Raw genomic sequence first — 114,247 nt, forward strand, 5'->3', positions numbered from 1 at the left:
TTGATTAGTTGCACAGGAACCCAGGGATTGATATTCTGAGAACCCCATTTTAAAAAAATCAAAGTAATTTAAAATCAAAACATTGCTTAAACCACATGACCTAGTTCAAACATTTCTTTCCAATTTATGTGATAAATGAAAACAAACGAATTGTTTGGCTTATTTTTTATTTTGCTGAATTAGCTAAAATATTAAAATTATGAATTACATCTAATCTTTAGTAAAGTTTTAAAAAAAATAAAATCAAATAGTCAGATGTTATAACCATGCTAGCGTGCCCGTCCCCGCGCGTTGCCGCGGGGTTAAAAGATAGTCCCAGGATAGCCCGGGGCAAATCGTAGCCTGCCTGGTCAGACGGGCCTGATTTAGTTTAGTGAAAGACTATAATACTACTTCTTATCCATATTCTACCACATTTTTAAAATATGATAGCCCGGGGCGCCAAATTGCACCCTGCTAGGGCGCCGCCAGTGCGAAATTATATATATATATTTATATATATATATATATATATATATATATATATATATATATATATATATATATATATATATATATATATATATATATATATGTGTGTGTGTGTGTGTGTGTGTGTGTGTGTGTGTGTATTTATTTATTTATTTATTTATTTATTTTTTTATTTATTTATTATTTATTACTTATTTATCTATTTATTTATTTATTTATTTATTTATTTATTTATTTATTTATTTATTTTATTAACATCGCAGTTGATTTAAAAAATATTTAATGAGCCTTTCGAATCATCCTGAGACTATTCTGGGTTGAGTTCATTAGATCTTCTATAGCGTGTAGGTCGTTTATTGTTTAAACTATTTTCTTAGTTGTCACAAAAATAAGCAACATCAAACGGATTTTATACAAAAAGATGTTTGAGTATTGTGTAGCGATTTTAAACACCTAAGTATGGATTATATTAATTATACGTTGAACTACCTTGATACATTTGTCATTAAGGGTCGTCTATAAATTACCCACGCTTTTCTTTTCAGTTAATTAAACAGTCATGAATATTTAAGTGAAGACGTTTTTTAAGAGTATTATTTTAACAATTAAAACGTTCATTTTTATTTTTTATTTTTTTATCATTAGGGGATATAACCAGGTGAGGACAATTTTAAAGAAAATATTAACTGAGTTTTTTCCCTTAGTATAAATTTATCGAAGTGACTAGTCAGAAGAAGCTTCGGCCCACTCTACAAGGTTATCCGACAGAAGAGTCGAAAACTTAATGACCTTAAAAAGGCTAAAAATTGACAAAAATTAACCTTAAGAACTGCGCAATGGGCTCAAATTTATCTTTAAGTTTTATTCTTCTAGCAAAACTACATCGTCGCCTGGTCGATTAGTTGACCGTCAGCTGAGATAGAACCTAGAACATCTAGTAAAGAGATCTACCCAACTAGTCTGTAAGTAAAGTATAACATATTTTGAAAACTATTTTAAGTAGCCTATTTAAATCTACTATTTAAGTTTCAATAATGTTAATCCCATTGACCTGAACAACGGATATTTAGATTACAAGAAAAACCAGGTCATTGTAGCGCTGTTTAGTAAGTATGCGCATGCGCAGCTTTTTCCGACTAGCATTGGCCATAGAACATTTTTAATTTAGCAAATGCAGGTTAATACTAGGACTATTGATTTTTTTTATAACGATTCACGCCTAATGAATAAAGTAGTTGCTATAAATAAACAACGTGTTGACCCACTTTTTTCACCTCAACTTTACACCGTGCTCCCCCTTCCCTGTTTTCCAACGTTAAACTGACCACCTTGGACTTTTTAAAATTATTTTTTTTTTTGAATCCGTAAGGGGATATAACCAAGCTAGTGTGATTTTGCCTAAATATTAATTGCGTTATTTCCCTTAGCACGCATAAATTCAAATTCTACAAAAACTTACAAAATTCGTCTGAATTTATGCAGGAGTTGGGGGATATATAACTTTATGTTGGGGCTGGAGGGGGTCTGACTTTAAGGAGGGGTTGAGGGAGGGCTGACTTTAGGGAGGGGCATGGGGAGGTCTGACACAAAATTGTATCTTCATGCCAAGCTGCTGAGTTGTTTCCCGGATATTGACTGACATGACATCTGCATGACATGGCCAATGTTTGTACTTTAATTAACTGACATGACATCTGCATGACATGACCAATGTTTGTACTTTAATTAACTGACATGACCTCTGCATGACATGACCACTGTTTGTACTTTAATTAATTGACATGACATCTGCATGACATGGCCTATTTATTTTTTTGAAATTATTTTCTAAAAAGTCGCATTTTTGAGAGATTGTGAACCTCTTCACACCTCGGATTAAACGTATGTTTCAAACGTACATTCAAAGAGTCGGCGTTCCCCAACATTTTGATACTAGCTGCATACAAACGAAAACAAGAACACAACGCAAACACAACACACTACAAAAGAAAACAAAATGCAAACAAACAAACAATAACAAAAACGAAAAAAACAAACACAATGCAAAAAACACAAAAGAAAATGCAAACGCATAACATAACACATAGTGCTCACAGTCTAGCCCGGGGCGCTAAATCGCATCCGGCCCGGGGGGGGGGGGGGGGGGGGGGGCGGAACCGCCTGATTCAACTTAGTAATTAACTTGTTAGTGTGAGTTGAATTTCTTTTAACTTTCCTCCCCTGGCAAAATTATAAAAGATTTTGATTATTTTTTTTTACCCTACTGTTATTAAATGTATCCCATTTTTCTAGTTTTCTAAACGAAAGTATTATTTGACATTGATCTGTCATACATGTTTTAGCAATGTGCGTTAATTAAATATTTTATTTACGTTATGCGAAAGAGTAAAAACAGTGCCAACTATACAAAAAATTTTAATCTTTATATAAATAAACCCTACTTATTTTAATGAGACAAAAAAAATATATTGCCATGACGGCAGCTCAGAGACGTAGCGACCCTTCCCGGGGACAAACTTTCGATTTGCACCCCCCCCCCCTCAAATTTTCAATTTGTTTTTCCAACTCATTTTGGCGCCCACCTAAGGTCGGCGATCGGGGGCAAATGACCCGCCCCCCCCCCCCCCCCCCCCCCCACGCTTCTGGGACAGATTCTCTACCAGCAGCGTTATATTCTAGATCAGGGGTCGGCAACCTTTTGAGACTGAAGAGCCAAAAGTTACAATTTACAAAATTTTAAAGAGCCACTGACATTTTTATTTACAACTTCTTATTTGATTTGTACTAGGCGTATATATATATATATATATATATATATATATATAATTAAAAATAAAAAAAGTTTTAAATATGAAATAATATTTATTGATATAAAAATACACGTTTTCACAGAACATAATAAAGTATTTGAGCTACCTCTGCTAAAATAATAAAATTATTAATCTAATAATAAAACTATAATCATTGAATATTAGTTTCATAAATTTGAGCCTTGGCTTTGCATTCCTTTTGAAAGTTAGTTTAGCTGTGTACTTGTGAAGTAGGCCTATAACTTGCATGCTTTTCTTAACCTCCAACTCTTGCTCTTGAATTTTGTGAATGTAGCCTACCACTCCACAAAGGTTTGGTTTTAAAATCCAGCAATTCCATCTGAAGCGAACTAGCATCATTTGTTTTTGTGTTTAGAGGATTTACTATGAACGCCCTAGTACTTGCATTTGTTTTGAACTGCTCAAATCTCTCAGGAATAAATCCTTTATTTTGTTTATAGATCTAGTAATGCTGAAGTGATTTATGTTAATAGTAACATCGGTTTCATCACGATATTTTTAAAGATAAGAGTTCTTCTAAGGTAGGTTATTTACCGCTCTCCGTGTCTTTAACAAAGACAATTTTTTTTTAAACAATGTACTTCTTCCAGCAAGGTATAGGCTGTGTTTCCTTTCCTTGAAGTATTACATTTAGCTAGTTTAGTTCCTTATTGATATTCACCATTACGTTGAATTTTTCAATTTGGGAAGGAAACTTTAATAGGAAGTACATTGAAATAGGGAGTAACTAAATATTCGAATTGAATAGCGTACAGTGGCGTAGCGACCCGATTTGCACCCCCCCCTTAAATTTTTCTCTATATCTTATCTATTTTTTGCCTTGGTGTCACCCGGTGCGTTCCGCACCCCTCTGATAGCGTACGCTTATTGTTTAGAATTATTATATCGTTCATTGCCGGGTGTTGCATAATAATATTTTTCATGAGTTTTGAAAATAAAATAATGGTATTAAGCATAGAACTCGAGAGCCGCAGGTTGCCGACCCCTGTTCTAGCTACTTACCAAGAATGCTCTTCATCAGAATTTTTTTTTGACGATTATTAAAATTAAAATGTGTACCATTGTAATGTGTCTGGAGTTTTCTTCACACACCAACTGAACTGAATTAGGTGTGGACTCAACATACACAATATGATAACCCTGGACTCAACATACACAATATGATAACCCTGGACTCAACATACACAATATGATAACCCTGGTTTAAAGAAGAGCAGATCTACATCTACTTTACACACATATTTAATGGGTAAATAAAACTCCAACAAGATCAAAATTGGACTCAAAATTTATTGACAGGAACTTGACCGGTAACGTTTACTGCACGGAACTTTATACTGTGTGTGTGTGAATACAAGAACTGTCCAGGGGTGTCAGGTGTCCAGTGTCACTATGTTGTGTGAGACAATGTGTTGTCCAGTGTGTCACTATGTTGTGTGAGACAATGTGTTGTCCAGTGTGTCACTATGTTGTGTGAGACAATGTGTTGTCCAGTGTGTCACTATGTTGTGTGAGACAATGTGTTGTCCAGTGTGTCACTATGTTGTGTGAGACAATGTGTTGTCCAGTGTCACTATGTTGTGTGAGACAATGTGTTGTCCAGTGTGTCACTATGTTGTGTGAGACAATGTGTTGTCCAGTGTGTCACTATGTTGTGTGAGACAATGTGTTGTCCAGTGTGTCACTATGTTGTGTGAGACAATGTGTTGTCCAGTGTGTCACTATGTTGTGTGAGACAATGTGTTGTCCAGTGTGTCACTATGTTGTGTGAGACAATGTGTTGTCCAGTGTGTCACAGGTGTCAGTGTGTTGTCTAATGGTGTCAGTGTGTTGTCTAATGGTGTCAGTGTGTTGTCTAATGGTGTCAGTGTGTTGTCTAATGGTGTCAGTGTGTTGTCTAATGGTGTCAGTGTGTTGTCTAATGGTGTCAGTGTGTTGTCTAATGGTGTCAGTGTGTTGTCTAATGGTGTCAGTGTGTTGTCTAGTGGTGTCAGTGTGTTGTCTAATGGTGTCAGTGTGTTGTCTTGTGGTGTCAGTGTGTTGTCTTGTGGTGTCAGTGTGTTGTCTAATGGTGTCAGTGTGTTGTCTAATGGTGTCATTGTGTTGTCTAATGGTGTCAGTGTGTCATGTAGGTTGGTGGGCCATCATAAAAGGCACACAGTTCAGGTATAAAATAAAAGTGCTACATATGTTTGGCTTCATCAAGTAGTGTGTAAGAACATGGTGTCAGGCAGGGACTGGCTAATTAACAACCAATTAATTAAGAAATACCATGTAATCAAACAAATTAGTCAGGGGTAAACAAAAATAAAGCAGAGGTAGAAACAAACTTGGTCAGAAAAAAAATAAAAAAATAAGAGATCAAATCACAACACAGAGAGTAAAGCTTAACATTCAGATGGGTGACACATGACAACCACATTGGGGTAACATGACAACCTTAGGGTGACACATGACAACCTTAGGGGTGACACATGACAACCTTAGGGGTGACACATGACAACCTTAGGGGGGGACACATGACAACCTTAGGGGTGACACATGACAACCTTAGGGTGACACATGACAACCTTAGGGTGACACATGACAACCTTAGGGTGACACATGACAACCTTAGGGTGACACATGACAACCTTAGCGTGACACAAGACAACCTTAGGGGTGACACATGACAACCTTAGGGGTGACACATGACAAGTTTAGGGTGACACATGACAACCTTAGGGTGACACATGACAACCTTAGGGGTGACACATGACAACCTTAGGGGTGACACATGACCTTAGGGTGACACATGACAACCTTAGGGTGACACATGACAAGTTTAGGGTGACACATGACAACCTTAGGGTGACACATGACAACCTTAGGGGTGACACATGACAACCTTAGGGTGACACATGACAAGTTTAGGGGTGACACATGACAACCTTAGGGTGACACATGACAACCTTAGGGTGACACATGACATCCTTAGGGGTGACACATGACAACCTTAGAGGTGACACATGACAACCTTAGAGGTGACACATGACATCCTTAGGGTGACACATGACAACCTTAGGGATGACACATGACAACCTGAGGGTTGACACATGACATTCAAACAGCACAGCACAGGACAGTAAGTAAAACAATTCCAGTCAAACAGAATTAAACTTTAACATATTGACCTTGAACTAGGTTTTGTTCATCTGTAACAAAATCTAAAAATCTTGTATCAAATGTCCTTAAAAGCAGACAGTTCTAAAAATCATTTAACTGGCAACATCTTATTGACATCATGCCTTAAAGCCAGGAATCAACATAGGTAAAAGCATTGAATGGTAAAAACAATTGTCTAAAAGGTACTAAACATTAACAGGAATTCAAGGCACTAACAACAAAGATCAAACGTAAAAGTTTAGGGTATTCCCATTATAAAAAAAAAATTGGGTTTTCTCAATGCTATAATTAGAATCAAATGAAAGAGACAGAGTTTTGGATATTCCCCTTGTTAAACGTTTGGGGTTTGCAACCAATTCATCAAATGTAGAGGGTAAAGCATGAGCTCAAACATTGGAATGTAGGCAAACTAGGCAGAAAATAGAAAATGACACTAGGCACTAGTATTTAGGATAGGTTAATGAGGCTAGGCACTGATTAGAAATGAGAGAAATAAGATTAGGCACTAATCATGAAATCAAGTGAAGGAAATTAGGCACTGAACTAGGCACTGAACGGAGGTACACCAAAATAGTTTAAGGAGCTTAGGTCTACAGCAACATTTATCATATGACATGTATAGTGTCATGTGACATCTTGTGTCATGTATTGTCAGATGACTCTAGTGTCATCTAGTCTAAGCTCTTCGTTGTTCATTAAGTTAATGTAAGGGTCAGCTGTTGGTCAAGGTCATTTGGTTGTAGAGTTGGCTCATTAAAATATTGTCTAAAGTTTGTATCAAATGTATAAGTTAAAATAATAAACAAGAAAAGTTTGTATCAAATGTATAAGTTAAAATCACAAACAAGCAAATGGTGACAGCTATATACATGTTTATAAATAGCAATAAAATATGGTGGCAAAACACAGGTCAAATGAAGAAGATACACTAAGTAAATGGTAGCCACTGCTGCAACCCTGGCCACATTTTGTCATGGACAGTGTCCACATTTTGTCATGGACAGTGTCCACATTTTGTCATGGACAGTGTCCACATTTTGTCATGGACAGTGTCCACATCCTTGACAGTGTCCTTAGAGTGGACCTACAGGGACCACAGCGTGGACCTATAGGGACCACAGTGGACCAATAAATGATAGTGCAGTTAACAAAACATGATGATTGGGTGAAAAGTTTCCTAGATTAGATTTGTTGGACTAATGTTAATGGGAAGACTGACCACTCTGAGAAGTGACCACTCTGAGAAGTGACCACTCTAAGAAGTGACCACTCTAAGAAGTGACCACTCTGAGAAGTGACCACTCTAAGAAGTGACCACTCTAAGAAGTGACCACTCTAAGAAGTGACCACTCTAAGAAGTGACCACTCTAAGAAGTGACCACTCTAAGAAGTGACCACTCTAAGAAGTGACCACTCTAAGAAGTGACCACTCTAAGAAGTGACCACTCTAAGAAGTGACCACTCTAAGAAGTGACCACTCTAAGAAGTGACCACTCTAAGAAGTGACCACTCTAAGAAGTGACCACTCTAAGAAGTGACCACTCTAAGAAGTGACCACTCTAAGAAGTGACCACTCTGAGAAGTGACCACTGAGAAGTGACCAGTTGAACAGATGAGTGACCACATGAAGTGTGTGAAGTACTGGGTGAGCTGGATGATTGTATGGCAACAGATCTACTGTCAGCACACGTACACATCTAAGTACAGTAGCCATGTCTTCTATATTTCTTCTACTTACTCTATAGTACATACATTAGTACTGTCACCATAGTGACCACATACATTAGTACTGTCACCATAGTGACCACATACATTAGTACTGTCACCATAGTGACCACATACATTAGTACTGTCACCATAGTGACCACATACATTAGTACTGTCACCATAGTGACCACATACATTAGTACTGTCACCATAGTGACCACATACATTAGTACTGTCACCATAGTGACCACATACATTAGTACTGTCACCATAGTGACCACATACATTAGTACTGTCACCATAGTGACCACATACATTAGTACTGTCACCATAGTGACCACATACATTAGTACTGTCACCATAGTGACCACATACATTAGTACTGTCACCATAGTGACCACATACATTAGTACTGTCACCATAGTGACCACATACATTAGTACTGTCACCATAGTGACCACATACATTAGTACTGTCACCATAGTGACCACATACATTAGTACTGTCACCATAGTGACCACATACATTAGTACTGTCACCATAGTGACCACATACATTAGTACTGTCACCATAGTGACCACATACATTAGTACTGTCACCATAGTGACCACATACATTAGTACTGTCACCATAGTGACCACATACATTAGTACTGTCACCATAGTGACCACATACATTAGTACTGTCACCATAGTGACCACATACATTAGTACTGTCACCATAGTGACCACATACATTAGTACTGTCACCATAGTGACCACATACATTAGTACTGTCACCATAGTGACCACATACATTAGTACTGTCACCATAGTGACCACATACATTAGTACTGTCACCATAGTGACCACATACATTAGTACTGTCACCATAGTGACCACATACATTAGTACTGTCACCATAGTGACCACATACATTAGTACTGTCACCATAGTGACCACATACATTAGTACTGTCACCATAGTGACCACATACATTAGTACTGTCACCATAGTGACCACATACATTAGTACTGTCACCATAGTGACCACATACATTAGTACTGTCACCATAGTGACCACATACATTAGTACTGTCACCATAGTGACCACATACATTAGTACTGTCACCATAGTGACCACATACATTAGTACTGTCACCATAGTGACCACATACATTAGTACTGTCACCATAGTGACCACATACATTAGTACTGTCACCATAGTGACCACATACATTAGTACTGTCACCATAGTGACCACATACATTAGTACTGTCACCATAGTGACCACATACATTAGTACTGTCACCATAGTGACCACATACATTAGTACTGTCACCATAGTGACCACATACATTAGTACTGTCACCATAGTGACCACATACATTAGTACTGTCACCATAGTGACCACATACATTAGTACTGTCACCATAGTGACCACATACATTAGTACTGTCACCATAGTGACCACATACATTAGTACTGTCACCATAGTGACCACATACATTAGTACTGTCACCATAGTGACCACATACATTAGTACTGTCACCATAGTGACCACATACATTAGTACTGTCACCATAGTGACCACATACATTAGTACTGTCACCATAGTGACCACATACATTAGTACTGTCACCACCTACTAAAGTCAAGGCTGGTGAGCACATACTAAGGTCAAGGACTGTCACAGTGAAGCAACTGAAAGTCTCCAGGTATAAACAGCTGTCCACAAGGGAGGTAATGCCACAATGTGTTGCTTCCCTTCAGTGTCCAGCTTTAGCACCAAAATTCAAGTCTTGCCATCAGAGAAATCTAACGAGATCCAAGGTTTGGTCGGTCAGCACAACCAGGTCACACAACTCACACTCATCTCTTACACATATCTCACACACAACCTCCCACAGGACAGTTTCAGCCTCCCACAGGACAGTTTCAGTCTCCCACAGGACAGCCACAGGACAGTTTCAGCCTCCCACAGGACAGTTTCAGCCACCCACAGGACAGCCGTACCTATGTCCCAAAGTTGACCTACCAACAATTACTTTCTCCAGGTCGGAGGTCAGATTCTCGCTCCCTCATGTGGGAGAGTTCCATCTCTAGCTGTTTGATGCGCCTGTCTTTGACCTGCAGCTGCTCCTGTAGACTGGCAATCTCCTCCAGCTGACGGAAGTAGGCCTTCTTTAACTGTTGATATGGTCAATAGTGGGGTCAGACATGGACAATAGTGGGGTCAAACATGGACATGAGTGGGGTCAAACATGGATAATAGTGGGGTCAAACATGGACAATAGTGGGCTCAAACATGGACATAGTGGGGTCAAACATGGACAATAGTGGGGTCAAACATGGACAATAGTGGGGTCAAACATGGACAATAGTGGGGTCAAACATGGACAATAGCGGGGTCAAACATGGACAATAGTGGGGTCAAACATGGACAATAGTGGGGTCGAACATGGACAATAGTGGGCTCAAACATGGACATGAGTGGGGTCAAACATGGACAATAGTGGGGTCAAACATGGACAATAGTGGGGGTCAAACATGGACAATAGTGGGGTCAAACATGGACAATAGTGGGGTCAAACATGGACAATAGTGGGGTCAAACATGGACAAGAGTGGGCTCAAACATGGACAATAGTGGGGTCAAACATGGACAATAGTGGGGTCAAACATGGACAAAAGTAAGGTCAAACATGGACAAGCGGGTGAAACATTTAGTTTGTGAGTGGAACGACTAATGGTAGAGCTGTGCTTAGCTTAGCTGATGTAAAACTAGCTCAATCAAATACAAGCAGGTAACATGTACCATTCAGCACCAAGTGCTGCGTACAGCACCGAGTGCTGCGTACGGCACCGAGTGCAGCGTATGGCATAAAGTTCCATGTGTTGTGACAGCATTGAGCACTGCGTGAGAGCAACAGACCAAACCTTGTGTAAAAAAAAAAATTCACATTTCTAATCCAACATTTTTTAAACTAGCCCAAGTTAAGCCTGTCAAACCAAACATTGATAAGAAGAGCAAATGATATTGGGTGAACAAAGGGAAGCTACCTACCTCAGGGTCACTGCTAGGGGGATTAACTCCGTACCTTGCAGACAGCGTGGGGGAGGGGGAGGCAGCGGCAGATACAGGTGGCGACCAGACTTTACGAACATGAATAGCCTGTGGCAAGGACAGATAAGTCACATGACAGACAAGTGTCAAGTCACATGACATACTTGAGCTCTTTCTTACCTAAGAATTTATCTGACCCCCACACACACACACGCACGGACAAACCTGACAACACTATGGTGGTAGGAGACCAAGCCCATAGGACAAGGACAGAGTAGTGTGTGGGCTAGTGTGTGGGCTAGTGTGTGGGCTAGTGTGTGGGCTAGTGTGTGGGCTAGTGTGTGGGCTAGTGTGTGGGCTAGTGTGTGGGCTAGTGTGTGGGCTAGTGTGTGGGCTAGTGTGTGGGCTAGTGTGTGGGCTAGTGTAACCAGTGTGTGGGCTAGTGTAACCAGTGTGTGGGCTAGTGTAACCAGTGTGTGGGCTAGTGTAACCAGTGTGTGGGCTAGTGTGTGGGCTAGTGTGTGGGCTAGTGTGTGGGCTAGTGTGTGGGCTAGTGTGTGGGCTAGTGTAACCAGTGTGTGGGCTAGTGTAACCAGTGTGTGGGCTAGTGTGTGGGCTAGTGTGTGGGCTAGTGTAACCAGTGTGTGGGCTAGTGTAACCAGTGTGTGGGCTAGTGTAACCAGTGTGTGGGCTAGTGTGTGGGCTAGTGTGTGGGCTAGTGTGTGGGCTAGTGTGTGGGCTAGTGTGTGGGCTAGTGTAACCAGTGTGTGGGCTAGTGTAACCAGTGTGTGGGCTAGTGTGTGGGCTAGTGTGTGGGCTAGTGTGTGGGCTAGTGTAACCAGTGTGTGGGCTAGTGTAACCAGTGTGTGGGCTAGTGTAACCAGTGTGTGGGCTAGTGTGTGGGCTAGTGTGTGGGCTAGTGTGTGGGCTAGTGTAACCAGTGTGTGGGCTAGTGTAACCAGTGTGTGGGCTAGTGTAACCAGTGTGTGGGCTAGTGTAACCAGTGTGTGGGCTAGTGTAACCAGTGTGTGAGCTAGTGTGTGGGCTAGTGTAACCAGTGTGTGGGCTAGTGTAACCAGTGTGTGGGCTAGTGTAACCAGTGTGTGGGCTAGTGTAACCAGTGTGTGGGCTAGTGTGTGGGCTAGTGTAACCAGTGTGTGGGCTAGTGTAACCAGTGTGTGGGCTAGTGTAACCAGTGTGTGGGCTAGTGTGTGGGCTAGTGTGTGGGCTAGTGTGTGGGCTAGTGTGTGGGCTAGTGTAACCAGTGTGTGGGCTAGTGTAACCAGTGTGTGGGCTAGTGTGTGGGCTAGTGTGTGGGCTAGTGTAACCAGTGTGTGGGCTAGTGTAACCAGTGTGTGGGCTAGTGTGTGGGCAAGTGTGTGGGCTAGTGTAACCAGTGTGTGGGCTAGTGTAACCAGTGTGTGGGCTAGTGTAACCAGTGTGTGGGCTAGTGTAACCAGTGTGTGGGCTAGTGTGTGGGCTAGTGTAACCAGTGTGTGGGCTAGTGTAACCAGTGTGTGGGCTAGTGTAACCAGTGTGTGGGCTAGTGTAACCAGTGTGTGGGCTAGTGTGTGGGCTAGTGTAACCAGTGTGTGGGCTAGTGTGTGGGCTAGTGTAACCAGTGTGTGGGCTAGTGTGTGGGCTAGTGTGTGGGCTAGTGTAACCAGTGTGTGGGCTAGTGTAACCAGTGTGTGGGCTAGTGTAACCAGTGTGTGGGCTAGTGTAACCAGTGTGTGGGCTAGTGTGTGGGCTAGTGTAACCAGTGTGTGGGCTAGTGTAACCAGTGTGTGGGCTAGTGTAACCAGTGTGTGGGCTAGTGTAACCAGTGTGTGGGCTAGTGTAACCAGTGTGTAGCCAGTGTGTGGGCTAGTGTAACCAGTGTGTGGGCTAGTGTGTGGGCTAGTGTAACCAGTGTGTGGGCTAGTGTAACCAGTGTGTGGGCTAGTGTAACCAGTGTGTGGGCTAGTGTAACCAGTGTGTGGGCTAGTGTAACCAGTGTGTGGGCTAGTGTAACCAGTGTGTGGGCTAGTGTAACCAGTGTGTGGGCTAGTGTGTGGGCTAGTGTGTGGGCTAGTGTGTGGGCTAGTGTAACCAGTGTGTGGGCTAGTGTAACCAGTGTGTGGGCTAGTGTAACCAGTGTGTGGGCTAGTGTAACCAGTGTGTGGGCTAGTGTGTGGGCTAGTGTAACCAGTGTGTGGGCTAGTGTAACCAGTGTGTGGGCTAGTGTGTGGGCTAGTGTGTGGGCTAGTGTGTGGGCTAGTGTGTGGGCTAGTGTAACCAGTGTGTGGGCTAGTGTGTGGGCTAGTGCAACCAGTGTGTGGGCTAGTGTGTGGGCTAGTGTGTGGGCTAGTGTGTGGGCTAGTGTAACCAGTGTGTGGGCTAGTGTGTGGGCTAGTGTAACCATTGTGTGGGCTAGTGTGTGGGCTAGTGTAACCAGTGTGTGGGCTAGTGTAACCAGTGTGTGGGCTAGTGTGTGGGCTAGTGTAGCCAGTGTGTGGGCTAGTGTGTGGGCTAGTGTAACCAGTGTGTGGGCTAGTGTAACCAGTGTGTGGGCAAGTGTGTGGGCTAGTGTAACCAGTGTGTGGGCTAGTGTGTGGGCTAGTGTAACCAGTGTGTGGGCTAGTGTAACCAGTGTGTGGGCTAGTGTAACCAGTGTGTGGGCAAGTGTGTGGGCTAGTGTAGCCAGTGTGTGGGCTAGTGTGTGGGCTAGTGTAACCAGTGTGTGGGCTAGTGTGTGGGCTAGTGTAACCAGTGTGTGGGCTAGTGTAACCAGTGTGTGGGCAAGTGTGTGGGCTAGTGTAGCCAGTGTGTGGGCTAGTGTGTGGGCTAGTGTAACCAGTGTGTGGGCTAGTGTAACCAGTGTGTGGGCAAGTGTGTGGGCTAGTGTAGCCAGTGTGTGGGCTAGTGTGTGGGCTAGTGTAACCAGTGTGTGGGCTAGTGTAACCAGTGTGTGGGCTAGTGTAACCAGTGTGTGGGCAAGTGTGTGGGCTAGTGTAGCCAGTGTGTGGGCTAGTGTGTGGGCTAGTGTAACCAGTGTGTGGGCTAGTGTAACCAGTGTGTGGGCAAGTGTGTGGGCTAGTGTAACCAGTGTGTGGGCTAGTGTAACCAGTGTGTGGGCTAGTGTAACCAGTGTGTGGGCTAGTGTAGCCAGTGTGTGGGCTAGTGTGTGGGCTAGTGTAACCAGTGTGTGGGCTAGTGTGTGGGCTAGTGTAGCCAGTGTGTGGGCTAGTGTGTGGGCTAGTGTAACCAGTGTGTGGGCTAGTGTAACCAGTGTGTGGGCAAGTGTGTGGGCTAGTGTAACCAGTGTGTGGGCTAGTGTAACCAGTGTGTGGGCTAGTGTAACCAGTGTGTGGGCTAGTGTAACCAGTGTGTGGGCTAGTGTAACCAGTGTGTGGGCTAGTGTGTGGGCAAGTGTGTGGGCTAGTGTAACCAGTGTGTGGGCTAGTGTAACCAGTGTGTGGGCAAGTGTGTGGGCTAGTGTAACCAGTGTGTGGGCTAGTGTAACCAGTGTGTGGGCTAGTGTAACCAGTGTGTGGGCAAGTGTGTGGGCTAGTGTAACCAGTGTGTGGGCTAGTGTAACCAGTGTGTGGGCAAGTGTGTGGGCTAGTGTGTGGGCTAGTGTAACCAGTGTGTGGGCTAGTGTAACCAGTGTGTGGGCTAGTGTAACCAGTGTGTGGGCTAGTGTAACCAGTGTGTGGGCAAGTGTGTGGGCTAGTGTGTGGGCTAGTGTAACCAGTGTGTGGGCTAGTGTAACCAGTGTGTGGGCTAGTGTAACCAGTGTGTGGGCTAGTGCAACCAGTGTGTGGGCTAGTGTGTGGACTAGTGTAACCAGTGTGTGGGCTAGTGTAACCAGTGTGTGGGCTAGTGTAACCAGTGTGTGGGCAAGTGTGTGGGCTAGTGTAACCAGTGTGTGGGCTAGTGTAACCAGTGTGTGGGCTAGTGTAACCAGTGTGTGGGCTAGTGTAACCAGTGTGTGGGCTAGTGTAACCAGTGTGTGGGCAAGTGTGTGGGCTAGTGTAACCAGTGTGTGGGCTAGTGTAACCAGTGTGTGGGCTAGTGTGTGGGCTAGTGTGTGGGCTAGTGTGTGGGCTAGTGTAACCAGTGTGTGGGCTAGTGTAACCAGTGTGTGGGCTAGTGTGTGGGCTAGTGTAACCAGTGTGTGGGCTAGTGTGTGGGCTAGTGTAACCAGTGTGTGGGCTAGTGTGTGGGCTAGTGTAACCAGTGTGTGGGCTAGTGTAACCAGTGTGTGGGCTAGTGTAACCAGTGTGTGGGCAAGTGTGTGGGCTAGTGTAACCAGTGTGTGGGCAAGTGTGTGGGCTAGTGTAGCCAGTGTGTGGGCTAGTGTGTGGGCTAGTGTAACCAGTGTGTGGGCTAGTGTAACCAGTGTGTGGGCAAGTGTGTGGGCTAGTGTAGCCAGTGTGTGGGCTAGTGTGTGGGCTAGTGTAACCAGTGTGTGGGCTAGTGTAACCAGTGTGTGGGCTAGTGTAACCAGTGTGTGGGCAAGTGTGTGGGCTAGTGTAGCCAGTGTGTGGGCTAGTGTGTGGGCTAGTGTAACCAGTGTGTGGGCTAGTGTAACCAGTGTGTGGGCAAGTGTGTGGGCTAGTGTAACCAGTGTGTGGGCTAGTGTAACCAGTGTGTGGGCTAGTGTAACCAGTGTGTGGGCTAGTGTAGCCAGTGTGTGGGCTAGTGTGTGGGCTAGTGTAACCAGTGTGTGGGCTAGTGTGTGGGCTAGTGTAGCCAGTGTGTGGGCTAGTGTGTGGGCTAGTGTAACCAGTGTGTGGGCTAGTGTAACCAGTGTGTGGGCAAGTGTGTGGGCTAGTGTAACCAGTGTGTGGGCTAGTGTAACCAGTGTGTGGGCTAGTGTAACCAGTGTGTGGGCTAGTGTAACCAGTGTGTGGGCTAGTGTAACCAGTGTGTGGGCTAGTGTGTGGGCAAGTGTGTGGGCTAGTGTAACCAGTGTGTGGGCTAGTGTAACCAGTGTGTGGGCAAGTGTGTGGGCTAGTGTAACCAGTGTGTGGGCTAGTGTAACCAGTGTGTGGGCTAGTGTAACCAGTGTGTGGGCAAGTGTGTGGGCTAGTGTAACCAGTGTGTGGGCTAGTGTAACCAGTGTGTGGGCAAGTGTGTGGGCTAGTGTGTGGGCTAGTGTAACCAGTGTGTGGGCTAGTGTAACCAGTGTGTGGGCTAGTGTAACCAGTGTGTGGGCTAGTGTAACCAGTGTGTGGGCAAGTGTGTGGGCTAGTGTGTGGGCTAGTGTAACCAGTGTGTGGGCTAGTGTAACCAGTGTGTGGGCTAGTGTAACCAGTGTGTGGGCTAGTGCAACCAGTGTGTGGGCTAGTGTGTGGACTAGTGTAACCAGTGTGTGGGCTAGTGTAACCAGTGTGTGGGCTAGTGTAACCAGTGTGTGGGCAAGTGTGTGGGCTAGTGTAACCAGTGTGTGGGCTAGTGTAACCAGTGTGTGGGCTAGTGTAACCAGTGTGTGGGCTAGTGTAACCAGTGTGTGGGCTAGTGTAACCAGTGTGTGGGCAAGTGTGTGGGCTAGTGTAACCAGTGTGTGGGCTAGTGTAACCAGTGTGTGGGCTAGTGTGTGGGCTAGTGTGTGGGCTAGTGTGTGGGCTAGTGTAACCAGTGTGTGGGCTAGTGTAACCAGTGTGTGGGCTAGTGTGTGGGCTAGTGTAACCAGTGTGTGGGCTAGTGTGTGGGCTAGTGTAACCAGTGTGTGGGCTAGTGTGTGGGCTAGTGTAACCAGTGTGTGGGCTAGTGTAACCAGTGTGTGGGCTAGTGTAACCAGTGTGTGGGCAAGTGTGTGGGCTAGTGTAACCAGTGTGTGGGCTAGTGTGTGGGCTAGTGTAACCAGTGTGTGGGCTAGTGTGTGGGCTAGTGTAACCAGTGTGTGGGCTAGTGTAACCAGTGTGTGGGCTAGTGTAACCAGTGTGTGGGCAAGTGTGTGGGCTAGTGTAACCAGTGTGTGGGCTAGTGTAACCAGTGTGTGGGCTAGTGTAACCAGTGTGTGGGCTAGTGTGTGGGCAAGTGTGTGGGCTAGTGTAACCAGTGTGTGGGCTAGTGTAACCAGTGTGTGGGCTAGTGTAACCAGTGTGTGGGCTAGTGTAACCAGTGTGTGGGCTAGTGTAACCAGTGTGTGGGCTAGTGTAACCAGTGTGTGGGCTAGTGTAACCAGTGTGTGGGCTAGTGTAACCAGTGTGTGGGCTAGTGTAACCAGTGTGTGGGCTAGTGTAACCAGTGTGTGGGCTAGTGTAACCAGTGTGTGGGCTAGTGTAACCAGTGTGTGGGCTAGTGTAACCATTGTGTGGACTAGTGTAACCAGTGTGTGGGCAAGTGTGTGGGCTAGTGTAACCAGTGTGTGGGCTAGTGTAACCAGTGTGTGGGCTAGTGTAACCAGTGTGTGGGCTAGTGTGTGGGCTAGTGTAACCAGTGTGTGGGCTAGTGTAACCAGTGTGTGGGCTAGTGTAGCCAGTGTGTGGGCTAGTGTAACCAGTGTGTGGGCTAGTGTAACCAGTGTGTGGGCTAGTGTGTGGGCTAGTGTAACCAGTGTGTGGGCTAGTGTAACCAGTGTGTGGGCTAGTGTAACCAGTGTGTGGGCTAGTGTAACCAGTGTGTGGGCTAGTGTAACCAGTGTGTGGGCTAGTGTAACCAGTGTGTGGGCTAGTGTAACCAGTGTGTGGGCTAGTGTAACCAGTGTGTGGGCTAGTGTAACCAGTGTGTGGGCTAGTGTAACCAGTGTGTGGGCAAGTGTGTGGGCTAGTGTAACCAGTGTGTGGGCTAGTGTAACCAGTGTGTGGGCTAGTGTAACCAGTGTGTGGGCTAGTGTAACCAGTGTGTGGGCTAGTGTGTGGGCTAGTGTGTGGGCTAGTGTAACCAGTGTGTGGGCTAGTGTGTGGGCTAGTGCACTGTTCAAGTCCATTCATCCAGTATTTTCCTATTAACCCCACCTGTCACTTGACATATACATAATACGTTACTTAACACTTCTATCACTTCTACATGCAATATTTACTTCCTAAGGATACATGCTCATCAGCTATATATGACATCTATCTCTTATACATGCACTATTTTCTTCACATCAAGTGGCATGCACACATCACATGGAGCCATCAAGTATGGAGCCATCAAGTATGGAGCCATCATGTATAGAGCCATCAAGCAAACAGAGTGGGACAAAAATCAACCCAAGAAAAGCGACCAAGCAAAAATTGACATAACTAAAGCAAATGTAAAAACAAGAAAAAAATTCATTTGTGTTGACATCTCAACAGGTATGTGTATAATGTGTGATGTACGATGTGTATATGTGCATAGAATGCTGTGTTTGTGATGTATGACATGTTTATGATGTGTGTGTTTTATGTACGTATGATGTTTGTATGTGTATGATGTGTGTAGTATAATGTGTGTTATATAAGATATGTGTGTGATGCATGACATGCGTGTGTGACATAGGTGTGTGATGTATGACGTGTGTGACATAGGTGTGTGATGTATGACATGTGTGACATAGGTGTGTGATGTATGACGTGTGTGATGTATGACGTGTGTGATGTATAACGTGTGTGACATAGGTGTGTGATGTATGACGTATGTGATGTATGACGTGTGTGATGTATGACGTGTGTGACATAGGTGTGTGATGTATGACGTGTGTGACATAGGTGTGTGATGTATGACGTGTGTGATGTATGACGTGTGTGATGTATGACGTGTGTGACATAGGTGTGTGATGTATGAGGTGTGTGACATAGGTGTGTGATGTATGACGTGTGTGATGTATGACGTGTGACATAGGTGTGTGATGTATGACGTGTGTGATGTATGACGTGTGTGATGTATGACGTGTGTGATGTATGACGTGTGTGATGTATGACGTGTGTGACATAGGTGTGTGATGTATGACGTGTGTGATGTATGACGTGTGTGACATAGATGTGTGATGTATGACGTGTGTGATGTATGACGTGTGTGACATAGGTGTGTGATGTATGACGTGTGTGGTGTATGACGTGTGTGATGTATGACGTGTGTGACATAGGTGTGTGATGTATGACGTGTGTGATGTATGACGTGTGTGATGTATGACGTGTGTGATGTATGACGTGTGTGATGTATGACGTGTGTGATGTATGACGTGTGTGATGTATGACGTGTGTGATGTATGACGTGTGTGATGTATGAAGTGTGTGTGTGATATCTGACATGTTATAAGGTGTGTAAAGCGAGATATCAAGTATTGCTATAGTGATATTTCTATATCATGGTACCCTTTATAAGGGGTTCAGTCAATGTCTATATCATGGTACCCTTTATAAGGGGTTCAGTCAATGTCTATATCATGGTACCCTTTATAAGGGGTTCAGTCAATGTCTATATCATGGTACCCTTTATAAGAGGTTCAGTCAATGTCTATATCATGGTACCCTTTATAAGGGGTTTAGTCAATGTCTATATCATGGTACCCTTTATAAGGGGTTCAGTCATTGTGCACATGAAGCTGGTGGGTTTGGTACCACCAAATATAAAAAAGGTTAAGAACCACTGTTGTAAGCAACATGCAAGCCTACAACTACAGGTGGTGAAGATATGTCAAGCATAGTATCAAATAAAGCACAAAGGTATTATAAACTAAACCAGCAACCACATAATGCTAATTCACTAGAGAAGCAAATTAATGTTTTAACTTGTTTTTATGTGCCATTCAATTTAATGATGATAAGGTTTTTTAATGGTCAATTTAACATCAAATTATGGACATGAATTGTCAGTTCAAAATGTATAGTCAGTTTTAATGGTCAGTCTAGATGTGAGATGGATGAGTTTGTGGTCAGTCTAGATGTGAGATGGATGAGTTTGTGGTCAGTTCTAATGGTCAGTCTAGATGTGAGATGGATGAGTTTGTGGTCAGTTCTAATGGTCAGTCTAGATGTGAGATGGATGAGTTTGTGGTCAGTTCTAATGGTCAGTCTAGATGTGAGATGGATGAGTTTGTGGTCAGTTCTAATGGTCAGTCTAGATGTGAGATGGATGAGTTTGTGGTCAGTTCTAATGGTCAGTCTAGATGTGAGATGGATGAGTTTGTGGTCAGTTCTAATGGTCAGTCTAGATGTGAGATGGATGAGTTTGTGGTCAGTCTAGATGTGAGATGGATGAGTTTGTGGTCAGTCTAGATGTGAGATGGATGAGTTTGTGGTCAGTCTAGATGTGAGATGGATGAGTTTGTGGTCAGTTCTAATGGTCAGTCTAGATGTGAGATGGATGAGTTTGTGGTCAGTCTAGATGTGAGATGGATGAGTTTGTGGTCAGTTCTAATGGTCAGTCTAGATGTGAGATAGATGAGTTTGTGGTCAGTTCTAATGGTCAGTCTAGATGTGAGATGGATGAGTTTGTGGTCAGTTCTAATGGTCAGTCTAGATGTGAGATGGATGAGTTTGTGGTCAGTTCTAATAGTCAGTCTAGATGTGAGATGGATGAGTTTGTGGTCAGTTCTAATGGTCAGTCTAGATGTGAGATGGATGAGTTTGTGGTCAGTCTAGATGTGAGATGGATGAGTTTGTGGTCAGTCTAGATGTGAGATGGATGAGTTTGTGGTCAGTCTAGATGTGAGATGGATGAGTTTGTGGTCAGTCTAGATGTGAGATGGATGAGTTTGTGGTCAGTTCTAATGGTCAGTCTAGATGTGAGATGGATGAGTTTGTGGTCAGTTCTAATGGTCAGTCTAGATGTGAGATGGATGAGTTTGTGGTCAGTTCTAATGGTCAGTCTAGATGTGAGATGGATGAGTTTGTGGTCAGTCTAGATGTAAGATGGATGAGTTTGTGGTCAGTCTAGATGTGAGATGGATGAGTTTGTGGTCAGTTCTAATGGTCAGTCTAGATGTGAGCTGGATGAGTTTGTGGTCAGTTCTAATGGTCAGTCTAGATGTGAGATGGATGAGTTTGTGGTCAGTTCTAATGGTCAGTCTAGATGTGAGATGGATGAGTTTGTGGTCAGTCTAGATGTGAGATGGATGAGTTTGTGGTCAGTTCTAATGGTCAGTCTAGATGTGAGATGGATGAGTTTGTGGTCAGTCTAGATGTGAGATGGATGAGTTTGTGGTCAGTCTAGATGTGAGATGGATGAGTTTGTGGTCAGTTCTAATGGTCAGTCTAGATGTGAGCTGGATGAGTTTGTGGTCAGTTCTAATGGTCAGTCTAGATGTGAGATGGATGAGTTTGTGGTCAGTTCTAATGGTCAGTCTAGATGTGAGATGGATGAGTTTGTGGTCAGTTCTAATGGTCAGTCTAGATGTGAGATGGATGAGTTTGTGGTCAGTTCTAATGGTCAGTCTAGATGTGAGATGGATGAGTTTGTGGTCAGTCTAGATGTGAGATGGATGAGTTTGTGGTCAGTCTAGATGTGAGATGGATGAGTTTGTGGTCAGTTCTAATGGTCAGTCTAGATGTGAGATGGATGAGTTTGTGGTCAGTCTAGATGTGAGATAGATGAGTTTGTGGTCAGTTCTAATGGTCAGTCTAGATGTGAGATGGATGAGTTTGTGGTCAGTTCTAATGGTCAGTCTAGATGTGAGATGGATGAGTTTGTGGTCAGTCTAGATGTGAGATGGATGAGTTTGTGGTCAGTCTAGATGTGAGATGGATGAGTTTGTGGTCAGTTCTAATGGTCAGTCTAGATGTGAGATGGATGAGTTTGTGGTCAGTTCTAATGGTCAGTCTAGATGTGAGATGGATGAGTTTGTGGTCAGTTCTAATGGTCAGTCTAGATGTGAGATGGATGAGTTTGTGGTCAGTTCTAATGGTCAGTCTAGATGTGAGATGGATGAGTTTGTGGTCAGTCTAGATGTGAGATGGATGAGTTTGTGGTCAGTCTAGATGTGAGATGGATGAGTTTGTGGTCAGTTCTAATGGTCAGTCTAGATGTGAGATGGATGAGTTTGTGGTCAGTTCTAATGGTCAGTCTAGATGTGAGATGGATGAGTTTGTGGTCAGTTCTAATGGTCAGTCTAGATGTGAGATGGATGAGTTTGTGGTCAGTCTAGATGTGAGATGGATGAGTTTGTGGTCAGTTCTAATGGTCAGTCTAGATGTGAGATGGATGAGTTTGTGGTCAGTCTAGATGTGAGATGGATGAGTTTGTGGTCAGTCTAGATGTGAGATGGATGAGTTTGTGGTCAGTTCTAATGGTCAGTCTAGATGTGAGCTGGATGAGTTTGTGGTCAGTTCTAATGGTCAGTCTAGATGTGAGATGGATGAGTTTGTGGTCAGTTCTAATGGTCAGTCTAGATGTGAGATGGATGAGTTTGTGGTCAGTTCTAATGGTCAGTCTAGATGTGAGATGGATGAGTTTGTGGTCAGTTCTAATGGTCAGTCTAGATGTGAGATGGATGAGTTTGTGGTCAGTCTAGATGTGAGATGGATGAGTTTGTGGTCAGTCTAGATGTGAGATGGATGAGTTTGTGGTCAGTTCTAATGGTCAGTCTAGATGTGAGATGGATGAGTTTGTGGTCAGTCTAGATGTGAGATAGATGAGTTTGTGGTCAGTTCTAATGGTCAGTCTAGATGTGAGATGGATGAGTTTGTGGTCAGTTCTAATGGTCAGTCTAGATGTGAGATGGATGAGTTTGTGGTCAGTCTAGATGTGAGATGGATGAGTTTGTGGTCAGTCTAGATGTGAGATGGATGAGTTTGTGGTCAGTTCTAATGGTCAGTCTAGATGTGAGATGGATGAGTTTGTGGTCAGTTCTAATGGTCAGTCTAGATGTGAGATGGATGAGTTTGTGGTCAGTTCTAATGGTCAGTCTAGATGTGAGATGGATGAGTTTGTGGTCAGTTCTAATGGTCAGTCTAGATGTGAGATGGATGAGTTTGTGGTCAGTCTAGATGTGAGATGGATGAGTTTGTGGTCAGTCTAGATGTGAGATGGATGAGTTTGTGGTCAGTTCTAATGGTCAGTCTAGATGTGAGATGGATGAGTTTGTGGTCAGTTCTAATGGTCAGTCTAGATGTGAGATGGATGAGTTTGTGGTCAGTTCTAATGGTCAGTCTAGATGTGAGATGGATGAGTTTGTGGTCAGTTCTAATGGTCAGTCTAGATGTGAGATGGATGAGTTTGTGGTCAGTCTAGATGTGAGATGGATGAGTTTGTGGTCAGTTCTAATGGTCAGTCTAGATGTGAGATGGATGAGTTTGTGGTCAGTTCTAATGGTCAGTCTAGATGTGAGATGGATGAGTTTGTGGTCAGTTCTAATGGTCAGTCTAGATGTGAGATGGATGAGTTTGTGGTCAGTTCTAATGGTCAGTCTAGATGTGAGATGGATGAGTTTGTGGTCAGTTCTAATGGTCAGTCTAGATGTGAGATGGATGAGTTTGTGGTCAGTTCTAATGGTCAGTCTAGATGTGAGATGGATGAGTTTGTGGTCAGTTCTAATGGTCAGTCTAGATGTGAGATGGATGAGTTTGTGGTCAGTTCTAATGGTCAGTCTAGATGTGAGATGGATGAGTTTGTGGTCAGTTCTAATGGTCAGTCTAGATGTGAGATGAATGAGTTTGTGGTCAGTTTAGATGTGAGATGGATGAGTTTGTGGTCAGTTCTAATGGTCAGTCTAGATGTGAGATGGATGAGTTTGTGGTCAGTTCTAATGGTCAGTCTAGATGTGAGATGGATGAGTTTGTGGTCAGTTCTAATGGTCAGTCTAGATGTGAGATGGATGAGTTTGTGGTCAGTCTAGATGTGAGATGGATGAGTTTGTGGTCAGTTCTAATGGTCAGTCTAGATGTGAGATGGATGAGTTTGTGGTCAGTCTAGATGTGAGATAGATGAGTTTGTGGTCAGTTCTAATGGTCAGTCTAGATGTGAGAAGGATGAGTTTGTGGTCAGTTCTAATGGTCAGTCTAGATGTGAGATGGATGAGTTTGTGGTCAGTCTAGATGTGAGATGGATGAGTTTGTGGTCAGTCTAGATGTGAGATGGATGAGTTTGTGGTCAGTTCTAATGGTCAGTCTAGATGTGAGATGGATGAGTTTGTGGTCAGCTCTAATGGTCAGTCTAAATGGGAGATGGATGAGTTTGTGGTCAGGCCTTACGTTGGTGTGTGATGTAGCTGAGGGCTGACCAATGACCATCTGAACAGCGCTAACATGCTCAGCACCACCAGAAATTGTGTTGGCTCTCTGAGGTCCATTGCTGCGACCAAAACGAGCTTGGACAAAACGTGAAGAACTCACTGGCTTAGAACTACTCACACTTGATGATACCAGCTAGACAGAAAAATTCTTCACATTATTTGGGTCACTATGTGGCCCATGTCAGAGGGGGGGAACTTGAAGGCAATCCATCCAATGAAAAAATTTGTTAGTAACAAAAGAGGGATTAGGATATTTTAATGTGTGTGTCCCTCACAAAACTAATGTCAATGTGTGGTCCCTCACAAAACTAATGTCAATGTGTGGGCCCTCACAAAACTAATGTCAATGTGTGGTCCCTCACAAAACTAATGTCAATGTGTGTGGGCCCTCACAAAACTAATGTCAATGTGTGGGTCCCTCACAAAACTAATGTCAATGTGTGGGCCCTCACAAAACTAATGTCAATGGGTGTGGTCCCTCACAAAGCTGATTAGAACAACACAAGAGGAAGCATGCCAAGTTTAGTGCAGTGGTGACCAAAGGGCTATGGGGAGGTTTTAATACCCACATGTGGGGGAGGTTTTAATCCCTACAGATTGAACTCCCTGAATGTCAGGGAGGGGAGGTTTGACTATCCTGTCACAATAGGACATATTTTTTAAGTAGAATGCCTTTTTTAAATTGTAAGATGTCCATACAATAGCAGGCTCCACCCCCTAGCACAGTGCTCACCACTAGACTCAAGTCAATGAAAAACGTGGGCAATGTGGCTGAAATGTGGCTGAAATGTGGCTGAAATGTGCAGTAAAAAGTAGAGAGAAGATGTAAACAAACATGGTCCCCAGCTGAGGGGTCTCCTGTGTGGCCATTGACGTGGTGGACAACGTGGCTGCTAGCCAGAGGCAGGGAGGCTGGTGAGGGTCTGCCATGGGCTGTGGTCACGGCTGTGGTCAGGGCTGTGGTCAGGGCTCCAGGGGTGGATGAGGATACGGATGAATCACTGAAACAAATCAACAACTTTGTTATGTGGTCTTATGGTGGACTGGTCATGTGGTCTTATGGTGGACTGGGGAACAGGGCATTTCCCCCCTGTCAATTACCCCCGTATATTCCCCCCCCCCCCCGACATTACCCCCCAGAGTAATTACCCCCCCCCCTATCAATTACCCCCCGCCCAGTAGGACATTACCCCCCCCCCCCCCCCCCCCCTCCGGACAGGGTTAGAGTTAGGGTTAGGTTTAGGGCTAGGGTTAGGGTTAGGATTAGGGCTAGGGTTAGGATTAGGGCAAGGGCTAGGGCTAGGGTTAGGGTTAGGATTAGGGCTAGGGTTAAGATTAGGGTTAGGGTTGTGTCTAGCTTTGGTTTTCGTTTTGTGTGAAGTTTTAGGCTAAGGTGGATGCTTAGGTTTTGGTCTTTTTCTTAAATTTGGATTAAAGTAGTATATAGGTATAAAATTCTAGTTAGGGTTAGGATTTTAACTTGAGAGGGGGGAGGGGGGTAATTGACAGGGGGGTAATTGACAGGGGGGTAATTGCTCCGGGGGGGGGGGGGGGGTAAATACGGGGGGGGAATGTCCGGGGGGGAAATATCCAGGGGGGTAATGTCCGGTGGACTGGTCATGTGACTGGTCATGTGGTCTTATGGTGGACTGGTCATGTGGTCTTATGGTGGACTGGTCATGTGGTCTTATGGTGGACTGGTCATGTGGTCTTATGGTGGACTGGTCATGTGGTCTTATGGTGGACTGGTCTTATGGTGGACTGGTCATGTGGTCTTATGGTGGACTGGTCTTATGGTGGACTGGTCATGTGGTCTTATGGTGGACTGGTCATGTGGTCTTATGGTGGACTGGTCATGTGGTCTTATGGTGGACTGGTCATGTGGTCTTATGGTGGACTGGTCATGTGGTCGTATGGTGGACTGGTCATTTGATGCTTAATTACCTATCCCCATCCTCCCTATGACCACTAAGCCTGCGGATGTTTTTGATAGAAGCTGGTTCATGTTTCTCCGAGCCATTCCATTGGCTGGGTGCAGACATTGGGGAGGGTGTTCTGAAAACCACTGGAGCATGACCCTCTGGGGAGATTCTCTGTGTAGTGGGCGGGGCTGCAGAGAAGGGTGCGGCTGTACGATTGATGGCTCGGTAGGTTGTTATCTGTGGCGGCTTGCTCAGAGAACTTAACTGGGAGATTGTTCAAACATCATTCATAAAACATTGCATATAAAACAGCATTCATAAAACATGACTCATAAAACATCATTCATCAAACATCACTCATAAAACATTGCATATTAAATGTCGTTCATAAAAAATCATTCATGAACATTTCATATAAAACATCATTCATCAAACATCACTCATAAAACATTGCATATAACACATTCCTGAGATTTATGTATGTGTGGGTGACAGATTAGTGTGGGGAACATACCTGAGATGTGTGGGTGACAGATTAGTGTGGGGAACATACCTGAGATGTGTGGGTGACAGATTAGTGTGGGGAACATACCTGACATGTGTGGGTTACAGATTAGTGTGGGGAACATACCTGAGATGTGTGGGTGACAGTGTGGGGAACATACCTGACATGTGTGGGTGACAGATTAGTGTGGGGAACATACCTGAGATGTGTGAGTGACAGATTAGTGTGGGGAACATACCTGAGATGTGTGGGTGACTAGTGTGTGGGACATACCTGAGATGTGTGGGTGACAGATTAGTGTGGGGAACATACCTGAGATGTGTGGGTGACAGATTGGTGTGGGGAACATACCTGAGATGTGTGGGTGACAGATTAGTGTGGGGAACATACCTGAGATGTGTGGGTGACAGATTAGTGTGGGGAACATACCTGAGATGTGTGGGTGACAGATTAGTGTGGGGAACATACCTGAGATGTGTGGGTGACAGATTAGTGTGGGGAACATACCTGAGATGTGTGGGTGACTAGTGTGGGGGACATACCTGAGATGTGTGGGTGACAGATTAGTGTGGGAACATACCTGAGATGTGTGGGTGACAGATTAGTGTGGGGAACATACCTGAGATGTGTGGGTGACAGATTAGTGTGGGGAACATACCTGAGATGTGTGGGTGACAGATTAGTGTGGGGAACATACCTGAGATGTGTGGGTGACAGATTAGTGTGGGAACATACCTGAGATGTGTGGGTGACAGATTAGTGTGGGGAACATACCTGAGATGTGTGGGTGACAGATTAGTGTGGGGAACATACCTGAGATGTGTGGGTGACAGATTGGTGTGGGGGACATACCTGAGATGTGTGGGTGACAGATTAGTGTGGGGAACATACCTGAGATGTGTGGGTGACAGATTAGTGTGGGGAACATACCTGAGATGTGTGGGTGACAGATTAGTGTGGGGAACATACCTGAGATGTGTGGGTGACAGATTAGTGTGGGGAACATACCTGAGATGTGTGGGTGACTAGTGTGGGGAACATACCTGAAATGTGTGGGTGACTAGTGTGGGGAACATACCTGAGATGTGTGGGTGACTAGTGTGGGGAACATACCTGAAATGTGTGGGTGACTAGTGTGGGGAACATACCTGAGATGTGTGGGTGACAGATTGGTGTGGGGAACATACCTGAGATGTGTGGGTGACAGATTAGTGTGGGGAACATACCTGAGATGTGTGGGTGACAGATTAGTGTGGGGAACATACCTGAGATGTGTGGGTGACAGATTAGTGTGGGGAACATACCTGAAATGTGTGGGGGACAGATTAGTGTGGGGAACATACCTGAGATGTGTGGGTGACAGATTAGTGTGGGGAACATACCTGAGATGTGTGGGTGACAGATTGGTGTGGGGAACATACCTGAGATGTGTGGGTGACAGATTAGTGTGGGGAACATACCTGAGATGTGTGGGTGACAGATTAGTGTGGGGAACATACCTGAAATGTGTGGGTGACAGATTAGTGTGGGGAACATACCTGAGATGTGTGGGTGACAGATTAGTGTGGGGAACATACCTGAGATGTGTGGGTGACAGATTAGTGTGGGGAACATACCTGAGATGTGTGGGTGACAGATTAGTGTGGGGAACATACCTGAGATGTGTGGGTGACAGATTAGTGTGGGGAACATACCTGAGATGTGTGGGTGACAGATTAGTGTGGGGAACATACCTGAGATGTGTGGGTGACAGATTAGTGTGGGGAACATACCTGAGATGTGTGGGTGACAGTGTGGGGAACATACCTGAGATGTGTGGGTGACAGATTAGTGTGGGGAACATACCTGAGATGTGTGAGTGACAGATTAGTGTGGGGAACATACCTGAGATGTGTGGGTGACAGATTAGTGTGGGGAACATACCTGAGATGTGTGGGTGACAGATTAGTGTGGGGAACATACCTGAGATGTGTGGGTGACAGATTAGTGTGGGAACATACCTGAGATGTGTGGGTGACAGATTAGTGTGGGAACATACCTGAGATGTGTGGGTGACAGTGTGGGGAACATACCTGAAATGTGTGGGTGGCAGATTAGTGTGGGGAACATACCTGAAATGTGTGGGTGGCAGATTAGTGTGGGGAACATACCTGAGATGTGTGGGTGACAGATTAGTGTGGGGAACATACCTGAGATGTGTGGGTGACAGACTAGTGTGGGGAACATACCTGAGATGTGTGGGTGACAGATTGGTGTGGGGAACATACCTGAGATGTGTGGGTGACAGATTAGTGTGGGGAACATACCTGAGATGTGTGGGAGACAGATTAGTGTGGGGAACATACCTGAGATGTGTGGGTGACAGATTAGTGTGGGGAACATACCTGACATGTGAGGGTGACAGATTAGTGTGGGGAACATACCTGACATGTGTGGGTGACAGATTAGTGTGGGGAACATACCTGAGATGTGTGGGAGACAGATTAGTGTGGGGAACATACCTGAGATGTGTGGGTGACAGATTAGTGTGGGGAACATACCTGACATGTGTGGGTGACAGATTAGTGTGGGGAACATACCTGAGATGTGTGAGTGACAGATTAGTGTGGGGAACATACCTGAGATGTGTGGGTGACAGATTAGTGTGGGGAACATACCTGAGATGTGTGGGTGACAGATTAGTGTGGGGAACATACCTGAGATGTGTGGGAGACAGATTAGTGTGGGGAACATACCTGAGATGTGTGGGTGACAGATTAGTGTGGGGAACATACCTGAAATGTGTGGGTGACAGATTAGTGTGGGGAACATACCTGAGATGTGTGGGTGACAGATTAGTGTGGGGAACATACCTGAGATGTGTGGGTGACAGATTAGTGTGGGGAACATACCTGAGATGTGTGGGAGACAGATTAGTGTGGGGAACATACCTGAGATGTGTGGGTGACTAGTGTGGGGAACATACCTGAAATGTGTGGGTGACTAGTGTGGGGAACATACCTGAGATGTGTGGGTGACAGATTGGTGTGGGGAACATACCTGAGATGTGTGGGTGACAGATTAGTGTGGGGAACATACCTGAAATGTGTGGGGGACAGATTAGTGTGGGGAACATACCTGAGATGTGTGGGTGACAGATTAGTGTGGGGAACATACCTGAGATGTGTGGGTGACAGATTGGTGTGGGGAACATACCTGAGATGTGTGGGTGACAGATTAGTGTGGGGAACATACCTGAGATGTGTGGGTGACAGATTAGTGTGGGGAACATACCTGAAATGTGTGGGTGACAGATTAGTGTGGGGAACATACCTGAGATGTGTGGGTGACAGATTAGTGTGGGGAACATAACTGAGATGTGTGGGTGACAGATTAGTGTGGGGAACATACCTGAGATGTGTGGGTGACAGATTGGTGTGGGGAACATACCTGAGATGTGTGGGTGACAGATTAGTGTGGGGAACATAACTGAGATGTGTGGGTGACAGATTAGTGTGGGGAACATACCTGAGATGTGTGGGTGACAGATTAGTGTGGGGAACATACCTGAGATGTGTGGGTGACAGATTAGTGTGGGGAACATACCTGAGATGTGTGGGTGACAGACTAGTGTGGGGAACATACCTGAGATGTGTGGGTGACAGATTAGTGTGGGGAACATACCTGAGATGTGTGGGTGACTGGTGTGGGGAACATACCTGAGATGTGTGGGTGACAGATTAGTGTGGGGAACATACCTGAGATGTGTGGGTGACTGGTGTGGGGAACATACCTGGGGCTGGACAGCAGAAGACATGGATACCCGAGGCTTGTCAAGTATTGTCCCATTCTGTTGACAAAACACACTTATACAAGTCTGTCTGTTTGTGGGTTTGTGGCATATCTTTAAACTTAAAATTGACACACTTGTATTTTAACGATCCAGATATTTTCATCTTGATGAATTTTATTTTATGCGTAGTCTAAACTAGACAATTTCTAAACATTTGTGACCTATGTACCATGAATTAGCTATTGTCTTAACATGTAAAACTAATTTGCTTGTTCTCACTGATGTTATTGTCATATCATTGGTACAAAATGATGGGCCAACTGAAAATCTGATGGCCAACTGATAATCTGAGGGGCCAACTGATAATCTGATGGCCAACTGATAATCTGATGGGCCAACTGATAATCTGATGGGCCAACTGATAATCTGATGGCCAACTGATAATCTGATGGCCAACTGATAATCTGATGGGCCAACTGATAATCTGAGGGGCCAACTGATAATCTGATGGGCCAACTGATAATCTGAGGGGCCAACTGATAATCTGATGGGCCAACTGATAATCTGATGGGCCAACTGATAATCTGCTGGCCAACTGAAAGTCAGATGGGCCAACTGATAATCTAATGGGCCAACTGATAATCTAATGGGCCAACTGATAATCTGAGGGGCCAACTGATAATCTGATGGGCCAACTGATAATCTGAGGGGCCAACTGATAATCTGATGGGCCAACTGATAATCTGATGGGCCAACTGATAATCTGCTGGCCAACTGAAAGTCAGATGGGCCAACTGATAATCTAATGGGCCAACTGATAATCTGAGGGGCCAACTGATAATCTGATGGGCCAACTGATAATCTGAGGGGCCAACTGATAATCTGATGGGCCAACTGATAATCTGATGGGCCAACTGATAATCTGATGGGCCAACTGATAATCTAATGGGCCAACTGATAATCTGAGGGGCCAACTGATAATCTGATGGGCCAACTGATAATCTGATGGGCCAACTGATAATCTAATGGGCCAACTGATAATCTGATGGGCCAACTGATAAGCTGAGGGGCCAACTGATAATCTGATGGGCCAACTGATAATCTGATGGGCCAACTGATTATCTGATGGGCCAACTGATAATCTGATGGGCCAACTGATAATCTGATGGGCCAACTGAAAGTGGCCAACCAATCTCAAAATTCTTGAAAAGGTTGTACTAACCTCTAAATTAATTAAAATGGGACCTCTGTTGATGCCACTAGTCCACTCATCTGCTGTCAATGAGGGGATGGTACTGGCAGTGGGTGGATACACATCATGCTGGAACCCTTCCGCCTGGACAAGTGGACAGGTCATTTATGACAGGTGGACAGGTCATTTGTGGCAGGTGGACAGGTCATTTGTGACAGGTGGACAGGTCATTTGTGACATGTGGACAGGTCATTTGTGACAGGTGGACAGGTGATTTGTGACAGGTGGACAGGTGATTTGTGACAGATGGACAGGTCATTTGTGATAAGTGGACAGGTCATTTGTGACAGGTTGACAGACAGGTGGACAGGTCATTTGTGGCAGGTAGACAGGTCATTTGTGACAGGTGGACAGGTCATTTGTGACAGGTGGACAGGTCATTTGTGACAGGTGGACAGGTCATTTGTGACAGGTGGACAGGTCATTTGTGACAGGTGGACAGGTCATTTGTGACAGGTGAACAGACAGGTGGATAGGTAATTTGTGACAGGTGGACATGTCATTTGTGACAGGTGGAAAGGTCATTTGTGACAGGTGAACAGGTCATTTGTGACAGGTGGACAGGTCATTTGTGACAGGTGGACAGGTCATTTGTGACAGGTAGACATGGTCATTTGTGACAGGTGGACAGGTCATTTGTGACAGGTGGACAGGTGATTTGTGACAGGTGGACAGGTCATTTGTGACAGGTGGACAGGTCATTTGTGACAGGTGAACAGACAGGTGGATAGGTAATTTGTGACAGGTGGACAGGTAATTTGTGACAGGTGGACAGGTCATTTGTGACAGGTGGACAGGTCATTTGTGATAGGTGGACATGGTCATTTGTGACAGGTGGAAAGGTCATTTGTGACAGGTGGACAGGTCATTTGTGGCAGGTGGACAGGTCATTTGTGACAGGTGGACAGGTCATTTGTGACAGGTGGACAGGTCATTTGTGACAGGTGGACAGGTCATTTGTGACAGGTGGACAGGTCATTTGTGACAAGTGGACAGGTAATTTCTGACAGGTGGACATGGTCATTTGTGACAGGTGGTGATTTGTGACAGCCCAAGCAAGCATACCATTAATTAAAATCACTCTACCTTTCTAGGTACGATCATAGAAATAGGTTCCACCAGGTTTTTGGATGCATGGAGCTTATAAAACCTGGCCACTTCATTTTTAAATGGGTCAATGCCTCGTTTTGGCATCATGCCTGAAAAAGATTGGGGTGGGGGGAGGGTATGGAATAGAGAATACTCAGACTAAAAAATGTAATATCTAACCACTTCATTCAGATCAAAGTCAAGCAGTCAGCCAGCCATCAAGTCAAGCAAGCAGTCAGCCAGCCATCAAGTCAAGCAAGCAGTCAAGTCAGTACGTGACCCATCCAGCAAATCAGCCAGCATTTCATTCAGTCAGCCAGCAAGTCAATCAGTCAGCCAGCAAGTCAATCAGTCAGCCAGCAAGTCAATCAGTCAGCCAGCATTTCATTCAGTCAGCCAGCAAGTCAATCAGTCAGCCAGCAAGTCAATCAGTCAGCCAGCAAGTCAATCAGTCAGCCAGCAAGTCAATCAGTCAGCCAGCAAGTCATTCAGTCAGCCAGCAAGTCAATCAGTCAGCCAGCAAGTCAATCAGTCAGCCAGCAAGTCAATCAGTCAGCCAGCAAGACAATCAGTCAGCCAGCAAGTCATTCAGTCAGCCAGCAAGTCAATCAGTCAGCCAGCAAGTCATTCAGTCAGCCAGCAAGTCATTCAGTCAGCCAGCAAGTCAATCAGCCAGCAAGTCAATCAGTCAGCCAGCAAGTCATTCAGTCAGATAAGCTGGTAAGAAAGATAACAGAACTCACCTAACCCCCTCTGTCCAGCTAGCAGGTCAGCTGGTAAGAAAGATAACAGAACTCACCTAACCCCCTCTGTCCAGCTAGCAGGTCAGCTGGTAAGAAAGATAACAGAACTCACCTAACCCCCTCTGTCCAGCTAGCAGGTCAACTGGTAAGAAAGATAACAGAACTCACCTAACCCCCTCTGTGGTAGTGCTGATTGGTATGTGTTTAAGAAATAGATTTCACTTTCTTCTGTGTCAATTTCAAAGTATCTGATGTTGCCATCACCCTGGGTTTAAAGGTTGTTAGCATAAATTAGATGAAATTAGCTTTAACAAGTATCTGATGGTGTCATTACCCTGGGTTCAATAAATTACAAGAAATAAATTTATAACATGGTGACATGTAATATGTAGCTTACATGTGTGGCTGATGTAATATGTAGCTTACATGTGTGGCTGATATAGCTTACATGTGTGGCTGATGTAGCTTACATGTGTGGCTGATGTAATATGTAGCTTACATGTGTGGCTGATGTAGCTTACATGTGTGGCTGATGTAATATGTAGCTTACATGTGTGGCTGATGTAATATGTAGCTTACATGTGTGGCTGATGTAATATGTAGCTTACATGTGTGGCTGATGTAATATGTAGCTTACATGTGTGGCTGATGTTATATATAGCTTACATGAGTGGCTGATGTAATATGTAGCTTACATGTGTGGCTGATGTAGCTTACATGTGTGGCTGATGTAATATGTAGCTTACATGTGTGGCTGATGTAATATGTAGCTTACATGTGTGGCTGATGTTATATATAGCTTACATGAGTGGCTGATGTAATATGTAGCTTACATGTGTGGCTGATGTAATATGTAGCCTACATGTGTGGCTATGTAATATGTAGCTTACATGTGTGGCTGATGTAATATGTAGCCTACATGTGTGGCTATGTAATATGTAGCTTACATGTGTGGCTGATGTAATATGTAGCTTACAAGTGTGGCTGATGTAATATGTAGCTTACATGTGTGGCTGATGTAGCTTACATGAGTGGCTGATGTAATATGTAGCTTACATGTGTGGCTGATGTAATATGTAGCTTACATGTGTGGCTGATGTAATATGTAGCTTACATGTGTGGCTGATGTAATATGTAACTTACATGTATGGCTGATGTAATATGTAGCTTACATGTGTGGCCGATGTAATATGTAGCTTACATGTGTGGCTGATGTAATATGTAGCTTACATGTGTGGCTGATGTAATATGTAGCTTACATGTGTGGCTGATGTAGCTTACATGTGTGGCTGATGTAGCTTACATGTGTGGCTGATGTAATATGTACCTTACATGTGTGGCTGATGTAATATGTAACTTACATGTGTGGCTGATGTAATATGTAGCTTACATGTGTGGCTGATGTAGCTTACATGTGTGGCTGATGTAATATGTAGCTTACATGTGTGGCTGATGTAGCTTACATGTGTGGCTGATGTAGCTTACATGTGTGGCTGATGTAGCTTACATGTGTGGCTGATGTAGCTTACATGTGTGGCTGATGTAATATGTACCTTACATGTGTGGCTGATGTAATATGTAACTTACATGTGTAGCTGATGTAATATGTAGCTTACATGTGTGGCTGATGTAGCTTACATGTGTGGCTGATGTAGCTTACATGTGTGGCTGATGTAGCTTACATGTGTGGCTGATGTAATATGTAACTTACATGTGTGGCTGATGTAATATGTAGCTTACATGTGTGGCTGATGTAATATGTAGCTTACATGTGTGGCTGATGTAATATGTAACTTACATGTGTGGCTGATGTAATATGTAGCTTACATGTGTGGCTGATGTAATATGTAGCTTACATGTGTGGCTGATGTAATATGTAGCTTACATGTGTGGCTGATGTAATATGTAGCTTACATGTGTGGCTGATGTAGCTTACATGTGTGGCTGATGTAATATGTAGCTTACATGTGTGGCTGATGTAGCTTACATGTGTGGCTGATGTAATATGTAGCTTACATGTGTGGCTGATGTAGCTTACATGTGTGGCTGATGTAATATGTAGCTTACATGTGTGGCTGATGTAGCTTACATGTGTGGCTGATGTAATATGTAGCTTACATGTGTGGCTGATGTAGCTTACATGTGTGGCTGATGTAGCTTACATGTGTGGCTGATGTAGCTTACATGTGTGGCTGATGTAGCTTACATGTGTGGCTGATATAGCTTACATGTGTGGCTGATGTAGCTTACATGTGTGGCTGATGTAGCTTACATGTGTGGCTGATATAGCTTACATGTGTGGCTGATGTAGCTTACATGTGTGGCTGATGTAGCTTACATGTGTGGCTGATGTAGCTTACATGTGTGGCTGATGTAGCTTACATGTGTGGCTGATGTGGCTGTGTAGAAAGATGTACTCACCTTTCCAGCCAAATAAACCACTTTTGTGTCAGCATCATAATACGGCAGTAAAATCCCACTGGCACAATCAATGTCAGTCAGTGACAGGGGGTGGCCACTCTTCCTCTGTGAAACAAACAAATTCAGTGAATAAATTATAACAAAGGGTGGCCACTCTTTCTCTGTGAAACAAACTCAGTGAATAAATTAGAACATAGAGCACAGGCCGTCCTAGTGAACAAACAAACAATATACGAACCATCAATGTGATTGTAGGAAGTTTTATAATTGTTTTTTAGAGATGGTGATTGAAGGGAGATTGAAAGCCTTACCAATGAGTTGGTCAACACTGACATTCCAGAAATAGTAAGGAAACCACATCAAACAATAACTCACCACATCCCACAATGCTTTAACTCACCACATCCCACAATGCTTTAACTCACCACATCCCACAATGCTTTAACTCACCACATCCCACAATGCTTTAACTCACCACATCCCACAATAACTCACCACATCCCACAATGCTTTAACTCACCACATCCCACAATGCATACTGCCTGTCGCTAGCCCTTGAGAAGCCTGTAGTAAAGATCTGGTTATCGGACACAAAGACCACTTTCGAGGTTTTTGTGCTCTGGTGACCTTCAAACTCCTGCAAGGTCAACAATGGATTATACTCCACATCTTTTTTTGTTTAAAGTTAAACTTAATAAAACTCATGTGTTATCAAACACTGACATGATGCCATTAAATAATACCATGTCACAAAACTATGAAGTCATGTCACTGAACTATGAGGCCATGACACAAAATTATGAGGTCATGTCACTGAATTATGAGGTCATGTCACTGAACTATGAGGTCGTGTCAAAGAACTATGAGGTCATGTCACTGAACTTTGAGGTCATGTCATTGAACTATGATGTCATGTCACTGAATTATGAGGTCATGTCATTGACCTATGAGGTCATGTCTTGACCTATGAGGTCATGTCATTGACCTATGAGGTCATGTCACAAAACTATGAGGTCATGTCACAAAACTATGAGGTCATGTCATTGACCTATGAGGTCATGTCACTGAACTATGAGGTCATGTCACAAAACTATGAGGTCATGTCATTGACCTTTGAGGTCATGTCATTGACCTATGAGGTCATGTCACTGAACTATGAGGTCATGTCATTGACCTATGAGGTCATGTCTTGACCCACCACTGCCACTTTGGCCAGCCGTGGGTCCATGATGCGAATCTTCTTGTCCTTGCAAGTGGAGGCTATGAGACTGCCATCCCTTCCCCAGGAAGCTGAGTAGATGGTGTCACTGTGGCTGTCTATACAAGTGATGGGTTCTGCCTGCTCCACATTCCAGATCATGATCTGGGGAAATGACAAACAGCATGTGACATGTCTAGAAAATGTCAGCCAGCCAGCCATGTAGTCAGCCAGCCAACCACCATGAAACAACTACCAAGAGACAACCAGATGACCTACCTTAAAATCAAAGCCCACAGACATAAGTATGTTGGCAGCACTGGTGTGCCAGTCTACGTATGCCACCCTGCGGGAGTGACCATGCAGGTCAGCTGACCAGTCAGTCAAGGTCCCCAACAGTCCTGCATCTGGTATAGTCCATACCTTCACCTGTACAACAACCAGGTTAACAGGTGTACATTAAAGGTGTGCTCTCTGAAGGGCAAAGGCTAAGACATCTTGATATAAGTTGAGTGACAGACTAAGACATCTCTAACTTGATATAAGTTGAGTGACAGACTAAGACATCTCTAACTTGATATAAGTTGAGTGACAGACTAAGACATCTCTAACTTGATATAAGTTGAGTGACAGACTAAGACATCTCTAACTTGATATAAGTTGATTGACTTACAGACTAAGACATCTCTAACTTGATATAAGTTGAGTGACAGGCTAAGACATCTCTAACTTGATATAAGTATAGTGACAGGCTAAGACATCTCTAACTTGATATAAGTTGAGTGACAGATTAAGACATCTATAACTTGATATAAGTTGAGTGACAGGCTAAGACATCTCTAACTTGATATAAGTTGATTGACAGGCTAAGACATCTCTAACTTGATATAAGTTGAGTGACAGACTAAGACATCTCTAACTTGATATAAGTTGAGTGACAGACTAAGACATCTCTAACTTGATATAAGTTGAGTGACAGACTAAGACATCTCTAACTTGATATAAGTTGATTGACAGGCTAAGACATCTCTAACTTGATATAAGTTGAGTGACAGACTAAGACATCTCTAACTTGATATAAGTTGAGTGACAGACTAAGACATCTATAACTTGATATAAGTTGAGTGACAGACTAAGACATCTCTAACTTGATATAAGTTGATTGACAGGCTAAGACATCTCTAACTTGATATAAGTTGAGTGACAGGCTAAGACATCTCTAACTTGATATAACTTGAGTGACAGACTGAGACATCTCAAACTTGATATAAGTTGAGTGACAGGCTAAGACATCTCTAACTTGATATAAGTTGAGTGACAGGCTAAGACATCTCTAACTTGATATAAGTTGAGTGACAGGCTAAGACATCTCTAACTTGATATAAGTTGAGTGACAGGCTAAGACATCTCTAACTTGATATAAGTTGAGTGACAGACTAAGACATCTCTAACTTGATATAAGTTGAGTGACAGACTAAGACATCTCTAACTTGATATAAGTTGAGTGACAGGCTAAGACATCTCTAACTTGATATAAGTTGAGTGACAGGCTAAGACATCTCTAACTTGATATAAGTTGAGTGACAGGCTAAGACATCTCTAACTTGATATAAGTTGAGTGACAGACTGAGACATCTCAAACTTGATATAAGTTGAGTGACAGACTAAGACATCTCTAACTTGATATAACTTGAGTGACAGGCTAAGACATCTCTAACTTGATATAACTTGAGTGACAGGCTAAGACATCTCTAACTTGATATAACTTGAGTGACAGACTAAGACATCTCTAACTTGATATAAGTTGAGTGACAGGCTAAGACATCTTGATATAAGTTGAGTGACAGACTAAGACATCTCTAACTTGATATAACTTGAGTGACAGACTAAGACATCTATAACTTGATATAAGTTGAGTGACAGGCTAAGACATCTCTAACTTGATATAAGTTGAGTGACAGGCTAAGACATCTCTAACTTGATATAAGTTGAGTGACAGGCTAAGACATCTCTAACTTGATATAAGTTGAGTGACAGGCTAAGACATCTCTAACTTGATATAAGTTGAGTGACAGGCTAAGACATCTCTAACTTGATATAAGTTGAGTGACAGGCTAAGACATCTCTAACTTGATATAAGTTGAGTGACAGACTAAGACATCTATAACTTGATATAAGTTGAGTGACAGGCTAAGACATCTCTAACTTGATATAAGTTGATTGACAGGCTAAGACATCTCTAACTTGATATAAGTTGAGTGACAGACTAAGACATCTATAACTTGATATAAGTTGAGTGACAGGCTAAGACATCTCTAACTTGATATAAGTTGAGTGACAGGCTAAGACATCTCTAACTTGATATAAGTTGAGTGACAGGCTAAGACATCTCTAACTTGATATAAGTTGAGTGACAGGCTAAGACATCTCTAACTTGATATAAGTTGAGTGACAGACTAAGACATCTATAACTTGATATAAGTTGAGTGACAGGCTAAGACATCTCTAACTTGATATAAGTTGATTGACAGGCTAAGACATCTCTAACTTGATATAAGTTGAGTGACAGGCTAAGACATCTCTAACTTGATATAAGTTGAGTGACAGGCTAAGACATCTCTAACTTGATATAAGTTGAGTGACAGACTAAGACATCTCTAACTTGATATAAGTTGAGTGACAGACTAAGACATCTCTAACTTGATATAAGTTGAGTGACAGGCTAAGACATCTCTAACTTGATATAAGTTGAGTGACAGGCTAAGACATCTCTAACTTGATATAAGTTGAGTGACAGACTAAGACATCTCTAACTTGATATAAGTTGAGTGACAGGCTAAGACATCTCTAACTTGATATAAGTTGAGTGACAGGCTAAGACATCTCTAACTTGATATAAGTTGAGTGACAGGCTAAGACATCTCTAACTTGATATAAGTTGAGTGACAGGCTAAGACATCTCTAACTTGATATAAGTTGAGTGACAGGCTAAGACATCTCTAACTTGATATAAGTTGAGTGACAGACTAAGACATCTCTAACTTGATATAAGTTGAGTGACAGGCTAAGACATCTCTAACTTGATATAAGTTGAGTGACAGGCTAAGACATCTCTAACTTGATATAAGTTGAGTGACAGACTAAGACATCTCTAACTTGATATAAGTTGAGTGACAGGCTAAGACATCTCTAACTTGATATAAGTTGAGTGACAGGCTAAGACATCTCTAACTTGATATAAGTTGAGTGACAGACTAAGACATCTCTAACTTGATATAAGTTGAGTGACAGACTAAGACATCTCTAACTTGATATAAGTTGAGTGACAGACTAAGACATCTCTAACTTGATATAAGTTGAGTGACAGACTAAGACATCTCTAACTTGATATAAGTTGAGTGACAGACTAAGACATCTCTAACTTGATATAAGTTGATTGACAGGCTAAGACATCTCAAACTTGATATAAGTTGAGTGACAGGCTAAGACATCTCTAACTTGATATAAGTTGATTGACAGGCTAAAACATCTCTAACTTGATATAAGTTGAGTGACAGACTAAGACATCTAAAACTTGATATAAGTTGAGTGACAGGCTAAGACATCTCTAACTTGATATAAGTTGAGTGACAGGCTAAGACATCTCTAACTTGATATAAGTTGAGTGACAGGCTAAGACATCTCTAACTTGATATAAGTTGAGTGACAGACTAAGACATCTCTAACTTGATATAAGTTGAGTGACAGGCTAAGACATCTCTAACTTGATATAAGTTGAGTGACAGGCTAAGACATCTCTAACTTGATATAAGTTGAGTGACAGGCTAAGACATCTCTAACTTGATATAAGTTGAGTGACAGGCTAAGACATCTCTAACTTGATATAAGTTGAGTGACAGACTAAGACATCTATAACTTGATATAAGTTGAGTGACAGACTAAGACATCTCTAACTTGATATAAGTTGAGTGACAGACTAAGACATCTCTAACTTGATATAAGTTGAGTGACAGGCTAAGACATCTCTAACTTGATATAAGTTGAGTGACAGACTAAGACATCTATAACTTGATATAAGTTGAGTGACAGACTAAGACATCTCTAACTTGATATAACTTGAGTGACAGACTAAGACATCTATAACTTGATATAAGTTGAGTGACAGGCTAAGACATCTCAAACTTGATATAAGTTGAGTGACAGGCTAAGACATCTCTAACTTGATATAAGTTGAGTGACAGGCTAAGACATCTCTAACTTGATATAAGTTGAGTGACAGACTAAGACATATCTAACTTGATATAAGTTGAGTGACAGACTAAGACATCTCTAACTTGATATAAGTTGAGTGACAGACTAAGACATCTCTAACTTGATATAACTTGAGTGACAGGCTAAGACATCTCTAACTTGATATAACTTGAGTGACAGGCTAAGACATCTCTAACTTGATATAACTTGAGTGACAGACTAAGACATCTCTAACTTGATATAAGTTGAGTGACAGGCTAAGACATCTTGATATAAGTTGAGTGACAGACTAAGACATCTCTAACTTGATATAACTTGAGTGACAGACTAAGACATCTATAACTTGATATAAGTTGAGTGACAGGCTAAGACATCTCTAACTTGATATAAGTTGAGTGACAGGCTAAGACATCTCTAACTTGATATAAGTTGAGTGACAGGCTAAGACATCTCTAACTTGATATAAGTTGAGTGACAGGCTAAGACATCTCTAACTTGATATAAGTTGAGTGACAGGCTAAGACATCTCTAACTTGATATAAGTTGAGTGACAGGCTAAGACATCTCTAACTTGATATAAGTTGAGTGACAGACTAAGACATCTATAACTTGATATAAGTTGAGTGACAGGCTAAGACATCTCTAACTTGATATAAGTTGATTGACAGGCTAAGACATCTCTAACTTGATATAAGTTGAGTGACAGACTAAGACATCTATAACTTGATATAAGTTGAGTGACAGGCTAAGACATCTCTAACTTGATATAAGTTGAGTGACAGGCTAAGACATCTCTAACTTGATATAAGTTGAGTGACAGGCTAAGACATCTCTAACTTGATATAAGTTGAGTGACAGGCTAAGACATCTCTAACTTGATATAAGTTGAGTGACAGACTAAGACATCTATAACTTGATATAAGTTGAGTGACAGGCTAAGACATCTCTAACTTGATATAAGTTGATTGACAGGCTAAGACATCTCTAACTTGATATAAGTTGAGTGACAGGCTAAGACATCTCTAACTTGATATAAGTTGAGTGACAGGCTAAGACATCTCTAACTTGATATAAGTTGAGTGACAGACTAAGACATCTCTAACTTGATATAAGTTGAGTGACAGACTAAGACATCTCTAACTTGATATAAGTTGAGTGACAGGCTAAGACATCTCTAACTTGATATAAGTTGAGTGACAGGCTAAGACATCTCTAACTTGATATAAGTTGAGTGACAGACTAAGACATCTCTAACTTGATATAAGTTGAGTGACAGGCTAAGACATCTCTAACTTGATATAAGTTGAGTGACAGGCTAAGACATCTCTAACTTGATATAAGTTGAGTGACAGGCTAAGACATCTCTAACTTGATATAAGTTGAGTGACAGGCTAAGACATCTCTAACTTGATATAAGTTGAGTGACAGGCTAAGACATCTCTAACTTGATATAAGTTGAGTGACAGACTAAGACATCTCTAACTTGATATAAGTTGAGTGACAGGCTAAGACATCTCTAACTTGATATAAGTTGAGTGACAGGCTAAGACATCTCTAACTTGATATAAGTTGAGTGACAGACTAAGACATCTCTAACTTGATATAAGTTGAGTGACAGGCTAAGACATCTCTAACTTGATATAAGTTGAGTGACAGGCTAAGACATCTCTAACTTGATATAAGTTGAGTGACAGACTAAGACATCTCTAACTTGATATAAGTTGAGTGACAGACTAAGACATCTCTAACTTGATATAAGTTGAGTGACAGACTAAGACATCTCTAACTTGATATAAGTTGAGTGACAGACTAAGACATCTCTAACTTGATATAAGTTGAGTGACAGACTAAGACATCTCTAACTTGATATAAGTTGATTGACAGGCTAAGACATCTCAAACTTGATATAAGTTGAGTGACAGGCTAAGACATCTCTAACTTGATATAAGTTGATTGACAGGCTAAGACATCTCTAACTTGATATAAGTTGAGTGACAGACTAAGACATCTAAAACTTGATATAAGTTGAGTGACAGGCTAAGACATCTCTAACTTGATATAAGTTGAGTGACAGGCTAAGACATCTCTAACTTGATATAAGTTGAGTGACAGGCTAAGACATCTCTAACTTGATATAAGTTGAGTGACAGACTAAGACATCTCTAACTTGATATAAGTTGAGTGACAGGCTAAGACATCTCTAACTTGATATAAGTTGAGTGACAGGCTAAGACATCTCTAACTTGATATAAGTTGAGTGACAGGCTAAGACATCTCTAACTTGATATAAGTTGAGTGACAGGCTAAGACATCTCTAACTTGATATAAGTTGAGTGACAGACTAAGACATCTATAACTTGATATAAGTTGAGTGACAGACTAAGACATCTCTAACTTGATATAAGTTGAGTGACAGACTAAGACATCTCTAACTTGATATAAGTTGAGTGACAGGCTAAGACATCTCTAACTTGATATAAGTTGAGTGACAGACTAAGACATCTATAACTTGATATAAGTTGAGTGACAGACTAAGACATCTCTAACTTGATATAACTTGAGTGACAGACTAAGACATCTATAACTTGATATAAGTTGAGTGACAGGCTAAGACATCTCTAACTTGATATAAGTTGAGTGACAGACTAAGACATCTCTAACTTGATATAAGTTGAGTGACAGGCTAAGACATCTCTAACTTGATATAAGTTGAGTGACAGACTAAGACATCTCTTACTTGATATAAGTTGAGTGACAGACTAAGACATCTCAAACTTGATATAAGTTGAGTGACAGGCTAAGACATCTCTAACCTGATATAAGTTGAGTGACAGGCTAAGACATCTCTAACTTGATATAAGTTGAGTGACAGACTAAGACATATCTAACTTGATATAAGTTGAGTGACAGACTAAGACATCTCTAACTTGATATAAGTTGAGTGACAGACTAAGACATCTCTAACTTGATATAAGTTGATTGACAGGCTAAGACATCTTTAACTTGATATAAGTTGATTGACAGGCTAAGACATCTCTAACTTGATATAAGTTGAGTGACAGACTAAGACATCTCTAACTTGATATAAGTTGAGTGACAGACTAAGACATCTCTAACTTGATATAAGTTGAGTGACAGACTAAGACATCTCTAACTTGATATAAGTTGATTGACAGGCTAAGACATCTCAAACTTGATATAAGTTGAGTGACAGGCTAAGACATCTCTAACTTGATATAAGTTGATTGACAGGCTAAGACATCTCTAACTTGATATAAGTTGAGTGACAGACTAAGACATCTAAAACTTGATATAAGTTGAGTGACAGGCTAAGACATCTCTAACTTGATATAAGTTGAGTGACAGGCTAAGACATCTCTAACTTGATATAAGTTGAGTGACAGGCTAAGACATCTCTAACTTGATATAAGTTGAGTGACAGACTAAGACATCTCTAACTTGATATAAGTTGAGTGACAGGCTAAGACATCTCTAACTTGATATAAGTTGAGTGACAGGCTAAGACATCTCTAACTTGATATAAGTTGAGTGACAGGCTAAGACATCTCTAACTTGATATAAGTTGAGTGACAGGCTAAGACATCTCTAACTTGATATAAGTTGAGTGACAGACTAAGACATCTATAACTTGATATAAGTTGAGTGACAGACTAAGACATCTCTAACTTGATATAAGTTGAGTGACAGACTAAGACATCTCTAACTTGATATAAGTTGAGTGACAGGCTAAGACATCTCTAACTTGATATAAGTTGAGTGACAGACTAAGACATCTATAACTTGATATAAGTTGAGTGACAGACTAAGACATCTCTAACTTGATATAACTTGAGTGACAGACTAAGACATCTATAACTTGATATAAGTTGAGTGACAGGCTAAGACATCTCTAACTTGATATAAGTTGAGTGACAGACTAAGACATCTCTAACTTGATATAAGTTGAGTGACAGGCTAAGACATCTCTAACTTGATATAAGTTGAGTGACAGACTAAGACATCTCTTACTTGATATAAGTTGAGTGACAGACTAAGACATCTCAAACTTGATATAAGTTGAGTGACAGGCTAAGACATCTCTAACTTGATATAAGTTGAGTGACAGGCTAAGACATCTCTAACTTGATATAAGTTGAGTGACAGACTAAGACATATCTAACTTGATATAAGTTGAGTGACAGACTAAGACATCTCTAACTTGATATAAGTTGAGTGACAGACTAAGACATCTCTAACTTGATATAAGTTGATTGACAGGCTAAGACATCTTTAACTTGATATAAGTTGATTGACAGGCTAAGACATCTCTAACTTGATATAAGTTGAGTGACAGACTAAGACATCTCTAACTTGATATAAGTTGAGTGACAGGCTAAGACATCTCTAACTTGATATAAGTTGAGTGACAGGCTAAGACATCTCTAACTTGATATAAGTTGAGTGACAGGCTAAGACATCTCTAACTTGATATAAGTTGAGTGACAGGCTAAGACATCTCTAACTTGATATAAGTTGAGTGACAGACTAAGACATCTATAACTTGATATAAGTTGAGTGACAGGCTAAGACATCTCTAACTTGATATAAGTTGATTGACAGGCTAAGACATCTCTAACTTGATATAAGTTGAGTGACAGGCTAAGACATCTCTAACTTGATATAAGTTGAGTGACAGGCTAAGACATCTCTAACTTGATATAAGTTGAGTGACAGGCTAAGACATCTCTAACTTGATATAAGTTGAGTGACAGGCTAAGACATCTCTAACTTGATATAAGTTGAGTGACAGACTAAGACATCTCTAACTTGATATAAGTTGAGTGACAGGCTAAGACATCTCTAACTTGATATAAGTTGAGTGACAGGCTAAGACATCTCTAACTTGATATAAGTTGAGTGACAGACTAAGACATCTCTAACTTGATATAAGTTGAGTGACAGGCTAAGACATCTCTAACTTGATATAAGTTGAGTGACAGGCTAAGACATCTCTAACTTGATATAAGTTGAGTGACAGACTAAGACATCTCTAACTTGATATAAGTTGAGTGACAGACTAAGACATCTCTAACTTGATATAAGTTGAGTGACAGACTAAGACATCTCTAACTTGATATAAGTTGAGTGACAGACTAAGACATCTCTAACTTGATATAAGTTGATTGACAGGCTAAGACATCTCAAACTTGATATAAGTTGAGTGACAGGCTAAGACATCTCTAACTTGATATAAGTTGAGTGACAGGCTAAGACATCTCTAACTTGATATAAGTTGAGTGACAGACTAAGACATCTCTAACTTGATATAAGTTGAGTGACAGACTAAGACATCTCTAACTTGATATAAGTTGAGTGACAGACTAAGACATCTCTAACTTGATATAAGTTGAGTGACAGGCTAAGACATCTCTAACTTGATATAAGTTGAGTGACAGACTAAGACATCTCTAACTTGATATAAGTTGAGTGACAGGCTAAGACATCTCTAACTTGATATAAGTTGAGTGACAGGCTAAGGCATCTCTAACTTGATATAAGTTGAGTGACAGACTAAGACATCTCTAACTTGATATAAGTTGAGTGACAGACTAAGACATCTCTAACTTGATATAAGTTGAGTGACAGGCTAAGACATCTCTAACTTGATATAAGTTGAGTGACAGGCTAAGACATCTCTAACTTGATATAAGTTGAGTGACAGACTAAGACATCTCTAACTTGATATAAGTTGAGTGACAGGCTAAGACATCTCTAACTTGATATAAGTTGAGTGACAGGCTAAGACATCTCTAACTTGATATAAGTTGAGTGACAGGCTAAGACATCTCTAACTTGATATAAGTTGAGTGACAGGCTAAGACATCTCTAACTTGATATAAGTTGAGTGACAGGCTAAGACATCTCTAACTTGATATAAGTTGAGTGACAGGCTAAGACATCTCTAACTTGATATAAGTTGAGTGACAGACTAAGACATCTCTAACTTGATATAAGTTGAGTGACAGGCTAAGACATCTCTAACTTGATATAAGTTGAGTGACAGGCTAAGACATCTCTAACTTGATATAAGTTGAGTGACAGACTAAGACATCTCTAACTTGATATAAGTTGAGTGACAGACTAAGACATCTCTAACTTGATATAAGTTGAGTGACAGACTAAGACATCTCTAACTTGATATAAGTTGATTGACAGGCTAAGACATCTCAAACTTGATATAAGTTGAGTGACAGGCTAAGACATCTCTAACTTGATATAAGTTGATTGACAGGCTAAGACATCTCTAACTTGATATAAGTTGAGTGACAGACTAAGACATCTAAAACTTGATATAAGTTGAGTGACAGGCTAAGACATCTCTAACTTGATATAAGTTGAGTGACAGGCTAAGACATCTCTAACTTGATATAAGTTGAGTGACAGGCTAAGACATCTCTAACTTGATATAAGTTGAGTGACAGACTAAGACATCTCTAACTTGATATAAGTTGAGTGACAGGCTAAGACATCTCTAACTTGATATAAGTTGAGTGACAGGCTAAGACATCTCTAACTTGATATAAGTTGAGTGACAGGCTAAGACATCTCTAACTTGATATAAGTTGAGTGACAGGCTAAGACATCTCTAACTTGATATAAGTTGAGTGACAGACTAAGACATCTATAACTTGATATAAGTTGAGTGACAGACTAAGACATCTCTAACTTGATATAAGTTGAGTGACAGACTAAGACATCTCTAACTTGATATAAGTTGAGTGACAGGCTAAGACATCTCTAACTTGATATAAGTTGAGTGACAGACTAAGACATCTATAACTTGATATAAGTTGAGTGACAGACTAAGACATCTCTAACTTGATATAACTTGAGTGACAGACTAAGACATCTATAACTTGATATAAGTTGAGTGACAGGCTAAGACATCTCTAACTTGATATAAGTTGAGTGACAGACTAAGACATCTCTAACTTGATATAAGTTGAGTGACAGGCTAAGACATCTCTAACTTGATATAAGTTGAGTGACAGACTAAGACATCTCTAACTTGATATAAGTTGAGTGACAGACTAAGACATCTCAAACTTGATATAAGTTGAGTGACAGGCTAAGACATCTCTAACTTGATATAAGTTGAGTGACAGGCTAAGACATCTCTAACTTGATATAAGTTGAGTGACAGACTAAGACATCTCTAACTTGATATAAGTTGAGTGACAGACTAAGACATCTCTAACTTGATATAAGTTGAGTGACAGACTAAGACATCTCTAACTTGATATAAGTTGATTGACAGGCTAAGACATCTTTAACTTGATATAAGTTGATTGACAGGCTAAGACATCTCTAACTTGATATAAGTTGAGTGACAGACTAAGACATCTCTAACTTGATATAAGTTGAGTGACAGGCTAAGACATCTCTAACTTGATATAAGTTGAGTGACAGGCTAAGACATCTCTAACTTGATATAAGTTGAGTGACAGGCTAAGACATCTCTAACTTGATATAAGTTGAGTGACAGGCTAAGACATCTCTAACTTGATATAAGTTGAGTGACAGACTAAGACATCTATAACTTGATATAAGTTGAGTGACAGGCTAAGACATCTCTAACTTGACATAAGTTGATTGACAGGCTAAGACATCTCTAACTTGATATAAGTTGAGTGACAGGCTAAGACATCTCTAACTTGATATAAGTTGAGTGACAGGCTAAGACATCTCTAACTTGATATAAGTTGAGTGACAGGCTAAGACATCTCTAACTTGATATAAGTTGAGTGACAGACTAAGACATCTCTAACTTGATATAAGTTGAGTGACAGGCTAAGACATCTCTAACTTGATATAAGTTGAGTGACAGGCTAAGACATCTCTAACTTGATATAAGTTGAGTGACAGGCTAAGACATCTCTAACTTGATATAAGTTGAGTGACAGGCTAAGACATCTCTAACTTGATATAAGTTGAGTGACAGGCTAAGACATCTCTAACTTGATATAAGTTGAGTGACAGACTAAGACATCTCTAACTTGATATAAGTTGAGTGACAGGCTAAGACATCTCTAACTTGATATAAGTTGAGTGACAGGCTAAGACATCTCTAACTTGATATAAGTTGAGTGACAGACTAAGACATCTCTAACTTGATATAAGTTGAGTGACAGGCTAAGACATCTCTAACTTGATATAAGTTGAGTGACAGGCTAAGACATCTCTAACTTGATATAAGTTGAGTGACAGACTAAGACATCTCTAACTTGATATAAGTTGAGTGACAGACTAAGACATCTCTAACTTGATATAAGTTGAGTGACAGACTAAGACATCTCTAACTTGATATAAGTTGAGTGACAGACTAAGACATCTCTAACTTGATATAAGTTGATTGACAGGCTAAGACATCTCAAACTTGATATAAGTTGAGTGACAGGCTAAGATATCTCTAACTTGATATAAGTTGAGTGACAGGCTAAGACATCTCTAACTTGATATAAGTTGAGTGACAGACTAAGACATCTCTAACTTGATATAAGTTGAGTGACAGGCTAAGACATCTCTAACTTGATATAAGTTGAGTGACAGGCTAAGACATCTCTAACTTGATATAAGTTGAGTGACAGGCTAAGACATCTCTAACTTGATATAAGTTGAGTGACAGGCTAAGACATCTCTAACTTGATATAAGTTGAGTGACAGACTAAGACATCTATAACTTGATATAAGTTGAGTGACAGACTAAGACATCTCTAACTTGATATAAGTTGAGTGACAGACTAAGACATCTCTAACTTGATATAAGTTGAGTGACAGGCTAAGACATCTCTAACTTGATATAAGTTGAGTGACAGACTAAGACATCTCTAACTTGATATAAGTTGATTGACAGGCTAAGACATCTTTAACTTGATATAAGTTGATTGACAGGCTAAGACATCTCTAACTTGATATAAGTTGAGTGACAGACTAAGACATCTCTAACTTGATATAAGTTGAGTGACAGGCTAAGACATCTCTAACTTGATATAAGTTGATTGACAGGCTAAGACATCTTTAACTTGATATAAGTTGATTGACAGGCTAAGACATCTCTAACTTGATATAAGTTGAGTGACAGACTAAGACATCTCTAACTTGATATAAGTTGAGTGACAGGCTAAGACATCTCTAACTTGATATAAGTTGAGTGACAGGCTAAGACATCTCTAACTTGATATAAGTTGAGTGACAGACTAAGACATCTATAACTTGATATAAGTTGAGTGACAGACTAAGACATCTCTAACTCGATATAAGTTGAGTGACAGACTAAGACATCTCTAACTTGATATAAGTTGAGTGACAGGCTAAGACATCTCTAACTTGATATAAGTTGAGTGACAGACTAAGACATCTATAACTTGATATAAGTTGAGTGACAGACTAAGACATCTCTAACTTGATATAACTTGAGTGACAGACTAAGACATCTATAACTTGATATAAGTTGAGTGACAGGCTAAGACATCTCTAACTTGATATAAGTTGAGTGACAGACTAAGACATCTCTAACTTGATATAAGTTGAGTGACAGGCTAAGACATCTCTAACTTGATATAAGTTGAGTGACAGACTAAGACATCTCTAACTTGATATACGTTGAGTGACAGACTAAGACATCTCAAACTTGATATAAGTTGAGTGACAGGCTAAGACATCTCTAACTTGATATAAGTTGAGTGACAGGCTAAGACATCTCTAACTTGATATAAGTTGAGTGACAGACTAAGACATCTCTAACTTGATATAAGTTGAGTGACAGACTAAGACATCTCTAACTTGATATAAGTTGAGTGACAGACTAAGACATCTCTAACTTGATATAAGTTGATTGACAGGCTAAGACATCTTTAACTTGATATAAGTTGATTGACAGGCTAAGACATCTCTAACTTGATATAAGTTGAGTGACAGACTAAGACATCTCTAACTTGATATAAGTTGAGTGACAGGCTAAGACATCTCTAACTTGATATAAGTTGAGTGACAGGCTAAGACATCTCTAACTTGATATAAGTTGAGTGACAGGCTAAGACATCTCTAACTTGATATAAGTTGAGTGACAGACTAAGACATCTCTAACTTGATATAAGTTGAGTGACAGGCTAAGACATCTCTAACTTGATATAAGTTGAGTGACAGGCTAAGACATCTCTAACTTGATATAAGTTGAGTGACAGACTAAGACATCTCTAACTTGATATAAGTTGAGTGACAGACTAAGACATCTCTAACTTGATATAAGTTGAGTGACAGGCTAAGACATCTCTAACTTGATATAAGTTGAGTGACAGACTAAGACATCTCTAACTTGATATAAGTTGAGTGACAGACTAAGACATCTCAAACTTGATATAAGTTGAGTGACAGGCTAAGACATCTCTAACTTGATATAAGTTGAGTGACAGGCTAAGACATCTCTAACTTGATATAAGTTGAGTGACAGACTAAGACATCTCTAACTTGATATAAGTTGAGTGACAGACTAAGACATCTCTAACTTGATATAAGTTGAGTGACAGACTAAGACATCTCTAACTTGATATAAGTTGATTGACAGGCTAAGACATCTTTAACTTGATATAAGTTGATTGACAGGCTAAGACATCTCTAACTTGATATAAGTTGAGTGACAGACTAAGACATCTCTAACTTGATATAAGTTGAGTGACAGGCTAAGACATCTCTAACTTGATATAAGTTGAGTGACAGGCTAAGACATCTCTAACTTGATATAAGTTGAGTGACAGGCTAAGACATCTCTAACTTGATATAAGTTGAGTGACAGGCTAAGACATCTCTAACTTGATATAAGTTGAGTGACAGACTAAGACATCTATAACTTGATATAAGTTGAGTGACAGGCTAAGACATCTCTAACTTGATATAAGTTGATTGACAGGCTAAGACATCTCTAACTTGATATAAGTTGAGTGACAGGCTAAGACATCTCTAACTTGATATAAGTTGAGTGACAGGCTAAGACATCTCTAACTTGATATAAGTTGAGTGACAGGCTAAGACATCTCTAACTTGATATAAGTTGAGTGACAGACTAAGACATCTCTAACTTGATATAAGTTGAGTGACAGGCTAAGACATCTCTAACTTGATATAAGTTGAGTGACAGGCTAAGACATCTCTAACTTGATATAAGTTGAGTGACAGGCTAAGACATCTCTAACTTGAAATAAGTTGAGTGACAGGCTAAGACATCTCTAACTTGATATAAGTTGAGTGACAGGCTAAGACATCTCTAACTTGATATAAGTTGAGTGACAGACTAAGACATCTCTAACTTGATATAAGTTGAGTGACAGGCTAAGACATCTCTAACTTGATATAAGTTGAGTGACAGGCTAAGACATCTCTAACTTGATATAAGTTGAGTGACAGACTAAGACATCTCTAACTTGATATAAGTTGAGTGACAGGCTAAGACATCTCTAACTTGATATAAGTTGAGTGACAGGCTAAGACATCTCTAACTTGATATAAGTTGAGTGACAGACTAAGACATCTCTAACTTGATATAAGTTGAGTGACAGACTAAGACATCTCTAACTTGATATAAGTTGAGTGACAGACTAAGACATCTCTAACTTGATATAAGTTGAGTGACAGACTAAGACATCTCTAACTTGATATAAGTTGATTGACAGGCTAAGACATCTCAAACTTGATATAAGTTGAGTGACAGGCTAAGACATCTCTAACTTGATATAAGTTGATTGACAGGCTAAGACATCTCTAACTTGATATAAGTTGAGTGACAGACTAAGACATCTCAAACTTGATATAAGTTGAGTGACAGGCTAAGACATCTCTAACTTGATATAAGTTGAGTGACAGGCTAAGACATCTCTAACTTGATATAAGTTGAGTGACAGGCTAAGACATCTCTAACTTGATATAAGTTGAGTGACAGACTAAGACATCTCTAACTTGATATAAGTTGAGTGACAGACTAAGACATCTCTAACTTGATATAAGTTGATTGACAGGCTAAGACATCTTTAACTTGATATAAGTTGATTGACAGGCTAAGACATCTCTAACTTGATATAAGTTGAGTGACAGACTAAGACATCTCTAACTTGATATAAGTTGAGTGACAGGCTAAGACATCTCTAACTTGATATAAGTTGAGTGACAGGCTAAGACATCTCTAACTTGATATAAGTTGAGTGACAGGCTAAGACATCTCTAACTTGATATAAGTTGAGTGACAGGCTAAGACATCTCTAACTTGATATAAGTTGAGTGACAGACTAAGACATCTATAACTTGATATAAGTTGAGTGACAGGCTAAGACATCTCTAACTTGATATAAGTTGATTGACAGGCTAAGACATCTCTAACTTGATATAAGTTGAGTGACAGGCTAAGACATCTCTAACTTGATATAAGTTGAGTGACAGGCTAAGACATCTCTAACTTGATATAAGTTGAGTGACAGGCTAAGACATCTCTAACTTGATATAAGTTGAGTGACAGACTAAGACATCTCTAACTTGATATAAGTTGAGTGACAGGCTAAGACATCTCTAACTTGATATAAGTTGAGTGACAGGCTAAGACATCTCTAACTTGATATAAGTTGAGTGACAGGCTAAGACATCTCTAACTTGATATAAGTTGAGTGACAGGCTAAGACATCTCTAACTTGATATAAGTTGAGTGACAGGCTAAGACATCTCTAACTTGATATAAGTTGAGTGACAGACTAAGACATCTCTAACTTGATATAAGTTGAGTGACAGGCTAAGACATCTCTAACTTGATATAAGTTGAGTGACAGGCTAAGACATCTCTAACTTGATATAAGTTGAGTGACAGACTAAGACATCTCTAACTTGATATAAGTTGAGTAACAGGCTAAGACATCTCTAACTTGATATAAGTTGAGTGACAGGCTAAGACATCTCTAACTTGATATAAGTTGAGTGACAGACTAAGACATCTCTAACTTGATATAAGTTGAGTGACAGACTAAGACATCTCTAACTTGATATAAGTTGAGTGACAGACTAAGACATCTCTAACTTGATATAAGTTGAGTGACAGACTAAGACATCTCTAACTTGATATAAGTTGATTGACAGGCTAAGACATCTCAAACTTGATATAAGTTGAGTGACAGGCTAAGACATCTCTAACTTGATATAAGTTGATTGACAGGCTAAGACATCTCTAACTTGATATAAGTTGAGTGACAGACTAAGACATCTCAAACTTGATATAAGTTGAGTGACAGGCTAAGACATCTCTAACTTGATATAAGTTGAGTGACAGGCTAAGACATCTCTAACTTGATATAAGTTGAGTGACAGGCTAAGACATCTCTAACTTGATATAAGTTGAGTGACAGACTAAGACATCTCTAACTTGATATAAGTTGAGTGACAGGCTAAGACATCTCTAACTTGATATAAGTTGAGTGACAGGCTAAGACATCTCTAACTTGATATAAGTTGAGTGACAGGCTAAGACATCTCTAACTTGATATAAGTTGAGTGACAGGCTAAGACATCTCTAACTTGATATAAGTTGAGTGACAGACTAAGACATCTCTAACTTGATATAAGTTGAGTGACAGACTAAGACATCTCAAACTTGATATAAGTTGAGTGACAGGCTAAGACATCTCTAACTTGATATAAGTTGAGTGACAGGCTAAGACATCTCTAACTTGATATAAGTTGAGTGACAGACTAAGACATCTCTAACTTGATATAAGTTGAGTGACAGACTAAGACATCTCTAACTTGATATAAGTTGAGTGACAGACTAAGACATCTCTAACTTGATATAAGTTGATTGACAGGCTAAGACATCTTTAACTTGATATAAGTTGATTGACAGGCTAAGACATCTCTAACTTGATATAAGTTGAGTGACAGACTAAGACATCTCTAACTTGATATAAGTTGAGTGACAGGCTAAGACATCTCTAACTTGATATAAGTTGAGTGACAGGCTAAGACATCTCTAACTTGATATAAGTTGAGTGACAGACTAAGACATCTCTTACTTGATATAAGTTGAGTGACAGACTAAGACATCTCAAACTTGATATAAGTTGAGTGACAGGCTAAGACATCTCTAACTTGATATAAGTTGAGTGACAGGCTAAGACATCTCTAACTTGATATAAGTTGAGTGACAGACTAAGACATATCTAACTTGATATAAGTTGAGTGACAGACTAAGACATCTCTAACTTGATATAAGTTGAGTGACAGACTAAGACATCTCTAACTTGATATAAGTTGATTGACAGGCTAAGACATCTTTAACTTGATATAAGTTGATTGACAGGCTAAGACATCTCTAACTTGATATAAGTTGAGTGACAGACTAAGACATCTCTAACTTGATATAAGTTGAGTGACAGGCTAAGACATCTCTAACTTGATATAAGTTGAGTGACAGGCTAAGACATCTCTAACTTGATATAAGTTGAGTGACAGGCTAAGACATCTCTAACTTGATATAAGTTGAGTGACAGGCTAAGACATCTCTAACTTGATATAAGTTGAGTGACAGACTAAGACATCTATAACTTGATATAAGTTGAGTGACAGGCTAAGACATCTCTAACTTGATATAAGTTGATTGACAGGCTAAGACATCTCTAACTTGATATAAGTTGAGTGACAGGCTAAGACATCTCTAACTTGATATAAGTTGAGTGACAGGCTAAGACATCTCTAACTTGATATAAGTTGAGTGACAGGCTAAGACATCTCTAACTTGATATAAGTTGAGTGACAGACTAAGACATCTCTAACTTGATATAAGTTGAGTGACAGGCTAAGACATCTCTAACTTGATATAAGTTGAGTGACAGGCTAAGACATCTCTAACTTGATATAAGTTGAGTGACAGGCTAAGACATCTCTAACTTGATATAAGTTGAGTGACAGGCTAAGACATCTCTAACTTGATATAAGTTGAGTGACAGGCTAAGACATCTCTAACTTGATATAAGTTGAGTGACAGACTAAGACATCTCTAACTTGATATAAGTTGAGTGACAGGCTAAGACATCTCTAACTTGATATAAGTTGAGTGACAGGCTAAGACATCTCTAACTTGATATAAGTTGAGTGACAGACTAAGACATCTCTAACTTGATATAAGTTGAGTGACAGGCTAAGACATCTCTAACTTGATATAAGTTGAGTGACAGGCTAAGACATCTCTAACTTGATATAAGTTGAGTGACAGACTAAGACATCTCTAACTTGATATAAGTTGAGTGACAGACTAAGACATCTCTAACTTGATATAAGTTGAGTGACAGACTAAGACATCTCTAACTTGATATAAGTTGAGTGACAGACTAAGACATCTCTAACTTGATATAAGTTGATTGACAGGCTAAGACATCTCAAACTTGATATAAGTTGAGTGACAGGCTAAGACATCTCTAACTTGATATAAGTTGAGTGACAGGCTAAGACATCTCTAACTTGATATAAGTTGAGTGACAGACTAAGACATCTCTAACTTGATATAAGTTGAGTGACAGACTAAGACATCTCTAACTTGATATAAGTTGAGTGACAGACTAAGACATCTCTAACTTGATATAAGTTGAGTGACAGGCTAAGACATCTCTAACTTGATATAAGTTGAGTGACAGACTAAGACATCTCTAACTTGATATAAGTTGAGTGACAGGCTAAGACATCTCTAACTTGATATAAGTTGAGTGACAGGCTAAGACATCTCTAACTTGATATAAGTTGAGTGACAGACTAAGACATCTCTAACTTGATATAAGTTGAGTGACAGACTAAGACATCTCTAACTTGATATAAGTTGAGTGACAGGCTAAGACATCTCTAACTTGATATAAGTTGAGTGACAGGCTAAGACATCTCTAACTTGATATAAGTTGAGTGACAGACTAAGACATCTCTAACTTGATATAAGTTGAGTGACAGGCTAAGACATCTCTAACTTGATATAAGTTGAGTGACAGGCTAAGACATCTCTAACTTGATATAAGTTGAGTGACAGGCTAAGACATCTCTAACTTGATATAAGTTGAGTGACAGGCTAAGACATCTCTAACTTGATATAAGTTGAGTGACAGGCTAAGACATCTCTAACTTGATATAAGTTGAGTGACAGGCTAAGACATCTCTAACTTGATATAAGTTGAGTGACAGACTAAGACATCTCTAACTTGATATAAGTTGAGTGACAGGCTAAGACATCTCTAACTTGATATAAGTTGAGTGACAGGCTAAGACATCTCTAACTTGATATAAGTTGAGTGACAGACTAAGACATCTCTAACTTGATATAAGTTGAGTGACAGACTAAGACATCTCTAACTTGATATAAGTTGAGTGACAGACTAAGACATCTCTAACTTGATATAAGTTGAGTGACAGACTAAGACATCTCTAACTTGATATAAGTTGATTGACAGGCTAAGACATCTCAAACTTGATATAAGTTGAGTGACAGGCTAAGACATCTCTAACTTGATATAAGTTGATTGACAGGCTAAGACATCTCTAACTTGATATAAGTTGAGTGACAGACTAAGACATCTAAAACTTGATATAAGTTGAGTGACAGGCTAAGACATCTCTAACTTGATATAAGTTGAGTGACAGGCTAAGACATCTCTAACTTGATATAAGTTGAGTGACAGGCTAAGACATCTCTAACTTGATATAAGTTGAGTGACAGACTAAGACATCTCTAACTTGATATAAGTTGAGTGACAGGCTAAGACATCTCTAACTTGATATAAGTTGAGTGACAGGCTAAGACATCTCTAACTTGATATAAGTTGAGTGACAGGCTAAGACATCTCTAACTTGATATAAGTTGAGTGACAGGCTAAGACATCTCTAACTTGATATAAGTTGAGTGACAGACTAAGACATCTATAACTTGATATAAGTTGAGTGACAGACTAAGACATCTCTAACTTGATATAAGTTGAGTGACAGACTAAGACATCTCTAACTTGATATAAGTTGAGTGACAGGCTAAGACATCTCTAACTTGATATAAGTTGAGTGACAGACTAAGACATCTATAACTTGATATAAGTTGAGTGACAGACTAAGACATCTCTAACTTGATATAACTTGAGTGACAGACTAAGACATCTATAACTTGATATAAGTTGAGTGACAGGCTAAGACATCTCTAACTTGATATAAGTTGAGTGACAGACTAAGACATCTCTAACTTGATATAAGTTGAGTGACAGGCTAAGACATCTCTAACTTGATATAAGTTGAGTGACAGACTAAGACATCTCTAACTTGATATAAGTTGAGTGACAGACTAAGACATCTCAAACTTGATATAAGTTGAGTGACAGGCTAAGACATCTCTAACTTGATATAAGTTGAGTGACAGGCTAAGACATCTCTAACTTGATATAAGTTGAGTGACAGACTAAGACATCTCTAACTTGATATAAGTTGAGTGACAGACTAAGACATCTCTAACTTGATATAAGTTGAGTGACAGACTAAGACATCTCTAACTTGATATAAGTTGATTGACAGGCTAAGACATCTTTAACTTGATATAAGTTGATTGACAGGCTAAGACATCTCTAACTTGATATAAGTTGAGTGACAGACTAAGACATCTCTAACTTGATATAAGTTGAGTGACAGGCTAAGACATCTCTAACTTGATATAAGTTGAGTGACAGGCTAAGACATCTCTAACTTGATATAAGTTGAGTGACAGGCTAAGACATCTCAAACTTGATATAAGTTGAGTGACAGGCTAAGACATCTCTAACTTGATATAAGTTGAGTGACAGACTAAGACATCTATAACTTGATATAAGTTGAGTGACAGGCTAAGACATCTCTAACTTGACATAAGTTGATTGACAGGCTAAGACATCTCTAACTTGATATAAGTTGAGTGACAGGCTAAGACATCTCTAACTTGATATAAGTTGAGTGACAGGCTAAGACATCTCTAACTTGATATAAGTTGAGTGACAGGCTAAGACATCTCTAACTTGATATAAGTTGAGTGACAGACTAAGACATCTCTAACTTGATATAAGTTGAGTGACAGGCTAAGACATCTCTAACTTGATATAAGTTGAGTGACAGGCTAAGACATCTCTAACTTGATATAAGTTGAGTGACAGGCTAAGACATCTCTAACTTGATATAAGTTGAGTGACAGGCTAAGACATCTCTAACTTGATATAAGTTGAGTGACAGGCTAAGACATCTCTAACTTGATATAAGTTGAGTGACAGACTAAGACATCTCTAACTTGATATAAGTTGAGTGACAGGCTAAGACATCTCTAACTTGATATAAGTTGAGTGACAGGCTAAGACATCTCTAACTTGATATAAGTTGAGTGACAGACTAAGACATCTCTAACTTGATATAAGTTGAGTGACAGGCTAAGACATCTCTAACTTGATATAAGTTGAGTGACAGGCTAAGACATCTCTAACTTGATATAAGTTGAGTGACAGACTAAGACATCTCTAACTTGATATAAGTTGAGTGACAGACTAAGACATCTCTAACTTGATATAAGTTGAGTGACAGACTAAGACATCTCTAACTTGATATAAGTTGAGTGACAGACTAAGACATCTCTAACTTGATATAAGTTGATTGACAGGCTAAGACATCTCAAACTTGATATAAGTTGAGTGACAGGCTAAGATATCTCTAACTTGATATAAGTTGAGTGACAGGCTAAGACATCTCTAACTTGATATAAGTTGAGTGACAGACTAAGACATCTCTAACTTGATATAAGTTGAGTGACAGGCTAAGACATCTCTAACTTGATATAAGTTGAGTGACAGGCTAAGACATCTCTAACTTGATATAAGTTGAGTGACAGGCTAAGACATCTCTAACTTGATATAAGTTGAGTGACAGGCTAAGACATCTCTAACTTGATATAAGTTGAGTGACAGACTAAGACATCTATAACTTGATATAAGTTGAGTGACAGACTAAGACATCTCTAACTTGATATAAGTTGAGTGACAGACTAAGACATCTCTAACTTGATATAAGTTGAGTGACAGGCTAAGACATCTCTAACTTGATATAAGTTGAGTGACAGACTAAGACATCTCTAACTTGATATAAGTTGATTGACAGGCTAAGACATCTTTAACTTGATATAAGTTGATTGACAGGCTAAGACATCTCTAACTTGATATAAGTTGAGTGACAGACTAAGACATCTCTAACTTGATATAAGTTGAGTGACAGGCTAAGACATCTCTAACTTGATATAAGTTGATTGACAGGCTAAGACATCTTTAACTTGATATAAGTTGATTGACAGGCTAAGACATCTCTAACTTGATATAAGTTGAGTGACAGACTAAGACATCTCTAACTTGATATAAGTTGAGTGACAGGCTAAGACATCTCTAACTTGATATAAGTTGAGTGACAGGCTAAGACATCTCTAACTTGATATAAGTTGAGTGACAGACTAAGACATCTATAACTTGATATAAGTTGAGTGACAGACTAAGACATCTCTAACTCGATATAAGTTGAGTGACAGACTAAGACATCTCTAACTTGATATAAGTTGAGTGACAGGCTAAGACATCTCTAACTTGATATAAGTTGAGTGACAGACTAAGACATCTATAACTTGATATAAGTTGAGTGACAGACTAAGACATCTCTAACTTGATATAACTTGAGTGACAGACTAAGACATCTATAACTTGATATAAGTTGAGTGACAGGCTAAGACATCTCTAACTTGATATAAGTTGAGTGACAGACTAAGACATCTCTAACTTGATATAAGTTGAGTGACAGGCTAAGACATCTCTAACTTGATATAAGTTGAGTGACAGACTAAGACATCTCTAACTTGATATACGTTGAGTGACAGACTAAGACATCTCAAACTTGATATAAGTTGAGTGACAGGCTAAGACATCTCTAACTTGATATAAGTTGAGTGACAGGCTAAGACATCTCTAACTTGATATAAGTTGAGTGACAGACTAAGACATCTCTAACTTGATATAAGTTGAGTGACAGACTAAGACATCTCTAACTTGATATAAGTTGAGTGACAGACTAAGACATCTCTAACTTGATATAAGTTGATTGACAGGCTAAGACATCTTTAACTTGATATAAGTTGATTGACAGGCTAAGACATCTCTAACTTGATATAAGTTGAGTGACAGACTAAGACATCTCTAACTTGATATAAGTTGAGTGACAGGCTAAGACATCTCTAACTTGATATAAGTTGAGTGACAGGCTAAGACATCTCTAACTTGATATAAGTTGAGTGACAGGCTAAGACATCTCTAACTTGATATAAGTTGAGTGACAGACTAAGACATCTCTAACTTGATATAAGTTGAGTGACAGGCTAAGACATCTCTAACTTGATATAAGTTGAGTGACAGGCTAAGACATCTCTAACTTGATATAAGTTGAGTGACAGACTAAGACATCTCTAACTTGATATAAGTTGAGTGACAGACTAAGACATCTCTAACTTGATATAAGTTGAGTGACAGGCTAAGACATCTCTAACTTGATATAAGTTGAGTGACAGACTAAGACATCTCTAACTTGATATAAGTTGAGTGACAGACTAAGACATCTCAAACTTGATATAAGTTGAGTGACAGGCTAAGACATCTCTAACTTGATATAAGTTGAGTGACAGGCTAAGACATCTCTAACTTGATATAAGTTGAGTGACAGACTAAGACATCTCTAACTTGATATAAGTTGAGTGACAGACTAAGACATCTCTAACTTGATATAAGTTGAGTGACAGACTAAGACATCTCTAACTTGATATAAGTTGATTGACAGGCTAAGACATCTTTAACTTGATATAAGTTGATTGACAGGCTAAGACATCTCTAACTTGATATAAGTTGAGTGACAGACTAAGACATCTCTAACTTGATATAAGTTGAGTGACAGGCTAAGACATCTCTAACTTGATATAAGTTGAGTGACAGGCTAAGACATCTCTAACTTGATATAAGTTGAGTGACAGGCTAAGACATCTCTAACTTGATATAAGTTGAGTGACAGGCTAAGACATCTCTAACTTGATATAAGTTGAGTGACAGACTAAGACATCTATAACTTGATATAAGTTGAGTGACAGGCTAAGACATCTCTAACTTGATATAAGTTGATTGACAGGCTAAGACATCTCTAACTTGATATAAGTTGAGTGACAGGCTAAGACATCTCTAACTTGATATAAGTTGAGTGACAGGCTAAGACATCTCTAACTTGATATAAGTTGAGTGACAGGCTAAGACATCTCTAACTTGATATAAGTTGAGTGACAGACTAAGACATCTCTAACTTGATATAAGTTGAGTGACAGGCTAAGACATCTCTAACTTGATATAAGTTGAGTGACAGGCTAAGACATCTCTAACTTGATATAAGTTGAGTGACAGGCTAAGACATCTCTAACTTGAAATAAGTTGAGTGACAGGCTAAGACATCTCTAACTTGATATAAGTTGAGTGACAGGCTAAGACATCTCTAACTTGATATAAGTTGAGTGACAGACTAAGACATCTCTAACTTGATATAAGTTGAGTGACAGGCTAAGACATCTCTAACTTGATATAAGTTGAGTGACAGGCTAAGACATCTCTAACTTGATATAAGTTGAGTGACAGACTAAGACATCTCTAACTTGATATAAGTTGAGTGACAGGCTAAGACATCTCTAACTTGATATAAGTTGAGTGACAGGCTAAGACATCTCTAACTTGATATAAGTTGAGTGACAGACTAAGACATCTCTAACTTGATATAAGTTGAGTGACAGACTAAGACATCTCTAACTTGATATAAGTTGAGTGACAGACTAAGACATCTCTAACTTGATATAAGTTGAGTGACAGACTAAGACATCTCTAACTTGATATAAGTTGATTGACAGGCTAAGACATCTCAAACTTGATATAAGTTGAGTGACAGGCTAAGACATCTCTAACTTGATATAAGTTGATTGACAGGCTAAGACATCTCTAACTTGATATAAGTTGAGTGACAGACTAAGACATCTCAAACTTGATATAAGTTGAGTGACAGGCTAAGACATCTCTAACTTGATATAAGTTGAGTGACAGGCTAAGACATCTCTAACTTGATATAAGTTGAGTGACAGGCTAAGACATCTCTAACTTGATATAAGTTGAGTGACAGACTAAGACATCTCTAACTTGATATAAGTTGAGTGACAGGCTAAGACATCTCTAACTTGATATAAGTTGAGTGACAGGCTAAGACATCTCTAACTTGATATAAGTTGAGTGACAGGCTAAGACATCTCTAACTTGATATAAGTTGAGTGACAGGCTAAGACATCTCTAACTTGATATAAGTTGAGTGACAGACTAAGACATCTATAACTTGATATAAGTTGAGTGACAGACTAAGACATCTCTAACTTGATATAAGTTGAGTGACAGACTAAGACATCTCTAACTTGATATAAGTTGAGTGACAGGCTAAGACATCTCTAACTTGATATAAGTTGAGTGACAGACTAAGACATCTCTAACTTGATATAAGTTGATTGACAGGCTAAGACATCTTTAACTTGATATAAGTTGATTGACAGGCTAAGACATCTCTAACTTGATATAAGTTGAGTGACAGACTAAGACATCTCTAACTTGATATAAGTTGAGTGACAGACTAAGACATCTCTAACTTGATATAAGTTGATTGACAGGCTAAGACATCTTTAACTTGATATAAGTTGATTGACAGGCTAAGACATCTCTAACTTGATATAAGTTGAGTGACAGACTAAGACATCTCTAACTTGATATAAGTTGAGTGACAGGCTAAGACATCTCTAACTTGATATAAGTTGAGTGACAGGCTAAGACATCTCTAACTTGATATAAGTTGAGTGACAGGCTAAGACATCTCTAACTTGATATAAGTTGAGTGACAGGCTAAGACATCTCTAACTTGATATAAGTTGAGTGACAGACTAAGACATCTATAACTTGATATAAGTTGAGTGACAGGCTAAGACATCTCTAACTTGATATAAGTTGATTGACAGGCTAAGACATCTCTAACTTGATATAAGTTGAGTGACAGGCTAAGACATCTCTAACTTGATATAAGTTGAGTGACAGGCTAAGACATCTCTAACTTGATATAAGTTGAGTGACAGGCTAAGACATCTCTAACTTGATATAAGTTGAGTGACAGACTAAGACATCTCTAACTTGATATAAGTTGAGTGACAGGCTAAGACATCTCTAACTTGATATAAGTTGAGTGACAGGCTAAGACATCTCTAACTTGATATAAGTTGAGTGACAGGCTAAGACATCTCTAACTTGATATAAGTTGAGTGACAGGCTAAGACATCTCTAACTTGATATAAGTTGAGTGACAGGCTAAGACATCTCTAACTTGATATAAGTTGAGTGACAGACTAAGACATCTCTAACTTGATATAAGTTGAGTGACAGGCTAAGACATCTCTAACTTGATATAAGTTGAGTGACAGGCTAAGACATCTCTAACTTGATATAAGTTGAGTGACAGACTAAGACATCTCTAACTTGATATAAGTTGAGTAACAGGCTAAGACATCTCTAACTTGATATAAGTTGAGTGACAGGCTAAGACATCTCTAACTTGATATAAGTTGAGTGACAGACTAAGACATCTCTAACTTGATATAAGTTGAGTGACAGACTAAGACATCTCTAACTTGATATAAGTTGAGTGACAGACTAAGACATCTCTAACTTGATATAAGTTGAGTGACAGACTAAGACATCTCTAACTTGATATAAGTTGATTGACAGGCTAAGACATCTCAAACTTGATATAAGTTGAGTGACAGGCTAAGACATCTCTAACTTGATATAAGTTGATTGACAGGCTAAGACATCTCTAACTTGATATAAGTTGAGTGACAGACTAAGACATCTCAAACTTGATATAAGTTGAGTGACAGGCTAAGACATCTCTAACTTGATATAAGTTGAGTGACAGGCTAAGACATCTCTAACTTGATATAAGTTGAGTGACAGGCTAAGACATCTCTAACTTGATATAAGTTGAGTGACAGACTAAGACATCTCTAACTTGATATAAGTTGAGTGACAGGCTAAGACATCTCTAACTTGATATAAGTTGAGTGACAGGCTAAGACATCTCTAACTTGATATAAGTTGAGTGACAGGCTAAGACATCTCTAACTTGATATAAGTTGAGTGACAGGCTAAGACATCTCTAACTTGATATAAGTTGAGTGACAGACTAAGACATCTCTAACTTGATATAAGTTGAGTGACAGACTAAGACATCTCAAACTTGATATAAGTTGAGTGACAGGCTAAGACATCTCTAACTTGATATAAGTTGAGTGACAGGCTAAGACATCTCTAACTTGATATAAGTTGAGTGACAGACTAAGACATCTCTAACTTGATATAAGTTGAGTGACAGACTAAGACATCTCTAACTTGATATAAGTTGAGTGACAGACTAAGACATCTCTAACTTGATATAAGTTGATTGACAGGCTAAGACATCTTTAACTTGATATAAGTTGATTGACAGGCTAAGACATCTCTAACTTGATATAAGTTGAGTGACAGACTAAGACATCTCTAACTTGATATAAGTTGAGTGACAGGCTAAGACATCTCTAACTTGATATAAGTTGAGTGACAGGCTAAGACATCTCTAACTTGATATAAGTTGAGTGACAGGCTAAGACATCTCTAACTTGATATAAGTTGAGTGACAGGCTAAGACATCTCTAACTTGATATAAGTTGAGTGACAGACTAAGACATCTATAACTTGATATAAGTTGAGTGACAGGCTAAGACATCTCTAACTTGATATAAGTTGATTGACAGGCTAAGACATCTCTAACTTGATATAAGTTGAGTGACAGGCTAAGACATCTCTAACTTGATATAAGTTGAGTGACAGGCTAAGACATCTCTAACTTGATATAAGTTGAGTGACAGGCTAAGACATCTCTAACTTGATATAAGTTGAGTGACAGACTAAGACATCTCTAACTTGATATAAGTTGAGTGACAGGCTAAGACATCTCTAACTTGATATAAGTTGAGTGACAGGCTAAGACATCTCTAACTTGATATAAGTTGAGTGACAGGCTAAGACATCTCTAACTTGATATAAGTTGAGTGACAGGCTAAGACATCTCTAACTTGATATAAGTTGAGTGACAGGCTAAGACATCTCTAACTTGATATAAGTTGAGTGACAGACTAAGACATCTCTAACTTGATATAAGTTGAGTGACAGGCTAAGACATCTCTAACTTGATATAAGTTGAGTGACAGGCTAAGACATCTCTAACTTGATATAAGTTGAGTGACAGACTAAGACATCTCTAACTTGATATAAGTTGAGTGACAGGCTAAGACATCTCTAACTTGATATAAGTTGAGTGACAGGCTAAGACATCTCTAACTTGATATAAGTTGAGTGACAGACTAAGACATCTCTAACTTGATATAAGTTGAGTGACAGACTAAGACATCTCTAACTTGATATAAGTTGAGTGACAGACTAAGACATCTCTAACTTGATATAAGTTGAGTGACAGACTAAGACATCTCTAACTTGATATAAGTTGATTGACAGGCTAAGACATCTCAAACTTGATATAAGTTGAGTGACAGGCTAAGACATCTCTAACTTGATATAAGTTGATTGACAGGCTAAGACATCTCTAACTTGATATAAGTTGAGTGACAGACTAAGACATCTCAAACTTGATATAAGTTGAGTGACAGGCTAAGACATCTCTAACTTGATATAAGTTGAGTGACAGGCTAAGACATCTCTAACTTGATATAAGTTGAGTGACAGGCTAAGACATCTCTAACTTGATATAAGTTGAGTGACAGACTAAGACATCTCTAACTTGATATAAGTTGAGTGACAGGCTAAGACATCTCTAACTTGATATAAGTTGAGTGACAGGCTAAGACATCTCTAACTTGATATAAGTTGAGTGACAGGCTAAGACATCTCTAACTTGATATAAGTTGAGTGACAGGCTAAGACATCTCTAACTTGATATAAGTTGAGTGACAGACTAAGACATCTATAACTTGATATAAGTTGAGTGACAGACTAAGACATCTCTAACTTGATATAAGTTGAGTGACAGACTAAGACATCTCTAACTTGATATAAGTTGAGTGACAGGCTAAGACATCTCTAACTTGATATAAGTTGAGTGACAGACTAAGACATCTATAACTTGATATAAGTTGAGTGACAGACTAAGACATCTCTAACTTGATATAACTTGAGTGACAGACTAAGACATCTATAACTTGATATAAGTTGAGTGACAGGCTAAGACATCTCTAACTTGATATAAGTTGAGTGACAGACTAAGACATCTCTAACTTGATATAAGTTGAGTGACAGGCTAAGACATCTCTAACTTGATATAAGTTGAGTGACAGACTAAGACATCTCTAACTTGATATAAGTTGAGTGACAGACTAAGACATCTCAAACTTGATATAAGTTGAGTGACAGGCTAAGACATCTCTAACTTGATATAAGTTGAGTGACAGGCTAAGACATCTCTAACTTGATATAAGTTGAGTGACAGACTAAGACATCTCTAACTTGATATAAGTTGAGTGACAGACTAAGACATCTCTAACTTGATATAAGTTGAGTGACAGACTAAGACATCTCTAACTTGATATAAGTTGATTGACAGGCTAAGACATCTTTAACTTGATATAAGTTGATTGACAGGCTAAGACATCTCTAACTTGATATAAGTTGAGTGACAGACTAAGACATCTCTAACTTGATATAAGTTGAGTGACAGGCTAAGACATCTCTAACTTGATATAAGTTGAGTGACAGGCTAAGACATCTCTAACTTGATATAAGTTGAGTGACAGGCTAAGACATCTCTAACTTGATATAAGTTGAGTGACAGGCTAAGACATCTCTAACTTGATATAAGTTGAGTGACAGACTAAGACATCTATAACTTGATATAAGTTGAGTGACAGGCTAAGACATCTCTAACTTGATATAAGTTGATTGACAGGCTAAGACATCTCTAACTTGATATAAGTTGAGTGACAGGCTAAGACATCTCTAACTTGATATAAGTTGAGTGACAGGCTAAGACATCTCTAACTTGATATAAGTTGAGTGACAGACTAAGACATCTCTAACTTGATATAAGTTGAGTGACAGGCTAAGACATCTCTAACTTGATATAAGTTGAGTGACAGGCTAAGACATCTCTAACTTGATATAAGTTGAGTGACAGGCTAAGACATCTCTAACTTGATATAAGTTGAGTGACAGACTAAGACATCTCTAACTTGATATAAGTTGAGTGACAGGCTAAGACATCTCTAACTTGATATAAGTTGAGTGACAGGCTAAGACATCTCTAACTTGATATAAGTTGAGTGACAGGCTAAGACATCTCTAACTTGATATAAGTTGAGTGACAGGCTAAGACATCTCTAACTTGATATAAGTTGAGTGACAGGCTAAGACATCTCTAACTTGATATAAGTTGAGTGACAGACTAAGACATCTCTAACTTGATATAAGTTGAGTGACAGGCTAAGACATCTCTAACTTGATATAAGTTGAGTGACAGGCTAAGACATCTCTAACTTGATATAAGTTGAGTGACAGACTAAGACATCTCTAACTTGATATAAGTTGAGTGACAGGCTAAGACATCTCTAACTTGATATAAGTTGAGTGACAGGCTAAGACATCTCTAACTTGATATAAGTTGAGTGACAGACTAAGACATCTCTAACTTGATATAAGTTGAGTGACAGACTAAGACATATCTAACTTGATATAAGTTGAGTGACAGACTAAGACATCTCTAACTTGATATAAGTTGAGTGACAGACTAAGACAGTGTTTCCCAACCTTTTTCGAGTGGCGACCCCCTTTTATAAAAAGTAAGTGACCCGCGACCCCCAAAAAAATTAAAAAGCCGAAATTAGTATGGAAATTAATAAGCACTAAAATAAGATTTTCTAGTAGACTTTCAATATGAACTACTCTTGATAACTGTTTTAATAGCATGAGTAAAATTGCATACTATTCACTAAACCTTCGTGGTTAAGTTTTTAATTTTTTTAAAAATGTGTTAACGCCAACCTATGTCATTATAATTATCTTAATTTTGTTTTTAATCGAAGAATAGTGTTGAAAATATATTCTCGAAAAGTCAATCAATTTTACGTTTGTGTATGAATGGTGAATACTACACCAAAATTGTGTCTGCAGTTTTTCATCTTACACGGAATCATTCTGCAAATAAAAAAAAAATTGTAATTCATCGGGAATGCTGGCAACATCAAGGGAATAAGAGAATGGGTAATGCGTAAATGCAGATTCTTCTTTTTTTCAGCTCAGAGAAATAGCGATGCAGTTCGTTTTCAAGAGATTCAAGATGCCCAGAAATTGCTTCTTTCAAAATTTTAATTATCTCACAATCAGATTCATCTACCACACCGCAGAGTTTCTCAAATTTACAATGTTTCCAAGATTTATTTTCTTTACCGATTTTGCAGCTTTGATAAAAATGCCCCGAGATTATTATGGAAAGTTATAATATTCGTTTATTTTCCCTGAAGCTTCAGGTTAAGCTTATCTTGATGTTCGAACATATCTGCTAGGTATGATACTCTCTCCAACCACTCTATGTCGTTTTAAGTATACCAAAATGTCTTGTTTCCTTTGCACTCCCAAGAACAATTTGATTTCAGATTTCAGTTCAAAAACACAATTTACAACATTTCGTTTGACAGCCAGCGTACTGTAGTGTAGAAGAGCAGAACCTCGTGATCTATATTAATGTTTTTGCTCAGTTCTTTGAAGGCTCCAGATTTTATATAATTTACGACTTATACTAGCAATGGACTCTTGATGTCGATTGGTTAGGGCAGTGGTTAGGGAGCTAAATCTTTTCTGTTTTCTGAAAGCCCGATTTTGAGCTAAACATAGATGGCGCACCATCCGTACAAACCCCCACAGCCGTTCTAACCCATTTCAATCATCCAGTTTCAAAAAAGATATTTATTTTCTCCAAGCAATCTTCACAAAAGAGCAACTCTTTTATCTTTTATCATCCGCATGAATATAGACACAGACCAGCAACTGCGAACACAAACTCACGTCTGTTGATTTATCAACTTGAAAAGCAGACAATGGTGAAAGCTTAATTTCAATAAAAATTTGTTATTTAACATTTACGTACATGCAGCGTTTGATGAGATTTTCTCCTATTGTTTATTTTTTTTTTTGCTTTGCATTTTCTATTGCGACTTCATTTGATGCTTGCACTAATGCTGGTGAAAACTTCCTGTTCGATCAAGTCTCTGGCGTTTGCAACTAGCTTCTTATCGACGAAAGAACTCCATATATTTTTTGGTGTGTTCCGAATGACTCGTCTCAAATGACGTTTTAGTTTTGAAGATTTCATAGATTCGTGACTGAGAACAACTTTGTACAGTGCGCTTTGTTTCTTCTCTATTACATTTCCAGTGATGTTAATGAAGCCGAATTTTAAAAAATTCGTCTAAATATTTATGTTTTGTTTCAAATTACTAAGGTTTAGTATACCAGTTGGCGACCCCCCAGAAAGACCTTCGCGACCCCCAAGGGGGTCGCGACCCCCAGGTTGGGAACCCGTGGACTAAGACATCTCTAACTTGATATAAGTTGATTGACAGGCTAAGACATCTCAAACTTGATATAAGTTGAGTGACAGGCTAAGACATCTCTAACTTGATATAAGTTGATTGACAGGCTAAGACATCTCTAACTTGATATAAGTTGAGTGACAGACTAAGACATCTCAAACTTGATATAAGTTGAGTGACAGGCTAAGACATCTCTAACTTGATATAAGTTGAGTGACAGGCTAAGACATCTCTAACTTGATATAAGTTGAGTGACAGGCTAAGACATCTCTAACTTGATATAAGTTGAGTGACAGGCTAAGACATCTCTAACTTGATATTTGTTGAGTGACAGGCTAAGACATCTCTAACTTGATATAAGTTGAGTGACAGGCTAAGACATCTCTAACTTGATATAAGTTGAGTGACAGGCTAAGACATCTCTAACTTGATATAAGTTGAGTGACAGGCTAAGACATCTCTAACTTGATATAAGTTGAGTGACAGACTAAGACATCTATAACTTGATATAAGTTGAGTGACAGACTAAGACATCTATAACTTGATATAAGTTGAGTGACAGACTAAGACATCTCTAACTTGATATAACTTGAGTGACAGACTAAGACATCTATAACTTGATATAAGTTGAGTGACAGGCTAAGACATCTCTAACTTGATATAAGTTGAGTGACAGACTAAGACATCTCTAACTTGATATAAGTTGAGTGACAGGCTAAGACATCTCTAACTTGATATAAGTTGAGTGACAGACTAAGACATCTCTAACTTGATATAAGTTGAGTGACAGACTAAGACATCTCAAACTTGATATAAGTTGAGTGACAGGCTAAGACATCTCTAACTTGATATAAGTTGAGTGACAGGCTAAGACATCTCTAACTTGATATAAGTTGAGTGACAGACTAAGACATCTCTAACTTGATATAAGTTGAGTGACAGACTAAGACATCTCTAACTTGATATAAGTTGAGTGACAGACTAAGACATCTCTAACTTGATATAAGTTGAGTGACAGACTAAGACATCTCTAACTTGATATAAGTTGATTGACAGGCTAAGACATCTTTAACTTGATATAAGTTGATTGACAGGCTAAGACATCTCTAACTTGATATAAGTTGAGTGACAGACTGAGACATCTCTAACTTGATATAAGTTGATTGACAGGCTAAGACATCTCTAACTTGATATAAGTTGAGTGACAGACTAAGACATCTCTAACTTGATATAAGTTGAGTGACAGACTAAGACATCTCAAACTTGATATAAGTTGAGTGACAGACTAAGACATCTCTAACTTGATATAAGTTGAGTGACAGACTAAGACATCTCAAACTTGATATAAGTTGAGTGACAGGCTAAGACATCTCTAACTTGATATAAGTTGAGTGACAGGCTAAGACATCTCTAACTTGATATAAGTTGAGTGACAGACTAAGACATCTCTAACTTGATATAAGTTGAGTGACAGACTAAGACATCTCTAACTTGATATAAGTTGAGTGACAGACTAAGACATCTATAACTTGATATAAGTTGAGTGACAGGCTAAGACATCTCTAACTTGAGTGACTTACAGTGGCATCATCTGAGCCTGAGGCTATGATACAGTCATTGAATGGACTCCATTTGACATCCAGTACAGCCCCAGCGTGGCCACAAACTTTTGGGCAGTTCACATCCACTCTCCCAGGCTGAAACAGATTAGTGTACAAGATTAAGATAGTTCACATTCACTCTCCCAGGCTGAAACAGATCAGTGTACAAGATTAAGGCAGTTCACATCAACTCTCCCAGGCTGAAAAAGATCAGTGTACAAGATTAAGGCAGTTCACATCCACTCTCCCAGGCTGAAACAGATCAGTGTACAAGATTAAGACAGTTCACATCCACTCTCCCAGGCTGAAACAGATCAGTGTACAAGATTAAGGCAGTTCACATCCACTCTCCCAGGCTGAAACAGATCAGTGTACAAGATTAAAGCAGTTCACATTCACTCTCCCAGGCTGAAACAGATCAGTGTACAAGATTAAGGCAGTTCACATCCACTCTCCCAGGCTGAAACAGATTAGTGTACAAGATTAAAGCAGTTCACATTCACTCTCCCAGGCTGAAACAGATCAGTGTACAAGATTAAGGCAGTTCACATCCACTCTCCCAGGCTGAAACAGATCAGTGTACAAGATTAAGACAGTTCACATCCACTCTCCCAGGCTGAAACAGATCAGTGTACAAGATTAAGACAGTTCACATCCACTCTCCCAGGCTGAAACAGATCGGTGTACAAGATTAAGACAGTTCACATCCACTCTCCCAGGCTGAAACAGATCAGTGTACAAGATTAAGACAGTTCACATCCACTCTCCCAGGCTGAAACAGATCAGTGTACAAGATTAAGGCAGTTCACATCAACTCTCCCAGGCTGAAAAAGATCAGTGTACAAGATTAAGGCAGTTCACATCCACTCTCCCAGGCTGAAACAGATCAGTGTACAAGATTAAGACAGTTCACATCCACTCTCCCAGGCTGAAACAGATCAGTGTACAAGATTAAGGCAGTTCACATCCACTCTCCCAGGCTGAAACAGATTAGTGTACAAGATTAAGACAGTTCACATTCACTCTCCCAGGCTGAAACAGATCAGTGTACAAGATTAAGGCAGTTCACATCCACTCTCCCAGGCTGAAACAGATCAGTGTACAAGATTAAGACAGTTCACATTCACTCTCCCAGGCTGAAACAGATCAGTGTACAAGATTAAGACAGTTCACATCCACTCTCCCAGGCTGAAAAAGATTAGTGTACAAGATTAAGGCAGTTCACATCCACTCTCCCAGGCTGAAACAGATCAGTGTACAAGATTAAGACAGTTCACATTCACTCTCCCAGGCTGAAACAGATCAGTGTACAAGATTAAGACAGTTCACATCCACTCTCCCAGGCTGAAAAAGATTAGTGTACAAGATTAAGGCAGTTCACAATCAATGCTACAGACAGTAGGAGCTTTACCTGACACAGGGGTCAGTTTTATACTTGACCCATGACCCAGTTCTTTACCCAATAAAGTGGTCACTTCATTGCTTGACCCATGACCCAGTTCTTTACCCAATAAAGTGGTCACTTCATTGCTTGACCCATGACCCAGTTCTTTACCCACTACAGGGGTCAGTTCATTGCTTGACCCATGACCCAGTTCTTTACCCAATAAAGTGGTCACTTCATTGCTTGACCCATGACCCAGTTCTTTACCCAATAAAGTGGTCACTTCATTGCTTGACCCATGACCCAGTTCTTTACCCACTACAGGGGTCAGTTCATTGCTTGACCCATGACCCAGTTCTTTACCCACTACAGGGGTCAGTTCATTGCTTGACCCATGGCGCAGTTCTTTACCCACTACAGGGGTCAGTTCATTGCTTGACCCATGACCCAGTTCTTTACCCACTACAGGGGTCAGTTCATTGCTTGACCCATGACCCAGTTCTTTACCCACTACAGGGGTCAGTTCATTGCTTGACCCATGACCCAGTTCTTTACCCAATACAGGGGTCATTTAATTGCTTGACCCATGACCCAGTTCTTTACCCACTACAGGGGTCAGTTCATTGCTTGACCCATGACCCAGTTCTTTACCCACTACAGGGGTCATTTCATTGCTTGACCCATGACCCAGTTCTTTACCCAATACAGGGGTCAGTTCATTGTTTGACCCATGACCCAGTTCTACAGGGGCCAGTACTTTACCAGACCCCCAGGAGACAATTCTTTTCTCAACATGCAAGTACTATAGTACTATGTTATTGATTTACAAAGGTAATCAGTAGTAGAAACATTATCAAGAGATATTTCAGACTTTATACTTGAATGAACATCATAATGCAAGACAAATAGGGAAACTTAATATTTTGTTCCAATTTTTTTAAATCTGACAAAAAAAACTTTTCCTGGCCAAAATGTGTACATTCCCAACATATAGTGCACCCTGTGTGTTATGTAAACTTATGTAACACTGTGTGTTATGTAAACTTATGTAACACTGTGTGTTATGTAAACTTATGTAACACTGTGTGTTATGTAAACTTATGTAACACTGTGTGTTATGTAAACTTATGTAACACTGTGTGTTATGTAAACTTATGTAACACTGTGTGTTATGTAAACTTATGTAACACTGTGTGTTATGTAAACTTATGTAACACTGTGTGTTATGTAAACTTATGTAACACTGTGTGTTATGTAAACTTATGTAACACTGTGTGTTATGTAAACTTATGTAACACTGTGTGTTATGTAAACTTATGTAACACTGTGTGTTATGTAAACTTATGTAACACTGTGTGTTATGTAAACTTATGTAACACTGTGTGTTATGTAAACTTATGTAACACTGTGTGTTATGTAAACTTATGTCACACTGTGTGTTATGTAAACTTATGTAACACTGTGTGTTATGTAAACTTATGTAACACTGTGTGTTATGTAAACTTATGTAACACTGTGTGTTATGTAAACTTATGTAACACTGTGTGTTATGTAAACTTATGTAACAAAAAAAAAACAAGGAGTAGCTTTTTGCCAGCCCATGAAAGGGAACTTACTCTATTGACATCTAAAATTGCATCCAGCCCATTAAAGGGAACTTACTCTATTGACATCTAAATTAGCAACCAGCCCATAAAAGGGAACTTACTCTATTGACATCTAAAATAGCAAAGCCTTTTGCCAGCCCATGAAAGGGAACTTACTCTATTGACATCTAAAATTGCAACCAGCCCATGAAAGGGAACTTACTCTATTGACATCTAAAATGGCAAAGCTGCCTCCCCCTGAGCTCTCAGTCACAATGGCCAAAAACCTGGGGTTCACGCTGCAGAAGTTGCTGTCATGTGTGTTGCGGGTGATGCGCACATTTTCAAATGTGTGCTCGCGCCTACACTGAGAGCCGAAAACATGACGAAACTTGGAGCTTCTCAATCTCAGGGCCATGTTGATCGGAGCCAGGGCCGTCCTCTCTTTAATGCTCGCCCTATTCTTACTGGCTGAGATCAGGTGGTCTCTGTTGTCTAGTTGAAGAGAAAATAGCCACACATTAATATCACAATAAAAGTTGTTCAAGCTATAATTAAATGCAGGATATATTGAATGTATCAAACAGAATGCTTCATTAACTTTTGTTTACAATGGGATTAGAAATTTTACTTCCCATTAAATTAAAACAATGTGCATTTTATTCATTTTTAATGGGAAAATACTGTCTCATTGTTGACAATATTTATTTTTTATTCATATTCATATTTTACACTGAAAATAAAAAATATTTGGTTCTTACTCAACTTAATTTAAATATGTACATTTCTCTGTGGTGATAATGATATATTTTTAAATATAAATTGACTCATAACAAAAATTGGGCTTGATTAACCTAAAATTGAGTTGGTTAATAGTGCTGTCAAGTTTTGGATGCCTGAGCTGCAATTTTACATTGTTACTTTAGGAGATACAGGGTAACAAAAAAAGTTTTACATTATTACTTTAGAAGATACAGAGTGACAAAGATAAATATTTACAGGGATTCAAATCTCACACAACTCATTAAAAAATTGAAAATAACTTTTTAAATATTTAGAGTAGGTAGTAGGGAGAAAAAGCTAGTTCAAAAGTAAAAATTTTATAAAACATTTTTGGACAGTTTTCTACTGTTATAAATTATGATTCTAGGCTGATTCTTGTATATAAAATTAGCAGAAACTAATTGAACCTTTGTTTCAATTTGTTGGTATACTATTTAACTGGAAAACATACTTTTGTTTTGACTAATTAGGCCTATAGAAAAAACTAATTGGCTGACAAGAAAACATTGTTAGTCCAGATCTTTAAAAAAAATTCATTAAAAATTATTGCTGACAATTTTATCACATTAAGTAAGAACCACAAATGATTTGTGCAACACATCCTTAAATTAGGCTTAATTATTTATAGTTTTCCTTTTAATGATCTTTATTTTACTAGCATAGTTCTATCGCCTATGCTCACAATATTTTAAACTTAATTAACAACAAAGGTAAATAAACCTGAATTGGGATACTAATTATTTTTGCAACTTTAAATTAAATACAAATAGAAGCTGTTCTTCCTAAAACTTTTTCAAAAAAAAAAAAACAGTACTAACTAGTGAGCCTAAAAGAATGTTATTTTTTGTGGTGACAAGAATCTTTCCATCATTATTGTTGACAGATAAAAAAAACAATTTTTTTTTAGATTACGCAATCAAAGCGACAGCAGAAATAACAAAAAATAAAATTCAAGCCTGAAAATAATTCAGAAATTTAACACTTTTAGAATCGATGTTATAGAGCAGTTACAAATCCAGAAAGCTTAAAAATAATTTTTGAGTTTAAGGCTTAAGGCTACATTTCTATTTATTTGCATCAAGCCTAAGTTATTACCTGAAGTTTCACTTTCATAAGACAAATAATTATCATTAAAAAAGTTTTTAAAAACCCACATTTTCTGATTGAACTAAAAAGTAGAAAATAAATGCTATACATCAAAATAATGCAAGCGATCACTCTACTATAAGCGATGAAAAACGTGGGGCGCCGAAGTAAAAGGTATATTACTATTGATTAGATAATACTATTGACTTTTATTAGGGAGCTTGTAGAGAGTCAACAGTATTATAAACTGTAAGAAAATCACGGCGCCCCACATTTTTCATCGCTTTTTACCATATAAATCTAAGCACAAGGAAATGCCTATATCATTTGGATACAACAAAATAAAGTGACGTCACCGATATTATCAGTTGCTCGTGCTATATCGTAAGCTATGGGCCTACTTCAAATATTTTTAAAACCAAGTTGAACTTATCTGAATTTTATGGTTTTGGTGGTGGTGTTATTTGGGGTTTTCCATAAATGACGTCACACTCGTAGGGGGGGGGGGGGTGGGGGTCTGTAATTTTATGACGATGTGTAATGAGGGGGAGGAGGGGGGGTTAGATGTGAAGTCACACTATAAAAAAGCAATGTTAGAAAAATAATTTTAGACGTTTTTTCGCGTTTTAGAAAACTGTTTTAATACATTGTAATAGGAATTGATTAAAATACTCTATTTTGACAGAAATTAGACACGATTTGGGAAAATATCGATGTTTTTAAAAAACTCAACTGCTGGTGACAACAATGAGCAAGACATTGCCAAAATTACAGAAATGATAAAAAATACAAATTATAAAAAACGGAAAACAGATGTTGAGCGTGCGGATAATGATGATGAGAACATGGGTGCCAGTGTTGTTTGAGGGATGAACGAGGAGGTCAACTGTGATGAGAATGTGAAATGTTGTGAATGTGGATTGGAAGAAGTAGCAAAAGAAAAATGTATAAATGGGAGTCTAATGAACTGCGTTGGGTGTACTATGTGTGAAAGATGGTGTCACGAGGTGTGTTTGAGGACTGTTTCAGAAGATTTTGTTTGTAAATTTTGTTTGTAATTAAAATTACTTAATAAAAAAATAAGTTGCACTTTTTAGAATTGTTTATACTTTTACACTTTTTGCAAGTACAAAAATCCATAAATAGATGTTGCAAAATATCTCTCCTGCTGACAAGATTATACCAATTCACAATGACACAGCTCACGTTTGTATAAACATGAGCGGGCTAGATTTTTAAATTAATGCCGACTGAGACGGGATTTTCCTCTCGCTAACAAGAGCGGGCGATGACAGTAGCACAACAACGATGTTAGGATTTTTAAATAGATAGATCTAGATATAGGTATATCTATCTTCTTAGTATCTAGATAAAAAATAACAACATACAACACTCGTGTTAAAGGGTATGGCTAAATGCTTGTTTATTTTAAAACAAACAAAAAAAAATAATTTAAATAAATAAAGATGGAAAAAAAAAGAAAAAAACTTTTTTCGCAAAAAGTGTCTCGCTATTTACCCTTAATTCCGCAGGTATGTCTCGCATTACCTTCTCGCATTTTCCCGCCTCGCCATTTTGCTTTTCGCGTCTCGTAATTTCCCCACACCCGTTTTTACAAACATATTAATTTTAATCAAACCTTAGGCATACATGATATTAAAAATATTTTAAATACTAAATGGGTATCTCAAATAATTTAGATACTATTCTCTGTAGGCCTAGGGTCTATCAATTAAATTGAAAATTGTTGTGTGATGAAGTGGAAGTGCATGTCTGGGGGAATTTTTATATCTGTGTCCAATAATGGAATCTTCTTTAAAAAAGGGGTGTTAGATTAATGGTAGTTAACTAATTAAACACATGACTGGCTAATGTCAATGCTAACCCTGTCCCTAACCCAAACACTGGTCCTACCATACGCCATGATACGCCATACGCCAAACCCTAACCTTAAATTCTACAAACCATAAAATTAGTTGAGATTACAATAAGGCAGGAAACAGATTGGTACCGCAAAATGCATATTCGGTCTTCGCCGTTCATAAACTTTCTAACCAGACATCGTTCGGGGATTTTGTTTATACTGATAAATAGAGCAAGGTTTTTACAAGCTTCATTAGCAACATTTTTGTGGAATTCGTTTTTTATGACATTTTGTGCCGCGGCGAAGGATGCGAAGTATGCAAATCTAGACGGAATGGATCTACTTGGAAAGTACGTGTACTGCACTAATGAGGTAAGAAATAATATTTTGTAAAAATAACTATTATTTTTTTATGGATTTTTCATTAGAAATGATTGCTGTAAATTATGAAAGTAAAAAAAAGTATATTTGAATGCGTTTTTTACTTTAATTTGAACAAAATGACTGCCGAAAATTACGACACATCGGCGTCGCTGAAAGCGGGAATTTCAGTTAATTTTTTACGGATATAAAATTGTATTTTTTTACTCCGAAGCATGTATTTAAATAACAGTTAAGTTAAATCTATTTAATTCTGTAAAATATAATTATTATTTTGTCGTAGATACTTTTTTTTATATTTTTAATGATTTTCTGTCGCGGAAAATCGGTATTCGCACCATGCATGCACACGTAGTAAAACTAGACTTATCTTTAAAACACGAGAATCTTGAGTACACTGCGAATAACAAAGTTTTTAAATTTTAGTTTACTTTTGACTTTAAGCCATTTGTTTTAAATCGAAATTAATTGATAATGTAGTTATTTCAAAGTAAAAAATTTCCGTCGCAAATTGGGTTCTAACCTTCGCACGACAGTCGCGCGAGTCTGTTTCTTCGCAATAGTCTGTATAGTGTCGAGGGCTAATTCTAAAAAGAATCGAGTCCTTACTAATCTAATGTTTATTAAAATTAGGTACAATTGTTGGAACGCATGAGAAATAACAAATTAATATTTCTTTAAATCTATAGCCAAAAGAAAGTAGAACTTTATAACTCTGTAAATTATGAATCGAGTGACGGCTGTCGTGAAAACGGGAGCCATTTTACTCTTTTTTTTAGGGTGACCTACTTTTATTATATAATTTTAAAATTCATCGATTTGATAAGCAGCTGAGTAGCTGACTACGCATGCGATATGGCTGGCACGTTTTGGGATTGGGATCGAGTACACCATAGAATTTTTTTTCTTAGAACTAAGCGTATTTTTTTTTAAATCAAAAGATACTTACATATCAGTTGTTGATTTCAATTTCATTATAGATCTAATCACTAACTTCAGTTTTTAAAAGTGATTTTGCTTCTAGAACTAGCGTATGTATTTTCAAAATTACGTAGATTCTAAATCTAGATCTATTCACTTACTATTTGACAACCGTGTCAGTAAAATGAGGTCACCACTTCCAGATTCTTAGGTTTTAATTATGTTTGTCATTTTGATCTATTATAAGTAGCATTAAAACAACTGCATCTATTATCAACATTGTTTTTATATGCCAGTTCTAATTATACATTCTGTTCATTACCAATTCTAATGAAATCGTATCAGGCCCTAACACCCTGTTCACCTACACTGACACTACACTTGAATGACGCCACAGACAGTCGTAACTTTAAATTAATGTTCAAAGTACTAAACAATTATAATTAGCCATGTAAATGCTGCAACTATATTAAAAATTGGCATATAGACATATTTTATTAATTATGTTTTTTTATATAAACCTTCTATATTTAACTCTGTTATTTTTTTCTTCCCCAGAGTGTTTCTAAACGCCAGAATTTTAAAGGGGAGGGCGGTCGTTTTTTTCTTCAAGAATAATTATAGAAATAAGCTATAAACTGGTATATTTTGTAAAGTTTGACATAATTACAAATAAATGTATGCCTAAGTGACATTTCTGTGTAATTATATCGTTAATTTTGTGAATTTCGTGGATTTTTGGACCTCACTACATTTAGATGTAAAAAAAAATCTCAGTTGAGTGAGTGTGGTTAATCTACATTTTGAACGTGATGTAAATGTCTAGTGCTATTAATTTTTATATTTTTGAATTCCTCGATTGTTAAGCAACAAAATTGATATATAATATGCCAATAATTGTTACTTTGAAAATTGGCGAAAATCGACCCTAAAAGTAGATGCTTGAGGGTTGAATCTGTTTCCTGCCATAATGCTACTAACAACTAGGCCTAACAACCCAACACACCTATTTTATGGAAGAGTCTATTAGTCTAGTATTATCGCAATTATCGGACATCGGTATCTAAAATCATCCCACTTTTTTTTTCACATTAGTAGCCTTGGCCGACTTTACCGTGCCTTACGCACCTAAAACTTAAAGTTAATATAGTTAAATATAGGCCTAAATATAATTAATAAAACGATTAGCCCTAAATTCTAAATTAAATGATAGATTAGAAGTTTAGAAGATTTTAGATTATATTTACTATTTAGGCCTAGATCTAGATATCTACCCCCGAATTTGATTTTCCAGTTTTGAATTTGATTGAAGTAGCACTCTACACAGACTGTGGCACAGACAGAGACTACACAGAGACTCACACTTCAAAACGTTTTTTTTCAACAGAAAACTAAATCTAGATTAGATCTATCTAGATCTATATTCTAGCTAAATTTAAGATCTAGATAATCTAGATTCTATATCCTAATATTAAGTTAAAAATATATTTAAATGGTTCAAACAATAACAACCAACCCACTAGTCTACTTCTGCTAGGAGTCACCTCTTTCAGATTAAGACGCCATCTTGGACAGAATTTTGTCACGTGACGTAGGAGTGTTTATTTATTTTATTTACATGCCAAATCCATGTTGGGGAACGCCCAAAAAGGAATGTATAGGAATAGAGTACTGGTTCGCTGGTGGTGTGTAGATAACGGTAAGATGGACATCAGCAGCGCTTTTATGGCTGATTATGTCACGTATTTAATCAGAAAGCTATTGAGGCCTATTAATAGCCACTTAATTTTCCGTGTGCTACAAAACTCTACATACTAACATAACATTAACCATGGGGTCATCCATAAATGACGTCACACTCGTAGGGGGGAGGGGGGGGGGGGTCCGTAATTTTGTGACGATGTGTGATGAGGGGGAGGGGGGGGGGGTCAGATGTTGCGACGTCACATTTTTGCATTATAAAAAAGCAATGTTAGAAAACGAATTTTAGACGTTATTTCGCGTTTTAGATAACTGTATTAATAAATTGTAATAGTTTAGACCACGTTTAATACATTGGCTGCATGCCATTACAAGCTAAAGCTTCATAACGTACGTACCAAGTCTATTTCCGTACTTTCATTGACACACTGGATTGGTTTGTTTACATTTTAGCCGCTCCTTAAAAAAAGTGGACGTTTGTCCGATGATTGTTTTTAACATCACCCCAGCGCTGCCCATAATACCAGACAATAACCTAACAGCCTATCTCTGCATAGACTCGATCTTAATTCAAGTTAATATTGTTTTTAGTTTATGCGCGGTAGCTTATCTCTTCGGAGTAAGCTCTGACACCCCCCCCCCCCACACACACACACACACTTTTAAAAAAAATTGAATTTATTGGTATAAATGACATTTTAACAAGCCAACCATATCAGTGGCATCAGCCGTGTTTGTCTTGTCTGAATTTGGTGAGCAGGCCCCGTGGCGTAGCTAGGATTTTCGGCCCCCTATGCAAAAATTATTATTGGGCCCTACGTTAATCTGTAAATTGTGGATTTTATACGTCCATAGTTGTGTATTTATACGTTATTATTATGTAGTACCCCGTAGCGTAAAATATCTTTGATTTTATATCACTTTCATGAAAAAACAAATTAACAAATTAGTTGTAAGCATGTAACCTTTAAGTAAACTAACATAGTAGCTTACAGAGGCGGGGGCCTCACAATTTAGGCGTGACACCATGACGAAAACTCGTAAAATTTATTGTCAAAGTTTTATCCAGTTAAAATAATAAAATATTAAGGAGAAGGGGTAACACTCCACCAGAAATGCAAAATTGTTAGACGGGTTGGGAGTGACACTCACTAAACGTACCGGATAATATCGAACCTTGTGACGCTGCTATTTAGCTTTGTTTTATTTTTCTTTCTTATAAGTTTGCAAAGTGATTAATATGTTCCTTGAAGTATATTTTAGCTGTTTCTGTAAGTTCGATACTTAGGATGGCCAAGTTACTGACCCAAAAGGCATATCTACAACTTGTTTCATAACATTATCGTAATGGAGAGACTTGGGGCGCCCATCTGTATACTACTGCCGAGGCGGCTGGAGGACACCCCTTATTTTCTTTAGCCATTGATTATAGTAGCCCTCCGTATCCCTAGAGAAACATTAACATATTTTTTACGTAGCTTGTTGTGAAAACGCTGTCCACGGCTGTTCTTTTTTTTTAAAAAGGCTCATTGTAATCATGGATGGATGGAATTAGCGGGTGCCGGATTTCAATCTCACAAAAGAGTCAATGTTCAAGTTTATTTATAGTCTAAAAGGCCTATAGTGTTATTAATACCGATGGGCCTTGTGCACTCCCCCCTCCCCGATTAGAAAGATTTGGGGGGGGGGTGGCTTTTTTAAATTATTTCTACAGTACAAAAGAAACTGGATTCACGCTTTCTTTTTAAAATTCTTTTTATAATACAAATATTAAAATTCCAATGTAAAAGTTCTTTGCACATCAAGCTCACGCTGGGCCCAAGCTAGCCTAGTCATCTTTTCGAAAGGCAAAACAATAGTTCTAATGAGGATAGTTTTTACTTTCTCGTATATACGAAGTATAGAGAAAGTCTTGTAATCGTGCAAAAAAAATTGAGATTTTTACAAATCTCGACGTCTTACACCTCACTGATACGGAAAAAAATAATTTTGCAATCTTGTCCGTATGTCTGTGTGTCTGTGTGTAAACAACTTGAGTACCGTTACAGCTATGTTGATGAAATTTCATATATAAGTATTTTATCAAAATCGTAGATCCGTATCAACTTTTGAGCGATTTCCGATAACCGGAAGTGGGTTTTTTCTACTTTGAATTTTTCAAAAGCCTATAACTTGAGTACTATTTCAGATAGATAAATGAAATTTCACATGTAAGTAACAGATCTAATTCTCTACCTTCTTTCAAATTTTGAGTAATTTCCGTTGACCGGAAGTACTAATTTACGCCATTTCCGATTTCTCGAAAAAAAAAGCATGTAAATTTATAAAGTACTAATAATATTCCGCACTATTATGCAGAATTTGTTTAGGGGAGATCACTCCCGGTTTGTTTAGAAGACGAAGATGAATCCAATCATGATTTGTCGCCTTTCGAAGTAGATTGACTTGACCTTGAATTTACTGGATGCCAACAAAAGCTAGGCATATTTGGTCTTCCGGGGTGTCAATTTAAAACCAGATGGAGGAATTTAACTCATGGCATTCAATGCTTAAAACAGATGAAGGAATTTAACTCATGGCATTAAATGCTTAAAACAGATGGAGGAATTTAACTCATGGCATTCAATGCTTAAAACAGATGGAGGAATTTAACTCATGGCATTAAATGTTTAAAACAGATGGAGGAATTTAACTCATGGCATTCGGTGCTTAAAACAGATGGAGGAATTTAACTCATGGCATTCAATGCTTAAAACAGATGGAGGAATTTAACTCATGGCATTCGATGCTTAAAACAGATGGAGGAATTTAACTCATGGCATTCGATGCTTAAAACAGATGGAGGAATTTAACTCATGGCATTCAATGCTTAACTCCGCCATTGTCTGGTCCCAAGTCCAGAATGGGAAAGGAGGAGGGTTTTGGGTTTGGGCTAGCAACCCACCATGTAAAAACAAAAACGCTAGAGAAACGGCAACAGATCTAAATCAAACCATCATGGGAGAGCAACCGAGGATCGAGGCAGCTTTGCCTGATATGACGAGTCTAGATGAAAGCCGCAAGGAAGTCTCTACTCTGAAACAGTCCTTAGTAACCCCCAAAATTATTACACGAATAGGAGCTTGGAATGTGCGTACCATGTACGAAACTAGCAAAACAGCTCAAGTGGTCAAGGAAATGTCAAGATACAGGATCAACATCCTGGGTATCAGCGAAATGAGATGGACAGACTCAGGCCTGACTACACTCGGATCAGGAGAAACTATAATCTATTCTGGGAGATCTGATAACCAACACCAGGAAGGAGTTGGTATTATCATGGATAAAATATCAAGGAAAAGCCTAATAGGGTGGGAACCAATCAATTCTCGCATGCTTAGAGCCAGATTCTACTCAAGACATGTAAAGATTACCGTAATACAGTGCTACGCCCCGACAGAACAAGCAAAGGATGAAGACAAAGACATGTTCTACCACACTCTACAAGATCAAATCGACAGGACTCCACAACATGACATTCTTGTGGTCATGGGAGACATGAATGCAAAAATAGGGGCCAGTAATGAAGGATACGAGATCTGCATGGGTAAGGAGGGGCTGGGAGAGGCAAATAACAACGGCCAAAGATTTAGAGAGATTTGCCTAGAAAATGGTCTGGTTATAGGTGGCAGCTTATTTCAGCACAAAGAAATACACAAATCCACTTGGATATCCCCAGATAAGCGAACCAGCAATCAAATCGATCACATTGCTATAAATAAAAAGTGGAGAAGATCCATGAGGGATGTAAAGGCGATAAGAGGAGCTGACGTGGGTAGCGACCATAATCTAGTCTTGTGCAAACTACAACTCAGGCTTAAGAGAGTTGACAGGAAAGTAAACCACCAGCTATTTGACTCAGCTAAACTAAAAGATCCCACCATTAAGGCAAACTTCGCAATTGAACTAAAAAATAGATTTAGTCTACTCGAGAACCTACCAGAAGAGGACACCAATACTCAATGCGAGAAGATCCTGGATGTATACACGAAAACAAGCCAATGCATACTAGGACACAGGAACAAACAAAGGAAGGAATGGATCTCAAACGATACTTGGAATCTCATTGAAAAGAGAAGAGAAGCCAAAATCAAAACACTATCTGGAACCATGGAAAGCAGGGTACGGAACGATGTAGAATATAGAAGACTGCAAAAAGAGGTAAAAAGGAATGCTAGGAAGGATAAAAGGAACTATGTAGACACAATGGCCACAGAAGCACAGGCTGCAGCTGATAAGGGAGATAGCAGAACAGTCTACAAGATTATCAGGACTCTAACAGGAGGAATAGCAAATAGATCATCTACTATCAAGGACAAAAACGGGAAAGTTCTTACAACGGAGAAACATCAATTGAAAAGATGGGCTGAATACTTCGAAGAGACCCTAAACAGACCAGACCCAGAAGAAACTGCTGACTTCACTGACATGAACATACATTTTGAAATGTATAGAGGACCCATCCTAGAACAAGAAATAATAGAAGCTATCCAAAAAACAAAAAGCAATAGGGCTCCAGGAGAGGACAGAATCACTGCGGAGATGCTAAAGGCAGACCCAAATAAAATACTTAAAAAAAACTTTTTAAAAAACCACGTTTTTCTTGTGGACTAAAAAGTAGAAAATAACTATTTACATACATTTGATGACAAAAAACGTGGGTACGTTCACCATCAAATTTCCCGACCCATCTGCCCGACCCACGTTTTTTGTCATCAAATGTATGTAAATAGTTATTTTCTACTTTTTAGTCCACAAGAAAAACGTGGTTTTTTAAAAAGTTTTTTTAAAGTATTTTATTTTCTCCTTTTTAGTCCGTTGCTACACATGAAAAACGTGTTTTTTAAAAAAGTTTTTTATATAGTTTATTTTCTACTTTATCTAATGACTTGATTAAGTATGAATTGACTAAGTGTTTATAAATACACGGACTAAAAAAATCTTGAGCGACCAGGATTCGAACCTGGGTTGTCGCGGCCACAACGCGAAGTACTAACCACTATACGATCACGGCCAGCGCGCTCACATCGATTGGGGCCGAAGTAACTGTGTCAATAAGCCTCCAGTCTTGTCGGTATCTTTAGAAATCATGTCCTCAATTTTATGGTCCTTTGGGCGTAATTAAATTAAGCTAATTACGGTCTCTAATTGCTAGTTTTTATGATTGCATCTGAAATTGTTAGGCGAAAGTAGCCTGCATGCCAAATTTCAGAACTATAGAACAATCAGAAGTGGGCTAATTTTCGATGTCAATTTTAACAACAAACACACAAACGCGAAGCTGAGTTAATAATAAAATACTTAAAAAAAACTTTTTAAAAAACCACGTTTTTCTTGTGGACTAAAAAGTAGAAAATAAATTTTCATACATTTGATGACAAAAAACGTGGGTCGGGCAGATGGGTCGGGAAATTTGATGGTGAACGTACCCACGTTTTTTGTCATCAAATGTATGAAAATTTATTTTCTACTTTTTAGTCCACAAGAAAAACGTGGTTTTTTAAAAAGTTTTTTTTAAGTATTTTATTTTCTCCTTTTTAGTCCGTTGCTACACATGAAAAACGTGTTTTTTAAAAAAGTTTTTTATGTAGTTTATTTTCTACTTTATCTAATGACTTGATTAAGTATGAATTGACTAAGTGTTTATAAATACACGGACTAAAAAAATCTTGAGCGACCAGGATTCGAACCTGGGTTGTCGCGGCCACAACGCGAAGTACTAACCACTATACGATCACGGCCAGCGCGCTCACATCGATTGGGGCCGAAGTAACTGTGTCAACAAGCCTCCAGTCTTGTCGGTATCTTTAGAAATCATGTCCTCAATTTTATGGTCCTTTGGGCGTAATTAAATTAAGCTAATTACGGTCTCTAATTGCTAGTTTTTATGATTGCATCTGAAATTGTTAGGCGAAAGTAACCTGCATGCCAAATTTCAGATCTATAGAGCAATCAGAAGTGGGCTAATTTTCGATGTCAATTTTAACAACAAACACACGCGAAGCTGAGTTAATAAAAACGTGTTAAAAACGTGTTAAAATAGGTGCAGAAACTCTATTAGGGATCTTCAACAAAGTATGGAATGAAGAAAAAGTCCCAGATTCTTGGAAACGGGGAATCATTATCAAATTACCCAAAAAGGGCGACCTTAATGTTTGTGAGAACTGGAGAGGCATTAATCTTCTGTCAGTACCAGGGAAAGTCTTCTGCAGAGTCCTATTACAAAGAATGAGGAAAGGAATTGATGGGATCCTTCGTGAAGAACAAGCTGGCTTCAGGGCCAACAGGTCATGTAACGACCAAATATTTGTCTTTCGCACTATAGTGGAACAGTCCCTGGAGTGGAATTCGTCTCTCTACATCAACTACATAGATTTCGAGAAAGCATTTGATAGCATCCACCATCCATCATTATGGAAGATACTAGAGCTATATGGCTTTCCAGGAAAAGTCATAAACATACTTAAGGACATGTACTATGATAACCAATGCTGTGTGCGACACGAAAATCAGCAAAGTGAATGGTTCAAGGTAAAAACAGGAGTCAGACAGGGCTGTGTCATCTCACCTGTCATCTTTTTGGTGGTAATAGACTGGATTATGAGAAGAGCCACTGAGGATAAGCCAAGAGGAATTGTTTGGGAACTTACCAACCACCTAGAGGACTGTGACTTTGCTGATGACTTGGCTTTACTTTCACATGCCCAAAAAGACATCCAAGCGAAAACCACAAGAATAGAGCAAATTGCCAAAAGCGTTGGGCTAAAGATAAACTCCGGAAAAACCAAGCTAATGAAAATAAAAACCAAAAGTGCTCTCAAGACCTTTGCGAATGGAGCAGAGCTAGAAGAGGTCGAAGACTTTAAGTACCTCGGCAGCTATATATCAGCAAATGGCAGCATGGAGAAAGAAATTGCCACCAGAATAGCAATGGCAGCACAAGCTTTTAACAGACTCGCTAAGATCTGGAAATCATCCTCACTGCAGCAGAGAACTAAAATAAGGATCTATAAGTCTAATGTACGTTCTGTACTCCTCTATGCTGCAGAGTCATGGAAACTAAACAAGAAAGTAGACAGCCGACTCAGAGGCTTTGAAAGAAGATCCCTCCAACGCATCCTCAGGATAAAGTGGGACGACAAAGTCCCAAACAAGGAAATATGGCGAAGGACAGGATTAAACGACATTGTCTCAGAAGTTAGAACGAGGAGATGGAGATGGCTGGGCCATGTCCTACGCATGAGCAAAAAAAGACTCCCCAACATGGCGCTGAAGTGGAACCCACCCAGAAAGAGAAGTAGAGGAAGACCACTGGGAACATGGAGGAGGGAGATGGAAGAAGAAGTACAGGCTACTGGCAAAACCTGGCATGAACTAAAGTGGCTCGCCCAGGACAGGGTGGAATGGCGGAGATTTGTTGTTGCTCTATACTCCACAGGGAGTGATGAGGATTAAGTAAGTAAGTAAGTATTCAATGCTTAAAACAGATGGAGGAATTTAACTAATGGCATTCAATGCTTGAAACAGATGGAGGAATTTAACTCATGGCATTTATTGCTTAAAACAGATGAAGGAATTTAACTCATGGCATTCAATGCTTGAAACAGATGGAGGAATTTAACTCATGGCATTCAATGCTTAAAACAGATGAAGGAATTTAACTCATGGCATTAAATGCTTTAAACAGATGGAGGAATTTAACTCATGGCATTCAATGCTTAAAACAGATGGAGGAATTTAACTCATGGCATTCAATGCTTAAAACAGATGGAGGAATTTAACTAATGGCATTCAATGCTTGAAACAGATGGAGGAATTTAACTCATGGCATTTATTGCTTAAAACAGATGGAGGAATTTAACTAATGGCATTCAATGCTTAAAACAGATGGAGGAATTTAACTCATGGCATTCAATGCTTGAAACAGATGGAGGAATTTAACTCATGGCATTCAATGCTTAAAACAGATGAAGGAATTTAACTCATGGCATTAAATGCTTAAAACAGATGGAGGAATTTAACTCATGGCATTCAATGCTTAAAACAGATGGAGGAATTTAACTCATGGCATTAAATGCTTAAAACAGATGGAGGAATTTAACTCATGGCATTCAATGCTTAAAACAGATGGAGGAATTTAACTCATGGCATTAAATGTTTAAAACAGATGGAGGAATTTAACTCATGGCATTCGATGCTTAAAACAGATGGAGGAATTTAACTCATGGCATTAAATGCTTAAAACAGATGGAGGAATTTAACTCATGGCATTCGATGCTTAAAACAGATGGAGGAATTTAACTCATGGCATTCAATGCTTAAAACAGTGGAGGAATTTAACTCATGGCATTCAATGCTTAAAACAGGATGAGATCCAGGACATATTTTGCCTTTGCACTAAAGGGGAATTTTTAAAGTATCGTACTCAGGATATTCTAGACAAATATTCAGATGCTGGCTTTATAGGGCATCACTACCAGAGTTTCTTCCAGGCATCTCTACGGAGGGGGGGGGGCGCGAAATTTTTTACCTCCCCCCCCCCCCCCCGAACGAAATGAAATTTATATAATTTATATAGAAAGTATATACTTTTAACAGTGTCCGCCCCCCCCCCCCCGAAGAAAGTTTACCGTCCCCCCCCCCCCCCCCGAAGATTTCAAGTGCCCCCCCCCCCCCCCCCGGAATAAAAAAAAGTCTGGAAGAAACACTGATCACTCACCAATAGAAAATGGACAAGTTCCAGTGTTTAGAGATCTGATGACAATTGTTGAAGATATCTGTGTAATATCTGGCAGGAAAACTATTATTCATTGCTTTTGGAGGGTTAGGTCGTTCATGTGTTGTGGCTGCTAGTTTTATGATGATAGTTTTATTTTCTACCTTTTAGTTATTCTTAAACTATACCTACCAATGCTGCAACTAAAAATATTTGCTTTAAAACACAATCAGTAGCTCGTGAAAGGGGATTATTTAACTCCCCTTCTGTTATGGAATATAGTGATCTATCGAGTGATTTAATATTGTTATCACCCCTTTTGAACCAGTTTAATTTTTAATGACTAATATAACATCTTTTAAATTAAAAAGTAGATATAATTGTATTGTCATCGAAGTGGAACGTATCCGGAAAGTTTGAACGAAATCACGTTCATTACATACAGAGAACGAAATGGAATTTATATAGAAAACATACACTTTTGAGAGTGTCCGCTCCCCCCCCCCCCCTCGAAAATTTCAAGTGCACCCCCGGAGAAAAAGAAACACTGATTACATAAAGCATAAAATCAAAACAGAAAGCCGACACGGTACACAGGCTTGACACAATGATCTACCAACATTTTCCTGCATAATTTAATTTTTTACCTCGTATTTAACTAAATACCTAACAAAAGTTGAGGTTGTGCCCTAAAGCCTTCAACACCCAACATACACGATAATGTTGTATGGTACCCTGAAGCCTTAACAATCCAACCTACACGATAATGTATGGCGCCCTAAAGCCTTAACAATCCAACATACACGATAACGTAGTATGGCGCCCTAAAACCTTAACAATCCAACATACACGATAACGTTGTATGGCGCCCTAAAGTCTTCAACTTCCTTCTTCTTTCTTCTTCTTCGTTCTTAATTTTTTAATATGGTGGAGGATTCAGACAACAAGTCCAACTTCGTGGACAAACCGGACTGTGGTCTCCAGTTTGTCAGGTGTCACATATAATTTTTCCCTGAGTGGGGTGGGCTGGGGCCAGTGTCTGACTCTTGCCTGGCCATACAGAGTACATTCCTGGAGTACGTGCTCCGTGTTTTCCGGGGCCTTGCCACAAGGGCACATTTCGCTACACCCAACCTTCAGTTTTCTGTGCATGTGTTGATTTAGTCTGTTGTGGCCTGTTCCAAAAAAAAGTCGAAAGATTATGTATTGTTGTTTTCGTGTTAAATTGTAATAGCCGTCGTCTTTAATGTAGTGAGGGTGTGTGACAGACCACATTTGCGTTTGTTTGTTTTTTATTATTCTTTTTATTTCTTTTGGGTGTAGCGAAATTTCCGGTTGTGGTTTCTTTCCCCCAATTTTTGCCAGCTGGTCTGCGATCTCGTTACCCCGGATCTGGCAGTGGCCCGGGATCCACTGCAGCACAATTCTGCTGCAGGTATTTTTTAGCCTCTCTAGTGCTGTCATAAGTGTTTGAATATAGGACTCTGGATTTTGTAGGGATTGCAGGACTGATTTGGCATCTGTAAGAAATACAATCTGACTATTCGGTGATTCAGGGTGTTCTGACAGGAGGTTTGCTGCGTGTTCTAAAGCTTCTTTTTCTGCCCTAAAATTGTCGGATAGGCTGCCTGTGGCTATTGCCTTTTCCAGGCTTTCTCCGCTTGGCCATTCAATAAGGATGCCAGCCCCGCCATTTTTTGTGGCATCTTCAGCTGAGCCATCTGTGAAAACTCTAATCCAGGTATTGCTGGGGTACTGATCCTTAATGTGTTTATTTGTTATTTTCTTCAACTTCCAAACTACACGATATTGTTGTATGGCGAACCTAATTCAACTAAAACACCAGATACAAGCGTAGATGGGGCGCTGGGGCGCTTTGTGTCAATCTTCTACGTAAGTAGTGAGCATACGTCACAGTACAGGCACACAGAGGTGAGCAGAAAACATGCATCCCTTGGTACCTAAAGTTCAGCCGACACACCAAGCAAAGGTTACACCTGAGGTTATGGTACCGTAGTGGGGAAATATATGACCCAGTTCCAGCAGGTATGGAATAAACAGAAAAGGTAAAGACACTCAACTGGACTAACCGTGTGCAAGAAGGGTACTTTATTTTTCTACTGATGCCTGGATGAAGCTTACTTGTGGTGAGTTGTATTTTTACAACATTCAATGGGTCACTGAAATATAGATCTTGTTGTTGACAGTACCTAGTTGGTAGTTTCCTTAGTTTTCCTCTGCAGTACATAGGGCATTTTAAAATCATATATATATATATATATATATATATATATATATATATATATATATATATATATATATATATATATATATATATATATATATATATATATATATATATAAAGCTCAATTCTGAATGTAATATATTTGTTTGTAAAATTAAATTTGTCGTGGATACTTCAATGGATTTAAGTATTAGATTATTATAGTACTCATAGTCTAAATTTATGAGTTAAAAAATTACTATGGAAAGTCTTTAAGAAATGTTTCATGTTATATAGGCCTACTTAGAATAATAATTTTCAATTGTGAACATTACATAAAAAATTTTAAAAGTGTATCAACGTTTATAAAATTTCTAAAATTGTGTCTGAAATGTATTGACTACACAGTTACTTCCCTTTAAAAAAAAATCATTAAATCGGGGGAAGAAAGAATTTACTTTTTATTACTTTGTTTTGGTGTTAAGAAAAAAAATAATTACATAATTAGCGGGGATTGATTAAGTGCAATGTCGTTGGTATTTTTAATACTGCCTTTTTACAAGCTTTTATTTAACTCACTTCCTCTGTCGTCAGTCGTCAGTCTAGACGGAAACGCAGGAGTGAAAATTCGGACAGTTCTACTTGACCGATACGATTCACAGTTGGCACGTGGGTCAAGACATGAAGACAATGCAATCTGAAACTAAATTTGACTGAATTGGATGCCTAATTAATTTTTTATGAATTAATTAAAATTTGGACCGAATTAGTAGGCATGTCTAGCCAACCACACCACACGCGTCATGACCTTCAATAGCTGCGCCATCACGTAATGGCTGCGTTCAAAAACCATTGCGCGCCTACTGAACGTGATGTTCAGTAGGCGCGCAATGGTTTTTAGTCATGTAACTCTATTGTAAATAAAACATGTAAAGTACTGAAAAAAAAATTCATAAAAAACGTTTTAATAACAAGCTTTTATGTAATGATGCACTAAAAAGTAGAAAATAAATTATAGACTACTATTTAAATTACTATAAAGAAAAGCGTGGGTCTCTTCTCAAATATTAGTAAAGGTATCCAATCGGTACTAAAGTGACCCACGCTTTTCTTTATAGTAATTTAAATAGTAGTCTATAATTTATTTTCTACTTTTTAGTGCATCATTACATAAAAGCTTGTTATTAAAACGTTTTTTATGAATTTTTTATTTATTCTATACACTAAACATACTGTTCAATAATTATTTTTTTAAATCAATAACATTTAATAAGCCAGGTCCTACAAATCCTATATGTATATTTCTTTCCATTTACGGATAAGCTTGGAGTATTATCATTTTGTTCACTAAATTGAAACAGGTGCGTCCGCCGGCGCCCCTGCACGTTTCGATTTGGCACCCTGGGCTATCATGTGAGCGCTATGCTGCATAATTTTGTTTTAAACAGTGCGATAGACTATGGATAAGAAAGGTTACTATAGTCTTTAAGTGAATCAAATCCGGGCGTCCTCCGGCACCCCGACAGGGTGCTATTTGGCACCCCGGGCCTTCCCGTGTACGCTATGGTACATACGTTTGCGTAAGTGAGTTCAAAATACTATGAATAAGTTATGTACTATAGTCGTTTACTAAGTTAAATCAGGCGGTTACGTCAGGGTGCGTCCTCTGGCGCCCAGACAGGGTGCTATTTGTGGCCAGTGTTTCTTCCAGACTTTTTTCTCCGGGGGGGCACTTGAAATCTTCGGGGGGGCGGTAAACTTTCTTCGGGGGGCGGACACTGTTAAAAGTATATATTTTCTATATAAATGATACAAATTTCATTTCGTTCGGGGGGGGGGGGGGGCGGTAAAAAAATTTCGGGGGGGCTTCGCCCCCCCCCCCCCCCCCGAAGAGATGCCTGGAAGAAACTCTGTTTGTGGCCCCGGGCCTCCCGTGTTCGGTTTGGCGCCTACGTTCGTTTAAGTGAGTGCAAAAGACTATGAATAAGTTGGGGTACTATAGTCGTTTGTTAAGCTGAAACAGGCGATTCCGCCCCGGGCTAGACTGTGAGCACTTTGCGTTTATGTTCGCGTTAGTGTTTTCTTTGTGTTTATGTTGGGTTTGCGATAGTGGTTGCGTTTTGATTTGGTTTGTTTTTGTTCTTTCTTTTTTCGTTTTCGCTTGTGTTTTTTTCTTTGGGTTTGTGTTTGTATTTGTGTTTGTGGTTGGTTTTGCGTTTGGATTTGGTTTGTTTTCGTTTGCTTTTTCGTTTGTGTTTTTTTCTTTGGGTTTGTGGTTGGTTTTGCGTTTGGATTTGGTTTGTTTTCGTTTGCTTTTTCGTTTGTGTTTTTTTCTTTGGGTTTGTGGTTGGTTTTGCGTTTGGATTTGGTTTGTTTTCGTTTGCTTTTTCGTTTGTGTTTTTTTTCTTTGGGTTTGTGGTTGGTTTTGCGTTTGGATTTGGTTTGTTTTCGTTTGCTTTTTCGTTTTTTTTCTTTGTGTTCGTATTGGTGTTTGTGGTTGTGGTTGGATTTGTTGTTAGGTTTTTGTTTTCGTTTGTATTTGTAATTGTGTTAGCGTTATGATTGCGTTTTGTTGTTTTGGTTTTGGTTGGTTGTGGTTTGGGTGGGCAATGCCGGGTTTATGATGATTACTAAACACACAGGTAATGGTCTTTAACGGAAAGGTTTTTCACAGAAGCCAGAGCAGGGCCTGGCCGGGACGGCTAGTATATATGTATATATATATATATATATATATATATATATATATATATATATATATATATATATATATATATATATATATATATACATACATACATACATATATATATATATGTATGTGTGTATGTATGTATGTATGTATGTATGTATGTATGTATGTATGTATGTATGTATGTATGTATGTATGTATGTATGTATGTATGTATGTATGTATGTATGTATATATATATATTGGTATCTCGACCTACGAGTGACCCAACACACGAGATTTTCTTAGATTCGAGCAGTTGAGCGAAATTTGAGGTGTGAAGAACTGGGTCTGCTGGTTTCACAGTTCATGAAAAAAAAAAGTAGCAATTGACCGTGTATGGCAACTGTTTAATGAGAGTTGTCTAATTCATTACCACACCGTTCTGATGAGAGTTGTCTAACTCATTACCACACCGTTGTGAGGGGGAGAAAGAAACAAAACATGTCTAAAGTTTTTGTTTTAATCTGCCTGCACGTGAAAGTGAGTACAACGAGGCGAATAAGGCAGAGCTCAATGAAAAGAGAAGCAGTTACGAAAACTAAACGAAAGTACAAATAAATGATAAAGTAGACAAAAGTACAAATAAATGATAAAGTAGACAAAAGTACAAATAAATGATAAAGTAGACAAAAGTACAAATAAATGATAAAGTAGACAAAAGTACAAATAAATGATAAAGTAGACAAAAGTACAAATAAATGATAAAGTAGACAAAAGTACAAATAAATGATAAAGTAGACAAAAGTACAAATAAATGATAAAGTAGACAAAAGTACAAATAAACGATGAAGTAGACAAATGTAGAAATAAATGATGATGCAGCATTGAAATTATGTTTAGTGAACTTAGTTTTCAAGCTGTTGAGTCAATAGTGTAACCAGTGTCAATTAAAGGGAATGAGAGATTTAAGCATTAAAAGAAATCTGAAACCGCCATCAACTAGCCATATGGCGCATAACATGCTCACACTTTATGATCACGTGATCCTGGTTATTGTCACGTGACTAAAAGTTTTGGTCGTCTTTATACTTACTAGTACCATCAACACATTTATTTTCTACAGACCATTATGCCCTACTCATTTGAGATCACCTTAATTTAGCCCCAGAAATGAACAAATGGGCTATATCAAAACTTCCCCGGGAAAAGTTTGCAGACGAGATAAAATTCCGTGTAACGATTTGACCCGACAGTTCGTGCGCCGCGCTTCTTGGGACTGGTCGCTGATTCGCTAGCAGGGGACAGCAGTCACGGACATAATTTTCTCAGCCAATCAAAAAGGTCGATACATGACTCAAACGGGTAAAATAACCCGTTTGTTATTTCTATCACGAATAGCTTGAATAGACGTTAGCCTAGCTATTTTTGGCTGTGGACATTAGCTGTTGTTGGCTGTGGACGCTAGCTGTTGTTCGCTGTTGATGTCAGCTGTTGTTGGCTGTGAAAGCTATCTGATGTTGGCTGTGGGCGCTAGCTTACAATGGTTGCACCATCTCGTTATCTTTCCCTTTTTGTGCCCAAGACACATGGGCCGCCATAGAAAGCATCCTCCACTTTTGTCGGTCACCGGCAATTTTCCTGGCAGTCCCCCATGACAGTCCTGCCTCTGCTTTCTGGCAGTCCCCCATGACAGTCCTGCCTCTGCCAGCTGCTTCCCTCTTGTGCGCCTCCACGTCTCACTTGCCTTCCCTGCCTTCCCTGCTTTCTCCCTGAGGCGTCCAGTTTAGCGCCATTCCTGCTATACCATCTGGATTCATTCTTAGGATGTGCCCCATCCAGCGTCAGCTTTTTTTTTTCGATTAGCACGAAAACTGCTTCTAATACCATCGCTTTTAGTAGTCTATCACTTGAGACGGTGTTAGGCCAATGCTCGCCTTTTATCCTTTGCAAGCACTTTGTTTGTACAGTGATCTGCTGGTAGCGGTTGTCCCAGCATTCACTACCATACAGTAAGACGCTAAAGACATAACTTCCCAGCATTCTTAAAGTCTATTACTTCCTCTACTTGTGTGGTGTTTATTTTAACAGGTTCTTATCTAGATGTATTTTGCTTATAAGTATGCCTTTATAGAAAGAATTTTTACATATATCACCATAGCCTGGAGGTAGTGACGTCACCCATGTATACGTTCTGTAAAGGGGATTGACTGCAGTTACTACTCTATGATTCAAGAGTCACTATCAAGAGCCACTATCAAGTGTCACTATCAAGTGTCACTATCAAGTGTCACTATCAAGAGTCACAATCAAAAGCTCTATCTAGCACAGGCTCGGGTAAGTTTCCCAATGGCCTAAGGGCCACTACTCACTGTGTATATTTAGCACTGACTCAAGTCTCGTGGCTCAAGTCTCGTGACTCAAGTCTCGTGGCTCAAGTCTCGTGACTCAAGTCTCGTGACTCACGTCTCGTGGCTCATGTCTCGTGACTCAAGTCTCGTGGCTCAAGTCTCGTGGCTCAAGTCTCGTGGCTCAAGTCTCGTGGCTCAAGTCTCGTGGCTCAAGTCTCGTGGCTCAAGTCTCGTGACTCACGTCTCGTGGCTCAAGTCTCGTGGCTCAAGTCTCGTGACTCAAGTCTCGTGGCTCAAGTCTCGTGACTCAAGTCTCGTGACTCACGTCTCGTGGCTCAAGTCTCGTGACTCAAGTCTCGTGACTCAAGTCTCGTGACTCAAGTCTCGTGGCTCAAGTCTCGTGGCTCAAGTCTCGTGACTCAAGTCCCGTGTTAAGTCTCGTGACTCAAGTCTCGTGGCTCAAGTCTCGTGGCTCAAGTCTCGTGACTCAAGTCTCGTGACTCAAGTCTCGTGGCTCAAGTCTCGTGACTCAAGTCTCGTGGCTCAAGTCTCGTGACTCAAGTCTCGTGACTCAAGTCTCGTGGCTCAAGTCTCGTGGCTCAAGTCTCGTGACTCAAGTCTCGTGTTGTCTCGTAACTCAAGTCTCGTGGCTCAAGTCTCGTGGCTCAAGTCTCGTGACTCAAGTCTTGTGGCTCAAGTCTCGTGGCTCAAGTCTCGTGACTCAAGTCTCGTGACTCGTCTCGTGTTGTCTCGTAACTCAAGTCTCGTGGCTCAAGTCTCGTAACTCAAGTCTCGTGGCTCAAGTCTCGTGGCTCAAGTCTCGTGACTCAAGTCTCGTGACTCAAGTCTCGTGTTGTCTCGTGACTCAAGTCTCGTGGCTCAAGTCTCGTGACTCAAGTCTCGTGACTCAAGTCTCGTGGCTCAAGTCTCGTGACTCAAGTCTCGTGACTCAAGTCTCGTGACTCAAGTCTCGTGGCTCAAGTCTCGTGGCTCAAGTCTCGTGTTGTCTCGTGACTCAAGTCTCGTGGCTCAAGTCTCGTGACTTAAGTCTCGTGACTCAAGTCTCGTGACTCAAGTCTCGTGGCTCAAGTCTCGTGACTTAAGTCTCGTAACTCAAGTCTCGTGGCTCAAGTCTCGTGGCTCAAGTCTCGTGACTCAAGTCTCGTGACTCAAGTCTCGTGTTGTCTCGTGACTCAAGTCTCGTGACTCAAGTCTCGTGACTCAAGTCTCGTGACTCAAGTCTCGTGACTCAAGTCTCGTAACTCAAGTCTCGTGTTGTCTCGTGACTCAAGTCTCGTGGCTCAAGTCTCGTGACTTAAGTCTCGTGACTCAAGTCTCGTGACTCAAGTCTCGTGGCTCAAGTCTCGTGACTTAAGTCTCGTAACTCAAGTCTCGTGGCTCAAGTCTCGTGGCTCAAGTCTCGTGACTCAAGTCTCGTGACTCAAGTCTCGTGTTGTCTCGTGACTCAAGTCTCGTGACTCAAGTCTCGTGACTCAAGTCTCGTGACTCAAGTCTCGTGACTCAAGTCTCGTAACTCAAGTCTCGTGTTGTCTCGTGACTCAAGTCTCGCGACTCAAGTCTCGTGACTCAAGTCTCGTGACTCAAGTCTCGTGACTCAAGTCTCGTGTTAAGTCTCGTGACTCAAGTCTCGTGGCTCAAGTCTCGTGACTCAAGTCTCGTGACTCACGTCTCGTGACTCAAGTCTACGATTACCAGACAACTGACAGTGTGTAACCACCAACTGTTATAGTCCCCACACCTTGTTACCCCCCCCCCCTCCCACACACATACTTCAACACCTTTCCCCCCACCCCACCACAACCCCACATACTTCCACACCTTTTCCCCCACCCACACACATACTTCCACACCTTTACCCCCCCCCCCCCCCACCCCTCACCACTCCCACACATACTTCCACACCTTTTTACCCCCCCCCCCCCACACACACACATACTTCCAAACCTTTACCCCCCACCCACACACATACTTCCACACCTTTACCCCCACCCCACACCACCCCCACACATACTTCCACACCTTTACCCCCCCCCCACCCCACACCACTCCCACACATCTGCCTGTCACAGTTAGACTCCGCCTACCAGCACCGTCCCCGTGTGAGTATGACGATCAGTGCCAGCCCCACCGCCCAGCCCCACCACCTCTCCCTCCGCCTCTCCCTCCCTCCAGTTCCTCTGCTGCCCGCCAAGGTCTAGAGGCGTCAAATAGAAATTTTATTCCAATTTTGGAAATATTTTTTCTTACAAGTATAGTTTTGTTATGATTTTTATTTATCGTGAGTGTAGTTTGTGATAATTGTTTCGCGAATACTCGTGTCCATAGATTATAATAATTGAATTCAAATTTCAATTCGGCTTTAAAACTGAAATTGTTTTTATTTTCAGTAAATCTAAAACCAAATTTGGAGGATATTGATGAGCATAAACAAAATTTCAAGCGCTTGTTTTACTTACATTGTGTTTTTTACTCTCAGGTGACATAGAGGTGACATCCAGGAGAAAAATAGAGGTGACATCCAGGTGACATAGAGGTGACATAGAGGTGACACAAAGGTGACATAGAGGTGACACAGAGGTGACATACAGGTGCCATACAGGTGACATAGAGGTGACATAGAGTTGACACAGAGGTGACATACAGGTGACATAGAAGTGACACAAAGGTGACAGGTTCAACACCCAAGGTACTAGTTGTGGCTGATTGAAGTGACTCTGGCTTTTGATACTTGTTCGAAACCCGAGGCAACTGTTGCTGTTTGTACCAGTTCGAAGTTCGAGACAATCATCTCTGCCCACAGATGGCACAAGTGCCAGAGGAAAACATCTGCCCTCCTGGTGGCATGACAGGCGACCAGTACAGGACCAGAGGTAAGTCACGTGATGGGCACGTGATCTTGACGTGATCATCACGCAGGTGCATGTTTGGTTAAATTGTTCATTAATTAAATACAGGCGTTCAAAGTGTTAAGTAAAGATTCTTAAGGTGTCCATTTTTTAATTTAAGTGAAGATTCTTAAGGGGCCCATTTTTTAATTTAAGTAAAGATTCTTAATGTGCCCATTTGTACATTTAAGTAAAGATTCTTAAGATGCTTATTTGTTAATTTGGTGCGCGGACCTTTGACCACAGGTGCTTTGACCATAGGGGGTTTGGCCATAGGGGGTTTGACCACAGCGGAGCTTTGACCATAGGGGCTTTGACCATAGGGGGTTTGACCACAGCGGTGCTTTGACCATAGGTGGTTTGATCATAGGGGGTTTGACCATAGGGGGTTTGACCACAGGTGTTTTCTCAGCAGAGGGTCTTTGATCACAGGTGGTCTATCAACGGGTGTTTCATCACAAGCGCTGTGTCCGGCTTTGATCATAGGTGTGATACAATTAACACGATTTTATACATGTTTCCTGAGAGTACGTTAATAGAAATTAACATGTATTTTAAAAAGCCAAGAACTATATTTTAGTCTCCACATAAAGGCTGGTGCTAGACCTCATAGATTTATTTTAAATATAAAGGAAACACAAATAATGCGACATATAACAAGTTTCACAAATAAATAATGTAGAAGTACTTGAAAATACATAGCATATATAAAGGATAAAAAATGATACAAAACTTGCCAACAATATAGTCAAAGATGTAATACATAAAATGGTTAACTAAATGACAGATGTGCTATAGCACGCAAATATGTCATTACATCTGTTTGACCATATTATTACATCATGTCGAAATTTAAAATATAATTTAGCAACTTTTAAAATAAATCCTTACCATATATGGACAGCATTGGACAAACCACCTGAGATCAAAGACCATATGTGGACAAAACACCTAAGATCAAAGACCCCATGTGGACAAAACACCTATGATCAAAGCCGGACACAGCGCTTGTGATCAAACACCAGTTGATAGACCACCTGTGATCAAAGACCCTCTGCTGAGAAAACACCTGTGGTCAAACCCCCTATGGTCAAACCCCCTATGATCAAACCCCCTATGATCAAACCCCCTATGGTCAAAGCACCGCTATGGTCAAAGCCCCGCTGTGGTCAAACCCCCTATGGTCAAAGCTCCTATGGTCAAAGCTCCGCTGTGGTCAAACCCCCTATGGTCAAACCCCCTATGGTCAAAGCACCTGTGGTCAAAGGTCCTAGGACCGTTAATTTAAGTAAAGATTCTTAAGGGGCCTATTTGTTAATTTAAGTAAAGATTCTTAATGGGCCCATTTGTTAATTTAAGTAAAGATTATTAAGGGGCCCATTTGTTAATTTAAGTAAAGATTTTTAAGGAGCCCATATTTAAGTAAAGATTATTAGGGGCCATTTGTTAATTTAAGTAAAGATTCTTAAGGGAACCATTTGTTAATTTAATTTAAGATTCTAAAGGAGCCCATTTGTTAATTTAAGTAAAGATTCGCATAGTGCTTATTTGTTAATTTAAGTAGAGATTCTTAAGGGGCCCATTTGTTAATTTAAGTAAAGATTTTTAAGGTGCCCATATTTAAGTAAAGATTTTTAAGGGGCCCTTTTGTTAATTTAAGTAAAGATTCGCAAGGTGCCCATATTTCAGTAAAACCTCTTAGGGGCACATTTGTTAATTTAAGTAAAGATTCTTATGGGGCACTTTTGTTAATTTAAGTAAAGATTCGCAAGGTGCCCATATTTCAGTAAAACCTCTTAGGGGCACATTTGTTAATTTAAGTAAAGATTCTTATGGGGCACTTTTGTTAATTTAAGTAAAGATTCGCAAGGTGCTTATTTGTTAATTTAAGTAAAGATTCTTAATGTGCCTATGTTAAAGTAAAGATTCTTAAGGGGCCATTTTGTTAATTTAAAAACAGATTCTTATGGTGCCCATTTGTAAATTTAAATAAAGAATCTTAGATGACCATTTATTAATTTAAGTATAGATTCTTAAGGTGCCCATTTAACAATCCCTACGTTTCAAAAAAACTCTGAAGGTGTCTCCCTCGCGATAAACAAAATCTGCTGCCATATGAATAAATGACATAGATACTAGGGGTGGATGTTTTTTACCAAAATAAATGCTGATCTTCTGGGGGGGGGGGGGGGTCCGTGTATCAATTCACTGTAAGGGCAACTGTTCTAGCATTGATTCCGTCACCCCACCCCACCCACTTTTCTCCCCCACCCTCCCCCACCCCACCCACTTTTCTCCCCCACCCTCCCCCACCCACCCACCTTCCTCATCAACCCCCATCCAACCCACCTTTCACCCCACTCGTCTTAATCCCACCCACCCACCTTCCTCCCCCACCCTCCCCCACCCTACTCACCTTTCTCCCCACCCACCTTCCTCCTCAACCCCACCCCATCCACTACCAGTAAGAGTGAGCTAAATGAAAGTAAACATGTACTAAATGAATGGCACCTATGTAGGTGTGCTTAAAATGTTATCGGTAAATTGCCAACTAAAAACGTCATCAAATGTCGCGTGAAATGCCTGGACAGGTAGAACTAAACTTCCCTGGCCACCGTCTTTCACTGCCGCCACGCTAATTAATTAAAGCCGTGAACCACCCGAGGCATAAAGCTGGATTACCTCCCTTATTGGGCTATAAGCTGAGTTATTCGCCCCTGGGATCTTAACTGGATGGGAAGCGGGTTGATTCCACCCCCCCCCCGGCTTCCTCTCCCCTCTCTTCCCCCCAACCCACCCCCCACCCCAAATGCAAATATGTTACTGTGGCAACTGAAGTAGTTAAGAGAAGGGGTGGGGGTGGCTGTGGGCTGTTATGGTTGGGGTGGGCAGTGGTGAAAGGGATATGACGTCAAGCATTTTTCTGACGTCAAATCCAGATGATCCCACGATCCCATTTGACGTCTCGACCTATCGACCCCATGTATAGCGTACCTTGATGCCTTAGAACTTGACCTATCGACCCCATGTATAGCGTACCTTGATGTCTTAGAGTTTGACCTATCGACCAAATGTATAGCGTACCTTGATGTCTTAGAGTTTGACATATCGACCCCATGTATAGCGTACCTTGATGTCTTAGAGTTTGACCTATCGACCCCATGTATAGCGTACCTTGATGTCTTAGAGTTGACCTATCGACCCCATGTATAGCGTACCTTGATGTCTTAGAGTTGACCTATCGACCCCATGTATAGCGTACCTTGATGTCTTAGAGTTGACCTATCGACCCCATGTATAGCGTACCTTGATGTCTTAGAGTTGACCTATCGACCCCATGTATAGCGTACCTTGATGTCTTAGAGTTTGACCTATCGACCCCATGTATAGCGTACCTTGATGCCTTAGAACTTGACCTATCGACCCCATGTATAGCGTACCTTGATGCCTTAGAACTTGACCTATCGACCCCATGTATAGCGTACCTTGATGTCTTAGAGTTATTAGAATTAATCAAACAAGTCAACGCTGGCCATGGCAAGATGAATTAATTTATTGCTCTCGAGCGCTTTAGGCGTTTCTAATCGGGTTTTTTTCTTACGTCACTCACTCATCAATAGATAAACGTCTCATATAGCGCACCAAGTACAGTGCACCATATAGCACACCAAGTACAGTGCACCATATAGCACACCAAGTACAGTGCGCCTCATAGCACACCAAGTATAGTGCACCTTATAGCACACCAAGTACAGTGCACCTTATAGCACACCAAGTACAGTGATCGGAGGGGGGGGGGGGATTATAGGAAAAAAGTCAGAGGAAAAAAAAACCACAGGAAAAAAGTCACAGGAAAAAAGTCACAATCATATATCTGCATATACTTAGTTAATACTTGTATGTGTTAAATATTCAGCGAGTGCAAATGAACTCAGATTAATTAACTGTATTGTAGTGTGCGTAGGTTGTATATGTATAGTAATATTTATAGCAAACGTAAATATATTTAGTATGAAGTGTGTCGGTTGTAATGCCGCTATAATATAGCTAGCGTGCCCGTCCCCGCGCGTTGCCGTGGGGTTAAAAGATAGTCCCAGGATAGCCCGAGGCAAATCGTAGCCTGCCTGGTCAGACGGGCCTGATTCAGTTTAGTGAGAGACTATAATACTACTTCTTATCCTTATTTTATCACATTTTAAAACAAACATATGAGCCATAGCGATACCGGTGCGCCAAATTGCACCCTGCTGGGGCGCCGCCAGTGCGAAATTGATTTATTTTTCCGCAGAAATCTCCCTACAAGTATTCTCAACAACTTCCCAAAGTTTCATGGCGATCTGATTAAAGTGTAAATATACGTTTAAAAATGTGCTACTAAAACAAATAAACCGGGAGTGATCTCCCCTAAACTTTCTCGAATATTCAAATATAACACTATGGGGGATGGCAACTCGGGATATAGACTTCTAGACATAATTTTTAATCCATTTTAATTACTCTAATTTTAAAAATAGAATATAATCTCGTAGAAAAAAGAAATGCACACCCAGTGAACGCTAAATAAAGATGTGCATAATAGTGCGCAATCTTATTAGTACTTTATAAATTTACATGCGTTTTTTGAGAAATCGGAAATAGCGTAAATAAGTACTTCCAGTCAACGGAAATTACTCAAAATTTGACAGAAGGTAGAGAATTAGATCTTTTACTTACATATCAATTTTCATTTATCTATCTGAAATAGTACTCAAGTTATAGGCTTTTGAAAAATTCAAAGTAGAAAAAGTACCACTTCCGGTTATCGGAAATCGCTCAAAAGTTGATACGGATCTACGATTTTGATAAAATACTTATATGTGAAATTTCATCAACCTAGCTGTAACGGTACTTAAGTTATCGTGTTTACACACGGACATACACACACACACACACAGACATACGGACAAGATTGCAAAATTATGTTTTTCCGTATCAGTGAGATGTAAAACGTCGAGATTTGTAAAAATCTCGATTTTTTTTTGCACGATTACAAGACTTTCTCTATACTTCGTATATACGAGAAAGTAAAAAACGCCTCACCAAAAAAACACCCACGCCAATAAACACCTACAATTTTACAGCTCTCAACAATTATAATCAAAATATTCCTCAAAAGAATGCTGTGACTTTTCTTCTGTGACTTTATTTCTGTGACTTTTTTTCCGATAAAAATTTTTCCTTTGAGGCTTTTTTGTGACTTTTTTCCTCGCAAAAAATTTGACGTTTTTCCCGTTCACTGGGGGGTAGGAGTGGGGGGCGCAGACTGCTAGAAACAAAAGCGTTACTTATATATATATATATATATATATATATATATATATATATATATATATTCACCATTTGAATTGACCTCACCCCAGCAGATATTCCACCATAAATATTATGTGTTTCTCTTATCAGATTTTGAATGCTAAATGACAAAATAATTGTGAGAATAGGTGATAAAAATAATTGTGAGAGTAGGTGACCAGAAATAGCCAAGAGGCGATGACAGAAAACACTCAATCAAACCCTTTTGCTGGTATCGTGGCAGTCGTGTTGTATCCGATTATCTTATTGCTGTATCCGATTATCTTCTTGTCGATGTGATAGCTGTCAAATTAGTCGCAAGAGGGCGCTGGATCTGGTGCCCAAAACTTGGAAGCAGACAATATTGGAAGCCCACGGAGAGACGAGGCCAATATTGGCACCAGTGAGTTGTCTTTCTTGCTGGAGTGGTTTGATCTTTTCATTCCAAATTGTTGGCCGTCTCATGAACAGGTCCCGAAAACTTTGGGGTCAATCTAAGGACCTCTTCCTGACAAGGTGTCTGTGTGTGTGTGTCTGTGTGTGTGTCTGTGTGTGTCTGTGTGTGTGTGTCTGTGTGTGTCTGTGTGTGTATCTGTGTGTATCTGTGTGTCTCTGTGCGTGTGTGTATGTGTATGTGTGTATGTGTGTACTAAAGTAGCCCGCACGTATAAAGGGGGGGGGGAGGGGACACCTAAAACTAAAAGAAAACGTTTTGAAAGCGTAGAATCTGAAAAAAAAACTATGAGAACTGAAAATCATTTTTTTTTAACCCATTGTTTCCAAAATATTTTAATTTGTTTTCTCTTTATATGCTGCTTTGTTTAAATCAAACAAAGAAATAATCAATATAATTGCAACATAATTGCTGTTTATGAAAAGCAAGATTTTTTTCTTCTCTAAATCGTGGATACTATAACGTCACACATTATTACTTGGATATTTTTAAAAGTTCTCCATGAGATTTTAAAATGTTCCTATCGTTGGATATTTTTAAAATTCTCCATGAGATTTAAAATGTTCTTATAGTTGGATATTTTTAAAAGTTCTCCATGAGATTTTAAAATGTTCCTATCGTTGGATATTTTTAAAATTCTCCATGAGATTTAAAATGTTCTTATAGTTGGATATTTTTAAAAGTTCTCCATGAGATTTTAAAATGTTCCTATCGTTGGATATTTTTAAAAGTTCTCCATGAGATTTTAAAATGTTCCTATCGTTGGATATTTTTAAAAGTTTTCCATGAGATTTTAAAATGTTCATATAGTTGGATATTTTTAAAAGTTCTCCATGAGATTTTAAAATGTTCCTATCGTTGGATATTTTTAAAATTCTCCATGAGATTTTAAAATGTTCCTATAGTTGGATATTTTTAAAATTCTCCATGAGATTTTAAAATGTTCCTATAGTTGGATATTTTTAAAATTCTCCATGAGATTTTAAATGTTCCTATAGTTGGATATTTTTAAAATTCTCCATGAGATTTTAAAATGTTCCTATAGTTGGATATTTTTAAAATTCTCCATGAGATTTTAAAATGTTCCTATAGTTGGATATTTTTAAAATTCTCCATGAGATTTTAAATGTTCCTATAGTTGGATATTTTTAAAATTCTCCATGAGATTTTAAAATGTTCCTATAGTTGGATATTTTTAAAACTTAATCGAGGTCCTCATTCCTGAGCTGTTGTTGGGTTAGTCTCAAGGTCATCTTTAGGTCAAGGTGTTGGGTTAGTCTCAAGGTCATCTGTAGGTCCAGGTGTTGGGTGAGTATCAAGGTCATCTGTAAGTCAAGGTGTTGGGTTAGTCTCAAGGTCATATGTAGGTCCAGGTGTTGGGTGAGTCTCAAGGTCATCTGTAGGTCAAGGTGTTGGGTTAGTCACAAGGTCATATGTAGGTCCAGGTGTTGGGTGAGTATCAAGGTCATCTGTAAGTCAAGGTGTTGGGTTAGTCTCAAGGTCATATGTAGGTCCAGGTGTTGGGTGAGTCTCAAGGTCATCTGTAGGTCAAGGTGTTGGGTTAGTCACAAGGTCCTCTGTCCTGTAAGTCAAGGTGTTGGGTTAGTCTCAAGGTCATCTGTAGGTACAGGTGTTGGGTGAGTCTCAAGGTCGCGTCTTCAAGACTTTGGGATTAGTGAGCCTCTAGCACTTTGTTATGTGCCTGCCTGTTTGTACTGGTTGGCGGGTTGCGTGGGGTGGTTAGCGGGTTGTGTAGGGTGGTTGGGGGGTTGCGTGGGGTGGTTGGGGGGTTGTGTAGGGTGGTTGGAAGGTTGTGTAGGGTGGTTGGGGGGTTGCGTGGGGTGGTTGGGGGGTTGCGTGGGGTGGTTGGGGGGTTGCGTGGGGTGGTTGGCGGGTTGCGTAGGGTGGTTGGAAGGTTGTGTAGGGTGGTTGGAAGGTTGTGTAGGGTGGTTGGAAGGTTGTGTAGGGTGGTTGGAAGGTTGCGTAGGGTGGTTGAAAGGTTGTGTAGGGTGGTTGGAAGGTTGTGTAGGGTGTTTAGCGGGTTGTGTAGGGTGGTTGGAAGGTTGTGTAGGGTGGTTGGAAGGTTGTGTAGGGTGGTTGGAAGGTTGTGTAGGGTGGTTGGAAGGTTGTGTAGGGTGGTTTGGCGGGTTGCGTAGGGTGGTTGGAAGGTTGTGTAGGGTGGTTGGCGGGTTGCGTAGGGTGGTTGGAAGGTTGTGTAGGGTGGTTGGAAGGTTGTGTAGGGTGGTTGGAAGGTTGTGTAGGGTGGTTAGCGGGTTGCGTAGGGTGGTTGGAAGGTTGTGTAGGGTGGTTGGAAGGTTGTGTAGGGTGGTTGGAAGGTTGTGTAGGGTGGTTGGCGGGTTGCGTAGGGTAGTTGGAAGGTTGTGTAGGGTGGTTGGAAGGTTGTGTAGGGTGGTTGGAAGGTTGTGTAGGGTGGTTGGAAGGTTGTGTAGGGTGGTTGGAAGGTTGTGTAGGGTGGTTGGAAGGTTGTGTAGGGTGGTTGGCGGGTTGCGTAGGGTGGTTGGAAGGTTGTGTAGGGTGGTTGGAAGGTTGTGTAGGGTGGTTGGAAGGTTGTGTAGGGTGCTTGGAAGGTTGTGTAGGGTGGTTGGAAGGTTGTGTAGGGTGGTTGCCGGTTTGCGTAGGGTAGTTGGAAGGTTGTGTAGGGTGGTTGGAAGGTTGTGTAGGGTGGTTGGAAGGTTGCGTAGGGTGGTTGGAAGGTTGTGTAGGGTGGTTGGAAGGTTGTGTAGGGTGGTTGGAAGGTTGTGTAGGGTGGTTGGAAGGTTGTGTAGGGTGGTTGGAAGGTTGTGTAGGGTGGTTGGAAGGTTGTGTAGGGTGGTTGGAAGGTTGTGTAGGGTGGTTGGAAGGTTGCGTAGGGTGGTTGGAAGGTTGTGTAGGGTGGTTGGAAGGTTGTGTAGGGTAGTTGGAAGGTTGTGTAGGGTGGTTGGCGGGTTGCGTAGGGTGGTTGGAAGGTTGTGTAGGGTGGTTGGAAGGTTGTGTAGGGTGGTTGGAAGGTTGTGTAGGGTGGTTAGCGGGTTGCGTAGGGTGGTTGGAAGGTTGTGTAGGGTGGTTGGAAGGTTGTGTAGGGTGGTTGGAAGGTTGTGTAGGGTGGTTGGAAGGTTGTGTAGGGTGGTTGGAAGGTTGTGTAGGGTGGTTGGAAGGTTGTGTAGGGTGGTTGGAAGGTTGTGTAGGGTGGTTTGGCGGGTTGCGTAGGGTGGTTGGAAGGTTGTGTAGGGTGGTTGGAAGGTTGTGTAGGGTGGTTGGAAGGTTGTGTAGGGTGGTTAGCGGGTTGCGTAGGGTGGTTGGAAGGTTGTGTAGGGTGGTTGGAAGGTTGTGTAGGGTGGTTGGAAGGTTGTGTAGGGTGGTTGGCGGGTTGCGTATGGTGGTTGGAAGGTTGTGTAGGGTGGTTGGAAGGTTGTGTAGGGTGCTTGGAAGGTTGTGTAGGGTGGTTGGAAGGTTGTGTAGGGTGGTTGCCGGTTTGCGTAGGGTAGTTGGAAGGTTGTGTAGGGTGGTTGGAAGGTTGTGTAGGGTGGTTGGAAGGTTGTGTAGGGTGGTTGGAAGGTTGTGTAGGGTAGTTGGCGGGTTGCGTAGGGTGGTTGGAAGGTTGTGTAGGGTGGTTGCCGGTTTGCGTAGGGTGGTTGGAAGGTTGTGTAGGGTGGTTGGAAGGTTGTGTAGGGTGGTTGGAAGGTTGCGTAGGGTGGTTGAAAGGTTGCGTAGGGTGGTTGCCGGTTTGCGTAGGGTGGTTGGCGGGTTGCTTAGGGTGGTTGGCAGGTTTTCCTCAGATCGTTAGAGTAGAACAACTTTGTCACAAACATAGCACTGGGAGGGGGAGGGGGAGTGGGGTCAGTCGTTAAGTGAAATGCTCCAAATCTTGATGGCTCCGCCAGTGAGGAAATGAAACGTGTTTTGCTGATATTTGATGTGCGGTTGGTGTGTGTGGAGTGTGGGTGTGTGGTGGGTGTAGTGTGGGTGTGTGGTGGGTGTAGTGTGGGTGTGTGGTGGATGTAGGGTTATTATTATTATTATGTAGCACGAGCCTATTCAGTTTTTATCGTGTTTAAAAATACAAACTTGGAATCAACGTGTGAAAAGACAGTTTACGATTCGCTGTCCGGAACACATCGCTACAACAGTTCAATACGATTCGCTGTCCGGAACGCTGTTCCGACAACGTTTATCGTTTCTAAAAAAAATTCCCGATTACGTTTTTCGTTTGTGTCTTTTTCTGCGACGTTTTCATTCCTAGCACAAACTGTGACTTTTATCGGTTTTTTATTTATATGTGACATTTTGTTGTATGTTGGACATTGTATTATATGTTGGACATTTTGTTGTATGGTGGACATTGTATTATATGTTGGACATTTTGTTGTATGTTGGACATTTTGTTGTATGTTGAACATTGTATTATATGTTGGACATTTTGTTGTATGTTGAACATTTTGTTGTATGTTGGACATTTTGTTGTATGTTGGACATTTTGTTGTATGTTGAACATTGTATTATATGTTGGACATTTTGTTGTATGGTGGATATTTTGTTGTATGTTGGACATTTTGTTGTATGTTGGACATGTTGTATGTTGGACATTTTGTTGTATGTTGAACATTGTATTATATGTTGGACATTTTGTTGTATGGTGGATATTTTGTTGTATGTTGGACATTTTGTTGTATGTTGGACATTTTGTTGTATGTTGAACATTGTATTATATGTTGGACATTTTGTTGTATGGTGGATATTTTGTTGTATGTTGGACATTTTGTTGTATGTTGGACATGTTGTATGTTGGACATTTTGTTGTATGTTGGACATTTTGTTGTATGTTGGACATTTTGTTGTATGTTGGACATTTTGTTGTAAGTTGGACATTTTGTTGTATGTTGGACATTTTGTTGTATGTTGGACATGTTGTATGTTCGACATTTTGTTGTATGTTGGACATTTTGTTGTATGTTGGACATTTTGTTGTGTGTTGGACATGTTGTATGTTGGACATTTTGTTGTATGCTGGACATTTTGTTGTATGTTGGACATTTTGTTGTATGCGATGTTTAACGAGCCTAAAATAAAACGCCCGATCAACAAGAGGCGAATGTCAATTAATTTTTGATTGGCCTCCAATCAAAAAGCCACCAATCAAAAACGTCGTCTTATCCCCAGCCCACCACACCACGTCATTTGGATTAGAGCCATTGATTTGTAGCGAGACTGGATTTGGCCTGGAAGCGTCAAAAGTTTCATGAATAAATTACCAAAAATAACTCGGAAGTTTATAAGACAATTTGAGCAGAAAATGTAAAACAACTTTTTCAATTTTTAGTACAGCCAATCGTTCCTCTAAAATAAATCACTTCTCTGGTCTATAGCAGATCGAACGGGGGTGGGGGGGCTGTATGTAGATAGCGCAAGAACAAATAGTGTTACAAATGAACCGGTCGTTGACTGACACGAAGCTTCGAGTGGTAGATCAAGGAATGTCTTTAATTTCTTCCCTTTCCTGTATGTTGACTGGGTTAGTTCCCCTGCTTGAGCAATGTCCCCAACCAGATCCCGTCAACCCTCGGCGCTGTCTCAACAATAGCAAGACGGGGTTAGCGTAGCTCGCCTAACCTTGTTTGTTAACGCACACGAGATTTGCCGGGCTTCAATTAAAGCTGGCCCAGGGGAGGCCAATTGTTTGCAGTGCGCCCACCCCCCCCCCCCCTCCTCCATCGTGTTATAGATTGATTTTATTTAAATAGTGACGTCATTAGTATCTACAGTGGTTTTGTTTCTAGGTTCATCTGCCTGTTTGTCTGTCTCTCTGTCTGTCGTTCTGTCACCACCAATGTCTGTCTGTCACCAATGTCTGTCTGTCACCACCAATTTCTGTCTGTCACCACCAATTTCTGTCTGTCACCACCAATTTCTGTCTGTCACCACCAATTTCTGTCTGTCAACACCAATGTCTGTCTGATGCAGCCAAGCAGCTTGTGGACTACATCAGCGAATATCTCCAAACGATCCGGCAGCGTCGTGTTTTCCCGGACGTCAAGCCGGGCTACATGCAGCAGCTGGTGCCAGACACAGCTCCCGACTTGCCGGAGAGCTGGGAGGACATCTTTAATGACATAGAACGCGTCATTATGCCTGGGGTACGTCCAGCGTCATTGGTTTATTTTTAGCGCGCTGTGAAGGACGGAGAGGTTCCAAATATTTGATTGACAGAATTGATTGACAGATTTATTGACAGATTTGATTGACAAACAACAACTTGACTTTGTCCTACAAGTACTTGACTTGACCTACTTCCACAGATCACACACTGGCAGAGCCCCTACATGCACGCCTATTTCCCCGCCTTGACCTCATTCCCCTCCCTGCTAGGCGACATGTTGGCTAATGCCATCAGCAGCCTCGGTTTCACTTGGGTAAGTGGTCAGCTTTAGATGTGGTCAGCTTTAGATGTGGTCAGCTTTAGATGTGGTCAGCTTTAGATGTGGTCAGCTTTAGATGTGGTCAGCTTTAGATGGGTAAGTGGTCAGCTTTAGATGTTTAAGTGGTCAGCTTTAGATGTGGTCAGCTTTAGATGTGGTCAGCTTTAGATGTGGTCAGCTTTAGATGGGTAAGTGGTCAGCTTTAGATGTTTAAGTGGTCAGCTTTAGATGTGGTCAGCTTTAGATGGGTAAGTGGTCAGCTTTAGATGTGGTCAGCTTTAGATTTGGTCAGCTTTAGATGTGGTCAGCTTTAGATGGGTAAGTGGTCAGCTTTAGATGGGTAAGTCGTCAGCTTTAGATGGGTAAGTGGTCAGCTTTAGATGTGGTCAGCTTTAGATGGGTAAGTGGTCAGCTTTAGATGGGTAAGTGGTCAGCTTTAGATGTGGTCAGCTGTAGATTTGGTCAGCTTTAGATGTGGTCAGCTTTAGATGTGGTCAGCTTTAGATGG

At 39.8% G+C, this 114,247-nt stretch overlaps 3 protein-coding genes across 9 annotated transcripts in view; 2 read left to right on the forward strand and 1 right to left on the reverse strand.

Annotated features, from left to right (window-relative positions):
- Window positions 1-9,719: 9,719 nt before the first annotated feature.
- On the reverse strand, window positions 9,720-82,550 carry LOC131936737 (coronin-1A). 6 transcript variants are annotated; one of them, XM_059293799.1, is made up of 17 exons: window positions 82,480-82,550; window positions 76,124-76,395; window positions 72,910-73,026; window positions 37,528-37,677; window positions 37,249-37,413; window positions 36,571-36,687; window positions 36,051-36,155; window positions 33,798-33,894; window positions 32,884-32,996; window positions 31,768-31,881; window positions 30,546-30,602; window positions 26,291-26,532; window positions 25,182-25,347; window positions 24,306-24,479; window positions 11,218-11,325; window positions 10,190-10,341; window positions 9,720-9,969 (listed from the first exon to the last, which is right to left on the reverse strand). In XM_059293799.1, coding segments are annotated over exons 2-17 (2,073 nt in total). In that variant the 5' UTR covers window positions 76,319-76,395; window positions 82,480-82,550; the 3' UTR covers window positions 9,720-9,968. The 6 variants fall into 6 exon arrangements, with proteins under 6 accessions (XP_059149782.1, XP_059149781.1, XP_059149780.1 ...); XM_059293798.1 differs by having other exon boundaries at window positions 82,456-82,517; XM_059293797.1 differs by having other exon boundaries at window positions 82,452-82,511.
- Window positions 82,551-85,633: 3,083 nt separating this feature from the next.
- On the forward strand, window positions 85,634-88,907 carry LOC131936767 (uncharacterized). Its single transcript, XM_059293831.1, has 2 exons — window positions 85,634-87,226; window positions 88,737-88,907. The coding sequence occupies exons 1-2, from the start codon at window positions 85,634-85,636 to the stop codon at window positions 88,905-88,907; spliced, it is 1,764 nt and encodes a 587-aa protein (XP_059149814.1).
- Window positions 88,908-93,507: 4,600 nt separating this feature from the next.
- LOC131936738 (histidine decarboxylase) overlaps window positions 93,508-114,247 on the forward strand; it is a 36,310-nt gene continuing 15,570 nt past the window's right edge. The window contains exons 1-3 of one of the 2 annotated variants that reach the window (XM_059293804.1): window positions 93,508-93,538; window positions 113,285-113,457; window positions 113,620-113,733. In XM_059293804.1, the coding sequence (XP_059149787.1) occupies window positions 93,523-93,538; window positions 113,285-113,457; window positions 113,620-113,733 (303 nt within the window). In that variant the 5' untranslated portion in view covers window positions 93,508-93,522. Of the gene's footprint in view, window positions 93,539-101,436; window positions 101,530-113,284; window positions 113,458-113,619; window positions 113,734-114,247 lie in introns of those variants that run through there. The other variant, XM_059293803.1, reaches the window with a different exon arrangement.

Source organism: Physella acuta, unplaced genomic scaffold, assembly GCF_028476545.2.
Source record: "Physella acuta isolate Inbredline_101_S28 unplaced genomic scaffold, ASM2847654v3 ptg000186l, whole genome shotgun sequence".
NCBI classification, from domain to species: domain Eukaryota; kingdom Metazoa; phylum Mollusca; class Gastropoda; family Physidae; genus Physella; species Physella acuta.

Excerpts from the sequence above, each read along its gene's own strand:
- LOC131936767 (XM_059293831.1), top strand. The coding sequence starts at position 85,634 with ATGGGAGAGCAACCGAGGATCGAGGCAGCTTTGCCTGATATGACGAGT. Across the intron at positions 87,227-88,736 it reads TCACTGCGGAGATGCTAAAG|GGATCTTCAACAAAGTATGG; the intron begins GCAGACCCAAAT and ends AAACTCTATTAG.
- LOC131936737 (XM_059293799.1), bottom strand. The coding sequence starts at position 76,318 with ATGGCCCTGAGATTGAGAAGCTCCAAGTTTCGTCATGTTTTCGGCTCT. Across the intron at positions 36,688-37,248 it reads GGCTGGCCAAAGTGGCAGTG|GAGTTTGAAGGTCACCAGAG; the intron begins GTGGGTCAAGAC and ends TTGACCTTGCAG. Across the intron at positions 36,156-36,570 it reads AGTATGCATTGTGGGATGTG|AGGAAGAGTGGCCACCCCCT; the intron begins GTGAGTTAAAGC and ends TTTGTTTCACAG.